Raw genomic sequence first — 144,179 nt, 5'->3', positions numbered from 1 at the left:
GATAAAGGCGAGGTGTTGTAATTTTAGAAATCTTCCCCTCATGAAAGTTTTGATGATTCTGAAAATCCAAAACATCCTAAACAACCCATGAAACATCGGTCAGTGATGTATAATGTTCTACTCAGGGAGACAACCATGAAACATCGGTAAAGGTCCGAGATCCCTGGTCAGTGATGTATGATGTTATACTAAGGGAGACAACCATGAAACATCGGTAATGGCCCAAGATCTCTGGTCAACACACTGGTCACTTACCAGTACCCAGTAGTACTGCCAGAGTGAGACACACTGACCAGTACCCAGTAGTACTACCAAAGTGAGACACACTGGTCACTGACCAGTACCCAGTGGTACTACCAGAGTGAGACACACTGGCCAGTACCCAGTAGTACTACCAGAGTGAGACACATTGACCAGTACCCAGTAGTACTACCAGAGTGAGACACACTATCCAGTACCCAGTAGTACTACCAGAGTGAGACACACTGACCAGTACCCAGTAGTACTACCAGAGTGAGACACACTGACCAGTACCCAGTAGTACTATTAGAGTGAGACACAATGGTCACTGACCACTACCTAGTAGTACTACCAGAGTGAGACACAATGTCCAGTACCCAGTAGTACTACCAGAGTGAGACACATTGACCAGTACCCAGTAGTACTACCAGAGTGACATATATTGACCAGTACCCAGTAGTACTACCAGAGTGAGACACACTGTCCAGTACCCAGTAGTACTACCAGAGTGAGACACACTGACCAGTACCCAGTAGTACTACCAGAGTGAGACACACTGACCAGTACCCAGTAGTACTACCAAAGTGAGACACACTGGTCACTGACCAGTACCCAGTAGTACTACCAGAGTGAGACACACTGGTCACTGACCAGTACCTAGTAGTACTACCAGAGTGAGACACACGGACCAGTACCCATTAGTACTATCAGGTTCAGACACACTGGTCACTGACCAGTACCCAGTAGTACTACCAGAGTGAGACACACTGACCAGTACCCAGTAGTACTATTAGAGTGAGACACACTGGTCACTGACCAGTACCTAGTAGTACTACCAAAGTGAGACACGTTGTCCAGTACCCAGTAGTACTACCAGAGTGAGACACAATGGTCACTGACCAGTACCTAGTAGTACTACCAGAGTGAGACACAATATCCAGTAGCCAGTAGTACTACCAGAGTGAGACACACTGGTCACTGACCAGTACGTAGTAGTACTACCAGAGTGAGACACACTGACCAGTACCTAGTACTGCTACCAGAGTGAGAAACACAGACCAGAACCCAGTAGTACTACCAGAGTGAGACACAGTGGTCACTGACCAGTACCTAGTAGTACTACCAGAGTGAGACACACTGACTAGTACCCATTAGTACTATCAGGTTCAGACACACTGGTCACTGACCAGTACCCAGTAGTACTACCAGAGTGAGACACACTGACCAGTACCCAGTAGTACTACCAGAGTGAGACACATTGACCAGTACCCAGTAGTACTATTAGAGTGAGACACACTGGTCACTGACCAATACCTAGTAGTACTACCAGAGTGAGACACACTGTCCAGTACCCAGTAGTACTACCAGAGTGAGACACATTGACCAGTACCCAGTAGTACTACCAGAGTGAGACACACGGACCAGTACCCATTAGTACTATCAGGTTCAGACACACTGGTCACTGACCAGTACGTAGTAGTACTACCAGTGTGAGACACACTGTCTAGTACCCAGTAGTACTACCAGAGTAAGACACATTGACCAGTACCCAGTAGCACTACCAAAGTGAGACGCACTGGTTACTGACAGGTACCAAGTAGTACTACCAGAGTGAGAAACACAGACCAGAACCCAGTAGTACTACCAGATTGAGACACAGTGGTCACTGACCAGTACCTAGTAGTACTACCAGAGTGAGACACACTGACTAGTACCCATTAGTACTATCAGGTTCAGACACACTGGTCACTGACCAGTACCCAGTAGTACTACCAGAGTGAGACACACTGACCAGTACCCAGTAGTACTACCAAAGTGAGACACACTGGTCACTGACCAGTACCCAGTAGTACTACCAGAGTGAGACACAATGGTCACTGACCAGTACCTAGTAGTACTACCAGAGTGAGACACACGGACCAGTACCCATTAGTACTATCAGGTTCAGACACACTGGTCACTGACCAGTACCCAGTAGTATTACCAGAGTGAGACACACTGACCAGTACCCAGTAGTACTATTAGAGTGAGACACACTGGTCACTGACCAGTACCTAGTAGTACTACCAGAGTGAGACACACTGTCCAGTACCCAGTAGTACTACCAGAGTGAGACACAATGGTCACTGACCAGTACCTAGTAGTACTACCAGAGTGAGACACAATGTCCAGTACCCAGTAGTACTACCAGAGTGAGACACACTGGTCACTGACCAGTAGTACTACCAGAGTAAAACACATTGACCAGTACCCAGTAGCACTACCAGAGTGAGACGCACTGGTTACTGACAGGTACCAAGTAGTACTACCAGAGTGAGACACACTGACCAGTACCTAGTACTGCTACCAGAGTGAGAAACACAGACCAGAACCCAGTAGTACTACCAGATTGAGACACAGTGGTCACTGACCAGTACCTAGTAGTACTACCAGAGTGAGACACACTGACTAGTACCCATTAGTACTATCAGGTTCAGACACACTGGTCACTGACCAGTACCCAGTAGTACTACCAGAGTGAGACACACTGACCAGTACCCAGTAGTACTACCAAAGTGAGACACACTGGTCACTGACCAGTACCCAGTAGTACTACCAGAGTGAGACACAATGGTCACTGACCAGTACCCAGTAGTACTACCAGATTGAGACACAGTGGTCACTGACCAGTACCTAGTAGTACTACCAGAGTGAGACACACTGACTAGTACCCATTAGTACTATCAGGTTCAGACACACTGGTCACTGACCAGTACCCAGTAGTACTACCAGAGTGAGACACACTGACCAGTACCCAGTAGTACTACCAAAGTGAGACACACTGGTCACTGACCAGTACCCAGTAGTACTACCAGAGTGAGACACAATGGTCACTGACCAGTACCCAGTAGTACTACCAGAGTGAGACACACTGACCAGTACCCAGTAGTACTACCAGAGTGAGACACACTGGTCACTGACCAGTACCCAGTAGTACTACCAGAGTGAGACACATTGACCAGTACCCAGTAGTACTACCAGAGTGAGACACAATGGTCACTGACCAGTACCCAGTAGTACTACCAGAGTGAGACACACTGACCAGTACCCAGTAGTACTACCAGAGTGAGACACACTGGTCACTGACCAGTACCCAGTAGTACTACCACCAGAATGACACATTGACCAGTACCCAGTAGTACTACCAGAGTGAGACACACTGACCAGTACCCAGTAGTACCAAGAAATAACATTCATTTTAAAGTTACTGACCAAATTCGAGTCCCACATGTGACCTCTCTGAGCTATTTGATTCAAACGGCGGTTTTCTCAGGAAATGAGATGAGCTCGTGCGAGTACAATTCGATCAGGTTCGTGACAGAAAGAATACAGTCATCAAACTGTTAGTGTTGCCGCCGAAACATTTATCTAGAGACCTGGTATTAGCAGCCATGGATATCGATACTGATTGAAATGGTATTCGGGATTTGGAGAAAAGGGATAATGTTATTGCCTAGCTGAATTGATAAACATTCTATATAAACTACCTAAACACACACCGCGTGGATCTTCTCCAGAACCGCTTGTGCAATTAACAAAAAAATTGATGTATTTTTCAAATAGTAGTTGTAGCACCAACTCTGGTTGTCAGCACTAAAAGAATATTTGCGAATAGTTCACATGTTAAAAGAATCGTTTTAGGAGACGTGAAATGACCCAAAAACGCCATCACTTAAAACGGATTATGCAGGACCTTCATGAATCAATCTCCTGCGTCATAAATACGTCATCACTGATATCAAGGGTAATACCCTCACAACTGAAAACTTTTCACAACAATTTGCGAAACAAATTATTAAAACTTACACATATCACTCTTGTTGGCCCACCTGGACGCGCACGAGGGTCTTTATGCAGCAGGAAACCTGAGTACTTTAGCAAAATCCAAGTGATCAGGCAAATGGTCCATTACCTATTCTCGTCCATTCGGTACCACTGCGCCAACCGACCGCCCTATTATAAACACCTATTGAAGTCAATGTAGTCGTATAGGATTTGTGGTAGCCGGGTGGTGAAGGCGTCAGACCTGATTCTCTACCTCTGGGTCACGGGTTCGAGACCTCCGACGGAAAGTCGTCAGATGCTGGCCGCGCAGGTTGATGGATATACTTCGGGAACTCATATTTTCCGCCCTGATATAACGGTCTATTGAAGTCAGTGTAATACACCGCCCTGATATAACGGTCTATTGAAGTCAGTGTAATACACCGCCCTGATATAACGGTCTATTGAAGTCAGTGTAATACACCGCCCAGATATAACGGTCTATTGGAATGTAATACACCGTCATGATATAACGGTCTATTGAAGTCAGTGTAATACACCGTCGTGATATAACGGTCTATTGAAGTCAGTGTAATACACCGCCCTGATATAACGGTCTATTGAAGTGTAATACACCGTCCTGATATAACAGTCTATTGAAGTCAGTGTAATACACCGTCCTGATATAACAGTCTTTTGAAGTATATTACACCACTCCGATATAACTTTCTATTGAAGTGACTGTAATATACAGCCCTGATATAACGGTCTATTGAAGTCAGTGTAATACACCGCCCTGATATAATGGTCTATTGAAGTCAGTGTAATACATTACCCTAAGTCAGTGTAATACACCGCCCAGATATAACGGTCTATTGAAGTCAGTGTAATACACCGTCTTGATATACCGGTCTATTGAAGTCAGTGTAATACACCGCCCTGATATAACGGACTATTGAAGTCAGTGTAATACACCGCCCTGATATAACGGTCTATTGAAGTGTAATACACTGCACTGATATAACTATTGAAGTCATTGTATTACACCGCCTTGATATAACGTTCTGTTGAAGTCAGTGAAATACACCGCCCAGAAATAATGGTCCTTTAAAGTCAGAGTAATACACCGCCCTGATAAAACGGTGTATTGAAGTAGTTGTAATACATCACCCTGATATAACGCTCTGTTGAAGTCAGTGTCCTGATATATTGGTCTATCTAAGTCAGTGTAATACACCGTCCTGATATATTGGTCTATCTAAGTCAGTGTAATACACCGTCCTGATATAACGGTCTGTTGAAGTCAGTGTAATACACCGTCCTGATATAACAGTCTATTGAAGTCAGTGTAATACACCGTCCTGATATATTGGTCTATCTAAGTCAGTGTAATACACCGCCCAGACATAATGGTTTATAGAAGTTATTGTAATACATCACCCTGATGTAACGGTCTATTGAAGTGTGATACATCGTCCTGATATAACATTCTATTAAAGTGTGATACACTGCCCTGATATAACTGTCTAATGAAATCAGTGTAATACACCGCCCTGATATAACGGTCTAGTGAAGTGTAATACACCACCCTGATATAACGGTCTTTTGAAGTCTGTGTAATACACCGCCCTGATATAACGGTCTATTGAAGTCAGTGTAATACACCGTCCTGATATAACGGTCTTTTGAAGTAAGTGTAATATATCGCCTTGATATAACGGACTATTGAAGTCAGTGTAATACATCACACTAATATAACTGTCTAATGAAATCAGTGTAATACACCGCCCTGATATAACGGTCTATTGAAGTGTGATACATCGCCCTAAGTCAGTGAAATACACTGTCCGGATATAACAGTCTATTGAAGTCAGTGTAATACACCGCCCTGATATAACGGTGTATTGAAGTCAGTGTAATACACCGCCATGATATAACGATCTATTGAAGTGTAATACACCGCCCTGATATAACGGTCTATTGAAGTGTGATACACCGCCCTAAGTCAGTGAAATACACTGTCCGGATATAACAGTCTATTGAAGTCAGTGTAATACATCGCCCTGATATAACAGTCTATTGAAGTCTGATACGCCGCCCTGATATAACGGTCTATTGAAGTCAGTGTAATACACCGCCCAGATATAATGGTCTATTGAAGTGTGATACATCGCCCTAAGTCAGTGAAATACACTGTCCGGATATAACAGTCTATTGAAGTGTGATACACCGCCCTGATGTAACGGTGTATTGAAGTCAGTGTAATACACCGTCCTGATATAACGGACTATTGAAGTCAGTGTAATACATCACACTGATATAACTGTCCAATGAAATCAGTGTAATACACCGACCTGATATAACGGTCTATTGAAGTGTAATACACCACCCTGATATAACGGTCTATTGAAGTCAGTGTAATACACCGCCCTGATATAACAGTCTATTGAAATCAGTGTAATACACCGACCTGATATAACTGTCTATTGAAGTGTAATACACCGCCCAGATATAACGGTCTATTGAAATCAGTGTAATACATCGTCCTGATATAACGGTCTATTGAAGTGTAATACACCGTCCTGATATAACAGTCTATTGAAGTCAGTGTAATACACTGCCCTAAGTCAGTGAAATACACCGTCCGCATATAACAGTCTATTGAAATCAGTGTAATACACCGTCCTGATATAACGGTCTATTGAAATGTAATACACTGCACTGATATAACTATTGAAGTCATTGTATTACACCGCCTTGATATAACGTTCTGTTGAAGTCAGTGTAATACACCGCCCTTATAAAACGGTGTATTGAAGTATTTGTAATACATCACCCTGATATAACGCTCTGTTGAAGTCAGTGTAATACACCGTCCTGATATAACAGTCTATTGAAGTCAGTGTAATACACCGTCCTGATATATTGGTCTATCTAAGTCAGTGTAATACACCGCCCAGACATAATGGTTTATAGAAGTTATTGTAATACATCACCCTGATATAACGGTCTATTGAAGTGTGATACATCGCCCTAAGTCCTGATATATTGGTCTATCTAAGTCAGTGTAATACACCGCCCTGATATAACAGTCTAATCGAGTCAGTGTAATATACCGCCCAGATATAACGGTCTATTGAAGTTAGTGTATACATTGCCCTAAGTCAGTGTAATACACCGCCCTGATATAACAGTCTAATGAACTCAGTGTAATACACCGCCCTGATATAACGGGTTATTGAAGTGAGTGTAATACACCGCCCTGATATAACGGTTTATTGAAGTCAGTGTAATACACCGCCCAGATATAACGGTCTATTGAAGTCAGCGTAATACACCGCCCAAATATAACGGTCTATTGAAGTCAGTGTAATACACCGCCCACGTATAAAGGTCTATTGAAGTTAGTGAAATACATTGCAATAATATAGTGGTCTATTGAAGTCAGTGTTATACACCGCCCTAAAATAACGGTCTATTGAAATCAGTGAAATACACCGCCCAAATATAACGGTCTATTGAAGTCAGTTTATACATTGCTCTAAGTCAGTTTAATACACCGCCCAAATATAACGGTCTATTGGAATGTGATACACCGCCCTGATACAATGGTCTATTGAAGTCAGTTTAATACACCGCCAAAATATAACGCTCTATTGGAATGTAATACACCGCCCTGATACAATGGTCTATTGAAGTCAGTGTAATACACCGCCCTGATATAACGGTTTATTGAAGTCAGTGTAATACACTGCCCTGATATAACAGTCTATTGAAGTCAGTGTAATACACCGCCCTGATATAACGGTTTATTGAAGTCAGTGTAATACACCGCCCTGATGTAACGGTCTATTGGAATGTAATACACCGGCCTGATATAGCGGTCTATTGAAGTCAGTGTAATACATTGCCACAATATAATGGTCTTTTGAAGTCAGTGTAATACACCGCCCTGATATAACGGTCTATTGGAATGTAATACACCGCCCTGATATAACGGTCTATTAAAGTCAGTGTAATAAACAGCCCTGATGTAACGGTCTATTGAAGTCAGTGTAATACACCGCCCAAATATAACGGTCTATTGAAGTCAGTGTAATACACCGCCCTGATATAACGGTCTATTAAAGTCAGTATAATACACCGCCCTGATGTAACGGTCTATTGAAGTCAGTGTAATACACCGCCCTGATATAACGGTCTATTGAAGTCAGTGTAATACACCGCCCAAATATAACGGTCTATTGAACTCAGTGTAATACACCACCCACATATAACTGTCTATTCGAGTCAGTGTAACACACTGTCTTGATTTAACGGTCTATTAAAGTCAGTGTGATACACCGTCCTGATATAATTCTCTATTGAAGTCAGTGTAATACACCGCCCTGATATAACGGTCTATGGAAGTCATTGTAATACATTGCCATAATATAGTGGTCTATTGAAGTCAGTGTTATATACCGACCTAAAATAACGGTCTATTGAAGTCAGTGTAATACACCGCCCAGATATAACGGTCAATTGAAGTCAGTGTAATACATCGCCCTGATATAACGGTCTATTGGAATGTAGTACACCGCCGTGATACAATGGTCTATTAAAGTCAGTGTAATAAACAGCCCTGATGTAACGGTCTCTTGAAGTCAGTGTAATACACCACCCACATATAACTGTCTATTCAAGTCAGTATAATACGCTGTCTTGATGTAACGGTCTATTAAAGTCAGTGTGATACACCGTCTTGATATAATTCTCTATTGAAGTCAGTGTAATACACCGCCCTGCTATAACGGTCTATTGAAGTCATTGTAATACAACGCCCTGATATAATAGTCTAATCAAGGCAGTGTAATACACCGCCCAGATATAACGGTCTATTGAAGTTAGTGTAATACATTGCCATAATATAGTGATCTGTTGAAGTCAGTGTTATATACCGACCTAAAATAACGGTCTATTGAAGTCAGTGTATACATTGCCCGAAGTCAGTGTAATACACCGCATACATTGCCCTAAGTCAGTGTGATACACCGCCCTAATATAACGGTCTATTGAAGTCACTGTAATACACCACCCTGATATAACAGTCTAATCAAGTCAGTGTAATACACCGCCCAGATATAACGGTCTATTGAAATCAGTGTAATACACCGCCCAAATATAACGGTCTATTGAAGTCAGTGTAATACACCGCCCAGATATAACGGTCTATTGGAATGTAATACACTGGCCTGGTACAATGGTTTATTAAAGTCAGTGTAATACACCGCCCAGATATAACGGTCTATTGAAATCAGTGTAATACACCGCCCAAATATAACGGTCTATTGAAGTCAGTGTAATACACCGTCCAGATATAACAGTCTATTGAAGTCAGTGTAATACACCGCCCAGATATAACGGTCTATTGGAATGTAATACACCGCCCTGATATAACGGTCTATTGAAGTCAGTGTAATACACCGCCCAGATATAACAGTCTATTAAAGTCAGTGTAATACACCGCCCAGATATAACGGTCTATTGAAATCGGTGTAATACACCGCCCAAATATAACAGTCTATTGAAGTCAGTGTAATACACCGTCTTGATATAACGGTCTATTGGAATGTAATACACCGGCCTGGTACAATGGTTTATTAAAGTCAGTGTAATACACCGCATACATTGCTCTAAGTCAGTGTGATACACCGCCCTAATATAACGGTCTATTGAAGTCACTGTAATACACCACCCTGATATAACAGTCTAATCAAGTCAGTGTAATACACCGCCCAGATATAACGGTCTATTGAAGTCAGTGTAATACACCGTCCAGATATAACAGTCTATTGAAGTCAGTGTAATACACCGTCCAGATATAACGGTCTATTGGAATGTAATACACCGCCCTGATATAACGGTCTATTAAAGTCAGTGTAATACACCGTCCAGATATAACAGTCTATTGAAGTCAGTGTAATACACCGTCTTGATATAACGGTCTATTGGAATGTAATACACCGGCCTGGTACAATGGTTTATTAAAGTCAGTGTAATACACCGTCCAGATATAACAGTCTATTGAAGTCAGTGTAATACACCGTCTTGATATAACGGTCTATTGGAATGTAATACACCGGCCTGGTACAATGGTTTATTAAAGTCAGTGTAATACACCGTCCAGATATAACAGTCTATTGAAGTCAGTGTAATACACCGGCCTGATATAGCGGTTTATTGAAGTTAGTGTTATACATTGCCATAATATAGTGGTCTATTGAAGTCAGTGTAACACACCGCACAAATATAACGGTCTATTGAAGTCAGTGTAATACACCGCCCAGATATAACGGTCAATTGAAGACAGTGTAATACATAGGCCTGATATAACGGTCTATTGGAATGTAGTACACCGCCCAGATATAACAGTCAATTGAAGTCAGTGTAATTCATCGCCCTGATATAACGGTCTATTGAAGTCAGTGTAACACACCGCACAAATATAACGGTCTATTGAAGTCAGTGTAATACACCGCCCAGATATAACGGTCAATTGAAGACAGTGTAATACATCGGCCTGATATAACGGTCTATTGGAATGTAGTACACCGCCCAGATATAACAGTCAATTGAAGTCAGTGTAATTCATCGCCCTGATATAACGGTCTATTAAAATCAGTGTAATACACTGCCCTGATATAATGGTCTATAGAAGTCAGTGTTATACACCGTCCCGATATAACAGTCTATTAAAGTCAGTGTAATACATTGCCCTAAGTCAGTGTAATACACCGCCCTGATATAACGATCTTTTGAAATCAGTGTAATTCATCGCCCTGATATAATGGTCTATTGAAGTCAGTGTAATACATCGCCCAGATATAACGGTCTATTGAAATGACTGTAATACACCGTCTTGATTTAACGGTCTATCAAAGTCAGTTTAATACATTGCCCTAAGTCAGTGTAATACACCGGCCTGATATAACGATCTACTAAAATCAGTGTAATACACCGCCCTGATATAACGGTTTATTGAAGTCAGTGTAAAACACCGCCCTGATATAACAGTTTATTAAAGTAAGTGTAATACACCATCCTAATATAACGGTCTATTGAAGTCAGTGTAATGAACAACCCTAATGTAACGTTCTATTGAAGGCAGTGTAATAAAGACCCCTGATGTGATGGTCTATTGAATCCAGTGTAATAAACAGCCCTGATGTAACGATCTATTGAAGTCAGTGTAATACACCGCCCTTATATAACTGTCTATCGAAGTCAGTGTAATACATCACCCTGATATAACGGTCTATTGAAGTGTAATACACCGCCGTGATATAATGGTCTATTGCAGTCAGTGTAATATACCGCCCTGATATAACGGTCTATTGAAATCAGTGTAATACACTGCCCTAAGTCAGTGAAATACCTCGTCCTCATATAACAGTCTAATGAAGTTTATTACACCGCTGTGATATCACTTTCTATTGAAGTGACTGTAATACTTCGCCCTGATATAACGGTCTATTGAAGTCTGTGTAATACACCGCCCTGATGTAACGTTCTGTTAAAGTCAGTCTATAACAACGCCGTGATATAATGGTTGATAGAAGTCAATGTAATACATCGCCCAGATATAACGGTCTGTTGAAGTCAGTGTTATACATTGCCATAATATAGTGGTCTATTGAAGTCAGTGTAACACACCGCACAAATATAACGGTCTATTGAAGTCAGTGTAATACACCGCCCAGATATAACGGTCAATTGAAGTCAGTGTAACACACCGCACAAATATAACGGTCTATTGCAGTCAGTGTAATAAACAGCCCTGATGTAACGATCTATTGAAGGCAGTGTAATAAACCGCCCTGATATAACTGTCTATTGAAGTCAGTGTAATACATTGACCTGATATAACGGTCTATTGAAGTCAGAGTAATACATCGCCCTAAAATAACGGTTTATTGAAGTCAGTGTAATACACCGCCCTGATATAACAGTCTAATCGAGTTAGTGTAATATACCGCCCAGATATAACGGTCTATTGAAGGCAGTGTATACATTGCCCGAAGTCAGTGTAATACACCGCATACATTGCCCTAAGTCAGTGTGATACACCGCCCTAATATAACGGTCTATTGAAGTCACTGTAATACACCACCCTGATATAACAGTCTAATCAAGTCAGTGTAATACACCGCCCAGATATAACGGTCTATTGAAATCAGTGTAATACACCGCCAAAATATAACGGTCTATTGAAGTCAGTGTTATACATCACCCTGATATAACGGTCTATTTAAATGTAATACACCGCCCTGGTACAATGGTTTATTAAAGTCAGTGTAATACACCTTCCAGATATAACAGTCTATTGAAGTCAGTGTAATACACCGCCCTGATATAACGGTCTATTAAATTTAGTATAATTCACCGCCCTAAGTCAGATTAATACACCGCCCTGATATAAAGGTCAATTGATCCCAGTTTATTCACCGTCCTGATATAACAGTCTATTGAAGTCAGTGTAATACACCGCCCTGATATAACGGTCTATTGAAGTCAGTGTAATACACCGACCTGATATAACGGTCTATTAAATTTAGTATAATTCACCGCCCTAAGTCAGATTAATACACCGCCCTGATATAACAGTCTATTGAAGTCAGTGTAATACACCGCCCAGATATAACGGTCTATTGAAGTGTAATACACTGCCCAGATATAACGGTCTATTGAAGTGTAATACACTGCCCTGATATAACGGTCTATTGAAATCAGTGTAATACAATGTCGTGTCCTTATTGGGTATACCAACCTACACAAATATATTTTCGGATTTTTGCGACCTTTAGCACATTTATCCCCCATACAGTCATATAATCAACAGATTGATTTCGGTTGATTCCGTAAGAAACATTTTCTGCATCGAAGAAAACTCTGAAAGAGCCCTTACAGACCCAATCCAGATCTGAAACGTTGCCGTCTGGTTTGTGAGCTGTTAGTAACCATGCGCTGGATGAAATCTATTCATTCTAGCTAGATCGATCTGTGTCTCGGCTATACAATCGGATCCGCTCAGAATGGCTCAGTTTTCAGATGATCTTCTTTTTGGTTCTATTGAGAACATATGAGGTGACATTGAATTCCTAATTATTCCGAGGCGTTTACTACGATAGAAAGACATTCGTCAAACCTTCGAAGACGAATTGAGGAATGGAAACGAGATACGATCATGCATTGGGTATACTAAAGGAAAGGGGGTAGGGGGGGAGAGAGGGGACAGCCGTGATGTTGGTATTTGAGAGTCGCTATAGAAAGGCGCGTTATGGCCATATATATAGGATTCCATTGGTCCATTTGATATGTTATGTATGAGCCTAGAAGCTAGTTTTATTTTAGCGTGCCCTTGTCGAGCTAAAGTGAAAAAAAGAAATGAGAGAGTTTCATCAATCACATATAAAATGAAAACAATTTTTTATCATATGGTTGATTATTCAAACAAATAGTGCAGAATATGGATATTTCCACGTGAAATTATAGTCACTATGGATTTAAATATTTTTATCGCCAAGTGCGTGATGTTATTTCATTACCTAAACCTGACGCCAAACAAACTTGTTTTTTTCTATTATCATTACACTTATAAGTTACACATAATTCTTTCATTTGCACCTGTGTAGTACAACCTCGCAAGCTCAGTTATACAAGTAGTCCACTCTAACCATTTACAGAAAAGATAAAAAAAAGAAATGAAAAAATCAAACATTAAAGATTTCTTTCTAAACAAATGATGGTTTAATTTTCAAAAACATCTTGAATTTTTGTGAAATTGAATTTCGGTTGATTCTCGTCATAATAACAACACAGAACTATATTTTTACGCGGATGTTTAGCTGAGTTGACAGCGGACTGAGTGATTCAGCTAGTTTGTTTTGAACGTCGTTTAACACAATATGGTACAAATAATGACTGAAAATTGATGCTTGTTGTTAGCGTTACGTTTTTGTAGACGCGAACTCTTTCCTAAATATGGATATGGCGAATCGAATTTTGGTGTTATTTTGCTGTCAATAAATTCACCAGGGAAAAATTTAAGTCCTGAAAAGATGACGTCCTCTTCAATTCAGTGGAGAGGAAATAGGCCCGTTTATTGTATCACAAAGTTTAAAACAGGAGAGAAATGTTCTTTAATATTTGTGTATGGGTTACAAAAACGTGGATCACTGTTTGTGGAATACATATATCTCTATCCTTAACAGTCGTAAAATACAACATTGGTAAAGTCATCAATTGAATATTATCATAGGTCAGCACAATAAAAGGTTAATCATATAAGACCAGTCTGTAGCAACCACATAACTCATTTTTACTTGTCTAAAGCAACCACCTTTATATTAAATCACTACATGCGTATAACAGCCAACTTTCTATAACAACACAGCTGAATATAGCTTCTATCTGTCTGAGGCAATTCCCTGTCTGTAATCACTACCTGTCTATAACAACAACCTACCTATAATAACCACCTGTATAAAGGTACATATCGCCTATAGCTATTATTTGTCTGTAGCAACTAGCGTCAGTGACAAGCACCTGTCTGTATGTCTGTAGCTACACCTTGTCTATAACAACCACCTGTCTGTAGTTACACTTTGTCTGTAACAACCACCTGTCTGTAGCTACACCTTGTCTGTAACAACCACCTGTCTGTTGCTACACCTTGTCTTTAGCAACCACCTGTTTGTAGCTACACCTTGTCTGTAACAACCAACTGTCTGTAGCTACATCTTGTCTGTAACAACCACCTGTCTGTAGCTACACCTTGTCTGTAACAACAACCTGTCTGTAGCTACTCCTTGTCTGTAACAACCACCTGTCTGTAGCTACACCTTGTCTGTAACAACCATCTGTCTGTAGCTACACTTTGTCTGTAACAACCACCTGTCTGTAGCTACACCTTGTCTGTAACAACCACCTGTCTGTAGCTACACCTTGTCTGTAACAACCACCTGTTTGTAGCTACACCTTGTCTGTAACAACCACCTGTTTGTAGCTACACCTTGTCTGTAACAACCAACTGTCTGTAGCTACATCTTGCCTGTAACAACCACCTGCCTGTAGCTACACTTTGTCTGTAATAACCACCTGTCTGTAGCTACACCTTGCCTGTAACAACCACCTGCCTGTAGCTACACTTTGTCTGTAATAACCACCTGCCTGTAGCTACACCTTGTCTGTAATAACCACCTGTCTGTAGCTACACCTTGTCTGTAACAACCACCTGTCTGTAGCTACACCTTGCCTGTAACAACCACCTGTCTGTAGCTACACTTTGCCTGTAATAACCACCTGTCTGTAGCTACACCTTGTCTGTAACAACCACCTTTCTGTAGCTACACCTTGTCTGTAACAACCACCTGTCTGTAGCTACACCTTGCCTGTAACAACCACCTGCCTGTAGCTACACTTTGCCTGTAATAACCACCTGTCTGTAGCTACATCTTGTCTGTAACAACCACCTTTCTGTAGCTACACCTTGTCTGTAACAACCACCTGTCTGTAGCTACACCTTGCCTGTAACAACCACCTGCCTGTAGCTACACTTTGCCTGTAATAACCACCTGTCTGTAGCTACATCTTGTCTGTAACAACCACCTTTCTGTAGCTACACCTTGTCTGTAACAACCACCTGTCTGTAGCTACACCTTGCCTGTAACAACCACCTGCCTGTAGCTACACTTTGTCTGTAATAACCAACTGTCTATAGCTACATCTTGTCTGTAACAACCACCTGTTTGTAACAACCACCTATCAAGCTACAAATCTACCTATTCAGAGTAACTACTTGTCTGTAGTTACACCTTGTCTGTAACATCCACTTATCTATAACAACCAAGTTTCTATAGCAACAACCTGTCTTTAGTAGCTGTCAGTCTATAACAACAAACTCTCTATAGAAATTGAACAGTTAGTACCGCCTGGTTCTATTTTAACAGTTAGTTCCGCCTGTTCTATTTGAACAGTTAGTACCGCCTGGTTCTATTTGAACAGTTAGTACCGCCTGGTTCTATTTGAACAGTTAGTACCGCCTGGTTCTATTTTAACAGTTAGTACCGCCTGGTTCTATTTTAACAGTTAGTACCGCCTGGTTCTATTTTAACAGTTAGTACCGCCTGGTTCTATTTTAACAGTTAGTACCGCCTGGTTCTATTTGAATAATTAGTACCGCCTGGTTCTATTTTAACAGTTAGTACCGCCTGGTTCTATTTGAACAGTTAGTACCGCCTGGTTCTATTTTAACAGTTAGTACCGCCTGGTTCTATTTTAACAGTTAGTACCGCCTGTTCTATTTTAACAGTTAGTACCGCCTGGTTCTATTTTAACAGTTAGTACCGCCTGGTTCTATTTTAACAGTTAGTACCGCCTGGTTCTATTTTAACAGTTAGTACCGCCTGGTTCTATTTTAACAGTTAGTACCGCCTGTTCTATTTTAACAGTTAGTTCCGCCTGTTCTATATTAACAGTTAGTACCGCCTGGTTCTATTTTAACAGTTAATACCGCCTAGTTTTATTTGAAGAGTTAGTACCGCCTGGTTCTATTTTAACAGTTAGAACCGCCTGTTTCTATTTGAAGAATTAGTACCGCCTGGTTCTATTTTAACAGTTAGTACCGCCTGGTTCTATTTTAACAGTTAGTACCGCCTGGTTCTATTTGAACAGTTAGTACCGCCTGGTTCTATTTTAACAGTTAGTACCGCCTGGTTCTATTTGAACAGTTAGTACCGCCTGGTTCTATTTTAACAGTTAGTACCGCCTGTTTCTATTTTAACAGTTAATACCGCCTGATTCTATTTGCACAGATAGTACCGCCTGGTTCTATTTTAACAGTGAGTACCGCCTGTTTCTTTTTTCAGAATTAGTACCGTCTGGTTCTATTTTAACAGTTAGTACCGCCTGTTCTATTTTAACAGTTAGTTCCGCCTGTTCTATTTTAACAGTTAGTACCGCCTGGTTCTATTTTAACAGTTAGTACCGCCTGGTTCTATTTTAACAGTTAGTACCGCCTGGTTCTATTTGAACAGTTAGTACTGCTTGGTTTCATTTTAACAGTTAGTACCGCCTGGTTCTATTTTAACAGTTAGTACCGCCTGGTTCTATTTTAACAGTTAGTACCGCCTGGTTCTATTTTAACAGTTAGTACCGCCTGGTTCTATTTTAAGAGTTAGTTCCGCCTGGTTCTATTTTAACAGTTAGTACCGCCTGGTTCTATTTGAACAGTTAGTACCGGCTAGTTCTATTTTAACAGTTAGTACCGCGTGGTTCTATTTAAACAGTTAGTACCGCCTGGTTCTATTTTAACAGTTAGTACCGCCTGGTTCTATTTGAACAGTTAGTACCGCCTGGTTCTATTTTAACAGTTAGTACCGCCTGGTTCTATTTTAACAGTTAGTTCCGCCTGGTTCTATTTTAACAGTTAGTACCGCCTGGTTCTATTTTAACAGTTAGTTCCGTCGGTTTTATTTAAACAGTTAGTACCGCCTGGTTCTATTTTAACAGTTAGTACCGCCTGGTTCTATTTTAACAGTTAGTACCGCCTGGTTCTATTTTAACAGTTAGTACCGCCTGGTTCTATTTTAACAGTTAGTACCGCCTGGTTCTATTTTAACAGTTAGTACCGCCTGGTTCTATTTTAACAGTTAGTACCGCCTGGTTCTATTTAAACAGTTAGTTCCGCCTGATTCTATTTTAATAGTTAGTTCCGCCTGATTCTATTTAAACAGTTAGTTCCGCCTGTTCTATTTGAACAGTTAGTACCGGCTGGTTCTATTTTAACAGTTAGTTCCGCCTGTTCTATTTTAACAGGTAGTTCCGCCTGTTCTCTTTGAACAGTTAGTACGGCCTGGTTCTATTTTAACAGTTAGTTCCGCCTGTTTCTATTTTAACAATTAGTACCGCCTGGTTCTATTTGAACAGTTAGTACCGCCTGGTTCTATTTTAACAGTTAGTACCGCCTGGTTCTATTTTAACAGTTAGTACCGCCTGGTTCTATTTTAACAGTTAGTACCGCCTGGTTCTATTTTAACAGTTTGTACCGCCTGGCTCTATTTTAACAGTTAGTACCGGCTGGTTCTATTTTAACAGTTAGTACCGCCTGGTTCTATTTTAACAGTTAGTACCGCCTGGTTCTATTTTAACAGTTAGTACCGCCTGTTCTATTTTAACAGTTAGTACCGCCTGGTTCTATTTTAACAGTTAGTACCGCCTGGTTCTATTTTAACAGTTAGTACCGCCTGTTCTATTTTAACAGTTAGTACCGCCTGGTTCTATTTTAACAGTTAGTTCCGCCTGGTTCTATTTTAACAGTTAATACCGCCTGGTTCTATTTGAACAGTTACTACCGCATGGTTCTATTTTAACAGTTAGTACCGCCTGTTTCCATTTTTTCAGAATTAGTATCGCCTGGTTCTATTTAAACATTTAGTACCGCATGGTTCTATTTGAACAGTTAGTGTCGCCTGGTTCTATTTTAACAGTTAGTACCGCCTGGTTCTATTTTAACAGTTAGTACCGCCTGGTTCTATTTTAACAGTTAGTTCCGCCTGGTTCTATTTTAACAGTTAGTACCGCCTGGTTCTATTTTAACAGTTAGTACCGCCTGGTTCTATTTTAACAGTTAGTACCGCCTGGTTCTATTTTAACAGTTAGTACCGCCTGGTTCTATTTTAACAGTTAGTACCTCTTGGTTCTATTTAAACAGTTAGTACTGCCTGGTTCTATTTTAACAGTTAGTACCGCCTGGTTCTATTTGAACAGTTAGTACTGCCTGGTTCTATTTTAACAGTTCGTACCGCTTGGTTCTATTTCAACAGTTAGTACCGCTTGGTTCTATTTGTAGAGTTAGTGTCGCCTGGTTCTATTTTAACAGTTAGTACCGGCTGGTTCTATTTGAACAGTTAGTACCGCCTGGTTCTATTTTAACAGTTAGTACCGCCTGGTTCTATTTGAACAGTTAGTACCGCCTGGTTCTATTTTAACAGTTAGTACCGCCTGGTTCTATTTTAACAGTTAGTACCGCCTGGTTCTATTTTAACAGTTAGTACCGCCTGGTTCTATTTTAACAGTTAGTACCGCCTGGTTCTATTTTAACAGTTAGTTCCGCCTGTTCTATTTTAACAATTAGTTCCGCCTGGTTCTATTTTAACAGTTAATACGGCCTAGTTCTATTTGAACAGTTAGTACCGCCTGGTTCTATTTTAACAGTTTGTACCGTCTGTTCCATTTTAACAGTTAGTTCCGCCTGGTTCTATTTTAACAGTGAATACCGCTTGTTTCTATCTTAAGAATTAGTACCGCCTGGTTCTATTTTAACAGTTAGTACCGCTTGGTTCTATTTTAACAGTTAGTACCGCCTGTTCTATTTTAACAGTTAGTACCGCCTGGTTCTATTTTAACAGTTAGTACCGCCTGGTTCTATTTTAACAGTTAGTACCGCCTGGTTCTATTTTAACAGTTAGTTCCGCCTGTTCTATTTTAACAGTTAGTACCGCCTGGTTCTATTTTAACAGTTAGTACCGCCTGGTTTTATTTTAACAGTTAGTACCGTTTGTTCTATTTGAACAGTTAGTTCCGCCTGGTTCTATTTTAACAGTTAGTACCGCCTGGTTCTATTTTAACAGTTAGTACCGCTTGGTTCTATTTTAACAGTTAGTACCGCCTGGTTCTATTTTAACAGTTAGTACCGCCTGGTTCTATTTTAACAGTTAGTACCGCCTGGTTCTATTTTAACAGTTAGTACCGCCTGGTTCTATTTTAACAGTTAGTACCGCCTGGTTCTATTTTAACAGTTAGTACCGCCTGGTTCTATTTGAACAGTTAGTACCGCATGGTTCTATTTGTACAGTTAGTGTCGCCTGGTTCTATTTTAACAGTTAGTACCGCCTGGTTCTATTTTAACAGTTAGTACCGCCTGGTTCTATTTTAACAGTTAGTACCGCCTGGTTCTATTTTAACAGTTAGTACCGCCTGTTCTATTTTAACAGTTAGTACCGCCTGGTTCTATTTGAAAAGTTAGTACTGCCTGGTTTTATTTTAACAGTTAGTACCGCCTGGTTCTATTTTAACAGTTAGTACCGCCTGGTTCTATTTTAACAGTTAGTACCGCCTGGTTCTATTTTAACAGTTAGTACCGCCTGGTTCTATTTTAACAGTTAGTACCGCCTGGTTCTATTTGAACAGTTAGTACCGCCTGGTTCTATTTTAACAGTTAGTACCGCCTGGTTCTATTTTAACAGTTAGTACCGCCTGGTTCTATTTTAACAGTTAGTACCGCCTGTTCTATTTTAACAGTTAGTACCGCCTGGTTCTATTTGAACAGTTAGTACTGCTTGGTTCTATTTTAACAGTTAGTACCGCCTGTTCTATTTTAACAGTTAATACCGTTTGTTCTATTTTAACAGTTAGTACCGCCTGGTTCTATTTTAACAGTTAGTACCGCATGGTTCTATTTGAACAGTTAGTACCGCCTGGTTCTATTTTAACAGTTAGTACCGCCAGGTTCTATTTGCACAGATATTACCGCCTGGTTCTATTTTAACACTGAGTACCGCCTGTTTCTATTTGAAGAATTAGTACCGCCTGGTTCTATTTTAACAGTTAGTACCGCCTGGTTCTATTTTAACAGTTAGTACCGCCTGGTTCTATTTTAACAGTTAGTACCGCCTGTTCTATTTTAACAGTTAGTACCGCCTGGTTCTATTTTAACAGTTAGTACCGCCTGGTTCTATTTTAACAGTTAGTACCGCCTGGTTCTATTTTAACAGTTAGTACCGCATGGTTCTATTTGAACAGTTAGTACCGCCTGGTTCTATTTTAACAGTTCATACCGGCTGGTTCTATTTGGACAGTTAGTACCCCATGGTTTTATTTTAATAGTTAGTACCGCCTGGTTCTATTTTAACAGTTAGTACCGCCTGGTTCTATTTTAACAGTTAGTACTGCTTGGTTCTATTTAAACAGTTAGTACCGCCTGGTTCTATTTTAACAGTTAGTACCGCCTGGTTCTATTTTAACAGTTAGTACCGCCTGGTTCTATTTTAACAGTTAGTACCGCCTGGTTCTATTTTAACAGTTAGTACCGCCTGGTTCTATTTTAACAGTTAGTACCGCCTGGTTCTATTTTAACAGTTACTACCGCCTGGTTCTATTTTAACAGTTAGTACCGCCTGGTTCTATTTTAACAGTTAGTACCGCCTGGTTCTATTTTAACAGTTAGTACCGCCTGGTTCTATTTTAACAGTTAGTACCGCCTGGTTCTATTTGAACAGTTAGTACCGCCTGGTTCTATTTTAACAGTTAGTACCGCCTGGTTCTATTTGAACAGTTAGTACCGCCTGGTTCTATTTGAACAGTTAGTACCGCCTGGTTCTATTTTAACAGTTAGTACCGCCTGGTTCTATTTTAACAGTTAGTACCGCCTGGTTCTATTTTAACAGTTAGTACCGCCTGGTTCTATTTGAACAGTTAGTACCGCTTGGTTTCATTTTAACAGTTAGTACCGCCTGGTTCTATTTTAACAGTTAGTACCGCCTGGTTCTATTTGAACAGTTAGTACCGCCTGGTTCTATTTTAACAGTTAGTACCGCCTGGTTCTATTTTAACAGTTAGTACCGCCTGTTTCTATTTTAACAGTTAGTACCGCCTGGTTCTATTTTAACAGTTAGTACCGCCTGTTTCTATTTGAAGAATTAGTACCGCCTGGTTCTATTTTAACAGTTAGTACCGCCTGGTTCTATTTTAACAGTTAGTACCGCCTGGTTCTATTTTAACAGTTAGTACCGCCTGTTCTATTTTAACAGTTAGTACCGCTTGGTTTCTATTTTAACAGTTAGTACCGCCTGGTTCTATTTTAACAGTTAGTACCGCCTGGTTCTATTTTAACAGTTAGTACCGCCTGGTTCTATTTTAACAGTTAGTACCGCCTGGTTCTATTTTAACAGTTAGTACCGCCTGGTTCTATTTTAACAGTTAGTACCGCCTGGTTCTATTTGAACAGTTAGTACCGCCTGGTTCTATTTTAACAGTTAGTACCGCCTGGTTCTATTTTAACAGTTAGTACCGCCTGGTTCTATTTTAACAGTTAGTACCGCCTGGTTCTATTTTAACAGTTAGTACCGCCTGGTTCTATTTGAACAGTTAGTACTAGTACCGCCTGGTTCTATTTTAACAGTTAGTACCGCCTGGTTCTATTTGGTTTTAAACAGTTAGTACCGCCTGGTTCTATTTTAACAGTTAGTACCGCCTGGTTCTATTTTAACAGTTAGTACCGCCTGGTTCTATTTTAACAGTTAGTACCGCCTGGTTCTATTTGAACAGTTAGTACCGCCTGGTTCTATTTTAACAGTTAGTACCGCCTGGTTCTATTTTAACAGTTAGTACCGCCTGGTTCTATTTTAACAGTTAGTACCGCCTGGTTCTATTTGAACAGTTAGTACTGCTTGGTTCTATTTCAACAGTTAGTACCGCCTGATTCTATTTGAACAATTAGTACCGCCTGGTTCTATTTTAATAGTTAGTACCGCCTGGTTCTATTTTAACAGTTAGTACCGCCTGGTTCTATTTTAACAGTTAGTACCGCCTGGTTCTATTTTAACAGTAAGTACCGCCTGGTTCTATTTTAACAGTTAGTACCGCCTGGTTCTATTTTAACAGTTAGTACCGCCTGGTTCTATTTTAACAATTAGTACCGCCTGGTTCTATTTTAACAGTTAGTACCGCCTGGTTCTATTTTAACAGTTAGTACCGCCTGGTTCTATTTGAACAGTTAGTACTGCCTGGTTTTATTTTAACAGTTAGTACCGCCTGGTTCTATTTTAACAGTTCGTACCGCCTGGTTCTATTTTAACAGTTAGTACCGCTTGTTTCTATTTGTACAGATAGTGTCGCCTGGTTCTATTTTAACAGTTAGTACCGGCTGGTTCTATTTGGACAGTTAGTACCGCCTGGTTCTATTTTAACAGTTAGTACCGCCTGGTTCTATTTTAACAGTTAGTACCGCCTGGTTCTATTTTAACAGTTAGTACCGCCTGGTTCTATTTTAACAGTTAGTACCGCCTGGTTCTATTTTAACATTTAGTACCGTCTGGTTCTATTTTAACAGTTAGTACCGCCTGTTCTATTTTAACAGTTAGTACCGCCTGTTCTATTTTAACAGTTAGTACCGCCTGGTTCTATTTTAACAGTTAGTACCGCCTGGTTCTATTTTAACAGTTAGTACCGCCTGGTTCTATTTTAACAGTTAGTACCGCCTGGTTCTATTTTAACAGTTAGTACCGCCTGGTTCTATTTTAACAGTTAGTTCCGCCTGTTCTATTTGAACAGTTAGTACCGCCTGGTTCTATTTTAACAGTTAGTACCGCCTGGTTCTATTTTAACAGTTAGTACCGCCTGGTTCTATTTTAACAGTTAGTACCGCCTGGTTCTATTTTAACAGTTAGTACCGCCTGGTTCTATTTGTAACAGTTAGTACCGCCTGGTTCTATTTTAACAGTTAGTACCGCCTGGTTCTATTTTAACAGTTAGTACCGCCTGGTTCTATTTTAACAGTTAGTACCGCCTGGTTCTATTTTAACAGTTAGTACCGCCTGGTTCTATTTTAACAGTTAGTTCCGCCTGTTCTATTTTAACAATTAGTACGGCGTGGTTCTAATATAACAGTTAGTTCCGCATGTTTTATTTTAACAGTTAGTACCGCCTGGTTCTATTTTAACATTTAGTTCCGCGTGGCTCTATTTTAATAGTTAGTACCGCCTGCTTCTATTTGAATAATTAGAACCGCTTGGTTTCATTTTAACAGTTAGTACCGCCTGTTTCTATTTTCACAGTTAGTACCGCATGGTTCTATTTGAACACTTAGTGTCGCCTGGTTCTATTTTAACAGTTAGTACCGCCTGGTTCTATTTTAACAGTTACTTCCGCCTGATTTTATTTTAACAGTTAGTACCGCCTGGTTCGATTTTAACAGTTAGTTCCGCCTGTTTCTATTTGAAGAATTAGTACCGACTGGTTCTATTTGAACAGTTAGTACCGCCTGCTTCTATTTGAACACTTAGTACTGCCTGGTTTTATTTTAAGAGTTAGTACCGCCTGGTTCTATTTTAACAGTTAGTACCGCCTGGTTCTATTTGAATAGTTAGTTCCGCCTGGTTCTATTTTAACAGTTAGTACCGCCTGGTTCTATTTTAACAGTTAGTACCGCCTGGTTCTATTTTAACAGTTAGTACCGCCTGGTTCTATTTGAACAGTTAGTACCGCCTGGTTCTATTTTAACAGTTAGTACCGCCTGGTTCTATTTTAACAGTTAGTACCGCCTGGTTCTATTTTAACAGTTAGTACCGCTTGGTTCTATTTTAACAGTTAGTACCGCCTGGTTCTATTTTAACAGTTAGTACCGCCTGGTTCTATTTTAACAGTTAGTACCACCTGGTTCTATTTTAACAGTTAGTACCGCCTGGTTCTATTTGAAGAGTTAGTACCGCCTGGTTCTATTTTAACAGTTAGTACCGCCTGGTTCTATTTTAACAGTTAGTACCGCCTGGTTCTATTTTAACAGTTAGTACCGCCTGGTTCTATTTTAACAGTTAGTTCCGCCTGGTTCTATTTTAACAGTTAGTACCGCCTGGTTCTATTTTAACAGTTAGTACCGCCTGGTTCTATTTTAACAGTTAGTACCGCCTGTTCTATTTTAACAGTTAGTACCGCCTGGTTCTATTTTAACAGTTAGTACCGCCTGGTTCTATTTTAACAGTTAGTACCGCCTGGTTCTATTTGAACAGTTAGTACCGCCTGGTTCTATTTTAACAGTTAGTACCGCCTGTTCTATTTTAACAGTTAGTACCGCCTGGTTCTATTTGAACAGTTAGCACCGCTTGGTTTTATTTTAACAGTTAGTTCCGCCTGGTTCTATTTGAACAGTTAGTTCTGCCTGTTTTATTTTAACAGTTAGTACCGCCTGGTTCTATTTTAACAGTTCGTACCGCCTGGTTCTATTTTAACAATTAGTACCGCCTGGTTCTATTTTAACAGTTAGTACCGCTTGGTTCTATTTGTACAGTTAGTGTCGCCTGGTTCTATTTGAACAGTTAGTACCGGCTGGTTCTATTTGGACAGTTAGTACCGCCTGGTTCTATTTTAACAGTTAGTTCCGCCTGGTTCTATTTTAATAGTTAGTACCGCCTGGTTCTATTTGAACAGTTAGTACCGCCTGGTTCTATTTTAACAGTTAGTTCCGCCTGGTTCTATTTTAATAGTTAGTTCCGCCTGTTCTATTTTAACAGTTAGTACCGCGTGGTTCTATTTAAACAGTTAGTTCCGCCTGTTCTATTTGAACAGTTAGTACCGCCTGGTTCTATTTGAACAGTTAGTACCGCCTGGTTCTATTTTAACAGTTAGTACCGCCTGGTTCTATTTTAACAGTTAGTACCGCCTGGTTCTATTTTAACAGTTAGTACCGCCTGGTTCTATTTTAACAGTTAGTACCGCCTGTTCTATTTGAACAGTTAGTACCGCTTGGTTCTATTTTAACAGTTAGTACCGCCTGGTTCTATTTTAACAGTTAGTTCTGCCTGTTCTATTTTAATAGTTAATACTGCCTGGTTCTATTTGAACAGTTAGTACCGCGTGGTTCTATTTTAACAGTTAGTACCGCCTGGTTCTATTTGAACAGTTAGTACTGCCTGGTTTTATTTTAACAGTTAGTACCGCCTGGTTCTATTTTAACAGTTAGTACCGCCTGTTCTATTTTAACAGTTAGTACCGCCTGGTTCTATTGTACAGTGTAATATTAGAAACAGAAATCAGAGGTACAGTGTAATATTAGAAACAGAAATCAGAGGTACAGTGTAATATTAGAAACAGAAATCAGAGGTACAGTGTAATATTAGAAACAGAAATCAGAGGGAATTGTACAGTGTAATATTAGAAACAGAAATCAGAGGGAATTGTACAGTGTAATATTAGAAACAGAAATCAGAGGTACAGTGTAATATTAGAAACAGAAATCAGAGGTACAGTGTAATATTAGAAACAGAAATCAGAGGGAATTGTACAGTGTAATATTAGAAACAGAAATCAGAGGTACAGTGTAATATTAGAAACAGAAATCAGAGGTACAGTGTAATATTAGAAACAGAAATCAGAGGTGTAATATTAGTGTAATATTAGAAACAGAAATCAGAGGGAATTGTACAGTGTAATATTAGAAACAGAAATCAGAGGTACAGTGTAATATTAGAAACAGAAATCAGAGGTACAGTGTAATATTAGAAACAGAAATCAGAGGTACAGTGTAATATTAGAAACAGAAATCAGAGGTACAGTGTAATATTAGAAACAGAAATCAGAGGGAATTGTACAGTGTAATATTAGAAACAGAAATCAGAGGTACAGTGTAATATTAGAAACAGAAATCAGAGGTACAGTGTAATATTAGAAACAGAAATCAGAGGTACAGTGTAATATTAGAAACAGAAATCAGGGGGAATTGTACATTGTAATATTAGAACCAGAAATCAGAGGTACAGTGTAATATTAGAAACAGAAATCAGAGGTACAGTGTAATATTAGAAACAGAAATCAGAGGGACAGTGTAATATTAGAAACAGAAACAGAAATCAGAGGTGTACAGTGTAATATTAGAAACAGAAATCAGAGGTACAGTGTAATATTAGAAACAGAAATCAGAGGTACAGTGTAATATTAGAAACAGAAATCAGAGGTACAGTGTAATATTAGAAACAGAAATCAAAGGGAATTGTACATTGTAATATTAGAAACAGAAATCAGAGGTACAGTGTAATATTAGAAATTAGAGGTACAGTGTAATATTAGAAACAGGCAACAGAGGGAATTGTACAGTGTAATATTAGAAACAGAAATCAGAGGGAATTGTACAGTGTAATATTAGAAACAGAAATCAGAGGTACAGTGTAATATTAGAAACAGAAATCAGAGGTACAGTGTAATATTAGAAACAGAAATCAGAGGTACAGTGTAATATTAGAAACAGAAATCAGAGGTACAGTGTAATATTAGAAACAGAAATCAGAGGTACAGTGTAATATTAGAAACAGAAATCAGAGGTACAGTGTAATATTACAAACAGAAATCAGAGGGAATACAGTGTAATATTAGAAATCAGAAATCAGAGGTACAGTGTAATATTAGAAACAGAAATCAGAGGTACAGTGTAATATTAGAAACAGAAATCAGAGGGAATTGTACAGTGTAATATTAGAAACAGAAATCAGAGGTACAGTGTAATATTAGAAACAGAAATCAGAGGTACAGTAGAAATCAGGTACAGTGTAATATTAGAAACAGAAATCAGAGGTACAGTGTAATATTAGAAACAGAAATCAGAGGTACAGTGTAATATTAGAAACAGAAATCAGAGGTACAGTGTAATATTAGAAACAGAAATCAGAGGTACAGTGTAATATTAGAAACAGAAATCAGAGGTACAGTGTAATATTAGAAACAGAAATCAGAGGTACAGTGTAATATTAGAAACAGAAATCAGAGGTACAGTGTAATATTAGAAACAGAAATCAGAGGTACAGTGTAATATTAGAAACAGAAATCAGAGGTACAGTGTAATATTAGAAACAGAAATCAGAGGTACAGTGTAATATTAGAAACAGAAATCAGAGGGAATTGTACAGTGTAATATTAGAAACAGGCATCAGAGGGAATTATACAGTGTAATATTAGAAACAGAAATCAGAGGTACAGTGTAATATTAGAAACAGAAATCAGAGGTACAGTGTAATATTAGAAACAGAAATCAGAGGTACAGTGTAATATTAGAAACAGAAATCAGAGGTATTAGAAACAGAAATCACAGTGTAATATTAGAAACAGAAATCAGAGGTACAGTGTAATATTAGAAACAGAAATCAGAGGTACAGTGTAATATTAGAAACAGAAATCAGAGGTACAGTGTAATATTAGAAACAGAAATCAGAGGGAATTGTACAGTGTAATATTAGAAACAGAAATCAGAGGTACAGTGTAATATTAGAAACAGAAATCAGAGGTACAGTGTAATATTAGAAACAGAAATCAGAGGGACAGTGTAATATTAGAAACAGAAATCAGAGGGAATTGTACAGTGTAATATTAGAACCAGAAATCAGAGGTACAGTGTAATATTAGAAACAGAAATCAGAGGTACAGTGTAATATTAGAAACAGAAATCAGAGGTACAGTGTAATATTAGAAACAGAAATCAGAGGGAATTGTACAGTGTAATATTAGAAACAGAAATCAGAGGTACAGTGTAATATTAGAAACAGAAATCAGAGGTACAGTGTAATATTAGAAACAGAAATCAGAGGTACAGTGTAATATTAGAAACAGAAATCAGAGGTACAGTGTAATATTAGAAACAGAAATCAGAGGTACAGTGTAATATTAGAAACAGAAATCAGAGGTACAGTGTAATATTAGAAACAGAAATCAGAGGTACAGTGTAATATTAGAAACAGAAATCAGAGGTACAGTGTAATATTAGAAACAGAAATCAGAGGTATTAGAAACAGAAATCACAGTGTAATATTAGAAACAGAAATCAGAGGTACAGTGTAATATTAGAAACAGAAATCAGAGGGAATTGTACAGTGTAATATTAGAAACAGAAATCAGAGGTACAGTGTAATATTAGAAACAGAAATCAGAGGTAATATTAGAAACAGAAATCACAGTGTAATATTAGAAACAGAAATCAGAGGTACAGTGTAATATTAGAAACAGAAATCAGAGGTACAGTGTAATATTAGAAACAGAAATCAGAGGTACAGTGTAATATACAGTGTAATATTAGAAACAGAAATCAGAGGTACAGTGTAATATTAGAAACAGAAATCTAAGGGAATTGTACAGTCTAATATTAGAAACAGAAATCAGAGGTACAGTGTAATATTAGAAACAGAAATCAGAGGGAATTGTACAGTGTAATATTAGAAACAGAAATCAGAGGTACAGTGTAATATTAGAAACAGAAATAAGAGGGAATTGTAAAGTGTAATATTAGAAACAGAAATCAGAGGTACAGTGTAATATTAGAAACAGAAATCAGAGGTACAGTGTAATATTAGAAACAGAAATCAGAGGGAATTGTACAGTGTAATATTAGAAACAGAAATCAGAGGTACAGTGTAATATTAGAAACAGAAATCAGAGGTACAGTGTAATATTAGAAACAGAAATCAGAGGGAATTGTACAGTGTAATATTAGAAACAGAAACCAGAGGGAATGGTACAGTGTAATATTAGAAACAGAAACCAGAGGGAATGGTACAGTGTAATATTAGAAACAGAAATCAGAGGTACAGTGTAATATTAGAAACAGAAATCAGAGGTACAGTGTAATATTAGAAACAGAAATCAGAGGTACAGTGTAATATTAGAAACAGAAATCAGAGGTAAACAGAAATCAGAGGTACAGTGTAATATTAGAAACAGAAATCAGAGGTACAGTGTAATATTAGAAACAGAAATCAGAGGGAATTGTACAGTGTAATATTAGAAACAGAAATCAGAGGTACAGTGTAATATTAGAAACAGAAATCAGAGGTACAGTGTAATATTACAAACAGAAATTAGAGGTACAGTGTAATATTAGAAACAGAAATCAGAGGTACAGTGTAATATTAGAAACAGAAATCAGAGGTACAGTGTAATATTAGAAACAGAAATCAGAGGTACAGTGTAATATTAGAAACAGAAATCAGAGGGAATTGTACAGTGTAATATTAGAAACAGAAATCAGAGGTACAGTGTAATATTAGAAACAGAAATCAGAGGGAATTGTACAGTGTAATATTAGAAACAGAAATCAGAGGTACAGTGTAATATTAGAAACAGAAATCAGAGGGATTTGTAGAGTGTAATATCAGAAACAGATATCAGAGGTACAGTGTAATATTAGAAACAGAAATCAGAGGTACAGTGTAATATTAGAAACAGAAATCAGAGGTACAGTGTGATATTAGAAACAGAAATCAGAGGTACAGTGTAATATTAGAAACAGAAATCAGAGGTACAGTGTAATATTAGAAACAGAAATCAGAGGTACAGTGTAATATTAGAAACAGAAATCAGAGGGAATTGTACAGTGTAATATTAGAAACAGAAATCAGAGGTACAGTGTAATATTAGAAACAGAAATCAGAGGTACAGTGTAATATTAGAAACAGAAATCAGAGGTACAGTGTAATATTAGAAACAGAAATCAGAGGGAATTGTACAGTTTAATATTAGAACCAGAAATCAGAAGGAATTGTACAGTGTAATATTAGAAACAGAAATCAGAGGTACAGTGTAATATTAGAAACAGAAATCAGAGGTACAGTGTAATATTAGAAACAGAAATCAGAGGGAATTGTACAGTGTAATATTAGAAACAGAAATCAGAGGTACAGTGTAATATTAGAAACAGAAATCAGAGGGAATTGTACAGTGTAATATTAGAAACAGAAATCAGAGGGAATTGTACAGTGTAATATTAGAAACAGAAATCAGAAGGGAATAGTTATTTGGAGACTGGTACGTGTTTGTCGATAACACACAAATCTTTAATAAATGTTTATTGATATCATTGGAAATTTACGGTAAACAATTTCTAGAGTAAGGTTCCGGGGGTCCATTTATCGGTTAGTTTAGCCTGATATTCACTGACACCTGCTTCCTGTGTCTTGGCTCGTCTGTGTCGGAGCAGACGTATGAGGTACTAAGTATTTTGTCAATAGGGACAGCTCACATATATAGTAGTGTGGCGAATGACGTGACATTACCTTGGTAACGGAATGGGATTGAATATTGGTGATGACGAAGAACGATTAGATTTTATGGTGTGACGTTGATGGAGGCCAGTTTACTCTGTTGCTTTCGGGGTGCCGGCATCAGTACAATTGTAATACATTACTTCATGGTTTTTAACAACAAAATGTCAAAATGGTTCAATTGGATTTTTTTTCTTTTACTCGTATCACTTATTTCAAGAGAAAATTAAACAAAAAAACTATAGCATCGATGACTTTAACCTAAAACTACGAAAAAGATCTCAGACAGATCCGGACGCCCTGCACCACTGACACTGTACATAAGGTCTTGTCAGAGAGATCCGGACGCCCAGCACCACTGTACATAAGAACTTCCCAGAGAGATCCGGACGCCTAGCACCACTGTACATAAGAACTTCCCAGAGAGATCCGGACGCCCAGCTCCACTGTACATAAGGTCTTCCCAGAGAGATCCGGACGCCCAGCACCACTGTACATAAGATATTTCTAGATCGGTTGCATGACAAAAACCAAATGAAAAGTCTAAGATGGCTACCTCGGTCGTTTTGTTCAAATGAACCACCCACGAAGGGCAACCAACCATGGCATTGAGCTAAATATCTATATGAATATGTTTGAAAAAAGCAAATACTAGATCATTTGATCTGTATCATCATCAGCTGTATCTGTATATTCGGTATCATCATCAGCTGTATCTGTATTTTCTGTTTCATCATCAGCTGTATCTGTATATTCTATATCATCATCGCCTGTATCGGTATATTCTATACCATCATCAGCTGTATCTGTATATTCTGTATCATCATCAGCTGTATCTGTATATTCTGTATCATCATCAGCTGTATCTGCATATTCTGTATCATCATTAGCTGTATCTGTATATTCTGTATCATCATTAGCTGTATCTGTATATTCGGTATCATCATCAGCTGTATCTGTATATACTGTATCATCATCAGCTGTATCTGTATATTCTGTATCATCATCAGCTGTATCTGTATGTTCGGTATCATCATCAGCTGTATCTGTATATACTGTATCATCACCAGCTGTATCTGTATATTCTATATCATCATCGCCTGTATCGGTATATTCTATATCATCATCAGCTGTATCTGTATATTCTGTATCATCATCAGCTCCATCTGTATATTCGGTATCATCATCAGCTGTAATTGTATATTCTGTATCATCATCAGCTGTATCTGTATATTCTGTATCATCATCAGCATCATCAGCTGTATCTGTATATTCTGTATCATCATCAGCTGTATCTGTATGTTCGGTATCATCATCAGTTGTATCTGTATTTTCTGTTTCATCATCAGCTGTATCTGTATATTCTATATCATCATCAGCTCCATCTGTATATTCGGTATCATCATCAGCTGTATTTGTATATTCTGTATCATCATCAGCTGTATCTGTATATTCTGTATCATCATCAGCTGTATCTGTATATTCTGTATCGACACCTGTATCTGTATATTCGGTATCATCATCAGCTGTATCTGTATATTCTGTATCATCATCAGCTGTATCTGTATGTTCGGTATCATCATCAGTTGTATCTGTATTTTCTGTTTCATCATCCGCTGTATCTGTATATTCTATATCATCATCAGCTGTATCTGTATATTCTGTATTATCATCAGCTGTATCTGTATATTCGGTATCATCATCAGCTGTATTTGTATATTCTGTATCATCATCAGCTGTATCTGTATATTCTGTATCATCATCAGCTGTATCTGTATATTCGGTATCATCATCAGCTGTATTTGTATATTCTGTATCATCATCAGCTGTATCTGTATATTCTGTATCATCATCAGCTGTATCTGTATTTTCTATATCATCATCAGCTGTATCTGTATATTCTGTATCGACACCTGTATCTGTATATTCTATATCATCATCAGCTGTATCTGTATATTCTATATCATCATCGCCTGTATCTGTATATTCTGTATCATCATCAGCTGTATCTGTATATTCTGTATCATCATCAGCTGTATCTGTATATTCTGTATCATCATCAGCTGTATCTGTATATTCTGTATCAACATTAGCTGTATCTGTATATTCTATATCATCGGCAGTTGTATCTGTATATTCTGTATCATCATCAGCTGTATCTGTATATTCTGTATCATCATCAGCTGTATCTGTATATTCTATATGATCATCAGCTGTATCTGTATATTCGGTATCATCATCAGCAGTATCTGTATATTCTGTATCATCATCAGCTGTATCTGTTAATTCTGTATCATCATCAGCTGTATCTGTATTTTCTATATCATCATCAGCTGTATCTGTATATTCTATATCATCATCAGCTGTATCTGTATATTCTGTATCGACACCTGTATCTGTATATTCTATATCATCATCAGCTGTATCTGTATATTCTATATCATCATCAGCAGTATCTGTATATTCTGTATCATCATCAGCTGTATCTGTATATTCTGTATCGACAGCTTTATCTGTATATTCTATATCATCATCAGCTGTATCTGTATATTCTATATCATCATCAGCAGTATCTGTATATTCTGTATCATCATCAGCTGCATCTGTATATTCTGTATCATCATCAGCTGTATCTGTATATTCTGTATCATCATCAGCTGTATCTGTATATTCTGTATCATCATCAGCTGTATCTGTATATTCTATATGATCATCAGCTGTATCTGTATATTCGGTATCATCATCAGCAGTATCTGTATATTCTGTATCATCATCAGCTGTATCTGTTAATTCTGTATCATCATCAGCTGTATCTGTATTTTCTATATCATCATCAGCTGTATCTGTATATTCTATATCATCATCAGCTGTATCTGTATATTCTGTATCGACACCTGTATCTGTATATTCTATATCATCATCAGCTGTATCTGTATATTCTATATGATCATCAGCAGTATCTGTATATTCTGTATCATCATCAGCTGTATCTGTATATTCTGTATCGACAGCTGTATCTGTATATTCTATATCATCATCAGCTGTATCTGTATATTCTATATCATCATCAGCAGTATCTGTATATTCTGTATCATCATCAGCTGTATCTGTATATTCTGTATCATCATCAGCTGTATCTGTATATTCTGTATCATCATTAGCTATCTCACTATATACCAGGGGTAGTCTGTATATATAACATACCAGGGGTAATCTGTACATAAAACATACCAGATGTAGTCTGTATATATAACATACCAGATGTAGTCTGTATATAAAACATACCAGATGTAGTCTGTATATCAAACATACCAGGGGTAGTATGTATATATAACATACCAGGGGTAGTCTGTATATATAACATACCAGGGATAGTCTGTATATATAACATACCAGATGTAGTGTGTATATCAATCATACCAGGGGTAATATGTATATATAACATACCAGGGGTAGTCTGTATATATAACATACCAGGGGTAGTCTGTATATATAACATACCGGATGTAGTCTGTATATATAACATACCCGGGGTAGTTTGTATATATAACATACCAGATGTAGTCTGTATATATAACATACCAGATGTAGTCTGTATATATAACATACCAGGGGTAGTCTGTATATATAACATACCAGATGTAGTCTGTATATATAACATACCAGGGGTAGTTTGTATATATAACATACCAGATGTAGTCTGTATATATAACATACCAGATGTAGTCTGTATATATAACATACCAGATGTAGTCTGTATATATAACATACCAGGGGTAGTCTGTATATATAACATACCAGATGTAGTCTGTATATATAACATACCAGATGTAGTTTGTATATATATAACATAGCACATTTAGTTTGTATATATAACATACCAAATGCAGTCTGTATATATACCATATCAGGGGTATTTTGTAGATATAACATACCAGATATAGTCTGTAGATATAGCATACCAGGGGTAGTCTGTATATATAACATACCAGGTGTAATATGTATATATAACATTCCAGGGGTAGTCTGTATATATAACATACCAGGGATAGTATGTATATATAACATACCAGATTTAGTCCCCATATATAACATACAAGATATAGTCTGTATATATAACACAGCAGATGTGGTATGTATATATAACATACCAGGGGTAGTCTATATATATAACATACCAGGGGTAGTCTGTATATATAACATACCAGATGGAGTCTGTATATATAACATAGCAGATATAGTCTGTATATAAACCATACCAGGGGGAGTCTGTATATATAGTATACCAGATGTAGTCTGTATATATAGCATACCAGATTTAGTTTGTATATATAACATACCAAATGTAGTCTGTATATATAACATACCAGATGTAGTCTGTACATATAACATACCAGATGTAGTCTGTATATATAACATACCAGATGTAGTCTGTATATATAACACACCAGATGTAGTCTGTATATATAACATACCAGGGGTAGTCTATATATATAACATACCAGGGGTAGTCTGTATATATAACATACCAGATGGAGTCTGTATATATAACATAGCAGATATAGTCTGTATATAAACCATACCAGGGGGAGTCTGTATATATAGTATACCAGATGTAGTCTGTATATATAGCATACCAGATTTAGTTTGTATATATAACATACCAAATGCAGTCTGTATATATAACATACCAGATGTAGTCTGTACATATAACATACCAGATGTAGTCTGTATATATAACATACCAGATGTAGTCTGTATATATAACATACCAGATGTAGTCTGTATATATAACATACCAGGGGTAGTCTATATATATAACATACCAGGGGTAGTCTGTATATATAACATACCAGATGGAGTCTGTATATATAACATAGCAGATATAGTCTGTATATAAACCATACCAGGGGGAGTCTGTATATATAGTATACCAGATGTAGTCTGTATATATAGCATACCAGATTTAGTTTGTATATATAACATACCAGATGTAGTCTGTATATATAACATACCAGATGTAGTCTGTATATATAACATACCAGATGTAGTCTGTATATATAACATACCAGGGGTAGTCTGTATATATAACATACCAGATGTAGTCTGTATATATAACATAGCAGATGCAGTCTGTATATAAACCATACCAGGGGGAGTCTTTATATATAACATACCAGATCTAGTTTGTATATATAACATAGCACATTTAGTTTGTATATATAACATACCAAATGTAGTCTGTATATATAACATATCAGGGGTAGTTTGTAGATATAACATACCAGATATAGTCTGTAGATATAACATACAAGGAGTAGTCTGTATATATAACATACCAGGTGTAATATGTATATATAACATTCCAGGGGTAGTCTGTATATATAACATACCGGGGATAGTATGTATATATAGCATACCAGAGGTAGTCTGTATATATAACATACCAGATGTAGTCTGTATATATAACATACCGGATGTAGTCTATATATATAACATACCAGGGGTAGTCTGTATATATAACATACCAGGTGTAATATATATATATAACATACCTGGGGTAGTATGTATATACAACATACCAGATGTAGTCTGTATATATAACATACCAGGGGTAGTCTGTATATATATCATACCAGATGTAGTCTGTATATAAAACATACCGGATGTAGTCTGTATATATAACATGCCAGGGGTAGTCTGTATATATAACATACCAGGGGTTATATATATATATAACATACCTGGGGTAGTATGTATATATAACATACCAGATGTAGTCTGTATATATAATATACCAGGGGTAGTCTGTATATATAACATACCAGATGTGGTCTGTATATATAACATACCAGATGTAGTCTGTATATATAACATACCAGATGTAGTCTGTATATATAACATACCAGATATAGTCTGTATATATAACATACCAGATATAGTCTGTATATATAACATACCAGATGTGGTCTGTATATATAACATACCAGGGGTAGTTTGTATATATAACATACCAGATGTAGTCTGTATATATAACATACCAGATGTAGTCTGTATATATAACATACCAGATGAAGTCTATATATATAACATACCAGGGGTAGTCTGTATATATAACATACCAGATGTAGTCTGTATATATAACATAGCAGATATAGTCTGTATATAAACCATACCAGGGGGAGACTGTACATATAGCATACCAGATTTAGTTTGTATATATAACATACCAGATGTAGTCTGTATATATAACATAGCAGATATATATATAAACCATACCAGCAGATGTATATATAGCATACCAGATTTAGTTTGTATATATAACATACCAAATGTAGTCAGTATATATAACATATCAGGGGTAGTTTGTAGATATAACATACCAGATATAGTCTGTATATATAATATACCAGGGGTAATATGTATTTATAACATACCTTGGGTTGTATGTATATATAACATTCCAGGGGTAGTGTGTATATATACCAGATGTAGTCTGTATATATAACATACCAGATGAAGTCTGTATATATAACATACCAGATTTAGTCTGTATATATAACATACCAGATTTAGTCTGTATATATAACATACCAGATTTAAACTGCATATAAAACATACCAGATATATTCTGTATATATAACATACCAAATGTTGTCTCTATATAGAACATACCAGATGTAGTCTGTATATATAATACAGGGGTTATATATATATATAACATACCTGGGGTAGTATGTATATACAACAAACCAGATGTATATATATAACATACCGGATTTAGTCTATATATATAACATACCAGGGGTAGTATGTATATAAAACATACCAGATGTAGTCTGTATATATAACATAGCAGATATAGTCTGTATATAAACCATACCAGGGGGAGTCTGTATATATAATATACCAGATGTAGTCTGTATATATAACATACCAAATGTAGTCTGTATATATAACATATCAGGGGTAGTTTGTATATATAACATACCAGATATAGTCTGTATATATAACATACCAGGTGTAATATGTATTTATAACATTCCAGGGGTATTCTATATATATAACATACCGGGGACAGTATGTATATATAGCATACCAGGGGTAGTCTGTATATATAACATGCCAGGGGTAGTCTGTATATATAACATACCTGGGGTAGTATGTATATATAACATACCAGATGTAGTCTGTATATATAACATACCAGATGTAGTCTGTATATATAACATACCAGATATAGTCTGTATATATAACATACCAGGGGTAGTTTGTATATATAACATACCAGATGTAGTCTGTATATATAACATACCAGATGTAGTCTGTATATATAACATACCAGATGAAGTCTATATATATAACATACCAGGGGTAGTCTGTATATATAACATACCAGATGTAGTCTGTATATATAACATAGCAGATATAGTCTGTATATAAACCATACCAGGGGGAGACTGTACATATAGCATACCAGATTTAGTTTGTATATATAACATACCAGATGTAGTCTGTATATATAACATAGCAGATATAGTCTGTATATAAACCATACCAGGGGGAGACTGTATATATAGCATACCAGATTTAGTTTGTATATATAACATACCAAATGTAGTCAGTATATATAACATATCAGGGGTAGTTTGTAGATATAACATACCAGATATAGTCTGTATATATAATATACCAGGGGTAATATGTATTTATAACATACCTTGGGTTGTATGTATATATAACATTCCAGGGGTAGTGTGTATATACAACATACCAGATGTAGTCTGTATATATAACATACCAGATGAAGTCTGTATATATAACATACCAGATTTAGTCTGTATATATAACATACCAGATTTAGTCTGTATATATAACATACCAGATTTAAACTGCATATAAAACATACCAGATATATTCTGTATATATAACATACCAAATGTTGTCTCTATATAGAACATACCAGATGTAGTCTGTATATATAACATACCAGGGGTTATATATATATATAACATACCTGGGGTAGTATGTATATACAACAAACCAGATGTAGTCTGTATATATAACATACCGGATTTAGTCTATATATATAACATACCAGGGGTAGTATGTATATACAACATACCAGATGTAGTCTGTATATATAACATAGCAGATATAGTCTGTATATAAACCATACAAGGGGGAGTCTGTATATATAATATACCAGATGTAGTCTGTATATATAACATACCAAATGTAGTCTGTATATATAACATATCAGGGGTAGTTTGTAGATATAACATACCAGATATAGTCTGTATATATAACATACCAGGTGTAATATGTATTTATAACATTCCAGGGGTATTCTATATATATAACATACCGGGGACAGTATGTATATATAGCATACCAGGGGTAGTCTGTATATATAACATGCCAGGGGTAGTCTGTATATATAACATACCAGGGGTTATATATATATATAACATACCTGGGGTATATATATATAACATACCAGATGTAGTCTGTATATATAATATACCAGGGGTAGTCTGTATATATAACATACCAGATGTGGTCTGTATATATAACATACCAGATGTAGTCTGTATATATAACATACCAGATGTAGTCTGTATATATAACATACCAGATATAGTCTGTATATATAACATACCAGATATAGTCTGTATATATAACATACCAGATGTGGTCTGTATATATAACATACCAGGGGTAGTTTGTATATATAACATACCAGATGTAGTATATATAACATACCAGATGTAGTCTGTATATATAACATACCAGATGAAGTCTATATATATAACATACCAGGGGTAGTCTGTATATATAACATACCAGATGTAGTCTGTATATATAACATAGCAGATATAGTATATAAACCATACCAGGGGGAGACTGTATATATAGCATACCAGATTTAGTTTGTATATATAACATACCAAATGTAGTCAGTATATATAACATATCAGGGGTAGTTTGTATATATAACATACCAGATATAGTCTGTATATATAATATACCAGGGGTAATATGTATTTATAACATACCTTGGGTTGTATGTATATATAACATTCCAGGGGTATGTGTATATACAACATACCAGATGTAGTCTGTATATATAACATACCAGATGAAGTCTGTATATATAACATACCAGATTTAGTCTGTATATATAACATACCAGATTTAGTCTGTATATATAACATACCAGATTTAAACTGCATATAAAACATACCAGATATATTCTGTATATATAACATACCAAATGTTGTCTCTATATAGAACATACCAGATGTAGTCTGTATATATAACATACCAGGGGTTATATATATATATAACATACCTGGGGTAGTATGTATATACAACAAACCAGATGTAGTCTGTATATATAACATACCGGATTTAGTCTATATATATAACATACCAGGGGTAGTATGTATATACAACATACCAGATGTAGTCTGTATATATAACATAGCAGATATAGTCTGTATATAAACCATACCAGGGGGAGTCTGTATATATAATATACCAGATGTAGTCTGTATATATAACATACCAAATGTAGTCTGTATATATAACATATCAGGGGTAGTTTGTAGATATAACATACCAGATATAGTCTGTATATATAACATACCAGGTGTAATATGTATTTATAACATTCCAGGGGTATTCTATATATATAACATACCGGGGACAGTATGTATATATAGCATACCAGGGGTAGTCTGTATATATAACATACCGGGGATAGTATGTATATATAGGATACCAGATGTAGTCTGTATATATAACATACCAGGGGTAGTCTGTATATATAACATACCAGGGATAGTATGTATATATAGCATACCAGGGGTAGTCTGTATATATAACATTCCAGATGTAGTCTGTATATATAACATACCGGATGTAGTCTATATATATAACATACCAGGGGTAGTCTGTATATATAACATGCCAGGTGTAATATATATATATAACATACCTGGGGTAGTATGTATATACAACATACCAGATGTAGTCTGTATATATAACATACCAGGGGTAGTCTGTATATATATCATACCAGATGTAGTCTGTATATAAAACATACCGGATGTAGTCTGTATATATAACATGCCAGGGGTAGTCTGTATATATAACATACCAGGGGTTATATATATATATATATAACATACCTGGGGTAGTATGTATATATAACATACCAGATGTGGTCTGTATATATAACATACCAGATGTAGTCTGTATATATAACATACCAGGGGTAGTTTGTATATATAACATACCAGATGTAGTCGGTATATATAACATTTCAGGGGTACTTTGTATATATAACATACCAGATGTAGTCTGTATATATAACATACCAGATGTAGTCTGTATATATAACATACCAGGTGTAATATGTATTTATAACATTCCAGGGGTATTCTATATATATAACATACCGGGGACAGTATGTATATATAGCATACCAGGGGTAGTCTGTATATATAACATACCGGGGATAGTATGTATATATAGGATACCAGATGTAGTCTGTATATATAACATACCAGGGGTAGTCTGTATATATAACATACCAGGGATAGTATATATATAGCATACCAGGGGTAGTCTGTATATATAACATTCCAGATGTAGTCTGTATATATAACATACCGGATGTAGTCTATATATATAACATACCAGGGGTAGTCTGTATATATAACATACCAGGTGTAATATATATATATATAACATACCTGGGGTAGTATGTATATACAACATACCAGATGTAGTCTGTATATATAACATACCAGGGGTAGTCTGTATATATATCATACCAGATGTAGTCTGTATATAAAACATACCGGATGTAGTCTGTATATATAACATGCCAGGGGTAGTCTGTATATATAACATACCAGATGTGGTCTGTATATATAACATACCAGATGTAGTCTGTATATATAACATACCAGGGGTAGTTTGTATATATAACATACCAGATGTAGTCTGTATATATAACATTTCAGGGGTACTTTGTATATATAACATACCAGGGGTACTATGTATATATAACATACCAGATGTGGTCTGTATATATCACATGCCAGATATATTCTGTATATATAACATACCAGATGTAGTCTGTATATATAACATACCAGATGTAGTCTGTATATGCAATGAGTGGTGCTAATGAAGACGGATGCACAAATGCTCGCTTGTGCCATACCTTTTCATCAGACAACTTTTTCTGGTTTCAATGGAAAATGAAATAAATAGTTCTTACCGACTAAAAAGCACACTCCTAGAGCAGAAAATCAGTCTACTGTTCCTCGGTCATGTTACAATAATAGCAAGCCTGAATCAGTCACAATGTTTTAACATTGGTTTTAGGTTTTAGAAATAACTTGCTGTTAAAAAGAGAACATTCTTAATCAAAAAAGGCCAAATACAATCGTAATTTTAAAAGGACTAAATATCATACAGAATGGAACCTTAGTAGTAATATGTACACAGAAACAGCTGTCGATTACTCCAGAATAGTGATAACAAACACAAAGAAAAGGTCAGGGGTCACTGACAACAGAAAATGTAAATTTTGTGATAGAAACCTAATTCCTACTGCAAATTAGATGTTGCAGACTAACTTTTGGGTCCATTTGAAGTCACGGAATTGTGATTTGGGGCCTGAATTAAGATAGAATTAGATAGATACATTCACAGCAAGATATTACATTGAAACAGAACATTATTTTAAATTCTCCCTTTGATGGTATTTCATTGTAACTTGTAAACCTTCTAAAATATATCTTATCAATCAACGAAACGATGACGTCAAACTTACAGCAAACTAGGTTCGCAAAACTTCATCAAAATGGGTGATCATCCAACCCGCCAGACATGGCAACATTCCCGCATTGTATTACTACCCCAAGGTCATAGGTATGTGTTGATTAAAAAACTGAACATTTTAGACACGAAAGCAAAGCACTGTATAGAATAGAATTAAAAAAAACTGATTGATCAAATCAAATTACTGTCATTTCCACATGTATCTGGTTTTTAAGATATTTTATTCACAAACGGAGCAACAATTAAGGTTTCTTGTTCAGTCTTGACCGATCGGTCACGCGTGAAATGTCAAACGGCACTAGTATACATCATTATCATTATGTAACGTCAGAATGCTGTCCAAGGTTTCAGGTGAGTAAACAAAGCGATTGTGGAACATGTACAAGAAAGGCTAACCCAGCAGATTTTTATACCCAAAGTCTGTATACTATATATAAGTAAGATAAATTTTTGTTACTTAAAATATCGGTTCAGATGGTTCTGTCAATATGTGATATGTCCCGACTAAGGAGAGCGCTGTCACTATGACCTTTCCATGGTAAGACTTGTAGAGAACTATTTTCTGCTGCCGTTTATCTGCCCTACTGCAGTGTACGTCTTTGAATACTGTCCTGGGAAATCAAACAAAATGTTTTCAAAGACTACAACGATAAGTCTTCCAAAGTCATATGTTCCAAAGATCATAATTAAAAATGTGGGGCGAATCTAACAAGGGTTCTTCTTCAACGTCAATTTTCATTGGCTGCCAGTCAAACCACACCAGGCAAATAATAACTATCATTTTTTAATAGTGCAAGTTTGAAACTTAAATTATTTGATAAGCATTCACGTTACAGTAAAACCCGAACTATGAAACCAACCTCTTCCGTCAATATAGTCTTGATATCGATTTGTTTTTCCCAGACGAAGTGAGAGTAAGCCTTCAGAACGTTATTTCTGCAGTTCAGACTTTGTTGATATAATGATATTTTCATGTCTATTGCAATGTCAATATCGTATCGCAGTGCCGAGAAATCAACATCATTCCAACCGAAACGTGACGTCAGTAATTGGTTTCAATACGCGACAAGATCGCATGTGGTGCTTTAGACACGAAACACGTTTAGAAATCATGATTTACAGAAAGACATAAGTTGGTGTATACTGCAAACCAAATATTCCCAGAAGAATTTATATATGGAAAGCACATGAAAAAGACGATATTTTGATGCCAAAGAACTGATTTCGAAAATATTTTCAATGCCATTCCAATAGGATTATGTTAAAACCAGGGTGCATGAAAAAACATCTACCCCTCCCTCCCATTTCTCAATCTCTAGTCCCCTCGCATTTCGCCTTCTTTCCTTTCCCATCTGCAAGTCAATCCCGGAACCCATCTTCTCTCTCCAACTCCGTCCGGTCCCATAGCACAGTCACGTATCTCGCCAACTTCCATCAGGTCCTATCTCCCAGTCTCTCGCCAACCTCCAACCGGTCCCTTCTCTCAGTCTGTCACCATCCCTGCCGGTCCCATCTCCCAGTCTCTCGTCCCCCACCCGGTCCCATCTCCGAGTCTCTCGTCCCCCACCCGGTCCCATCTCCCAGTCTTTCGTCAACCTCCACCTGTTCCCATCTCCCAATCTCTCACCACTCCACCCGGTCTCATTTAACAGTCTGTCACCACCCCATCAGGTCCCATCTCCCAGTCTCTCACCACCCCTTCTCGGTCACAACTCCCAGTCTCTCACCACCCCACCCAGTCCCATCTCCGAGTCTATCACCATCCCAACCGGTCCAATCTCCCAGTCTCTCACTTCTCCACCCGGTCTCATCTCCTAGTATCTTGCCACCCGTCACCTCCCACACCCAACCGGCCCCACCTCCCAGTCTCTCACCACCCCACCCGGTCCCATCTCCAAGTCTCTCACCATCTCACCCGGTCCCATCTCCCAGTCTATCACCACCACACCCGGTCCCATCTCCAAGTCTCTCACCAATCCACCCTGTCCAATCTCCCAGTATCTCACTACCCTCCACCTGGTCCCTTCTCCAAGTCACTCACCACCCCACCCGTTCTCATCTCCCAATCTCTCGCCAACCTCCACCCGGTCTCATCTAACAGTCTGTCACTACCCTAACCGGTCCCATATCCCAGTCTCTCATCACACCACCCGGTCCCATCTTCCAGACTTTCGCCAACCTCTACCCGGTCCCATCTACCGGTCTCTCACCACTCCACCTGGTCCAATATCCTAGTCTCTCACAAACCAATCCGGTCCCATCTCCCAGTCTCTTGCCACCCTTCACCTCCCACACCCAACCGGTCCCATCTCCCACTCTCCCATCACCCGAACTGGTCCCATCTTCCAGTCTCTCATAACCCCACCCGGTCCCATCTGCCAGACTCTTGCCACCCTTCACCTCCCACAACCAACCGGTCCCATTTCCCAGTCTGTCATAACCCCATCCGGTCCCACCTCCCAATCTTTCACCCATCTCCTAGTCTCTTGCCACCCTTCACCTCCCACCACCCGGTCCCATTTCACAGTCTATCAACACCCCACCCGGTCCCATATCCCAGTCTCTCACCACCACACCCGGTCCCATCTCCAAGTCTTTCACCAATCCACCCTGTCCAATCTCCCAGTCTCATATCACCCCAACCGGTCCCATCACCTAGTCTCTCGCCAACCTCCACCCGGTCCCATCTCCCAGTATCTCACTACTCCCCACCTGGTCCCATCTCCAAGTCTCTCGCCACCCCACCCGTTCTCATCTCCCAATCTCTCGCCAACCTCCACCCGATCCCACCTCCCAGTCTGTCACCACCCCTGCCGGTCCTATATCCCAAGTTCTCATTATTGCACCCGGTCCCATCTCCCAGTCTCTCACCACCCCACCCGGTCCCATCTCTTAGTCTATCACCATCCCACCCGGTCCCATCTCCCAGTCTATCACCACCCCACCCGGTCCCATCTTCAAGTCTCTCACCAATCCACCCTGTCCAATCTTCCAGTCTCATATCACCCCAACCAGTCCCATCGCCTAGTCTCTCGGCAACCTCCACCAGGTCCCATATTCCGGTATCTCACTACCCTCCACCTGGTCCCTTTTCCAAGTCTCACCACCACACTTGTTCTCATCTCCCAATCTCTCACCACTCCACCCGGTCTCATCTAATAGTCTGTCACCACCCCACCCGGTCCAATCTCCCAGTATCTCACCACCCCACCCGGTCTCATCTAACAGTCTGTCACCACCCCACCCGGTCCCATATCCCAATCTCTCACCTTCCAATCCGGTCCCATCTCCAAGTCTCTTGCCACCCTTCACCTCCCACACCCAACCGGTCCCATCTCCCATTCTCTCATCACCCCAACCGGTCCCATCTTCCAGTCTCTCATCACACCACCCGGTCCCATCTTCCAGACTTTCGCCAACCTCTACCCGGTCCCATCTACCGTTCACTCACTACTCCACCCGGTCCCATCTTCTGGTCTATCACCATTGCACCCGGTCCCATCTCCTAATCTCTTGATCTAATTAGATATTACAGGTGCCAGATAAATTGTAAAACAAAACAAACCGAGAATTTAAAATAAAGTCAACAAAACTGTTTGGTATGAACAAGAAAAAGTGATAATAATCAGTGGGTGTAGATAACACACAAGTTTGGCTGGGCAAAGTCTACACAAATAACATCTACAAACACCACTGTGTGTATATAACGAAATCACATTAGTCCAAAAGTAAATAGGTTCCATTTTCATATTGCAGTGGTCCGAGATAGAAACTGATAGTTTTAGGTACTGCCTGGTGAGGTACGCCCGCCATGATAGCGGCATCACAACATACTGATCGAACTCAATGTTCAGAAAAGCGCGTTATTTCTAAATGCATTCTACCCCCAGAAGTATGGTCCTATCTCCAAAAACATTCTGACACAAGAGTTTAAGCAATAAATAAAGACCCTTGGATCCAGTAGTGCATAAAGGTGATGTTTCGTCCAAATGATATTCAGAACAAGTGATCAGCACTCCACACACAGTTTCGTTACTAAACAAATTCCTTACAGAGAAATACTTGCTTGGTGTAAGCCTGTACCTCGAAGTTATTAGTAACGGGGAAAATCTAACGGGAAAAGCTGAAATTTAAACATTTCAGAAGATGAAAGTGTCTTTCCACACTGATAAGTCGCTGCTGGGGCTTAAACAGTCACTAAACGTTACCTATAGGCCAGAGAGTTTTCTTTCAAAAGGCAAGAACAACCTTTAACATCCCGAGTGTCTGTGTAAGAGACCATGCAGGTTTTCGCGTAAAAAATTCTATTTCCATGAACAAAATAAATATTTCTCTTTTTTAGAGGAAATATTTTGGGGCAGATAAATTCAAGAATTGATGATAGGGGTTGATATCGTCCTCCGATAAGTATTGGCCACGGAGACGTTCTTCAAGAGATCAGCTAGTCGGAGCTGTTCGATGAAATGCTGTCGATCTTTGAATATTGGGTTTCAAAGTGTTTTGGTGAGAGTAGATAGACATGGGCTGTCATTAGTGACAAAAGATTTACAAACAAAAGCTGTCCACAGCAGGACTAACTATACCGCCGTAGTCTATCCCCATCTTCTGGATTGTTCTGTCCGGGACAAGGAATCCTGACAAATTAGCTGAAGCTGACTCTGTCAGAGATGTTTTTTAACATTTCAATCAAAATGAGCTTTTCAAACTCCCATACCATATCGGGATCCTGTTTCCTTGAAAGTCTCTCAGCCTCGATAGTGTTTACTCCGTGGATATGTGTTGTGTAGAGACATACATGTACACACCATTTCTACATAGATGTCGTTCAATTGTCAAGTTCCTCACATTTTCCAGCCATTTGTTTGCCTCTATACTGTCTAGGAATAGGCTGACACATCGGTCTAGGATACGGGTTGAGAGACAATGAACAGCTAAAAAGGCAGCGAGTGGTTTAGTCATATTGATATGGCTATTTTGTACATCGGTGTCCGTCGGTCTCAACTTTCTCCTCTGCGCGTTCATTTTCTTGGACTGCGCTCCGGACATAATCGATCTGATGTAATAGTGATAACACAGGGCGCCTGTACACACCTTTTTTGTTATCAATAATTCCAATGATTAGAGATATATAACAATTCTGTAGAGGATCTGTCCTTGTTTGGAGTACTAGTCCTAACTGTCTTTGGGTGGTAGGGTGGCGAAATGGTAACACATTCGCCTTTCACCTAGCCCTTCGGAGTTCTATTCCCCGAACTAACGTGAAAAGGTGTTAAGTCACCTGTCTGACCACGTGGGTTTTACCCGGATGCTCCAGTTTCCTACCACAGTTAGCGTTTCTATTCGGGCCAACAAGAGTGATTAATATAAACTGATAGCTTGCTCCGCAAATGTTGTAAAATGAATAAAGTTTATATTTTTAAACTGTCATTTTAAAGAGCCAGACCCACTCCTCGACCGATATTATTTCATATAAAAAAAAAATCATGATTTTCTATTTTTCTTGGGTAGCAAAAGTTCTGACTAACAATTAATACCACAAGTAAATCGCTACCAATCTAACGTAATCAATAGTTTTCAAAAAGAATTCGAAACGCCTCAGTGCTAATTCATACTTATGCTGGAAGTCCTGCCCTTTGACGCATGCGCAAAGAACTGTAGATAAATCTGCCGTCTTCCAACATGTCAGCGAGCGAGGGAAGCGGGAAAGAAAACTTGTTTTGACGGACTCTGAGGCGAAAAGAAGGAAGATGGCGCGAGACCGTGATATATCAAAGGCAAAGATTTATATTGGTTAGCATACGGAAAGATGGAATGCCCCCATTTGAGGACCTCTTTGCAATTAATCGTAGTTTTTCTCGTAATCTGCACGTTTTTGTGTCATATCTAAGAAATGAAAGATGTGATCAATACATACTTTAGATGATTTCCATACAGGATATATAGAGTATTGATTGCATTTCTCGGTAAAATCTCTTTACAAGCGATGTCACATGGACGCACTACTCACCTCTTCCAGCATTTTTGTTTTGGTTCTGACCGCGTCTGAACATATCACGTGACTTTTCCTCATCAACATTTATATCCTGGTGTTGATTAATGAGACTAATTCCGGCAACGATATCTCCGGTACCCTTTCAATTTCAAGTTAGAAACTTTATACAAGTCTTCATGTATATATTATCTATTAGTATAAAACAACATTTCCAGTCAATAAAATATGAAAAAATATCAATTACGGAGTGGGTCTGACTCCTTAATTACATTCTCGGCTTGCAGGATTTTTGTTTCACTTGTTCCCGACATTATTTTACCTAAATCGCGCTAGCCGAATGTGATTACAAAGCTGACTATTTCACTGGGCTTTGGGGTACTCCATAGCGTAGGGCTTGAGGATGATAGTAATACTATTACGTGGTATTCAGCAGTTGAGATTGAAGGAGGATGCGACGTTTACCGTCTGTTAGTTTGCTTGTGTAATTTATTTTCCTTAAAAGTTTTCACTTGTTGATAGTTGTCAGGGCAAAGACTATCACCAGTCATAATGTTTACCCTACACAAGCTCGGAAAGTTCCGGTTTAAGTGACGTCTGAAGATTGGACGCCGCTTGAAGGAGGCGCTATCAACAGTCATCTGTAAAGCTGTGTAAGAATCCAGTAATAACGTCCGCATCAGATGGTAAGGCGTTGTAATAAGTCTTCCTTAAACAGTCCACCAATCTGATCATGGGATACACAGCCTTGCACATTTTTGGAGAAATTTGCTTATGCCTCGATTGGCGGGAACCACATGTTCCTTAACATTCTCGGGCTTTAAAGTTTTTTGCGTGTAGGGTTTCCTATTGTCTTTTTACACTCGCAGCTGAAATGACGAGATTAACAAGTTTATCAAACACCTTGGCGCCGGTGTAACATTGAAAACTGACTCCCGTTGAAAACGGACCCGGGGTCCATTTTCAACGCGGGTCCATTTTTCAACGTTACACAGGCCGTCTCCGTGGTAATGAAAACCTGAGAAGTACGCTAATAACCCGCTCGGATACTGTTATCAGTGCATGATACGTCATTCGGCTCTAGACTTACGTCAGAGTCATTTAACACAAGTCTATCTGCGCCTACTGTGTCGGCGGTGCTCTTGTTTGATGAAGGACGGGATGGATAGATGTAGAAGGAAGTGTGCTGACGATCTGCGTTGAACTCTTTTGACGCCGAGTGTGCTAAGGCAAGGTCTTTGAAGGTAATTCATTTGCGCCAACCTTTCTCAATACCCTGTACTTGTATGGCGTTCACAGGATGTCGTCCAAGATTGGACGACGGCTTGAAGGAGAGAGGACGGCCGTTAACGAGCAAGGTATGCAAAGTCTACAATGCTATTTTTGTATATGTTTGTGTTGAAATGTCAGAAAGTGTTGTAAGGTCATTCACAGTTTGACATTTGACTTCATGTGTTTACATTAAAATTAAGATTCCCCAAATTATCTTTAGAGATTTTGTTCAAACTTAAATCAAGCTAATTTAACCCTTGACCTTTAAACCAGCTTCTATAACCCTTAGCCTTTACCAGCTGACCTACTGTAACCCTTTCAAAAACGAATGAAGTAAGTTGTTATAGTCAATCGATTGTGACGACAGACAGATACAGAAGTGACGTCAGACGATTTTCGAGCATGCATGTCTAGATGGGTGTCAAATATCGGCAAGGAGTAACTGTAAACCAGTTTTAGATTGCGGGCGATTTGACGTAGAGACAACTCGGCCGCAGTGAGAATAGATTTCATGCTGGCCGATCGATACTAGTCATTCGTCATTGACGACAGCAGCAGTCGCTGTCAAAATACGGCGTTCATATTTACAACAGTTTGTCATACTATAATACCCTTTATCAATATTTACTGCAATATGACCCCCAGCTGACGTCAGATCCCCTTGTTTATTGACAGAGGTTTGAGATATGAGTGATTTCTTATACAGTGGATAGAGACATAAATGACGAAGAAAGACCATTTTTATTTCTGTCCCGTTTCAGGCTTCGATCATGTCACCTACTACAAATTACGTCACCTCGATTGAAAGGAAAGAATTTTGCCTCAGAGTTTTCTAAATCACATTACGAATTGAGACACAAATTGTCTATTTACAATGACTTATCACCAGTATCATTTTGAGGCGACGGTTCCTTGTAGTAGCTGGTGGCTACCTCATTCAAAGATATGCGAGAGACCCACCGCACGCTATATAAAGCCATTGGGGTAATGTGTCTCCTCCAAGGAAATGATCAGAGCACTGGTCAGTCCATGACCCCGAGAAACATAAACCAATCCTGGTTGGGATCAAATCAGGAACCTCGAATCTTCAAGTGAGTTTGAACATACGATAATATACCGATTGAGCTATCAGAAACCCCATGATGAAAGTTACTTCATCGATATATTGTATATATTTCAATCCTTTATGAAACAAGCATTTTTATTCGTCTTTTTTCATGCCATCACCCTATTCTGTTCTATTACGTCATGACATGTAAGCATTTAAAGATGGAGATACAGGGACGTTGCTATCCAGAAATGAAAAAATCACAATAGGAAAATTGAAACATTGGTTTCGTTGTATGAAAAGATCGAATAAGCGCTACAGAAAACAAGAAGTATTTATTATAATGAAAACAATGCCATTGTTCTTTGTATAAATATTTTAATCTATATTTTACAAATTGCAGTCAAGTTTAATGTATCACATAAGGTTTTATAATAAGGAATGATAAATCGTCATTATATAGAGAACTGACGGCACCAACTCTAATATAATTCTCCATATCTTCCTGACAAGACGTCGGTTCGATTTAAATGTTATAGACAATAAAAATAGCAACTCGAAAAAGCGATATATCATATGGTTTTGTGACGTCGAAAGGATTAAAAAATTCGGAAGCATCTACTAAATTCTACATTTTTGCTTTTACTTTCCTATAATCGAACCCATCGACCGTGAGGAAAACAGGAGAAAATGAACACATATTCAGAAAAGAGAAACAACATGTTGTGGTGTAGCTATAACCACTGATTAGAACAAAGTAATATACTTTGACAGGTGAGGAGTTTTATACTCGGGTGGATAACCCGGTGTTTTACTTAATCACCATAGAAAGTCAGACATTTATGTAAGTTAAAGGAAAAGTTAAATTTCTGGAAATATTTAATGCTTTCCTATAGCAATATTAAGTTAAAGAACATCCCTATAGTACCAGAAAACAGGGGCCAGAGTTGTAAAATACAAATGTAAGCATGATTATAATACGTAATTTTTATCAGCAATAAAACAGATAAAAACGTCTTTCTCTTTAGGTATGGCTTCAAAGTTGGCAAACTATAGCACGTATTTGTCACCCGTATCCAAATATGGCTTCAAAAATGAGCAAAGAATCATGCATACCATGTGCGAACTGAAGTACAGCAAACAATAGTACATATCTGTCTTCATGTATGGCTTCCAAATACGCTGCATGTATCTCCCTTAGTAAAACACACTTCGAATTGAGCCCGAACAGCACATATCTCTTGCCCTTAAAACGCACTTCGAATTGATCCCAAACAGTACATATCTCTTGCCCTTAAAACGCATGGCACATATCTTTCTCTCTTTCTCGAGTATAGCAGCGAATTGAACTCACATTGCTTTAAAAACGCATGGCATCAAAATGAGCAAAACCAGCACATACAGTGTTTGTGTTCCTAACATACAGTGTTTGTGTTTCTAACTAGAGTATGGTTTAAACCTCACATAAGCACATATCTGTCTATCTTACTCTTTGAAATGTGCTCCAACTGCTTTTTTTCTATTTATCGCCCTAGAAATGCAGGGCTTGAAAACGAGCAAAAACTGTACGTATTAGTGTCTCTAACGGAAGTATGGTCTCAAAATATCCTTCAGACTTCGTAAAAACACGTGGTGGTTAGAACGACGACATCTGATCTGACATCGTCGAATAAACAGTTTGCTTAAAATACTGTATAAACTTCTAAATATCAATACCAGGACTGCAATTCTGCTGACATAAAAGTCAGGTTTTAGTAATATAGAAAGACATACATACAGAACATCAGTTTTCATGAAATACAGCTTGTATCTGATGACATTCAGACTATCGAAACATTATAGCCGATTTTGTTAAAACTGTTTTATCTTAAGCCTAAGTTAGGATATACCAAACAAAATCCCTCATATTTCATCAGTCTGTCATATCCTAAATGTTATATTCAAGTAATTCTTTAAGTAATTCTGTGACAGATGTCTTCCAGCAGCGCCAGTTGCAGGATCTACAGAGAATATATTGCCAGTATCGTATAACATTAATTGTAGTTTGTCGAAGGCGAAGGACAAACGTGACGAGCAACTTTAGTCTTTCTGTCCGGAGCAAATTGCCGCTTACATCTTCGATACCGACCATGTTTTTTTCATTTATCCTAAACAATGATTGACATTGCAGACTAGTGAAACCCTTAGTTGTTCAATCTGCGTTTACCTGACGTTGGAGTAACTATGAATTGTTCAGCAATGAAGTAGAATTCCAACCAAAGTTGAACGGATATAACGCCAATTTTATGAATTTTCTTAAACTTGAACATCAAAATAGATTAGGAAATAATTCTAGCGAACTAATGCACGTGCTGAAATACAGTTTTTCTCCCTCCCTGTCAAATACAGCGAAATATATGTGGCAGGTGTATTCCGACAATGGTAGCGCCAGTTATAGGATACAGATAATGATGCATTCTGTCAAAAGAAATGACATTCGTATGCGCATGCGTAAGTATTCAGTCGTGTTAGTTATGATTGAAGATTATCATCACATACAGTAGTTTGTTAACATTTCAGATCTCCTTGATGAGAACAGCTTTAAAGTCGCACTTATCATTACAATGGTCAATCAGTGTATTTCTTATGTCTGAGTTTTATGTCATATACACGACCGTACTACTAACAAAGCAGACATATTTATGTCAAATGTTAAACACGTGTTCCAAATTATCTCTTACCTCCTGATAGGGAAAATGAAGGCATTCAAAACAGAATAGAGAGGAAATTAAACGGAATATCATGTGGCATTTGCGATAAATAAGTTTGAAAAGCAAACATTTGTAAGATCAACATAACAACATTTGGCAATGACACATACACATACAGAAACCTTACACAGGCTTAAACATTTCAACATAACATTTGGAATAATTGAATTTCGCATCATATTGCATGAAAAAATGTTAGAGTGCAAACGGTAAAATCTGCCCTTTGCTTTTGTCCACCGATAGAAGAATTTGGGAGCACGGCTGACCTTAGCCCAACCACAGCCTGGTAGCTCAAGAGCTAGGCGACCTGCCTACTTTTCATTGTTCTCCGTCATTGTTACCAGCGGGAACCTTCAGAGTACAGCTATTCACATAGGAAGTATCCATCGATCCACCTGCTACATGTTTTACACAAAATACTTTAGATATCTGTCAGTTGTAATAGATGGCAACGATTCGTGTCAAGTCTTATTAATAAAACTCTGACCACCGCCAGCTTGTCAAACTCTACATGTCGTGACGTAAATTTAACGTTACTCAAATGGTTGGTAGTTATGCAGAATTCACTCTAGATATTTTGGCACTTCTGACCTTTGACATATAATTGAATCGGGGTTAGGACGTAATTACAAACACGGATCAATTGGGGGCTTGCATGACGGACGAACATCATACTATTGAGGCAGAGCAGCACAGCTTACATCAAGATTGTGTCACTGAAGTTATTATCAGCCTTATATAGAGTAAAGAAAAGTAAAAAAAGTTTGATGGCAAAAACTATATACATGATGATGGAAAGCAGCAGATGACTTTACGGGAGTATTATTATCAGCGATATGGCAGTTCTGTCCACAGGATTATGATAACTCTCGTCAACATGGCTTCTATGCGATCCAGCAACCAGTCGTGAATCCAGCGCTGATTGATGACGCGATGCCGTGATGTCATGTCACGTGGGGAGGAAACACTAGGATGGTGAAGTGTCTGGTAGACCCTTCTCGCGCGTCCGTTCAACTATCTACCGGAGCAACATGAAGACAAATGTTGTTTTAAGTAGTGCGTCTCTCCAGGTGTTCTGTGTCATGTGGCTTGGGTGATATTCATTTCCATGGTTACTGTTTCCTTGGTTAGACTGTTCTGTGGACCACTGCCCTGATAGTGCTGGGTAACTTCTGGTGTCTGGACGTGCTGAACCTTACTCAGTCGAACTACCTCCTCGGATAGCATCTCCAGATCCTATAAAGAAAAAGGAAAAAATACGAATTTGATGTCATTAATATTCCACAAGTCACTAAAGAAAAGGAACAATAAATGGATTTAATACAGTTTTTGTCTGAAAGCAACAAGATGAGCGATGGTCACAGCAGGTCGACTCCTCGGACGGGGAAGGTCGTGGTGCGAGGTACTTTATCACTAATATGTCCATCTCTGTAATCAATACTAATACAGTTATCAAGATCAACACGACGTTACTGAAACGGGGCTCAACACTACAAACACAGGGCTCAACACTACAAACACCAGGCTTACTACTGCAAGCACAGGGCTCAACACTACAAACACCAGGCTTACTACTGCAAGCACAGGGCTCAACACTACAAACACCAGGCTTACTACTGCAAGCACAGGGCTCAACACTACAAACACCAGGCTTACTACTGCAAGCACAGGGCTCAACACTACAAACACCAGGCTTACTACTGCAAGCACAGGGCTCAACACTACAAACACCAGGCTTACTACTGCAAGCACAGGGCTCAACACAGGGGCTCAACACTACACTGCAAGCACAGGGCTCAACACTACAAACAAACACCAGGGGCTCAACACTACAAACACCAGGCTACTACTGCAAGCACAGGGCTCAACACTACAAACACCAGGCTTACTACTGCAAACACAGGGCTCAACACTACAAACACAGGGCTCAACACTACAAACACCAGGCTTACTACTGCAAGCACAGGGCTCAACACTACAAGCACAGGGCTCAACACTACAAACACCAGGCTTACTACTGCAAGCACAGGGCTCAACACTACAAACACCAGGCTTACTACTGCAAGCACAGGGCTCAACACTACAAACACAAGGCTTACTACTGCAAGCACGCTCAACACTACAAACACCAGGCTTACTACTGCAAGCACAGGGCTCAACACTACAAACACCAGGCTTACTACTGCAAACACAGGGCTCAACACTACAAACACAGGGCTCAACACTACAAACACCAGGCTTACTACTGCAAGCACAGGGCTCAACACTACAAGCACAGGGCTCAACACTACAAACACCAGGCTTACTACTGCAAGCACAGGGCTCAACACTACAAACACCAGGCTTACTACTGCAAGCACAGGGCTCAACACTACAAACACCAGGCTTACTACTGCAAGCACAGGGCTCAACACTACAAACACCAGGCTTACTACTGCAAGCACAGGGCTCAACACTACAAACACCAGGCTTACTACTGCAAGCACAGGGCTCAACACTACAAACACCAGGCTTACTACTGCAAGCACAGGGCTCAACACTACAAACACCAGGCTTACTACTGCAAGCACAGGGCTCAACACTACAAACACCAGGCTTACTACTGCAAGCACAGGGCTCAACACTACAAACACCAGGCTTACTACTGCAAGCACAGGGCTCAACACTACAAACACCAGGCTTACTACTGCAAACACTGGGCTCAACACTACAAACACAGGGCTCAACACTACAAACACCAGGCTTACTACTGCAAGCACAGGGCTCAACACTACAAACACCAGGCTTACTACTGCAAGCACAGGGCTCAACACTACAAACACCAGGCTTACTACTGCAAGCACAGGGCTCAACACTACAAACACCAGGCTTACTACTGCAAACACAGGGCTCAACACTACAAACACAGGGCTCAACACTACAAACACCAGGCTTACTACTGCAAGCACAGGGCTCAACACTACAAACACCAGGCTTACTACTGCAAGCACAGGGCTCAACACTACAAACACCAGGCTTACTACTGCAAGCACAGGGCTCAACACTACAAACACCAGGCTAACTACTGCAAGCACAGGGCTCAACACTACAAACACCAGGCTTACTACTGCAAACACTGGGCTCAACACTACAAACACAGGGCTCAACACTACAAACACCAGGCTTACTACTGCAAGCACAGGGCTCAACACTACAAACACCAGGCTTACTACTGCAAGCACAGGGCTCAACACTACAAACACCAGGCTTACTACTGCAAACACAGGGCTCAACACTACAAACACCAGGCTTACTACTGCAAGCACAGGGCTCAACACTACAAACACCAGGCTTACTACTGCAAGCACAGGGCTCAACACTACAAACACCAGGCTTACTACTGCAAACACAGGGCTCAACACTACAAACACCAGGCTTACTACTGCAAGCACAGGGCTCAACACTACAAACACCAGGCTTACTACTGCAAGCACAGGGCTCAACACTACAAACACCAGGCTTACTACTGCAAACACAGGGCTCAACACTACAAACACCAGGCTTACTACTGCAAACACTGGGCTCAACACTACAAACACCAGGCTTACTACTGCAAACACTGGGCTCAACACTACAAACACCAGGCTTACTACTGCAAACACAGGGCTCAACACTACAAACACCAGGCTTACTACTGCAAACACAGGGCTCAACACTACAAACACCAGGCTTACTACTGCAAGCACAGGGCTCAACACTACAAACACCAGGCTTACTACTGCAAACACAGGGCTCAACACTACAAACACCAGGCTTACTACTGCAAACACAGGGCTCAGTACTGCAAGCACAGGGCTCAACACTACAAACACCAGGCTTACTACTGCAAGCACAGGGCTCAACACTACAAACACCAGGCTTACTACTGCAAGCACAGGGCTCAACACTACAAACACCAGGCTTACTACTGCAAACACAGGGCTCAACACTACAAACACCAGGCTTACTACTGCAAACACTGGGCTCAACACTACAAACACCAGGCTTACTACTGCAAGCACAGGGCTCAACACTACAAACACCAGGCTTACTACTGCAAGCACAGGGCTCAACACTACAAACACCAGGCTTACTACTGCAAACACAGGGCTCAACACTACAAACACCAGGCTTACTACTGCAAACACTGGGCTCAACACTACAAACACCAGGCTTACTACTGCAAGCACAGGGCTCAACACTACAAACACCAGGCTTACTACTGCAAACACAGGGCTCAACACTACAAACACCAGGCTTACTACTGCAAGCACAGGGCTCAACACTACAAACACCAGGCTTACTACTGCAAACACTGGGCTCAACACTACAAACACCAGGCTTACTACTGCAAACACTGGGCTCAACACTACAAACACCAGGCTTACTACTGCAAGCACAGGGCTCAACACTACAAACACCAGGCTTACTACTGCAAGCACAGGGCTCAACACTACAAACACCAGGCTTACTACTGCAAACACTGGGCTCAACACTACAAACACCAGGCTTACTACTGCAAGCACAGGGCTCAACACTACAAACACCAGGCTTACTACTGCAAACACAGGGCTCAACACTACAAACACCAGGCTTACTACTGCAAGCACAGGGCTCAACACTACAAACACCAGGCTTACTACTGCAAACACTGGGCTCAACACTACAAACACCAGGCTTACTACTGCAAGCACAGGGCTCAACACTACAAACACCAGGCTTACTACTGCAAACACAGGGCTCAACACTACAAACACCAGGCTTACTACTGCAAACACTGGGCTCAACACTACAAACACCAGGCTTACTACTGCAAGCACAGGGCTCAACACTACAAACACCAGGCTTACTACTGCAAGCACAGGGCTCAACACTACAAACACCAGGCTTACTACTGCAAACACAGGGCTCAACACTACAAACACCAGGCTTACTACTGCAAACACTGGGCTCAACACTACAAACACCAGGCTTACTACTGCAAGCACAGGGCTCAACACTACAAACACCAGGCTTACTACTGCAAACACAGGGCTCAACACTACAAACACCAGGCTTACTACTGCAAGCACAGGGCTCAACACTACAAACACCAGGCTTACTACTGCAAACACAGGGCTCAACACTACAAACACCAGGCTTACTACTGCAAACACAGGGCTCAGTACTGCAAACACAGGGCTCAACACTACAAACACCAGGCTTACTACTGCAAGCACAGGGCTCAACACTACAAACAACAGGCTTACTACTGCAAACACAGGGCTCAGTACTGCAAACACAGGTCTCATTACTGCAAACACAGGGTTTAGTACTGCAAACACAGGTCTCATGACTGCAAATATAGGGCTTAGTACTGCAAACACAGGTCTCATGACTGCAAATATAGGGCTTAGTACTGCAAAAACAGGGTGCAGTATTGCAAATATAGGGCTTAGTACTGCAAACAGTGTTCAGTACTGCAAATATAGAGTTCAGTACTGCAATCATATGTCTCAGTCCTGCAAACACAGGATTCAGAAATGCCAGCACAGGGCTCAGTACAGAAACCACTGGGCACAGTACTGCAAACACAGGGCTCAGTACAGCAACCACTGGGCTCAGTACAGCAACCACTGGGTTCAGTACTTCAAACACAGGACAACGGATATAGGGCTCAATACTACAACCATAGGACTCCATATTGCAACCACAGGGCTTAGTACAGCAAACACATGGCTTTATACAGGGTTCGAAGCTAGAGAAATGGGGCTCAACACAGCAAACAAAAGGCTCAGTACTGCAAACACAGGGCTCAGTATTGCAATCATAGGACGTAGTTCTACAAACACAGGACTCAGTTCTGAAAACATAGGTGCATTACTGCGAATACAGGGCTCAGAAATACCAACACAGGGCTCAGTATTGTGAACACAGGGCTTTTATCTGGGTTCGAGGCGACTGAAACAGGGCTCAACACTGCAAACACAGTGATTGATACAGCTTTAACATGGTTCCTGACTGCAAACACAGGGTTCAATACTTTAAACATAGGGCTTGTTTAGGCTTATACAGGGTTCAAGTCTACTGAAACAGGGCTCAGTTCTGCAAATATAGGGCAAAGTATTGTAAATATCAGCCTTTCTACAACTTAAAATGGGTTCACCACTACTGAAGCAGGTTTAATAACACTGATAAATCAGGTTTCAGCACCGCTTACAAATTTATAGACATGGTTAAAACAGGCTTGACGCTACTGAAACAGGACTCAGTACAGATAACCCAGGGCTCTAAAATGCTATTACAGAGCTTGAAATGCAAATACTGGGCTCAATAATGCTGAAACAGGGCTCATTACTGCCACAAAGGGCATCCGTACTGCTAGTCCTGGGCTTACTGCTGAAAAAAGATAATCAACACTGATTTAACCCGTTTGGCTCAATACAGAAAAACTAGCATCAATACTACTAACCACATTGCAATCATCAGTTACAGAGCAACAATATCACTGGCAAGGTCAAGGTTGGACAGTACAAAATGATCACTGGCAAGGCCAAGGTAAGACAGTACAAAAATATCACTGGCAAGGCCAAGGTAAGACAGTACAAAATGATCACTGATAGGGTCAAGGTCAAGGTTGGGCACCACAAAAATATCACTGATAAGGTCAAAGTAAGACAGTACGAAAATATAACTGACAAGGTCAAGATTGGACAGTACAAAAATATCACTGACAAGGTCAATGTTAGACAGTACAAAAATATCACTGGCAAGGTCAAGGTTGGACAGTACAAAATTATCACTGGCAAGGTCAAGGTAAGACAGTACAAAAATATCACTGGCAAGGCTAAGGTAAGACAGTACAAAATGATCACTGGCAAGGCCAAGGTAAGACAGTACAAAAATATCACTGACAAGGTCAAAGTTAGACAGTACAAAAATATCACTGATAGGATCAAGGTTGGACAGTATGACATATCACTGACAAGGTCAAGGTTGGGCACCACAAAAATATCACTGACAATGTCAAGGTTGGACAGTCCAAAGTGTAACTGACAAGGCCAAGGTTGGACAGTGTAAAGTGTACCTGACAGGATAAAAATTAGATAACAATATACAATCATGACATGGTAAAGAAGTAGTGAATGTTGTGAAAGATAAAAATATCTATGTAAATCTGCAAATGGCATTAGAATTCCTCGAGTAATTCTCATCACTTTGTCATTTTTCTTTATCCGAAATTGATACAATTCATTAAAGTTTTGCATGTGTTTGTTCATTCGTATGTTTGATTGCTTTAGTTTTCTACAATTAACTTCTTGATCAAAAGTTTTAGATCATATAAGCATCATCAATGAAAAATCAATTCTAGAGGGACAACACAGTGATCTTCTTTTAATTGATCATTTGACATATGTAGTATCACTTCAATCATTCCTGATTGTGCTTTTCACGTCTTTTTGACAAGGTCAAGAAGTGATTAAGACTAGATAGCATTGCCAAGGCCATCCATGGCTCACGGCATATATAATTGTGATGGAGTATTTTTATAGTCGCGGAGCCTGCTATTCTCAAGGGATCATAGTCTTATCATCAGCCCACAGCTAAATCTTCCAAAATGCTTTACAGAGACCGGGTAGGCCTTACAATGGCTGTTGTATTGATCTGACAGGAGCTCCCTACAGGGACTCTAGCCTCAACACCCAGTGTATATTTACACATGTACTAGCGATATCCTATGGGTTTCAGTCAGGGAAAATCCACTGTATATCAAAAAGCAATGTTTTACAGCCAAGCCATGGGTATTACAATGGTTTGTCAAAAGATGGCTTAAGGTTTATGATCTGATACAACACATTTTAATTAACACGTTACGATGAGTTTAAACTTTTCTATCAATCTTAAAGCAGGATGAAATTTTAACTCTGTATGAGACTACCAGCCAGAGCTGTAACATTGGATTTCCTCGGAATCACATCTTTCTTGTATTCACCAAAGGAAAGCTTAAAGCATTTGGCAGGATCGTCAATTACATGGAATCACCGCAACATCAGCACTAGCCAGAACACAGTGTCAGTCACCAAATGCGCCTTTGCTCTAGATCTCAAGGAGATTACTTAATTTCAATTAAAGCTGAGTAATACAGACTGACAGGACTGTAGATTGAATAGATACATAGAACCATGGAATCGCTTGTCAAAACTCCGTAACCATGGAATCGCTTGTCAAAACTCCGTATGATGTATTGACTCCAAATTCATTTGATTTCTTCATGAATTTTATTCCTATGTGCAATGACACAAAATGATAATATTTCACTTTTTTCTTCTCCACTGCCCCCTTATATTTCCATAGTAAATTAATTGCAACATGTCAATCATGCATACTTCACATAAATCAGAAGAATAAAGACCATCAATCTATCCCATGTTTATGTCCACTCAGTGTCTGATGGACAGAAGAAGCCGGGATTTTATTGTAAGCTAGTGAGCAAATGGCAAAACACCAATGAACTATGGGTTGACCTGTGACCTTTGACCTAAGATTGTAGAGATGGTATTTGGCCTGATAACCTATATGCTAAATTTAAATAAATGTCCTTCTGACCTTTGACCTATAAACTGAATACATATATACAAAATATTTGACATTTGACCTAGGATGAAAGACATAATGTATGAAATTTCATCTATATTCTAAAACGTGATGCATACCACCCTGAGTTTAGAAGTATACCTTTGACATAACACACATACGTGTACATGACTTTTGACCTATACATAATCAATGTATATAGTATATATATTATATAATACACCTTGACAAAATGTGAAAGGTCATATCAAGATAGCTGTACAAACATTATTATCAAAATGTTGAATAAAACATCCCAGTAACATTTATGTGTGTATCACTACGGTAGCAATAACACAGAGAACATAAGGTTGGTGGATCAATTCTATACCTAGATATCAACATACACTCAAACATAGGATCAATTCTATACCTAGATCTCAATCTAAACTCAAACATAGGATCAATTCTATACCTAGATCTCAACCTACACTCAAACATAGGATCAATTCTATACCTAGATCTCAACCTACACTCAAACATAGGAACAATTCTATACCTAGATCTCAACCTACACTCAAACATAGGATCAATTCTATACCTAGATCTCAACCTACACTCAAACATAGGATCAATTCTATACCTAGATCTCAACCTACACTCAAACATAGGATCAATTCTATACCTAGATCTCAACCTACACTCAAACATAGGATCAATTCTATACCTAGATCTCAACCTACACTCAAACATAGGATCAATTCTATACCTAGATCTCAACCTAAACTCAAACACAGGATCAATTCTATACCTAGATCTCAACCTACACTCAAACATAGGATCAATTCTATACCTAGATCTCAACCTACACTCAAACATAGGATCAATTCTATACCTAGATCTCAACCTTAACTCAAACATAGGATCAATTCTATACCTTTATCTCAACCTACACTCAAACATAGGATCAATTCTATACCTAGATCTCAACCTACACTCAAACATAGGATCAATTCTATACCTAGATCTCAACCTACACTCAAACATAGGATCAATTCTATACCTAGATCTCAACCTACACTCAAACATAGGATCAATTCTATACCTAGATCTCAACCTACACTCAAACATAGGATCAATTCTTTACCTAGATCTCAACCTACACTCAAACGTAGGATCAATTCTATACCTAGATCTCAACCTACACTCAAACATAGGATCAATTCTATACCTAGATCTCAACCTACACTCAAACATAGGATCAATTCTATACCTTTATCTCAACCTACACTCAAACATAGGAACAATTCTATACCTTTATCTCAACCTACACTCAAACATAGGATCAATTCTATACCTATATCTCTACTTTCACTCAAATATAGGATCAATTCTATACCTATATATCTACCTTCACTCAAATATAGGATCAATTATATACCTATATCTCTACCTTCACTCAAATATAGGATCAATTCTATACCTTTATCTTAACCTACACTCAAACATAGGATCAATTCTATTCCTAGATCTCAACCTACACTCAAAAATAGGATCAATTCTATACCTAGATCTCAACCTACACTCAAACATAGGATCAATTCTAAACCTATATCTCAACCTACACTCAAACATAGGATCAATTCTAAACCTATATCTCAACCTACACTCAAACATAGGATCAATTCTATACCTAAATCTCAACCTACACTCAAACATAGGATCAATTCTATACCAAGATCTCAACCTACACTCAAACATTGGATCAATTCTATACCTTCATCTCAATCTACACTCTAACATAGGATCTATACTATACACAACCCCAGTGTAATCTTGTACTTACATCATACAACCCCAGTGTAATCTTGTAGTAACATCACATAATTCAAGTGTAATATTGTACTAACATCACACAACCCCAGTGTAATCTTGTACTAACACCACACAACCCCAGTGTAATATTGTACTTACATCACACAACCCCAGTGTAATATTGTACTAACATCACACAACCCCAGTGTAATCTTGTACTAACATCACATAATTCAAGTGTAATCTTGTACTAACATCACACAACACCAGTGTAATCTTGTACTTAGTCACACAACACCAGTGTAATCTTGTACTAACATCACACAACCCCAGTGTAATCTTGTACTAACATCACACAACCCCAGTGTAATATTGTACTAACATCACACAACCCCAGTGTAATCTTGTACTAACATCACACAACCCCAGTGTAATCTTGTACTAACATCACACAACCCCAGTGTAATCTTGTACTAACATCACACAACCCCAGTGTAATATTGTACTAACATCACACAACCTCAGTGTAATCTTGTACTAACATCACACAACCCCAGTGTAATATTGTACACACAACCCCAGTGTAATCTTGTACTAACATCACACAGCCCCAGTGTAATGTTGTACTAACATCACACAACCCCAGTGTAATATTGTACTTACATCACACAACCCCAGTGTAATATTGTACTAACATCACACAACCCCAGTGTAATCTTGTACTAACATCACACAACCCCAGTGTAATATTGTACTAACATCACACAACCCCAGTGTAATATTGTACTAACATCACACAACCCCAGTGTAATCTTGTACTAACATCACACAACCTCAGTGTAATCTTGTACTAACATCACACAACCCCAGTGTAATCTTGTACTAACATCACACAACCCCAGTGTAATCTTGTACTAACATCACACAACCCCAGTGTAATCTTGTACTAACATCACACAACCCCAGTGTAATATTGTACTAACATCACACAACCTCAGTGTAATCTTGTACTTAGTCACACAACCCCAGTGTAATATTGTACTAACATCACACAACCTCAGTGTAATTTTGTACTAACATCACACAACCCCAGTGTAATATTGTACTTACATCACACAACCCCAGTGTAATCTTTTACTAACATCACACAACCCCAGTGTAATCTTGTACTAACATCACACAACCCCAGTGTAATATTGTACTAACATCACACAACCTCAGTGTAATCTTGTACTAACATCACACAGCCCCAGTGTAATATTGTACTTACATCACACAACCCCAGTGTAATCTTGTACTAACATCACACAACCCCAGTGTAATATTGTACTTACATCACACAAACCCAGTGTAATCTTGTACTAACATCACACAACCCCAGTGTAATCTTGTACTTAGTCACACAACCCCAGTGTAATCTTGTACTAACATCACACAAACCCAGTGTAATCTTGTACTAACATCACACAACCCCAGTGTAATCTTGTACTAACATCACACAATTCAAGTGTAATCTTGTACTAACATCACACAATTCAAGTGTTGATGTATTCAAACATCACACGACTTCCACTCTAAAACATTTGCCTACATCATCACACTAAAACTGGTTGGTGTTTGTACAGATAGTTTCACATTTCCTCCAATGTTAGCATTTCCTGACCACATAAAGTTGATTTGCTTGACAAAATCCATTTATAAATGCTGAACTACAGCAATTTGATATACTGCTGAGGAAACCCTATTTGTAATGCATTGTCTTCTGCCTGATGGAGAACCTAAGTACAAACATTCAGGTCACACGGCAGTAAAAGGTTTTGAAATAGTTTCCAGTCAGAGCATTAAACACCTGGACTAGATAAGAAGGACATGGCCTGATAACCATATTGGACAATTAAGGATTCTCTTAACCCTAATACACCAAAACTGCATCTGATCCCATTAAGTGAATTCAATAATAAGGTTGTGTTTGGTCTTGATGTGACCCTCGATTAGCAAGTGTCATCCATCAGCTGTCCCACGGGAGTGATAACTATGGGAGTTTAACTAATAGAAATAAGTCTGACAGTAGCAAATAGTTCAAAATGGCGAGAAGACAACGACAAAATAAAAAAATGTACAATATTCATACATTTGTAATGGAAAAAAATGGATGCACTATTCAGAGATAGAGGATCTTAAAGTGTGTCTCCATTTCAAATGAGATTTATGAAACAAGTATAGGAATTTCTTTTTTGCTGAGCCATTAGTGAGGTAAAATGAAACAAAAATGACAAGTTTTATAAATCTCATATGAAGCATAAACAAATGTTTGATTCTAGATATCACAGAGACTAAAATTTTTTGCAAAGATTTATGAAAATGTTTTAAACTTGTACAAAATATAAACTGTCCATGTTCTTGCTCCAAAGCTCTTTGGTGACGTCATAATGCAAATAGCACTTTGAAGCTATGACATCACAATGGAAACCAGCCAATCACAGATCATCAAGGTCATATTCCATGTGTGATAAAATATTTATAACTAGTGTTTTACTTTATTAATAACAGAGTAAGTGAAAAATGTTTATCAAAAATCAGTTATGATCTTCAGCCACAGATTTGTTGATGAGGGCAAATAAGAATATGACAGTTGTAAAACTTGATGATAGCAATATCTAGATCACAATGAAGAAGATAGTTCTTTCTGTATGCTGAGAAGCTGTCATTTTCACATTGTATGTAATAACAGAATACTTATGTGTTAAAATCATTCATTTGAGATCAGGTTATATATAAACTTGTTATCCCCCCTCCATTGTAGAATTCCTACAGACTTCATACTTCATTGATGTTGCTTCACTTGTAGATTTGATATTGAATCTTACAAGATTCCCTCCTATTTCCTCTCCTGGAACCCAGGTATACAATCTTTATAAATGTTAAACATCCACTTTCTAGCTTTAAATAATCTGAGAGGCAAGAACAGGTTTGAAACTCTTCATTTAGAGGTCTACTACATGTCTCCATTCTAGTCCCTTAGCTGACAAAATCTTTCAGCTTAGTTGATATTCCTCAATCAAAAAACAACAGACAACTGAATTTCTTCTAGAATGACGTAATCTGAGTCCGTTGAAATCTCAACAGAAATGTAATTGGAGTACACTGAAAACTCCATATAGATATTACTGAATAAGAGATCCCAGAGGGATCTTGGTGCCCACCATTGTTTGATCTTTATAAGAGATCCCAGAGGGATGTTGGCACCCACCATTGTTTGATCTATATAAGAGATCCCAGAGGGATCTTGGTGCCCACCATTGTTTGATCTTTATAAGAGATCCCAGAGGGATCTTGGCGCCCACCATTGTTTGATCTATATAGGAGATCCCAAAGGGATCTTGGTGCCCACCATTGTTTGATCTTTATAAGAGATCCCAGAGGGATCTTGGTGCCCACCATTGTGTGGTCTTTATAAGAGATCCCAGAGGGATCTTGGTGCCCACCATTGTTTGATCTTTATAAGAGATCCCAGAGGGATCTTGGTGCCCACCATTGTTTGATCTATATAGGAGATCCCAAAGGGATCTTGGTGCCCACCATTGTTTGATCTATATAAGAGATCCCAGAGCGATCTCAGTGCCCACCATTGTTTGATCTTTATAAGAGATCCCAGAGCGATCTCAGTGCCCTCCATTGTTTGATCTTTATTTTCTCATTGAGAGTTAGATCTTTACCTTCTTTTCTCTTCTCTGTTTTTACTCTTAATGATAAGGCATTTGAACATTCCTTTGCAGAAATAGCCATGATAATTTTTACCCAACAAATCCAAAGTGGCCACCTGGAAGCCATTATGTTTCTTCTGCTCAGTCCTAAAATCAACCGGGTACAAGGAGAGACCAAAGGGACCAAATATTTGACGGTTGCCTGTCAGCCATTTTGTTTTACTGATCGGTTCAAAACTCGAACAGGCACAACTAGGGACTAATAGGAAACTATACATGAAATTTGAGAAAGATCTATACAAGAAATAGTGATAGCAAACTTTTAAAGCCAAAATCAAAGATGGCCGCTTGTGAGCTACTTTGATTTTTCTAATCAGTACCAAAATCAAAGCATACATATAAAATTTGAGAAAGATACATGCTATACTTCTCAAGAAATAGTGATAAGAAACTTTCAAAGTCTAAAACTAAGATGGTCGCCTTTTGGCCATTTTGTTTTTCTGTTCAGACCCAAAAACTAATGTGCACAACTAGGGACCAAAGGGAACCTATATATGAAATCTAATAAAGATCCATTGGGTACTTCTCGAGAAATAGTGATATTAGCCTTGCAAAGTCAAAATCAAAGATTGTTGCCTGATGGCCATTTCATTTTTCTGAGAGAGATCAATCCAGTGCTTTTCTAGAAATATCTTTTAAAATTTTTTTAAAAGCTCTATAAAGATCTTACTGAGCAGTGTGTTCTTGGTCAGTAAAACACACTGTAAAGACCTTACTAGGCAATGTGTTCTTGGTCAGTAAAACACACTGTAAAGACCTTACTAGGCAATGTGTTCTTGGTCAGTAAAACACACTGTAAAGACCTTACTAGGCAATGTGTTCTTGGTCAGTAAAACACACTGTAAAGACCTTACTGAGCAGTGTGTTCTTGGTCAGTAAAACACACTGTAAAGACCTTACTAGGCAATGTGTTCTTGGTCAGTAAAACACACTGTAAAGACCTTACTGAGCAGTGTGTTCTTGGTCAGTGAAAAGCTCTGTAAAGACCTTACTAGGCAATGTGTTCTTGGTCAGTAAAACACAGTGAAAAGCTCTATGGGTAGATAGGTACTGTGATCAGGGTCACTTCAACGCTCTACAGAGATGTGATATGAGTAAGTTGATGCTCGGTGTAGAAAGTGTAGGTAATATATCAAAAGTTCTACTCACACGTAATCTGAGTCAGTTAAAAGCTCTTTAACATCTTACAGGATTATTTTTTCCAATTTATTCAATTCAACAAAACATGAAGAAAAAGGACTTAACAACAGACATAACCTATATAAGTCTCAATGAGTTAAAGTCTGTTAATGGATCCAAACTAAAGTCACAATTTCATTTGTATTGTTTTGTTGGTGTAATTACTGCTTCAGGTATCATGTTGAAGTAAATGATCTTTTGTTCCTCATAATTATTGGGTTTTTTTCTGAAATGATAAAATCTTATAGATATTTCGTACTCAGTGAGATGGTTTCAATGAATAAAGAGTCTGTCTCATAAGGAAAGTGGAAAAAGTTTTACAACAAAATTTTGAGAAAAATCACTCTCCAATTAAATATGTTGTAACAGATACAATTTTCACAATTCCATTTTATTGATGAGGTGCATTTCAAAAAAACAATGACTGGTCTATTGAATAGCTACGCAATCTTCAACTACATTTCCCTGAATTTTTCAATGGATAAGATCCAAGTATTTACATATGTTTATTGATATTACATATACAAAGGGTAATAACTGATGATGATAAAGGTTCATGTACAAAGGGGAATAACTGATGATGATAAAGGTTCATGTACAAAGGGGAATAACTGATAACAATAAAGGTTCATGTACAAAGGGGAATAACTGATGACGATAAAGGTTCATGTACAAAGGGGAATAACTGATGACAATAAAGGTTCATGTACAAACGGGAATAACTGATAACAATAAATGTTCATGTACAAAGGGGAATAACTGATGACAAAGGTTCACGTACAAAGGGGAATAACTGATGACAAAGGTTCACGTACAAAGGGGAATAACTGATGACAAAGGTTCACGTACAAAGGGGAATAACTGATGACAATAAAGGTTCATGTACAAAGGGGAATAACTGATGACAAAGGTTCATGTACAAAGGAGAATAACTGATGACAAAGGTTCACGTACAAAGGGGAATAACTGATGACAAAGGTTCACGTACAAAGGGGAATAACAGATGACAAAGGTTCTCGTACAAAGGGGAATAACTGATGACAAAGGTTCACGTACAAAGGGCAATAACTGATGACAAAGGTTCAAGTACAAAGGAGAATAACTGATGACGATAAAGGTTCATGTACAAAGGGGAATAACTGATGACGATTAAGGTTCATATAAAAAAGGGGAATAACTGATGACGATAAAGATTCATGTACAAAGGGGAATAACTGTTATAGATACAATACACAGATTTACATTTTAAAGAAAAATAACTGGAATCCATGTTAAACATGTACATGATGTGTGTCTCTCTTTCTGTATTGGTAAAAACACATTTGCTAAATCAACAGTGACTCAACAACTCAATTCAGTACACTGCTATTGAAATTAATTACAGTAAAGTGTTATAATTCTGGGCAGCAGAAATCCAGTAATGTTTTTTTTAATGCTCTGAAATTTTGTAATGAGAACAACATCAGTGAACATTACCTTTTGAAGGTGCATGTTTTTGGTAAGTGTTTCTTCTAACATCCGTTGTAACTTTCGGTTCATTTCCTTCAGTCCCTGTTCATCAGATTTATTCACAAGGTCTAGCACCTTCTTCAGTGTAAGTTTATCGTCATGGTTTCCAGTATGTGGTTTGGGGTCTGTAATTTGTTAAGATTTATACTATTATAAAATATCTACACATACCCTAAAACAACGAAAAAATGAACCAAAGGTAGATAGAATGATAAAATTGTGTCTAAAATAATCAAGCCCTGAAAATAAATTGTTGTCAAAAATAAAATCAGTGTCTAAACTAGGTCAGTCCAGAAAATAAGTCAGTAGCTCACCCAAACCATTGTCTCATTACTAAAAAAGAATATCGGCAAAGAGCTTCAAGGTGACAGAGGATTGGTTCAATTAAATGGCATTTGATTCTAATTCTAAAGAACATCAAATTATACAGACAGGTTTACTACCAGGCATGGTCTTGTTGTTGGATATATTCTCTACAATGACTTTTGACTTACATTTCTATTCAGTAGCATTTTCTGATCCAAACTGGACCTAATGGATTGACTTTTGGTAGGATATTACAATAGAACTGTTTTATTAGTTGGCTATTTTTCACCAGAAGATTGATGGACACTGAACAGTAAGATAAATAATCTTGTTATTTGGTTGTCTATGATTTGATGATAAATATATTTGACTACTCACCCGCTCGACTATCCATAACATAATGCTCAATAATTTTTGTTTTGGAGATGAGATCTTCCGCCATAGCTGCTGTGCTCATCTCTAGATGAGACACCTGTAGGAGATAACATCACATACTACTACTAAAAGTCTTCTTGCAATATCTAAAGTTTAAATGAAATTTCCTTATAAAGATCACCTGATCTTGTTTCCCTTTCAAAGAATTTTGGTTAAGAGTGGAAAACCTAGAAATCCCAGACATATCTGTTTTATCACGTATTGTTCTGTAATTATAAATCAGGACTTCTGATGCCATAGAAACCCCTTAAAAATATCTACAGACTGGTCCTTGTTATAAAACATGACTTATCATATCCATAAAAATCACTTACAACTTTGGGACTTGCCCTGTAGGTCAAAGTAAGAAATTTGAAACCCCTCACATATATATGTAGACTGTAGTAATAATACATGACTTTAAATACCTTCTCTTCCATATTCCATTTCTCCTGTTGTAGTTCTGCCAGTCTGGACACCAAATCATTATGCTCTTGTTCCAAATCCCCCAGGGGACTCTGTAGTCTATCTGGGGACTAAAACGAGGTCCAGATCATGTAGGTGAAGACAGAACAGATCATGTAGGTGAAGACAGAACAGATCATGTAGGTGAAGACAGAACAGATCATGTAGGTGACGACAGAACAGTTCATGTAGGTGAAGACAGAACAGTTCATGTATGTGACGACAGAACATATCATGTAGGTGATGACAGAACAGATCATGTAGGTGAAGACAGAGCAGATCATGTAGGTGAAGACAGAACAGATCATGTAGGTGAAGACAGAACAGTTCATGTATGTGAAGACAGAACAGTTCATGTATGTGACGACAGAACAGTTCATGTAGGTGACGACAGAACAGATCATGTAGGTGAAGACAGAACAGTTCATGTATGTGACGACAGAACAGTTCATGTAGGTGACGACAGAACAGATCATGTAGGTGAAGACAGAACAGATCATGTAGGTGACAACAGAACAGATCATGTAGGTGAAGACAGAACAGATCATGTAGGTGACGACAGAACAGATCATGTAGGTGACCACAGAACAGTTCATGTATAGGAAGACAGAACAGTTCATGTAGGTGAAGACAGAACAGATCATGTAGGTGACGACAGAACAGATCATGTAGGTGACGACAGAACAGATCATGTAGGTGAAGACAGAACAGATCATGTAGGTGAAGACAGAACAGATCATGTAGGTGACGACAGAACAGATCATGTAGGTGAAGACAGAACAGATCATGTAGGTGAAGACAGAACAGATCATGTAGGTGAAGACAGAACAGATCATGTAGGTGAAGACAGAACAGTTCATGTAGGTGGCGATAGAACAGATCATGTAAGTGAAGACCATTAATTCTTCTATGTTAAATTATAAACACAGGACAATGGCTGTTATTTCAATTTCTGGGAAAAAAACCACAAGCATCAGGATTAATTTTTCATATTTCTAACTATAATACCTTGTTTTCCCCTATTTTTTAGATGAGGTGGAAAAGGGGGATTGGGAGTTACTGCTAATCATTAACGATTTTTTTGGTGGGGGATTGGGATGTTCTGGTTAATTTCATGGGTGTTCTTAATCCAGGAATTCATATGTCTAAAAAATGTTAGAATCACTTTCAGTGGATGTAGATTGGAGTTACACCTATCCACAAAATCAAGTGTGTAAAAAATGTTTTTGAAAGTCTATGAAAATTGAGCTCCACAAAAGTAAATAATTTTACTGAACACCTTTCAGTAAGAGAGACAATAAACCCATTTCAACAGTTTCTGAGAATTAATTGTAAGTACCTCTATTAACACTATAAAACCTTTTTGTGTTGTAGCTGTGGCTTAATCCAGTATTATCTAAACTATCAACTCAGCCTGTCTGATTGTTACCCTAACAAGAGCCTCAAGGGCATTAACAGTCACATGAGTCACAATGATTCCTGTAACATGTCATAGAAATAATTTTGTTAAAAAAAAAGGAAATGGACGTATGGACACACGAAGGGACAGGTGAAGAATATGACGCCAATATACGACTGCCTCTGGCGGTGTATAAAAATTTTTCTATATAAACTATAGTAAATTTCACCCCCTCCCCAAGGGGAAATGTGAGACCATGGGGTTATGAAAATTACAAGTTTGGTTAAGCACCATAAGAAACTTCCATCCATGAAGAGTATTTGGTTCTTCATTATCTGAGTATTGAGAAGAAGATTTTTGAAATTTCAGTCAACCTGACCCATTTTTGACCCCCCACCCCAGAAACGCCCCTAGGAATCAGTGGAGGTCAATATGTGCATCTTGTCAAACTGTCATCTTCAATCTATAATTCTAACCATGCCTGAACTATTTCCAATTGAAATAAACAAATAATGTTCAAATAAGTTAAATTTACCCCCTCCCCAGGGGAAAATGTGACACCCTGGGGTCATGAAATTTATAATTTAGGTAAAGCATCTGAAGGCCTTCCATCCACAAAGAGTACTTGATTCTACCATTCCTGGGATTTGAGAAGAAGATTTTTGAAATTTCGATCAAGTGACCCTTTTTTCCTTTTTTGCCCTACTCTTCAGGCCCCTGATGGTGAGGGACCACAAAATTTTGTAAAATTTCATTGAAATCATTTCAGGAGATTGTATCATGTGACCTAAAAACTCACCTGAGGTCCACTTGTGTTACTGATGTCTTTGGCTAAACTGGCTCCCACACTCCAGGAGGACACAGAACTGTCAGGGTACATTTACATTATAATTTTACAAATCACTACCACATCATCACAATTTCAAAATAAGATTTAAACTCAATGATTCATACAAGATTTCCATACACATCAACTAGATTATAACTAGACCTGTCAACTTTCTTGCGGTCAGACTGTGTAACTTGTTATCCACTAGGAACTCATTTGACCAGTATGAGTGACAGGACACTAACTTGACAAAGATCCAAACTATAACAGGATTTATTATATGAAGGATGAAGAATCAGGATACCCACCTTCTGTCTTCTCTCAGAGAACTGTCTCCATCAAATGAGCCAAACATATCCTCCATAGCTTTACAAAAGAAAAAAATAATGAAAAAATATGGATATTTAGCAGGACAAAAAGGTTTGACTTTTGTGAAAGTCTATATAAGAAAAGATCCAAAGGTCCTGCATCAGTCACCTTTTCATGGTAATAATAAAAGAAGTTAAATGATTCTGTTGGGACACTATTGGTCATGTCTTAACATAATTATCAATCTATAAACAATACGCTTCATTTATTTCTTTCATTCTGACATTTATTATTGTATCATCTCCACCTCAACAACAGAACTCAAACACCTCATCTCCACCTCAACAACAGAACTCAAACACCTCATCTCCACCTCAACAACAGAACTCAAACACCTCATCTCCACCTCAACAACAGAACTCAAACACCTCATCTCCACCTCAACAACAGAACTCAAACACCTCATCTCCACCTCAACAACAGAACTCAAACACCTCATCTCCACCTCAACAACAGAACTCAAACACCTCATCTCCACCTCAACAACAGAACTCAAACACCTCATCTCCACCTCAACAACAGAACTCAAACACCTCATCTCCACCTCAACAACAGAACTCAAACACCTCATCTCCACCTCAACAACAGAACTCAAACACCTCATCTCCACCTCAACAACAGAACTCAAACACATCATATCCACCTCAACAACACAACTCAAACACATCATCTCCACCTCAACAACACAACTCAAACACATCATCTCAACAACAGAACTCAAACACATCATCTCAACAACAGAACTCAAACACACCATCTCAACAACAGAACTCAAACACATCATCTCCACCTCAACAACAGAACTCAAACACATCATTTCTACCTCAAACAACAGAACTCAAACACATCATTTCTACCTCAACAACAGAAGTCAAACACATCATCTCAACCTAAACAACAGAACTCAAACACATCATCTCCACCTCGACAACAGAACTCAAACACATCATCTCCACCTCAACAACAGAACTCAAACACATCATCTCCACCTCAACAACAGAACTCAAACACATCATCTCCACCTCAACATCAGAACTCAAACACATCATTTCTACCTCAACAACAGAAGTCAAACACATCATCTCAACCTAAACAACAGAACTCAAACACATCATCTCCACCTCAACAACAGAACTCAAACACATCATCTCCACCTCAACAACAGAACTCAAACACCTCATCTCCACCTCAAAAACAGAACTCAAACACATCATCTCAACCTTAACAACAGAACTCAAACACATCATCTCAACCTCAACAACAGAACTCAAACACATCATCTCCACCTCAACAACAGAACTCAAACACCTCATCTCCACCTCAACAACAGAACTCAAACACATCATCTCCACCTCAACAACAGAACTCAAACACATCATCTCAACAACAGAACTCAAACACATCATCTCAACCTCAACAGCAGAACTCAAACACATCATCTCAACAACAGAACTCAAACACATCATCTCAACCTCAACAACAGAACTCAAACACATCATCTCAACCTCAACAACAGAACTCAAACACATCATCTCAACAACAGAACTCAAACACATCATCTCAACCTCAACAGCAGAACTCAAACACATCATCTCAACAACAGAACTCAAACACATCATCTCAACCTCAACAACAGAACTCAAACACATCATCTCAACAACAGAACTCAAACATATCATCTCAACAACAGAACTCAAACACCTCATCTCCACCTCAACAAACTCAAAACATCTCAACAACAGAACTCAAACACCTCATCTCCACCTCAACAACAGAACTCAAACACCTCATCTCAACAACAGAACTCAAACACATCATCTCCACCTCAACAACAGAACTCAAACACATCATCTCAACAACAGAACTCAAACACATCATCTCCACCTCAACAACAGAACTCAAACACATCATCTCCACCTCAACAACAGAACTCAAACACATCATCTCCACCTCAACAACAGAACTCAAACACATCATCTCCACCTCAACAACAGAACTCAAACACATCATCTCAACCTCATCAGAACTCAAACACCTCATCTCAAAAACAGAACTCAAACACATCATCTCCACCTCAACAACAGAGCTCAAACACATCATCTCAACAACAGAACTCAAACACATCATCTCAACAACAGCACTCAAACACCTCATCTCCACCTCAACAACAGAACTCAAACACCTCATCTCAACAACAGAACTCAAACACCTCATCTCCACCTCAACAACAGAACTCAAACACATCATCTCAACAACAGAACTCAAACACATCATCTCAACCTCAACAGCAGAACTCAAACACATCATCTCAACAACAGAACTCAAACACATCATCTCAACCTCAACAACAGAACTCAAACACATCATCTCAACCTCAACAACAGAACTCAAACACATCATCTCAACCTCAACAACAGAACTCAAACACATCATCTCAACAACAGAACTCAAACACATCATCTCAACAACAGAACTCAAACACCTCATCTCCACCTCAACAACAGAACTCAAACACCTCATCTCAACAACAGGACTCAAACACCTCATCTCCACCTCAACAACAGAACTCAAACACATCATCTCAACAACAGAACTCAAACACATCATCTCAACAACAGAACTCAAACACATCATCTCAACAACAGAACTCAAACACATCATCTCCACCTCAACAACAGAACTCAAACACATCATCTCCACCTCAACAACAGAACTCAAACACATCATCTCCACCTCAACAACAGAACTCAAACACATCATCTCAACCTCATCAGAACTCAAACACATCATCTCAAAAACAGAACTCAAACACATCATCTCAACAACAGAACTCAAACACATCATCTCAACAACAGAACTCAACACATCATCTCAACAACAGAACTCAAACACATCATCTCAACCTCAACAACAGAACTCAAAGACATCATCTCAACAACAGAACTCAAACACATCATCTCAACCTCAACAACAGAACTCAAACACATCATCTCAACCTCAACAACACAGTTTTATGATATGAACTGATCAGAAACACTCAAAATTAAAAGAGGTCTGTAAATCCTGACTGTAACGTTTGTCATAGGTAACAAACATAATTAACAAGAAAAAATCTAACAAAAACATGCAGTATAAAGACGGTTAACATTTTAATTCAGTCATTATTTTGTTTTGTCTGCTATTGGTCCTTTCATTATTTATACACACGAGAAACTTGTAAATTTAAAAGTAGTCTTACTTTTCCCTTGTTGATTCTCCGACAGAGTTTCCTGTAGTCTATCTTGTAACTTCTCGGCACGCTTTCTCTCTGCATGTAGCTGGCGTTTCAGATCTTTTAGCTGACGAAAGAGTTAACAGATAAAAAAAAAATTCCATTTGGTAGACAGTACAACTCAATGTCTTAGATTCTTATCCCATAGAGACCTTGGTGCCCACCATTGTTTGCTCTTAATTTGTTTTTTAAAATTTTGTTCTTTTCCTGTTTTTTCTCTTTTTATTTCTCTCGATTTAGCTCTTATTATTTGAAATTTTAAAATTCATCTTTAAGCGTCTAATCAAAGATGGCATTTTCAAAACCCAAGGTGGCTGCCCGTCTGCTATTTTGATTTTCTGATCAGTTCAAAAATCAAAAGACACAACTAGGAACCAAGTGGTGGCTGCATGTCTGCTATTTCTGATCAGTTCCAAAATCAAAAGACACAACTAGGAACCAAGTGGAATCCATCTGACAATGGTGGATTAAAAAACAAACAAAAGCAAAAAAAAAAATGTTTATTATCTAAAATTATAATTAGGGGAAAGTATGCTTGTTTTATACATATAACAAATATTAGATAATGAATTTGGTTATTACATGAGACAAAAGCAATGTTGGTAAACAAACCTATCTCCTTTACAGGGTAGAAGGAAGCAAATTTAATTCACAGCACTTGTACAGCAGAGATGTGGACACAAAACCAAAATCTGATGATGACATGTCTTTACCACAAACAAGAGTGATCTTACTGCAGAAATGTGGACAAAACACTAAATTCTGATGATGACATGTCTTTACCACAAACAAGAGTGATCTTTCTGCAGAAATGTGGACACAAAACCAAAATCTGATGATGACATGTCTTTACCACAAACAAGAGTGATCTTACTGCAGAAATGTGGACACAACACCAAAAACTGAAGATGACATGTCTTTACCACAAACAAGAGTGATCTTACTGCAGAAATGTGGACACAACACCAAAAACTGATGATGACATGTCTTTACCACAAACAAGAGTGATCTTACTGCAGAAATGTGGACAAAACACTAAATTCTGATGATGACATGTCTTTACCACAAACAAGAGTGATCTTACTGCAGAAATGTGGACACAAAACCAAGATCTGATGATGACATGTCTTTACCACAAACAAGAGTGATCTTACTGCAGAAATGTGGACAAAACACTAAATTCTGATGATGACATGTCTTTACCACAAACAAGAGTGATCTTACAGCAGAAATGTGGACACAAAACCAAAATCTGAAGATGACATGTCTTTACCACAAACAAGAGTGATCTTACAGCAGAAATGTGGACACAACACCAAAAACTGAAGATGACATGTCTTTACCACAAACAAGAGTGATCTTACAGCAGAAATGTGGACAAAACACTAAATTCTGATGATGACATGTCTTTACCACAAACAAGAGTGATCTTACTGCAGAAATGTGGACACAAAACCAAAATCTGATGATGACATGTCTTTACCACAAACAAGAGTGATCTTACTGCAGAAATGTGGACACAACACCAAAAACTGAAGATGACATGTCTTTACCACAAACAAGAGTGATCTTACTGCAGAAATGTGGACAAAACACTAAATTCTGATGATGACATGTCTTTACCACAAACAAGAGTGATCTTACTGCAGAAATGTGGACAAAACACTAAATTCTGATGATGACATGTCTTTACCACAAACAAGAGTGATCTTACTGCAGAAATGTGGACAAAACACTAAATTCTGATGATGACATGTCTTTACCACAAACAAGAGTGATCTTACAGCAGAAATGTGGACACAAAACCAAGATCTGATGATGACATGTCTTTACCACAAACAAGAGTGATCTTACAGCAGAAATGTGGACACAACACCAAAAACTGAAGATGACATGTCTTTACCACAAACAAGAGTGATCTTACTGCAGAAATGTGGACACAACACCAAAAACTGAAGATGACATGTCTTTACCACAAACAAGAGTGATCTTACAGCAGAAATGTGGACACAACACCAAAAACTGAAGATGACATGTCTTTACCACAAACAAGAGTGATCTTACAGCAGAAATGTGGACACAACACCAAAAACTGAAGATGACATGTCTTTACCACAAACAAGAGTGATCTTACTGCAGAAATGTGGACAAAACACCAAATTCTGATGATGACATGTCTTTACCACAAACAAGAGTGATCTTACTGCAAAAATGTAGACAGAACACCAAAAACTGAAGATGACATGTCTTTACCACAAACAAGAGTGATCTTACTGCAGAAATGTGGACACAAAACCAAAAACTGAAGATGACATGTCTTTACCACAAACAAGAGTGATCTTATAGCAGAAATGTGGACAAAACACTAAATTCTGATGATGACATGTCTTTACCACAAACAAGAGTGATCTTACTGCAAAAATGTGGACACAACACCAAAAACTGAAGATGACATGTCTTTACCACAAACAAGAGTGATCTTACTGCAGAAATGTGGACAAAACACTAAATTCTGATGATGACATGTCTTTACCACAAACAAGAGTGATCTTACTGCAGAAATGTGGACAAAACACTAAATTCTGATGATGACATGTCTTTACCACAAACAAGAGTGATCTTACTGCAGAAATGTGGACAAAACACTAAATTCTGATGATGACATGTCTTTACCACAAACAAGAGTGATCTTACAGCAGAAATGTGGACAAAACACCAAATTCTGATGATGACATGTCTTTACCACAAACAAGAGTGATCTTACTGCAGAAATGTGGACAAAACACCAAAAACTGATGATGACATGTCTTTACCACAAACAAGAGTGATCTTACTGCAGAAATGTGGACACAACACCAAAAACTGAAGATGACATGTCTTTACCACAAACAAGAGTGATCTTACTGCAGAAATGTGGACACAAAACCAAAATTTGATAACATGTCTTTACCACAAACAAGAGTGATCTTACTACAGAAATGTGGACACAAAACCAAAATTTGATAACATGTCTTTACCACAAACAAGAGTGATCTTACAGCAGAAATGTGGACACAAAACCAAAATCTGATGATGACATGTCTTTACCACAAACAAGAGTGATCTTACAGCAGAAATGTGGACAAAACACTAAATTCTGATGATGACATGTCTTTACCACAAACAAGAGTGATTTTACAGCAGAAATGTGGACACAAAACCAAAAACTGAAGATGACATGTCTTTACCACAAACAAGAGTGATCTTACTGCAGAAATGTGGACACAACACCAAAAACTGAAGATGACATGTCTTTACCACAAACAAGAGTGATCTTACAGCAGAAATGAACACCAAAAACTGAAGATGACATGTCTTTACCACAAACAAGAGTGATCTTACTGCAGAAATGTGGACAAAACACTAAATTCTGATGATGACATGTCTTTACCACAAACAAGAGTGATCTTATAGCAGAAATGTGGACAAAACACTAAATTCTGATGATGACATGTCTTTACCACAAACAAGAGTGATCTTACAGCAGAAATGTGGACACAAAACCAAAAACTGAAGATGACATGTCTTTACCACAAACAAGAGTGATCTTACTGCAGAAATGTGGACACAAAAACAAAATCTGATGATGACATGTCTTTACCACAAACAAGAGTGATCTTATAGCAGAAATGTGGACAAAACACTAAATTCTGATGATGACATGTCTTTACCACAAACAAGAGTGATCTTACAGCAGAAATGTGGACACAAAACCAAAAACTGAAGATGACATGTCTTTACCACAAACAAGAGTGATCTTACTGCAGAAATGTGGACACAAAACCAAGATCTGATGATGACATGTCTTTACCACAAACAAGAGTGATCTTACTGCAGAAATGTGGACACAAAACCAAAATCTGATGATGACATGTCTTTACCACAAACAAGAGTGATCTTACTGTAAACAAATTAAATAATGAGACATAGACACAATTGGCCGGGTTGAGGGATGAGTGCAATGTTATATGGTATTCATAAGACAGTTAAGGGTGTTTCATTTGTTGAGCACATCTTTAACATATATATAAACATCCTACAAAGTTTCAAGCTTCTACATCAAAAACTCTAGGAGGAGTTGATTCTACAAAACTGGTACCCCTTTTCCCTAACAAATTGCGGAAAATAACTAAGTTCCAAAGCCCCGAAAATCCAGAAAAATGTCAGGAATGAACCCATAATAGGAGGTGCACATCTTCAACATATATATAAACATCCTACAAAGTTTCAAGCTTATATGTCAACAAGAGGCCCAAGGGGCCTTAACGGTCACCTGAGGAATATATGTCAATAATCTGGGGATTTTAAAATATTGCAAAAACGTAACAACACTTGTGCAGGACCAAGTATAAAACATCTATACCAAGTTTGAACATGACCCACCCAATGGTTCTTGAGAGGAAGTCCATAATGTCTTAGCCAAACAGAGGCCAGGGTGGCCATCTTGGATTTTGAATTGCCCCAAAAAATTAAAACACTTGCCAGGACCTTGTGTAGAACATTCATATCAAGTTTCCCCTTTTCCCCCCTCCTGGGGCCCCTATTGGGGCCACGCTCTTTTTCTTCGCACACTTGAAGCGGCTTCCCATGGGGATGCTTTGTGCCAAGTTTGGTCAAAATCCATCCATTGGTTCTTGAGAAGTAGTCATTTAATGAAGGTTTTTATATATGGCCATTTTACATCCCTTATGGGCCCCAAAGGGAACATTATCACTTTTTCAACATAATTTCATATGTCCTTCACTAAGGGATGCTGTCTACCAAATTTGGTTGAAATTGGTCAAAGTTGAATTTTCTACCCTTTTGAGCGCCCCCTAGTGGGGCCGTTTTTGACCTGATTTTTTTTTCATTCACAAACTTTGTAGACCTTGCTATCAGTACCCTAAATATCAAATATGAATTTAATTTGACTGTTGGTTCATGAGAAGATGATTTTTAAAGATTTACCTAATTTTACCCCCTTTTTCCCCCTCCTGGGGCCCCTATTGGGGCCATGCCTTTTTTCTTAGTAAACTTGAAGCGCCTTCCCATGGGGATGCTTTGTGCCAAGTTTGGTCAAAATCCATTCAGTGGTTCTTGAGAAGAAGTCGAATATGTGAAAAGTTAACAATGCACGACGACAGACAAATCATGATGACAATAGGCCTTCGGCTCAGGTGACCTAAAAACCCTAGGAGGAGTTGATTCTACAAAACTGGTATCCCTTTTCCCCACCCACCTGCCCAGCTGCCCGCCCAGCTGCCCGCCCGCCTGCCCGACATTCACAATACTTTAACCCGGATTTGCACTATGTGCAACCCGGCCAAAAACTTGGAAAAGACAATTAAGCTATTAGAAATAATGCACGCCCTAAAGACTTCACAACCTGAGAACCAACAGTAGTTTATCAACCTAACTGACCCCAAACTTATGTAAATACTTACCATTGTTAAACCTTTCTTTTCGTGTATTTTCCTCTCGTCAACACTATCTGAAATTTCCTATAAAAACAGCAGTATGTTACTGTTATCAAATCTTCACATTAATATATTTTTCTTTCTTCCTTGTAACCTGGAAAAAAGTTTGGTATAATTTGTGATGTTGATGTCGTAATCATGCCATGTTTTCTGCATGCCACTTACATTCTTTTGAACAATCATGTTTACATTTATTTTTGTATAATTAAATTACCTTTTCTACTTTTTTTATCTTTTTAATTTAATGACATTAAAATCATCAACTCACTTGTTTTAATTTGTTGATTTCCTTCTCGTATGTTTGAAGTTCAGCTTTAAGAGATTCCTCTTTATCACAGCTTAGCTAAAACAAAAACAGATACACTTAAGTACAGGAGAGATGCTCGCCAATAAGCCCATCCATACTTTTTTTTCCACTTGGGAAGGGATTTACTTGTGTTGAAACAGGTACAAACTTCCAATTACTCTTACAAATCACTGGCAACACAAACGAAAGTGTATATTACAAGGGCTATCCAATAAAATGCCTCACAACATTTACAAATCAAGTGCATGGTTTTAATGTATGATAATATTCACTTGTACAGTGGAAACCACTTTATGTCATGTTGGTTAATGTCACTTTCTGGTTAATATCACATTTTCTTGAAAACCCAATTTTTTTCCCTGGTTATTGTGTGTGATGATAAGAAATTAATCAAACATGAACCTTTTACATAACTTATGATGAGTTGTGTGTGTTTTTTATTTGTTTCTTATTTAAATGATTCAAGGAACACCAAACTGTAGCATGCCAATGTCATCGTTACAAATGTCGCCATCCTAGACTTTATGTGGACAGACTTTTGATACAAACCCAAAGATGATAAAATAAAACATTTGAAATTCAAGTGTAATGAAATTGAGCCTCGATTAATTGAATATATAAAACATATGCCCTGCTTTATGGGGCTGCCTACGTGTTTTGCTGATAACATAATCATCTTTCCCAAACAATTAGATTTAGGTACAGAATGTATCATATGGAATGAAGATTTAAAAATATTTGGACAAAATGTGTTTATATAATGCAGAAAAGGCAAACATGACCACAAAGTTTCACACTTATTATACACAATACATCATAACACCTGGTCTGACCTTGTAAGTTTCCTCGTACTTTTCCTTAAAGCTATCCAGTTTTTCTTGGTTCACCTCCTGGAGGCGTGTCAGGGCAGACTCATGTTCCACCTCAACACGACTTAATGTCGCAGCGTTCTCAACCACCTTGTCTTTCAAATTTTGCTGTAAAATCAATTAACAAGTTTTAAATAAAGTGGTGAGGAGGCATCAAATATGTTTTAAAAAAAGTACAGGGCATTGACAGGGACATAGATCTGGCTGTAAAATAAAACACATACAAGGATAAGGACTTGTATGAATTGTATTAACAAATCAAACATTAAAATGTCTGTACGACATGATTACAATCAGTTGCAAAATAGTATCAATGTTTCAAAAGTTTCTATATATAGTAAATGTGACATTGACCTCTGATCCCTAACTTTCTATATATAGTAAATGTGACATTGGTCTCTGATCCCTAACTTTCTATATATAGTAAATGTGACATTGGTCTCTGATCCCTAACTTTCTATATATAGTAAATGTGACATTGACCTCTGATCCTTATAAGTAAAATGGACTTATCTGCAATATTTTGACAGTGATAGAGAACTTAATCAAAATCCCTAAAAAGATGAAAGTGATTCAAGAGGGGACAGGATGTGACAGGATGAGACAGAATGAGACAGGATGGGATAGGATGGAACAGGTGAGACAGGATGGGATAGGATGAGACAGGATGTGACAGGATGGGAAAGGATGGAACAGAATGAGACAGGCTGTGACAGGATGGGATAGGATGGAACAGGATGAGACAGCATAAGACAGGATGAGATAGGATGGGATAGGATAAGACAGGATGTGACAGGATGGGAAAGGATGGAACAGAATGAGACAGGCTGTGACAGGATGGGATAGGATGAGACAGGATGTGACAGGATGGGAAAGGATGGAACAGAATGAGACAGGCTGTGACAGGATGGGATAGGATTGAACAGGATTGAACAGGATGAAACAGGATGTGACAGGATCAGATATGATGAGACAGGATGAGTCAGGATGTGACAGAATGAGACAGGATGTGACAGGATGAGACAGGAAGTAACAGGATGAGACAGGATGTGACAATATGAGACAGGTTACGACAAGATGTGACAGGATATGACAAGATGTAACAGGATGTGACAGGATGAGACAGGATGTGACAGGATGGGATAGGATGGGATAGGATGAGACAGAATGAAACAGGATGGGATAGGATGAGACAGTATGTGACAGGATGTGACAGGCAGATGAGGCAAGATGAGACAGGATATGACAGAATGTGACAGGTAGAAGAGACAGGATGTATCTGGTTTATAATCTGGCTCCACCATAGAAAAACAGTGGCATTATGAAATGGAAATATGAATCTGGTAACACTGAAGTAGTGGTGATTGCATGGTTATCTGGTAGGTACATGTAATATTACTGTCAAGGTAAATACACGTATCTGAACTCTCTCTTCTATAAATCATTTTAATTTCTGTTTCTTTTGAATTTCCTTTTAAGTCTTAAATGAGAAACTTGAATTACCTCAACTTCCTGCAGACGTCTCTCTAACCAACCCTTAGCTTCCTCCACTGACTGACTCTGTGCCTTAAGTTCATCAACTTGCTGACGAAGCTTCATACATTCAGCACTCTGTCCCTGAACAGCAAAAAACAATGAGCAGGGTTATCTTGTTGGACGACATTTACCTGTCCTATGACTATATTTACCTGTCCTATGACTATATTTACCTGTCCTATGACTATATTTACCTGTTGTATAACTATATATACCTGTCCTATGACTATATTTACCTGTCCTATGACTATATATACCTGTCCTATGACTATATTTACCTGTCCTATGACTATATTTACCTGTTCTATGACTATATTTACCTGTCCTATGACTATGTTTACCTGTCCTATGACTATATTTACCTGTCCTATGACTATATATACCTGTCCTATGACTATATTTACCTGTCCTATGACTATATTTACCTGTCCTATGACTATATTTACCTGTCGTATGACTATATTTACCTGTCCTATGACTATATATACCTGTCCTATGACTATATTTACCTGTCCTATGACTATATTTACCTGTTCTATGACTATATTTACCTGTCCTATGACTATGTTTACCTGTCCTATGACTATATTTACCTGTCCTATGACTATATATACCTGTCCTATGACTATATTTACCTGTCCTGTGACTATATATACCTGTCCTATGACTATATTTACCTGTCCTGTGACTATATTTACCTGTCCTGTGACTATATTTACCTGTCCTGTGACTATATTTACCTGTCTGTCCTATGACTATATTTACCTGTCCTATGACTATATATACCTGTCCTATGACTATATTTACCTGTCCTATATATTTACCTGTCCTATGACTATATATACCTGTCCTATGACTATATTTACCTGTCCTGTGACTATATTTACCTGTCCTATGACTATATTTACCTGTCCTGTGACTATATTTACCTGTCCTGTGACTATATATACCTGTCCTGTGACTATATTTACCTGTGACTATATATACCTGTCCTGTGACTATATTTACCTGTCCTATGACTATATTTACCAGTCCTATGACTATATTTACCTGTCCTGTGACTATATTTACCTGTCCTATGACTATGTTTACCTGTCATGTGACTATATTTACCTGTCCTGTGACTATATTTACCTATCCAGTGTGATTATATTTTCCTTCCCTGTGTGACTATATTTACCTGTCCTATAACTATATTTACCTGTCCTATTACTATATTTACCTGTCCTAAGACTATATTTACCTGTCCTAAGACTATATTTACCTGTCGTGTGACTATATTTACATGTCCTATGTCTATATTTACCTGTCGTGTGACTATATTTACCTGTTCTGAGACCAGTTTAGCCTGGAGAACTTTGACCTCTGCCTCGTGGGCTTCCTCCAGTTGTCTCAGCTTGTCTTGGTGACTGGCATTGTCCCTTTGATATGTATTTGCTAGTTCGTCAAGCATGTTCTTCCTTTTCTCTGCAATCTGTCCACATTGAAATCATCAGCTATTTCTTTAATATTCAATATTATATACAGAAATCCTTAGAAATGTTTTCAATAGTCCAGATATAAGACCCTTGCTTCACAGTCCAGATATAGACCCTTGCTTCACAGTCCAGATATATGCCACCCCGCTTCACAGTCCAGATATAAGACCACTGCTTCACAGTCTAGATATAAAACCCCTGCTTCCAGGTCCAGATATATGACCCCACCACCCTCCACTCTCCTGATATAAGCCCTCTCCTCCATTGCCCTGAAACATGCCCCCTCTTCAATTGCCCTGAATTCTGTTTTAGTCAGAATTTATATGTTAATATCTAAGTCTATTTCAGGCAGTACTCAATATGCAGATATCTAGCTTGTAAGTTACTGTCAGATATCCTTTAAATCAATACACAGATATTGTTACTTACTATCCATTGTCAAAACAGATACTTACTGTCAGATATCCATTAAATCAAAACAGATATCTAGCTTGTAACTTACTGTCAGATATCCATTAAATCAATACACAGATATCTAGCTTGTAACTTACTGTCAGATATCCATATTTATCAATACACAGATATCCAGCTTTTAACTTACTGTCAGATATCAATTAAATCAATACACAGATATCTAGCTTGTAAGTTACTGTCAGATATCCATATTTATCAATACACAGATATCCAGCTTTTAACTTACTGTCAGATATCCTTTAAATCAATACACAGATATCTAGCTTGTAAGTTACTGTCAGATATCCTTTAAATCAATACACAGATATCTAGCTTGTTACTTACTGTCAGATATCCATTAAATCAAAACAGATATCTAGCTTGTAACTTACTGTCAGATATCCATTAAATCAATACACAGATATCTAGCTTGTAACTTACTGTCAGATATCCATATTTATCAATACACAGATATCCAGCTTTTAACTTACTGTCAGATATCAATTAAATCAATACACAGATATCCAAGCTTGTGACTAACCTTGTTGGCCTCCTGCCACTCCTGAATACGAGTATCACGGTCCTTCTGAACAGCATACAACTGCTCCAGTGTCTCCTGGCATGCTTGTTTACTGGCCTGTAATACAGATTTACATAACAGTGTCTCGCTCAAAATAGTCCATAGTGTTATATAGTAAGTCTTTACCTGTCCCTTTATTAATTAGTTTTAATTTTTGACTAACTGTTGCTGCTTTTTTTGTTCTTTGTCTATCAGTCTAATATGCAACTATGTCCTGACACTGACCTCTAACTGAACTCTAAGGTCATCTCGCATCTGTTCTAAAGAAGCCACCTGAGCCAGTAGTCCCTCGATCTGTTGTCGGTGCTTAGTGGTCTCCTCATGTAACTGTTGATTACCAACTATACTGGCAGCGTCCACCTAAACAAACACATCAATGTTAACATCCATATAAATACATCAATGTTAACATCCATATAAATACATCAATGTTAACATCCACATAAATACATCAATGTTAACATCCAAATAATTACATTTATGTTAACATCCATATAAATACATCAATGTTAACATCCAAATAATTACATCAATGTTAACATCCATATAAATACATCAATGTTAACATCCAAATAATTACATTTATGTTAACATCCATATAAATACGTCAATGTTAACATCCATATAAATACATCAATGTTAACATCCATATAAATACATCAATGTTAACATCCATATAAATACATCAATGTTAACATCCAAATAGATACATCAATGTCAACATCCATATAAATACATCAATGTTAACATCCATATAGATACATCAATGTTAACATCCATATAAATACATCAATGTTAACATCCATATAAATACATCAATGTTAACATCCATATAAATACATTAATGTTAACATCCATATAAATACATCAATGTTAACATCCATATAAATACATCAATGTTAACATCCAAATTAATACATCAATGTTAACATCCATATAAATACATCAATGTTAACATCCAAATAAATACAGCAATGTTAACATCCATGTAAACTCATTTATGTTAACATCCAAATTAATACATCAATGTTAACATTCATATATATACATCAATGTTAACATCCATGTAAATACATCAATATTAACATCCATATAAACAAATTTATGTTAACATCCATATAAATACATCAATGTTAACATCCATATAAATACATCAATGTTAACATCCAAATAAATACATCAATGTTAACATCCATGTAAACACATTTATGTTAACATCCATATCAATACATCAATGTTAACATCCATGTAAATACATCAATGTTAACATCCATATAAACACATTTATGTTAACATCCATATAGATACATCAATGTTAACATCCAAATTAATACATCAATGTTAACATCCATATAAACACATTGATGTTAACATCCATATAGATACATCAATGTTAACATCCATATAAATACATCAATGTTAACATCCAAATTAATACATCAATGTTCACATCCAAATTAATACATCAATGTTAACATCCATATAAATACATCAATGTTAACATCCAAATAGATACATCAATGTCAACATCCATATAAACACATTTATGTTAACATCCATATAGATACATCAATATTAACATCCATATAAATACATCAATGTTAACATCTGAATAATTACATCAATGTTAACATCCAAATAGATACATCAATGTTAACATCCATATAAATACATCAATGTTAACATCCAAATAGATACATCAATGTTAACATCCATATAAATACATCAATGTTAACATCCATATAGATACATCAATGTTAACATCTGAATAATTACATCAATGTTAACATCCATATAGATACATCAATGTTAACATCCAAATTAACACATTTATGTTAACTTCCATATAAATACATCAATGTTAACATCCATGTAAATACATTAATGTTAACATCCATATAATTACATCAATGTTAACATCCATATAAATACATCAATGTTAACATCCATGTAAACACATTTATGTTAACATCCATATCAATACATCAATGTTAACATCCATGTAAATACATCAATGTTAACATCCATATAAACACATTTATGTTAACATCCATATAAATACATCAATGTTAACATCCAAATTAATACATCAATGTTAACATCCAAATTAATACATCAATGTTAACATCCATATAAATACATCAATGTTAACATCCATATAAACACATTTATGTTAACATCCATATAAATACATCAATGTTAACATCCATATAAATACATCAATGTTAACATCCAAATTAATACATCAATGTTAACATCCAAATAAATACATCAATGTTAACATCCAAATAGATACATCAATGTTAACATCCATATAGATACATCAATGTTAACATCCAAATTAATACATCAATGTTCACATCCAAATTAATACATCAATGTTAACATCCATATAAATACATCAATGTTAACATCCATATAAATACATCAATGTTAACATCCATATAAACACATTTATGTTAACATCCATATAGATACATCAATATTAACATCCATATAAATACATCAATGTTAACATCTGAATAATTACATCAATGTTAACATCCAAATAAATACATCAATGTTAACATCCATATAAATACATCAATGTTAACATCCAAATAGATACATCAATGTTAACATCCATATAAATACATCAATGTTAACATCCATATAGATACATCAATGTTAACATCTGAATAATTACATCAATGTTAACATCCATATAGATACATCAATGTTAACATCCAAATTAACACATCAATGTTAACATCCATATAAATACATCAATGTTAACATCCATATAAATATATCAATGTTAACATCCATATAAATACATCAATGTTAACATCCATATAGATACATCAATGTTAACATCCATATAGATACATCAATGTTAACATCCATATAAATACATCAATGTTAACATCCATATAAATACATCAATGTTAACATCCATATAAATACATCAATGTTAACATCCAAATTAACACATCAATGTTAACATCCATATAGATACATCAATGTTAACATCCATATAGATACATCTATGTTAACATCCATATAAATACATCAATGTTAACATCCAAATTAACACATCAATGTTAACATCCATATAGATACATCAATGTTAACATCCAAATTAACACATCAATGTTAACATCCATATAGATACATCAATGTTAACATCCATATAGATACATCAATGTTAACATCCATATCAATACATCAATGTTAACATCCAAATTAACACATCAATGTTAACATCCATATAGATACATCAATGTTAACATCCATATAGATACATCAATGTTAACATCCATATAAATACATCAATGTTAACATCCATATAAATACATCAATGTTAACATCCATATAGATACATCAATGTTAACATCCATACAGATACATCAATGTTAACATCCATATAAATACATCAATGTTAACATCCAAATTAACACATCAATGTTAACATCCATATAGATACATCAATGTTAACATCCATATAGATACATCAATGTTAACATCCATATAAATACATCAATGTTAACATCCAAATTAACACATCAATGTTAACATCCATATATATACATCAATGTTAACATCCAAATAGATACATCAATGTTAACATCCATGCAAACACATTTATGTTAACATCCATATAAATACATCAATGTTAACATCCAAATTAACACATCAATGTTAACATCCATATAAATACATCAATGTTAACATCCATATAAATACATCAATGTTAACATCCATATAAATACATCATGTTAACATCCAAATTAACACATCAATGTTAACATCCATAGAGATACATCAATGTTAACATCCATATAAATACATCAATGTTAACATCCATATCAATACATCAATGTTAACATCCAAATTAATACATCAATGTTAACATCCAAATTAACACATCTATGTTAACATCCAAATTAACACATCTATGTTAACATCCAAATAGATACATCTATGTTAACATCCATACAGATACATCAATGTTAACATCCATATAGATACATCTATGTTAACATCCATACAGATACATCAATGTTAACATCCATATAAATACATCAATGTTAACATCCAAATTAACACATCTATGTTAACATCCATACAGATACATCTATGTTAACATCCATACAGATACATCAATGTTAACATCCATATAGATACATCTATGTTAACATCCATACAGATACATCAATGTTAACATCCATACAGATACATCAATGTTAACATCCAAATTAACACATCTATGTTAACATCCATACAGATACATCAATGTTAACATCCATATAGATACATCAATGTTAACATCCATACAGATACATCAATGTTAACATCCATACAGATACATCAATGTTAACATCCAAATTAACACATCTATGTTAACATCCATATAAATACATCAATGTTAACATCCATATAGATACATCAATGTTAACATCCATATAAATACATCAATGTTAACATCCAAATAACCACATCGATATTACAAGTTTATACAATAAAACACATTCAAACAGATTCATTTTCTGTAATTTTCCTATAAAGCATGTACACAGGAGATACAATTTTAATTAAAATCTCTGACATTTTTTTTTCTAAAAGAACAAACACAAAAAATAATCTACAATGTAGAAAGCCGACCTGTTGTTGAAGAGAGGCCATTTGCCGCTGCAGACCCACTATTGTGTTATGTGATGTCATTTCCTTTTCATCTAAAGCCTGGAACAGAAAACATAGTTTACAATCTGATTTACAAAGCTTTATCTATAATGCTTCCCTCTCATTAAATCTTTGGTTTAACATTGAAAACAGCACATAACAAACAGTTTTTTTCATACCTGTCTCAGTTTTTCTGTCTCCTGTTGACAACGTGTTACTTGGTCAGTATAATATTTCTGGTCCCGATCTCGAGCACTCTGTAGCTCCTCGGTCTTCTTACTATTAATCAATGGATTTTAAATAGTTATGATTATGCTTACATCCATGATTAAAAATTCAGGGGAAAGCAGACATTATTCAGCATTCTCACTTTGAGAACATGACATCAATTACATATAACCTAGATGGCATGTGCTGATAAGTAAGAAGACACTACTGGCCCAGATTTTTAACAAGCTTCTTTTTCTCCCCTTAAGAGTATATCATGTTTCATTCTTTCTGACGTTCATATTTTGTAATTGCTTCGTTTATTTTGAGTGTCTGTTTTTTTCATCATTTCATATTTCATAGTTTTTAGAGCAGCTTGCTTTAGTGTGAGAGACACAAAGTGATGACTTAATAATCCCTATTATATAGGTACAAGAATTTCAATTAAATTTTGTTATAAAATATGGAATGTTTGTTTTCTCACCTTTGTTCCCTAAACAGTTGTTCCTTTTCTTCCTGAAGCTGTTTGTAGCTGTAAATACAAAGTCAAATGCCAAATAAACTTTTGAAATATAAATCTGTGATTCTGTTTATTAACAAATAATGATACATACAAATATCGGCCTATCTATTTGGTGTTTAGGTAACGTGATTGTCAATATCTCACTTTATATATGTGTTATATATTAGAATCATAAGTCTACAAACTTCTACACAATGAATGGATGATGATTACATTACAAGTGTGCTGCCCTAACTTTCTTGTTCCAATGAAAGGAGTGTCCAATCCTTAACCATCACAGTGAATACTTATCACTGCCATTTCTTTTACTCAACAGTACAGTAAAATTCACAATAAATCTAGCATAATAACATTTTTTAAGTATACATACCTTTCTTGTTTTTTCTTTAATTTTTCAGATAACTGTTGAAATCAAATGTTTAATCAATAAGCAAATTTAAAATTCTTGTGATTTTTTATATTATGTTTTACAATTTCTATAAACTTTTTATACTTTTCCCAAATTCACTGACATCTCTGAACCCAAAACTTTATCAGGTCTCCTTAGTAATATTGATATTTCTATAGTAACAGGGCTGTCCATCATTTAAAATCTGAACATCACCAGAAAAAAAATAAACAGTTGGTGAAAACAAAATACAGAAATATAAAAGAGAAAACAAACTTTGATGAACTAATCAGTTGAATATTCTCACAACAACCATTTAAGACTGTTATCATGAAGTTGAAGTGTAAAAACCCACCTTTTCTAGTTCATCTTGAAGTGCAGATGTTTTTTCTTGAAATTTTTTCTGAAAAATTATACATGCTTCTAATAATCAAAAGACTAACATCATCAAAGTCAATCAATAATTCAGTCATTGACCAATAGTCCTTACTTTTAAGTATTGACCTCTCAATTTGAACTTTCAAATATCACCAGAACTATTTATGAAATGAATGTATTATCTTATATCCTACAAGCTAACAATAGTGTAACGGCTTTTGTAAAACTACCCACAAATACTTGACAGTAAAACATGAAGATTAAGGAAGTACCTCATTATTAATCAGCTGCTCCTTTAAAATTCTTTTTTCTTCCATTTCCGTATCTAAATTCAACATCAAATCTGAAAAATGAACAGGAAATTAAATATCATGAAAATGGCATCTGATAAAAGTTGGTGAAAACAAGTATTCTGATTGGTCCCAAAACCAGACAAGCACATCTAGGGACAAAGAGGAACTTATTTATGAAATCTGAGATAGATTCATCCAGTGCTTCTCAAGAAATAGAAATAACAACAAGTTTACTGATAGTGCTGCACGCAACACTCGTCCCCTGCTGTTAATTAAATTTTCTAAGCAACACAGACCTAGACAGCAATGAACAGATGTCTCATTTTAACAACTGAAAGTTTTCCCACCGAACACCAGTGTCTTGACAAGAAGGACACAAAAACAAGAAAATAATGAGGAAAAAAACTTTATATGCACGCTCTTTACAATACTGTATTAAGTATTAATCAGAAAAAAATTTACGGACAGACAGAGGTATGACAAGTGGTTAGATGGTAGGCTAAAAACCCTAACTGTAATCAAAAGCCCTTTCTAGCTTTTAACTGTTTTACGATGACTTAAAAACTTAACCTTACCATTAATCTCACTTGACAAGCCCTCTGTCACTGGTACATGGTTCACCGAGGGTTTCTTCTCTGCCACTGGATAAAACAATTGGCAGAGAAAGATAAGAAATTAAACACTTCATCTGTCCTTTTTGTTACACATCAGATACTGTTATCATACACATCACACTGAAAGTATTACTCTAAAATATGTTGGTGAAAATGACAGTTTGTGTATGTTGTTTATAAAGCATACATCTTATTTAGAGTCAGCCTCAGGACTTACCTGGTCAGCCTCAGAACTTACCTGGTCAGCCTCAGGACTAACCTGTTCAGCCTCAGAACTTACCTGTTCAACCTCATAACATACCTGGTCAGCCTCAGGACTTACCTGGTCAGCCTCAGGACTAACCTGTTCAGCCTCAGAACTTACCTGTTCAACCTCATAACTTACCTGGTCAGCCTCAGGACTTACCTGTTCAGCCTCAGGACTTACCTGGTCAGCCTCAGAACTTACCTGGTCAGCCTCAGGACTAACCTGTTCAGCCTTAGAACTTACCAGACTTAGGTTGAGGCACAATCTCATCAATATCCTCACTTGGTTCATCTCTGCCAGTGAAAAAGATAATATCATTCAGTAACACCTGTCTTAACTGACTTCAAAGAGACTGACCATTCTTTTACAATAGTAAAACTTGTCTTAACTGACTTCAAAGAGACTGACCATTCTGTTACAACAGTAAAACTTAACTGACCTGACTAGGACTGACCATTCTGTTACAACAGTAAAACTTAACTGAACTGACTAGGACTGACCATTCTGTTACAACAGTAAAACCAGCCTTAACTGACCTGACTAGGACTGACCATTCTGTTACAACAGTAAAACTTGTCTTAACTGACCTGACTAGGACTGACCATTCTGTTACAACAGTAAAACTTGTCTTAACTGACCTGACTAGGACTGACCATTCTTTTACAACAGTAAAACTTGTCTTAACTGACCTGACTAGGACTGACCATTCTGTTACAACAGTAAAACTTAACTGACCTGACTAGGACTGACCATTCTGTTACAACAGTAAAACTTGTCTTAACTGACCTGACTAGGACTGACCATTCTTTTACAATAGTAAAACTTGTCTTAACTGACCTGACTAGGACTGACCATTCTGTTACAACAGTAAAACTTGTCTTAACTGACCTGACTAGGACTGACCATTCTGTTACAACAGTAAGACTTAACTGACCTGACTAGGACTGACCATTCTTTTACAACAGTAAAACTTGTCTTAACTGACCTGACTAGGACTGACCATTCTGTTGCAACAGTAAAACTTAACTAACCTGACTAGGACTGACCATTCTGTTGCAACAGTAAAACTTAACTGACCTGACTAGGACTGACCATTCGGTTACAACAGTAAAACTTGTCTTAACTGACCTGACTAGGACTGACCATTCTGTTGCAACAGTAAAACTTAACTGACCTGACTAGGACTGACCATTCTGTTGCAACAGTAAAACTTAACTGACCTGACTAGGACTGACCATTCTGATGCAATAGTAAAACTTGTTATAATTGACCTGACTAGGACTGACCATTCTGTTACAACAGTAAAACTTGTCTTAACTGACCTGACTAGGACTGACCATTCTGTTACAACAGTAAAACCTGTCTTACCTGACCTGATTAGGACTGACCATCCTGATGCAATAGTAAAACTTGTTATAATTGACCTGACTAGGACTGACCATTCTGTTACAACAGTAAAACTTGTCTTAACTGACCTGACTAGGACTGACCATTCTGTTACAACAGTAAAACCTGTCTTACCTGACCTGATTAGGACTGACCATCCTGATGCAATAGTAAAACTTGTTATAACTGACCTGACTAGGACTGACCATTCTGTTACAACAGTAAAACTTGTCTTAACTGACCTGACTAGGAATGACCATTCTGTTACAACAGTAAAACGTAACTGACCTGAATAGGACTGACCATTCTGTTACAACAGTAAAACTTGTCTTAACTGACCTGACTAGGACTGACCATTCTGTTACAACAGTAAAACTTAACTGACCTGAATAGGACTGACCATTCTGTTACAACAGTAAAACTTGTCTTAACTGACCTGACTAGGACTGACCATTCCGTTACAACAGTAAAACTTGTCTTAACTGACCTGACTAGGACTGACCATTCTGTTACAGTAGTAAAACTTGTCTTAACTGACCTGACTAGGACTGACCATTCTGTTACAACAGTAAAACTTAACTGACCTGACTAGGACTGACCATTCTGTTACAACAGTAAAACTTAACTGACCTGACTAGGACTGACCATTCTGTTACACTGATGGTTAAAATTGTTATTGCATTATCAAAACCCCAAAATATCACAGATAATTGCCTATTGCAATTTTACATGTATGTCCAGTGAGAAGCCAGAGGGCCTACAGTTTGTACATATGGTTTATCACAGGACAATTAAGCAGCACCTTGTAGGAATCTTATTTACCTGGCATGTGACTTATTACTGGATTAACATGTAAAATGTGTGAAATAAGCCTGTATGTTGAAAACTTCTCTGATTCTAAGGGTGTGCTTATTACTGAAAAAGATTCTACGGAACAGAATGTGCTAATTACCTGATGAATATGAATAAGGGTGTGGTTATTACTGGAAAAGATTCTACGGAACAGAATGTGCTAATTACCTGATGAATATGGCACAATATAATCATATCTCATTGATGACTAAGTATTTGTGTACATTACTGGAAACACAGGAATACACTAGATATTTACCCAGTTGTGGGCTGACTATCTACATCGGACAGCTCAGCTGATTTTTCAGGAGAACTTGGAGGAGAAAGTAGGGCTATCTGTTTCTCATACTTCTCTTTATACACTGTTAAAAAATGTAATACAGTATCATCACTGTTCAAGTACCATATAGACATTCAAAAATAGTCAGATATTCTTATCTATTGTTTGAACTTTTCAGAGATTAGGAATTCTACGAAATTTCACAAAATAGGAATGTCTTTCCAAACAATAAAAAAATTACAAAAAAAATTAAAAACACTTTAAATAATGGTGTTATTGTTATTCTAAACTCACAATCTTCCTCTTTATACAACAGTAATATCAAATCAACAAAATCTCAATAAAATCACGCTAACATCAAGGACCTTTCGGGGCTTGACATGTTAATCAAATACAGATAAACAAACTATATATAACATATAAGGCATGGTCATTGATTTTCGACTGAAGATAAGTTCTGTCACCTTGAAATTTTAATTACCCTAAATATTAGCAACTTCTCTCAAAAAAGGACAAATAAATCCCATTGAGATAAGCTCATATAAGTAAGATACATGAAGATCTTGGACAATTTGAATATTATCTTAATTTTAAAACCAAAAGAAAATATCTAATTGAAAGGTTTATCATACCAAGCAAATTTTGTCGTAATGTTTAAAATTCTACATATCTTTATATAGTTTCTTTATAATGATGATAATTACCAGTCAGGTTTTTCTGTAAGGCTGCATTCTGGGCCTTGAGGTGACGAATTTCATCATCAACCTCTGAGGTGGTCGAGGCATTTAAGCTGTCAATGACGTCTTCTCCAACACATGACTTCATCCTCTTCTCCAAGTCTTCGTTGGCTGACACAAGCTGAAATGGAAGATAGCCACTCAGATGTCAATTTCTTTATCAACTCTAAAATCTACTCATAACAAATGTGTTTGCCATAGGAACATTAGTGAAGTTTTTTTTAATTCTTTTTACCATTCCTGTAATCTACCTTTCCTTCATCACATAGCTGTCGCTGAAGCATTGAACCAATACTGAACATTTGACATCATGGACACATTTGACATTGTCGACACATAATCTTTCATGTCAACACCAATAGTAGCATTACATGAAAAACCTGTATGTGTGCATACTTACTGTGGACAGTTCTGTCATGAGCGTCTGATTCTGTAGACGGAAATCTTCCTCTTGACTCTCAAGCTTTCTTTGCAGCGTGTCATTCTCCTGAAGAAGTAACTCAACTTCCTACCAATTAGAAACAATTTCAAAACTCTTCAAACATTTTATACAGGTTGGTAATGTACTCGTGTATTGAACAGAATATTGTGACAAATAAGTTGATATAGAGTGTTTTACAGGTGTTATAATTAACCTTCATTCTAACTGTCAGTCTGAGGTACAGGTGTTATAATTAACCTTCATTCTAACTGTCAGTCTGAGGTACAGGTGTTATAATTAACCTTCATTCTAACCGTCAGTCTGAGGTACAGGTGTTATAATTAACCTTCATTCTAACTGTCAGTCTGAGGTACAGGTGTTATAATTAACCTTCATTCTAACTGTCAGTCTGAGGTACAGGTGTTATAATTAACCTTCATTCTAACTGTCAGTCTGAGGTACAGGTGTTATAATTAACCTTCATTCTAACTGTCAGTCTGAGGTACAGGTGTTATAATTAACCTTCATTCTAACTGTCAGTCTGAGGTACAGGTGTTATAATTAACCTTCATTCTAACTGTCAGTCTGAGGTACAGGTGTTATAATTAACTTTCATTCTAACTGTCAGTCTGAGGTACAGGTGTTATAATTAACCTTCATTCTAACTGTCAGTCTGAGGTACAGGTGTTATAATTAACCTTCATTCTAACTGTCAGTCTGAGGTACAGGTGTTATAATTAACCTTCATTCTAACTGTCAGTCTGAGGTAATTAACCTTCATTCTAACTGTCAGTCTGAGGTACAGGTGTTATAATTAACCTTCATTCTAACTGTCAGTCTGAGGTACAGGTGTTATAATTAACCTTCATTCTAACTGTCAGTCTGAGGTACAGGTGTTATAATTAACCTTCATTCTAACTGTCAGTCTGAGGTACAGGTGTTATAATTAACCTTCATTCTAACTGTCAGTCTGAGGTACAGGTGTTATAATTAACCTTCATTCTAACTGTCAGTCTGAGGTACAGGTGTTATAATTAACCTTCATTCTAACTGTCAGTCTGAGGTACAGGTGTTATAATTAACCTTCATTCTAACTGTCAGTCTGAGGTACAGGTGTTATAATTAACCTTCATTCTAACTGTCAGTCTGAGGTAATTAACCTTCATTCTAACTGTCAGTCTGAGGTACAGGTGTTATAATTAACCTTCATTCTAACTGTCAGTCTGAGGTACAGGTGTTATAATTAACCTTCATTCTAACTGTCAGTCTGAGGTACAGGTGTTATAATTAACCTTCATTCTAACTGTCAGTCTGAGGTACAGGTGTTATAATTAACCTTCATTCTAACTGTCAGTCTGAGGTAATTAACCTTCATTCTAACTGTCAGTCTGAGGTAATTAACCTTCATTCTAACTGTCAGTCTGAGGTACAGGTGTTATAATTAACCTTCATTCTAACTGTCAGTCTGAGGTACAGGTGTTATAATTAACCTTCATTCTAACTGTCAGTCTGAGGTACAGGTGTTATAATTAACCTTCATTCTAACTGTCAGTCTAAGGTAATTAACCTTCATTCTAACTGTCAGTCTGAGGTAATTAACCTTCATTCTAACTGTCAGTCTGAGGTATAGGTGTTATAATTAACCTTCATTCTAACTGTCAGTCTGAGGTATAGGTGTTATAATTAACCTTCATTCTAACTGTCAGTCTGAGGTACAGGTGTTATAATTAACCTTCATTCTAACTGTCAGTCTGAGGTACAGGTGTTATAATTAACCTTCATTCTAACTGTCAGTCTGATGTAATTAACCTTCATTCTAACTGTCAGTCTGAGGTATAGGTGTTATAATTAACCTTCATTCTAACTGTTAGTCTGAGGTACAGGTGTTATAATTAACCTTCATTCTAACTGTCAGTCTGAGGTACAGGTGTTATAATTAACCTTCATTCTAACTGTCAGTCTGAGGTACAGGTGTTATAATTAACCTTCATTCTAACTGTCAGTCTGAGGTACAGGTGTTATAATTAACCTTCATTCTAACTGTCAGTCTGAGGTACAGGTGTTATAATTAACCTTCATTCTAACTGTCAGTCTGAGGTAATTAACCTTCATTCTAACTGTCAGTCTGAGGTAATTAACCTTCATTCTAACTGTCAGTCTGAGGTACAGGTGTTATAATTAACCTTCATTCTAACTGTCAGTCTGAGGTACAGGTGTTATAATTAACCTTCATTCTAACTGTCAGTCTGAGGTACAGGTGTTATAATTAACCTTCATTCTAACTGTCAGTCTGAGGTACAGGTGTTATAATTAACCTTCATTCTAACTGTCAGTCTGAGGTACAGGTGTTATAATTAACCTTCATTCTAACTGTCAGTCTGAGGTACAGGTGTTATAATTAACCTTCATTCTAACTGTCAGTCTGAGGTAATTAACCTTCATTCTAACTGTCAGTCTGAGGTAATTAACCTTCATTCTAACTGTCAGTCTGAGGTACAGGTGTTATAATTAACCTTCATTCTAACTGTCAGTCTGAGGTACAGGTGTTATAATTAACCTTCATTCTAACTGTCAGTCTGAGGTACAGGTGTTATAATTAACCTTCATTCTAACTGTCAGTCTGAGGTAATTAACCTTCATTCGAACTGTCAGTCTGAGGTAATTAACCTTCATTCTAACTGTCAGTCTGAGGTATAGGTGTTATAATTAACCTTCATTCTAACTGTCAGTCTGAGGTATAGGTGTTATAATTAACCTTCATTCTAACTGTCAGTCTGAGGTACAGGTGTTATAATTAACCTTCATTCTAACTGTCAGTCTGAGGTAATTAACCTTCATTCTAACTGTCAGTCTGAGGTAATTAACCTTCATTCTAACTGTCAGTCTGAGGTATAGGTGTTATAATTAACCTTCATTCTAACTGTTAGTCTGAGGTACAGGTGTTATAATTAACCTTCATTCTAACTGTCAGTCTGAGGTACAGGTGTTATAATTAACCTTCATTCTAACTGTCAGTCTGAGGTACAGGTGTTATAATTAACCTTCATTCTAACTGTCAGTCTGAGGTACAGGTGTTATAATTAACCTTCATTCTAACTGTCAGTCTGAGGTAATTAACCTTCATTCTAACTGTCAGTCTGAGGTACAGGTGTTATAATTAACCTTCATTCTAACTGTCAGTCTGAGGTACAGGTGTTATAATTAACCTTCATTCTAACTGTCAGTCTGAGGTAATTAACCTTCATTCTAACTGTCAGTCTGAGGTATAGGTGTTATAATTAACCTTCATTCTAACTGTCAGTCTGAGGTATAGGTGTTATAATTAACCTTCATTCTAACTGTCAGTCTGAGGTACAGGTGTTATAATTAACCTTCATTCTAACTGTCAGTCTGAGGTAATTAACCTTCATTCTAACTGTCAGTCTGAGGTAATTAACCTTCATTCTAACTGTCAGTCTGAGGTATAGGTGTTATAATTAACCTTCATTCTAACTGTTAGTCTGAGGTACAGGTGTTATAATTAACCTTCATTCTAACTGTCAGTCTGAGGTACAGGTGTTATAATTAACCTTCATTCTAACTGTCAGTCTGAGTTAATTAACCTTCATTCTAACTGTCAGTCTGAGGTACAGGTGTTATAATTAACCTTCATTCTAACTGTCAGTCTGAGGTACAGGTGTTATAATTAACCTTCATTCTAACTGTCAGTCTGAGGTACAGGTGTTATAATTAACCTTCATTCTAACTGTCAGTCTGAGGTACAGGTGTTATAATTAACCTTCATTCTAACTGTCAGTCTGAGGTACAGGTGTTATAATTAACCTTCATTCTAACTGTCAGTCTGAGGTACAGGTGTTATAATTAACCTTCATTCTAACTGTCAGTCTGAGGTAATTAACCTTCATTCTAACTGTCAGTCTGAGGTACAGGTGTTATAATTAACCTTCATTCTAACTGTCAGTCTGAGGTACAGGTGTTATAATTAACCTTCATTCTAACTGTCAGTCTGAGGTACAGGTGTTATAATTAACCTTCATTCTAACTGTCAGTCTGAGGTAATTAACCTTCATTCTAACTGTCAGTCTGAGGTAATTAACCTTCATTCTAACTGTCAGTCTGAGGTATAGGTGTTATAATTAACCTTCATTCTAACTGTCAGTCTGAGGTATAGGTGTTATAATTAACCTTCATTCTAACTGTCAGTCTGAGGTACAGGTGTTATAATTAACCTTCATTCTAACTGTCAGTCTGAGGTAATTAACCTTCATTCTAACTGTCAGTCTGAGGTAATTAACCTTCATTCTAACTGTCAGTCTGAGGTATAGGTGTTATAATTAACCTTCATTCTAACTGTTAGTCTGAGGTACAGGTGTTATAATTAACCTTCATTCTAACTGTCAGTCTGAGTTAATTATCCTTCATTCTAACTGTCAGTCTGAGGTACAGGTGTTATAATTAACCTTCATTCTAACTGTCAGTCTGAGGTAATTAACCTTCATTCTAACTGTCAGTCTGAGGTACAGGTGTTATAATTAACCTTCATTCTAACTGTCAGTCTGAGGTAATTAACCTTCATTCTAACTGTCAGTCTGAGGTACAGGTGTTATAATTAACCTTCATTCTAACTGTCAGTCTGAGGTACAGGTGTTATAATTAACCTTCATTCTAACTGTCAGTCTGAGGTACAGGTGTTATAATTAACCTTCATTCTAACTGTCAGTCTGAGGTAATTAACCTTCATTCTAACTGTCAGTCTGAGGTACAGGTGTTATAATTAACCTTCATTCTAACTGTCAGTCTGAGGTACAGGTGTTATAATTAACCTTCATTCTAACTGTCAGTCTGAGGTACAGGTGTTATAATTAACCTTCATTCTAACTGTCAGTCTGAGGTACAGGTGTTATAATTAACCTTCATTCTAACTGTCAGTCTGAGGTACAGGTGTTATAATTAACCTTCATTCTAACTGTCAGTCTGAGGTACAGGTGTTATAATTAACCTTCATTCTAACTGTCAGTCTGAGGTAATTATCCTTCATTCTAACTGTCAGTCTGAGGTACAGGTGTTATAATTAACCTTCATTCTAACTGTCAGTCTGAGGTACAGGTGTTATAATTAACCTTCATTCTAACTGTCAGTCTGAGGTAATTAACCTTCATTCTAACTGTCAGTCTGAGGTACAGGTGTTATAATTAACCTTCATTCTAACTGTCAGTCTGAGGTACAGGTGTTATAATTAACCTTCATTCTAACTGTCAGTCTGAGGTAATTAACCTTCATTCTAACTGTCAGTCTGAGGTACAGGTGTTATAATTAACCTTCATTCTAACTGTCAGTCTGAGGTAATTAACCTTCATTCTAACTGTCAGTCTGAGGTACAGATGTATACAAGTTGATATAGACTGTTTTACAGGTGTTATAACATAGATAAAAGTATTTAATAGTTCAATAGACCTGAAGCCATAAATAGACACGAGTTAGTTATAATGCTTTATGTTTTATCCATAGTTATATACAATAGTTTGGATACCTACCTTTGCCTTCTTGCTTTTGTGTATTGCCTATAAATAAAACATGTTGAATATAAGTACAGAGTGACAATTATGACACAGGTTAGCTTTATCAGTAACCAGTGAGATAGTACAGGAAAATTCAAATCAAAAGGCCCAATGGACCTGAAGCATCCATGATATAATTTCCGTAGTATCGATGTTCTGGGAGGAGACTTTAATACATCTTACCTTATTTGCCTTCAGAAGATCTTTCTCCAGTTGATCTGTCTTCTCAACCCATGTTGTGATTTCTAAAAATTAACAAGAAATACCAACATGTCAACAGAATCTTCATTCAAACTCAGATTTGATCAAACATGATAAAACTGAAACATTATGAAGATGACTGAACTTTGTTCTACTTACATATCATTAATCACGTCTTTCTGTCACTATATTTCTACTTACATATCATTAATTACATCTATCTGTCACTATAATTCTACTTACATATCATTAATTACGTCTTTCTGTAAGTATAATTCTACTTACATATCATTAATTACGTCTTTCTGTAAGTATAATTCTACTTACATATCATTAATTACGTCTTTCTGTAACTATAATTCTACTTACATATAATTAATTGCGTCTATCCGTCACTATAATTCTTTCATGAGAGATGAGAAACAAGACAAGAATTTCTACATTCCACATTATAATGTAAAATTTCGCTGATTTCCACAAATTTGAGTTCTTATCTAGTATTTTAACACAAACACTGACACAGAAACTTATACTCCAAAGTCATTGGATGGCAGAGCAATTGTAATCATGTGTATTTTTCTAAAAAATCGGTGTTATAAATAAACACATAACATCATATACAACTAATTTTGAGTTAGAATATCAATACTTTTGATTATGACTTACAATGAACAAGTGTTGGAGTTTGAACTTTGAACTGTATTCTGGGTCATTAATAAAAGCCAGTAGCATTATAGTCAATAGTATTACCTCTTTCTTGTTTTTTGCATTTTCCTTCTAATTCATAGCTTGCAGTCCTTAAATCTATTAGTTGTAGCTGAAAGTAAACGAGGAGACCTAAAATACCTGGTAAAACATTTACATACAGGTGTATATATGTAAACTGCATGATCATTGAAGTAATAACAGACAAGTAAATTGTCACATAGGTATAAATACTGTATGATCACTGATGTAACATCAGAAAGGTAAATTGTCATATAGGTATATATACTGTATGATCACTGATGTAACAACAGACAGGTAAATTGTCAAATTTTGAGGCAACTTGCTCCTTTATAAAGACACAAATATTACATAAATATTAGTTGAGATATATACACATACTTTCTCTTGTGAATTAAAATTTATCCTTCATGGAAATTAAGGTATAGATGCAGATGATGTATACTGTGATTGAAATATTAAATACATATATTTCTGTGTGTTGAGGGGAAAGACCAGCTGCAATGTTGTATTGCGATAACGTTATGATTTTGCAACATTGAAAAGGAGGCATGGTATCACTACTGATATTAGTACTAGAGAATTGCGTAGTGTTGTCAATTAAAGCTTCAAAAAGATGGATTAGATTGGTCAAAAGCAACTGACCATCTGGTCAATCTGAAATGACAAATAAAAGATCTGTTTTTTTTCAGTGGATGATAGATACAAACACTAAAATCAATAAAACACACTGAGCAACTAATAGTAGATTGAAGATCCATTCCTTGATTTTGTTTGAAAGGAATTAGGATGCATTGAAAGTCCAATGTATCAAAAATCTATTGCATCCTGTAGCTATTGACTTTGATGATAAAGCAACCTCCACTCACATAAAAATACATTCTGTATACATACATAAAGTCAGGATTCTATACCTGTCACCATATTAACTGAAAGTAAGGTATAATTATATGGTATTGATGCCTAAAAGATATCATTTCAAAAATATGTTGTGTATCAATTAAAATTTGTTGTAGTTTCAAAAATCCTTCCTCTTGCCATTGCTTTAAACATCATCTTTCCGGCAAAACATTGTTGTGTATGCCATAATTTACAGCAATTCATATATCTACTTTTGTCATTGCTTTTTGTGGAAAATGTAAAGCATGTATAATGTTGTCTATTATTGTTATCCAAATATTATTATAGATGACGTATGTTGTTAATGCAAGCAGCGTCATCTGTTTCACATGTCTGAGTTTTCACCTGTTTCACATGTCTGAGTTCAAGTTATTTCTCCTCCGAGATATGGGTTGCATTACAGAGTATCCACACCAATTAATATATGGTGCTAGCTGTCAGTCTGGGGTTCGATCATTTGTAACAGGTATGATCAGCGGAGACTGGGTACGATCATTTGTACTATGGATGAACAAGATATGTTGTAACAGGGACGGAGGAGACAGTACTATGATCATGGTTACTTGTTCCAGGGACGATGGAGATGGAGTATGATTACTCGTACCAGGAACGAAAGAGACACAACTTCATTTCCACCAAGGAGACAGTTGTGCTAGGAAGATGGAGATGGGATATTTCACTTTACTTCGACAAAGTGTTTTGTTTATTACAATCCGAACGTTACAAGATGATGTAAGAAGTTAGAACACTCATATGGACAGTTGTGAATAGTTAACAAGGCTACTACTAAAAAGTTGAAATCCTCGTTACTGTCAGTGTCGCCTGTCGTGTATGAGGTCAAGTGCCACGATGTCAGCATACACCTGAAAATATCCAATATAGTTTGATAATTGTGTTTGTATACTTATAGGTGCCATGCATCCCTCAGATTATTACATTGCAGTACCTGCATCCGATGGAACTCCTCCTCCGACAAGGAGGACGCCATCTTGGATTCGTCAATGTTGTCAAACGAAACCGAGGCTACATAAACACAGGTAGGCCAACTCGCCCGCTATGACGCTGACAGCAGCTGTTGCATACTGTTTGCATGTTAACTTAGTCAGAAGAAGTAATTTACAATCGATTGTACAAATGAACAAAAACAAACGGAATATGTGTAAAGTACAAATGAGAAGAAAGTCGATATCTTCTTCTTAATAACTCCACCTTGACTTGATATTAATGTTAGAGGAGGTTTCCTAAAGTGCGTGGAGGACGCTAAAATACAAGCCAAAAAAAATAGAAACAAAACACATTTTTTTTGTTAGAATGAACATCAAACTAAGTTCAATCTAAGATATCACGGAAACTTTATTGCCGTATGATCCGCGAGAAGAAAAGTTTTAGTATCCAAGTATATTTGGAACAGTTTATCTCAGCTTGTTGTTGCTGTTTCTACTCTAGAATAGTTTGAAATCTTGTTAGATGGAAATTGAAAAAAAAATACATTGTTGTACTAACGAACAATCGGTGACTTATATTGAAAATTTTACACATGAAGTAATGTACATTTTAATTCTATTTTTAAATGTTTCTGATATGGACATATAGTACCTATATGTTTGTGTCCATTACCAATCGGTCCCATTTAAAAAAGCGCATCAACGTGCACGCGCTTTAGCTTTTATGTAAATACCTGTATAGAATCAAGTATCTTCTCCGTCGAAATGCTGAAGAGTTTACCACAATTTGAAAATAAGAAATTTACAATAACACTATGATTATTATAAAGAAAAAACTTATTTCCCGAATATATCCGAACGCCCGACTCTTCAGTTATCGCAAACAAGTCTGTATATAAAACGATGGTTGGTTCATGTATTCCATGCAATACTATCTTTACCAGCTTTGCTAACTTTTTCACAAATATTTTCAGATGTTGGTTTAACATCACTGGTGACACTAATAACCTTTTTCGACTCCATAAATATCAATGGCTTAACATCTTCCATCTTGTGCTGCCAACGTACGCCGTTTTACATTTGTCTAGATGAAAAAGTGGTCGTCAGAGATCTAATCATTGGTGAAACGAAAGTGTATATTGTTACAGAGCCTTACAGTCTTTTTCATCAAGCTGTTATGTTAAGTAATAATGAGTGTCGATTCCCATCCTCGATCCTAGACCTATTCTCCCAATAGGTCTTACAATTTGCTACCAGAAAAATTCAGTTGTTCATTGGTTCAAAACATCTAGATTTCGGGTCCTATGTATGTAACTATAATTCAATTATGAATTACAATAGTTGACCACGCATACAAATTGTCAAGGTCAATGCTGAGTCCTTTGAAACCCTGCTGAAGGTCAAGTGCAGTTCCATACCATCACGATCTTATTACAAAAGAAAGCAAGGTATATTTCTGGTATTGAAAACAAATTCAAACCAATTTCGTGTTCCTCTGTTGATGTACGATATAAATAAAGCCACAGTAGTAGTATTTCTTTCAAATTTTCTTTATCTAACATTTTTTACTATTTTTTATGTAGCGGACGGAATGCCACCAACAAATAAGCAATTTTATTCATGTACCAAAGTGATATTAACGTAAAAATCAGAGCTCAAACTATTCCATTGCTTTTGCTAAATATTAATATTTTGATGCATTGTCCAAAATATGTTTTTAAGACAATGCAAGTCCAAGTGTCTCATTCAGCACAATTTTAAGATTTGTATGAAAAATAACAGGAGACAACAAACGTATTTACATTGAATCAATGATAACAAAAAAAATGTTTACTTTCAATGTACGTAAAAACTTTCACGTTGTCAAAAAATCTAAATGTTTACAAATGTTAGTCCAAAGACCAGGATCTGATTGGTCATGACGTTTGGTTACTTGGGTGGGTTCTGGTGTCATTGTAATGACGCTAGAAAACATATACCAAATAACATTATCAATCAACGACCAAAAAACCCTGTTCTTTCCTATGCAGTGCATTGTTTTGACCTCAACAGAATCACGATCTATATCCTGTAAAATGCCTGGATATGGTCTCCCATCATACTCAACAACACACCACTTACCAATTTGATCCGGTTCTTGCAGTAACTGGATGAGCCCAGCTGAAGACATTGAGGCTTCCGCATGACTTGCCTGATTTTCAGCAGACCTGCCTTTGTCACTTCCAAACGCCATCTCTTCTATATTGGTAGGACCTTTACTTACACGCTCTACCTCATTTTCTTCAGTAATGTGAACCTTTTTCGGCTCGAAACATTCGCATTCACGTGGCCTTTTGCAAAAGCATGAAAGACATCTTACCTTAATGGAGGATGTCCCCCGATCGCTTAAAACCTGATGCAGTGACATTGTACCGGGGACTGCTTTAATTGTGCTTGGAATGGTAACATCGATTGCGTGAATAGCATCATCGGGAATCATGTACAGTTTAACTGACAAATCAAGTTCGGATAGCTCATGAAAAAGAACATCTGCATCGGTGATATCTCTGCCATAACCAACTACGTTATCAGCAGAACGTTTAATGGTTGGTCCGATGCCATCAGGAGCGCCTTTTCCATGGCCAGATTCAGAAAAATTCCAACTAGCGTATTTGAAGCCATACGCTGAATGAATGCGAGATTTGAACAAATGGAATTTTTTTCTGGACCGATATTGAGACGTCGGCCCATCACTTACAACATGAATCGTGTCTACTTGGGATTTAGAAGCATTTATGTCTTTAAAGACTGGATCGAAATGTGCCCATGTGGCGGCGGGATCATGCCGGGTATTTTTAGCGATTGAACAGAAAGAGTTGATGCCTGTTTTAGTATAGTGCACACCAGTGTGAAGTGCAACTTGGCGTCGGGATGCGCCAAAATGCATTGACTGAACCTCATCAGCCATCTTGCAAGCGTAATTCTCAGAGAAGTCAATATGAATTATGGCCTCGTTTTCACATAAGCCATCCTTCAGATTTTTCAGTATGTTGTATTGATGGAATACGTTGTACACATGTCTACAAAACTTACCCTTCAAACTTTGAGATGTTTCATCCAGTAACTGGTGCAGAAGCATGTGTTCTTTTCCTTTAACAGTGACATGGACATTGATTTTCTGTACCTCACCATTAGGCTTTTCTATAGTTCTCTCTTCTGTTTTGTTGACCCATTTGTGCACCAATACTTGCATGTTCTTATTAAAATCTTAGTTATGTGGGAATGATAACACTTTGCCAACACTCTCCATACATACACTCTTTCTTATTTGCATCACTACACACTTCGTTCAGATTTTTTGTATCAAGGACTTTGCAATCAACTAATCTCTCAACTAGAAATTTCATATTTTCATGAATTTTGCATGAACACGTGTCTCGGCCTGAACAATTTGGCTCAACAATCCAAAACGGTCTTAGCCTGCAGACTGTTTGGTAGGAAGTAACCATTAGTTGACTTTCAGCAAGAAATTGTTTGTGTAAGGTAATCAGATTGTCACACAGAAGGCGTTCTTGTTTTTTCATTTTGTTCCGAGTGATAGTATCTCTCTTTCCAGGCATCATTTTGTTCCGAGTGATAGTATCTCTCTTTCCAGGCATCATTTTGTTCCGAGTGATAGTATCTCTCTTTCCAGGCATCATTTTGTTGTTACAATCCTTTTCAAGTTCAAGACTGACGCTATTTTTTTTTCTGCAACGTTCGTATACAATTTGTTTTCTTCTACATTTGTTTGACGTAAGACGTGATCTTGAAATCCCTAGATCAGATGGAGAATATTTCAACAGCCTGTATTTTTTTCAGTATGGAACCGGAAATAACTTTCGATACAACTTGTTTTCCCTTTTCTGTCTTCTGCTGCTGTAACTACTGCACTGTTGAATAACAGCTTCTTCTTAACATCACTGGGAATACTGACACCCTGGAGTTGTTGCTTTAATGCTCAGCGAGGACTTTTTGTCTCGGTTGTGCTCTCCATATCGGTATCTTCGTAGTCGTTTCTGTTTTCTTTTCTCATGTCTGGATCCATTTTCTTTTTCAATCTCTGTCATCTCTTCTTGAATTTTAATTTGTCTCTTTGTGCTTTTAAAATGTCGGCCTCCAGCTGCTTATTTCGTCTTTATACTTTTTATCTGTCTCTTTTCACTTTCTTCCGTCCACGACTCTTTCTGTCGCTCTCATTACCTTGTGACGGTCCCGGAGACGATGGTGGAGTAAACATCACTGCTGATAATTCCTTTTTCTTTTCCGATTCATTTCTCGTTTCTCTGTTCACCATTTTCGGGGTAGCTTCCTTTACTCACGTTCTGGTAGTGATTTTATACTAGGTCTTTCGCTTTGACTTTTTCTTTTTTTGTGTCTTCCTTTTTTTTTTACGAGACACTCGGCGTAACTGAATCATTCTTTATATTCTGTCTGTATTTCCGCGCCCTTTCTGCTGCGTTCATTCCCATTTTTATATAGCTGGTACTCCTTATTAAACAGAATTCGTTTATCGAGTTTTGCAGAAAAATCATTATATTTCCACCAACGTTCTGTAATGATGGGTTCACAAAAATCAACAAGATGGTACGCGACTGTAAACTTTTGTCTGTCTAAATCCTTTTCTGCTTCTATAACATCTTTCTCAGTTTGAAGCAATTTGTTTTTCAGTACCTTGTTTTCCATTTGGTCAATGTCTGAAAATATTGAATGCTGCTGTTAAGCTTTTACATCTTTTTTTTTCAATATTTTTTAATTTTCAACGTACAAAATTCCGTACCGTCACGTCGTGGTCTGTACCGTCACGGCAAATTATACAAGAACGTGACTGTACGGAATTATTTAAAGTTAACAAGCAATAATGTTTTAATCCGTGACGTGTGGGACAATCGAAAATACTTATAATTATCTCATCAAAATAATTAAAATTTTGCAATTTTCTGACTGAAAGATTCTCACTGTACTATAAGTAGGAATGTGAACGGTACGGAGAGCTATTAAAGGTACAATCGAGCAAACTATTACTTACTTTGAGGTAGTCTATTTCTCAGCGGCCATGGCATGTAGAAAATGGAACGGGGGACATTTACGTCATCAATAGATTGTGTGGCGCCAGAACTTAAATGACCTTTAATCACGCTTTGATCACCAGTGACGAAATTCAGGCTGTGACGGTATAAAACGGATAATCGCGAGACCGAAGTTTGTTGTTGAATTAAATGGAGATGTGAAACCACAAACGAAAATACCTGTTTGTAGATAGAAAACTAGTGTTAGACAACCAGTGTTATTTTTTGTTGCATGGTTGCACAGTAGTTATACTCTGATGCAGTTAGATCGGTGTATTGTATGTTGTCGGAGCCTCAACTTTTGTTATTCGAGTTTTCCCCCTTTATATGGATGGTATGTGAGTTGGAGATTAGTAGGCCAATATATATGAATATTGTTACCATATCAAGTTATGTGTAATTTTACCAACGTTTTTAGAACTTTTATTGAAATGATGTGTATTGATTGATTGAATTGATTGTCAGAGTAAGATTGATCTGTATGATAAGAAATAACACTCAGAGAATACAATTCATCATCAATCCAATAACACATTTCTTGGTAATTACATTGATGTTATTCTAGTTCATATTTCTGTTCATGCTATGAATTAATGTTGAGGCATTTTATCTGATCTAATGCGTAGGATCATTATCAGTAATGAGTTAATATCGTAATGTTATTTAGTATGAAATATTACTGTGACGGTATCGGTCGAAACTGGTGTGTAGTGCCATGTATTGCTCTAGTCATCAAGTCACTTAGTCACATATTTGTTTCGAAGTCAGAATCTATTGAAGTGCGTATTAATTGTTGGTACTTGACTTGTCAAAATGGATAAAAGCAATATATAGAAGAGAATGAGTTGTCACTTTATTTACTAGGTTGGTGATTGGTCACAATCTATAAACTTTATTTATTTTACAACAATTGCGAAACAAGTTATGTCAGCTTATACTAATCACTCGGCTTGTTGGCCTGGATGTAAGCGCGCGAGGGGTCTTATTGTGGGAGGAAACCGGAGTACCCGGGGAAAACCCACGTGGTGGGGCAGGTGACCCCTTACCTTTTCACGTCCGTTCCGGGAATCGAACCCCGGCCGGCTAGGTGAAAGGCGAGTGAGTTAACACTGCGCCACCTGAATTGGTCACAATCAGTCACACAGTTATGTTCATTCATTATAACAGGTGGATTGAGTCACATCTAATTTGTCTGTTTAATTAATGAGCAACAAGCCATGAGATGGTGTTACATGAGGTCACAGGGTACAATGTCACTTATAGTCACATTGTCACCTCTGTCACACATGGTCACACTTTGTCATGTCTTGTCACAATTTAGTCACAGTTGCTTATTAAGATTATTTGGTGGGTGGAATCAAGTCATGTTGTAAGATGTGATAAAGTATGTACTTTTGTACTATGAAATAATGTTCTGCTGCGTTGCCATTAAAATGACAGTCAAGTAAAACCTGACTCTCCTTGTTTTGTAGATACTGTACCTGTTAGCCCACACCTACATCTTGTCAGTACAAACTTTTAATGGGTATGCATTTGAGAACTCTTGCAAATTTTTACAAGAATTTACATCTTATGTCATTCTACAAGGCTTAGAGATAAGAGATGCCCAAGTTATTTAATAGCATTTAATAGCATAAATAATGGACGCAGGCTTCACAGCCTCTATGTCCATATCATGTACATTGTAAAGTGCAATAAAAACAAATTTCACTTTCAGTTTAACGGCTACTAAGTACAAACATGTTAATGATCGAATGTGAAACAGTTATTTTTCCAATGTTCATCTAACATAATTTCAAATTTAATTACAGATTTAGCACTGACAAGAGTTTGTGGTAAACTATTCCATAAGTCAATTACTCGCTGACTGAAAAAATGCTTCCCGCCGTCAAGACGACATCGTTTTTTTAAAAGATTTTCTTATTATGACCCCTGGTTATATTATTTTTGTCCACTTGGAAGAAGCTTTTCATCTTCATCTATCGAGGTCTGTACTCACGTTGTTTAACCAGTTATCGGCCAGGACATTGCTGACATGGCCAAGGGTAAAGCAGGCTTTTGAGCAAAAGTATTTATCGACTGACCTCAGTCTGAATCCACAGTTAATAGCAGACAGTGAATTTTTCATCACGATTGTGTTGAAGACTGGTCAACCCATTGAGGACTTTCACTCAGTCTTAGTGCAAAAAGGGCAATATTTGAGGAAGCCAGATATTTACGTTATTAATAGATTTATAGGTGGGTTCCCTGATCAGCTGAAATTGTATGTGCGCTCCGGCAGACCTTCATCTTCCGCAGAGGCCCTGTCTCAAGCCAGAATGGGTGAGGCTTACAAGCTACGTTATACAGCATCTCACTTTTCTGCATCACAGCCCCAGGTTCAGCTAGTACCAGTTCCTGTAGCTACACCTACCGTTCAGTTGGTATCAGCACCGACCCAGCATGTCACTGGCACCACCCATGGTGCAGGCAGCTATGCTTCAACAGGAGAACAGCAGTGCTACGGTCAGTGCAGGTAAATCTCTGGAACATAGAATGGAGACTATCGAGTCATAGTTATCCACTCTCTTGAACTCTCAGTCGCGCCAGCAGACTTTCCAAGGTCAAGGACCGACATTTGGTGGTTCTGGCGCACATGTTTTAAGTGTAAAGGACAGGGCCACACTAAAACTAAGTGTAAATGGAATGGCCAAAGGTTGTGTACCCCAGAAACTCAGTGCCAATTATGTGACCAATATGGACATACCACAGCTTTGTGTGTGAGAAACTGACATCTCCCAGGCGAATACAGGCGCCATAGTCTGGGGAAAGACTAGAATGTAATAACTTTCAACGCCAAGTATATAGTGACCAGGAAAATGATGTATGTGACAATTACAATTTTTCACATTTTTTTTCATGCCTCTTACTATTGGTGACATAAAAATGTCAGCATTGTTAGATTCAGGAAGTTCAATTAATTTCATCTCTAGATATTTGTAAGGGTATAGTTCATCACACCCGCTTATTTTGGGTACAAATTATTTGAAATCATGCAACATTGTCTTAGATTTTTCCGAAAACTGTGTGAAATTGACATTTGATGTGAAATGTAAACAAACCACTGAAATATTGCCCAATACTGAGATGATTGTTTGGGGCAAAGTGTCTGAGGTATAAGGTTATGGTACACAAGATATATTTACTATAGGTTCTCACATGTCAAAAGCTGGCTTGTTAGTAGCCAAGGCTGTAGTTACTGTTACTATGAATCATATGGTTCCAGTGAAAATTCTTAACCCTACAAGTTCTACTTTTATTATACTCAGGGGTAAAAATTTATCAAAGTTAACATTACTTGATAGTACACATGGTGTGTTAGTATGTAGTGATTCACAAAACACAGTACAAAATGATAAAGTGTGTGCTAATGTACAAGTACTTGTGGCCACCCAGTTGAAGATCTTACTGACTTCTTTTTCCATTGTCCCTTCTTTACTATCCAAAGACAACTCCTCCTTAATTCTCTTTCTACTCTTAGTGATTCTATACCTCTTACCACTGACACATTTCTTAAAGGATCTCATACACTTGATGCAAATATAAATAAATCTATTCTTCATTTGATTCAGAGATTCATAACTGATACCGGTCGCCTGTTTTAGCCTTAGTTTACTTATACATACATTTTTTTTCTATTTCTAATTTGAGTTTGTTATCTTAAGTTTGGTCCGCCTGTCCCTTTTTACGGACTCGGCTCAGGATTGTGGGTATATGGACTGTTTGAACATGCAGCCTGTGCCGTGATCAATTGACAAACTTTGGCTCCATCTTGTTATATATAATTATATTACCTATCTAATCTTACTCTCTCTAACCCTATAATATAAATGATGGTAATGCTAGCCTTTCATTTCTGTTAGATAATTATTCATCTGAATCTATATTCTAAATTTTTATTCTTTTAATGCTATCATTATTATTTAATATCTTTAATTTTGATTGATGTGTCCGTGAACTTGTTTAGGTTGTATGGAGAGGGCTTTCATAGGCTCTGCCTGTTGCTCAATTCCATGTGTCATCAACATCAAGACAATAAAGTATTCTGAAATGAAATGTATATGTTAAAATGTGAAAAAAAATAACCAAAAACCTATTTTGGAAAGATGTATTTAATGCATGGAACAAATTAGTCAAAGTAAGTGAAAATCAATATAAGGGAGATAACTTCATTGCAAAAATGCCAATATGGTACAACAAATCTTTCAAAATAGATAGTAACAGTGTTTTCTATGGAAACTGGTTCAGGAAAGGAACAGTCATAGTGGATTATCTTATGAGTGGAAATAATACCAACTTTTTTGATACTTTTCTAGAATTCAGTCAAATTTTGACATTGAAATAAACTCTCTTTTTTAATTTTTAACTACAATGGCAGTCAAATGTGTGCAGTGTATAAATGTCTAACTATAAATCCACAGGGATTTATATACAGTGAAACCTCACCTAACAACCACCTCAAAATTACAACCACCCCGCTATTACAAGTACTTTTTTCAGTCCGGATTTTTCCCACAATATATCTTTGTATTGGTCGCTTCAGTATTACGACCACCCCGATATTGCGTATTACGACCACTTCTTACAGTCCCAACGACCACTAATTAACGATAATTGACCTCACAATTACGACCAAGTTCTGACCAGTGATTACCTGGTGGGCAGTGTACCACGAACATGTATGTCCTTCTCGACCATTGTTTTACGTACCAATAGATATGTACTAAAGTATGCTTTAAAACATACAGCATATTTTACTAAAATTCTGCAGATTCCTGAATTCTGTATACCGATCCAGCAGTTCATGGGAGATGCACCTAACAAGGACCACATATCGGACTTCGAGCTCGCAAATGACTGCATTCTCGAACCTTCTATGAGAAGTGTATGTGTTACAGATAAACAATACAACACTGATGTTATTGACGATGAGCACGATTTTTTGTCTGTGTGTTGTTTTCAAGTTTGAAGTTTCGGATGACATTTGTATGTATCATGTCTTGTTCTCTCTATAGAATATAACTATAATTACACGTTCTGGCATCATTTTGCAAATATTTTGGTTTGATTTGAGAGGCACATTAGGGAAGAGGCCTACTGCCAACTTATGAAACAACTCACACATAATCCCGATACGTATGTATAAACTGTAAATGTGCTGATGTCTAATTGTTGCCTTCCAACATACATGATGAGTCTTTTGTTCAACTTGATCGCGTATCTATTCTCCATTCTACTGAAATTAGTAGATACAAAATGTATAATTGCAAAGCAATGCATATTTGTCTTATTTCTTATCTCTCTCTCTCTCTCTCTCTCTCTCTCTCTCTCTCTCTCTCTCTCTCTCTCTCTCTCTCTACGACGAACAGAAGTTGTATTTGTAGGACACATATGTTACGTCAGAGGAGTAAAACGCCCAAAATTGTATTTAGACTTAAGAGTGGAAAATATGTACCAACTGTTTTGAATGCAGGTCTAGTGAAGAAAGAGGATGGCAGTTGCTCAATCAAATGTCTTCCATCGTGATCCCGGGGAGTGATCTGGTTGAGGAATGTGAGCTCTTCATGAAAGGAAGTTCTCATAGACTGGCCGCACCATGCCTTGATCGGATTCTGACAACGACACGGTAAAAACCTATAGATATTGTGAAACTTTGAAGATATTACGTATTTCTTAAGTAAAGGTGAAAATCTCTTTAAAAGTATCCATAGTGAGAATTGATATCTTGGTAGTGAAGAGCACAGACATAATACCTACTCAAACAGTATTTGTCATTATGGAGTCTTCTAAATTAGTCAATATTTCTGTTTCAGTGACGGATACCCATCTCACCAAAAAGAGTATGAACTACTCCGGTCACAAGAGAGAACAATCAAATTTGATGTCGTCTTGCCATTTGACGAACGACAGGTTTGTAACCAATATGATGTACTACTGACTAATATTGAATTTTCACGGGGCCGCGGTAACCCAGTCGGCAGAGATTCGGGGTGTATGGTGCAATGCTAGACATTTTTTAGGAGCATATGGGCGTGTTGACGTGTTGACGTACTTTACGCAAGACACTTTACCCCAAGTATTCTCGATGGCATGCAAATGGCTTCCCGTATGGCGTTCAATGAGATAACAGCCAGCTACTACAAGTGGATCTCGTCTGAAAATTACATTAGCTGTTTACAGGGCGATATACCCATCAAACCAACAATGCATTTTTACGATATTTTTTTATCTGCATACGTCTCACATGTTTATTTGTTTCTATTGTTCCTTGCAATTCTTGCAAGAAATATCAGGGTGAGAACCCCAGATACTTTTGATGGGTAACTCAGGAAAATCAGTATTGAATTGCTGTTTTGTGAACAATGAATCGTTTGTTCCCGACTAAATCGGCAACCTTTTATCGTTATTATTTCGGTTTGTTTAGAACTAAAGCTCGAATCATTGAAGACATTTTAAAAAAGTGGAACCTAATTAAATAAAGACGCCTATTTTCTTTTTCTGTTCTCAGACAGTAGAAGTGGAGAGCACCAGTTGAGTATTTAACATCAAACAACGGCTCCTGACGAAATTCGACCTACTCGAGTCGGCGTTGGAATACGGCTTATTCTTCGCACTTCGAGATAGAGGTCCACAATATTCATCTACCACTACCAGAACGAGTGCATGTCCTTTCATTTGCCATGTCGCTAAGATTAGTGGATTTCCTTATCGTTCGGAATAAGTGGGATGGGAAATCCTGGTATACAATACCTTGGGTTACAAAACCCTGGGTTAGATATCAGCCGGCGATGATGCTAGAGATCGGTGCATGTATTGTAGAAGTTCATTTAGTAGATGCTATTTAATATTTTTATCTGAAAATATGTAATGTGAATGATTAATGTAAAGGCAGTGTTCTATATATATTATCTAGACGAAATTTACAAGTAATATCAGAAGACTTTTAGTGCAACCTTAGAATATTGAACAAGGAAATACTTGATGTTTATTAGATGCTCTAATTATATGCTTACCTGTTATAAGTTCAGATCTATTTTCAGCCTAGGATCCCAAACATGGGTCAGAATTCAATATAACAGGCAGGTCGTCAGAACGCCTGTAGTTGCAAAGAATGCATTCATTCCTTTCTCTTTCATGGAATCCACTGATCATAGTTGATGCTACTATGTTCAATATATATTCACTGAAATCAAGGTGTTCCAAGTGGCGTCGAATAAGGTCATAATAATTCAGAAATATAATTTACTTAAAATGCATTGGGAATGGGGTCAAATATCGGCCAAAAATCTGGCAGACCAAGAGCCCTGGCGACAAAAACGAAAATTAATAGTTACAAGCTTATTGTATGGCGTAACATGGAGTATCTTGCTTGTTGCCAGTTTCATCCATGCCTTATGAAACTTAAGATAATTCAGACGAATGAAAAAGTGTATAGGTAAATGATTAATTTCTAGGTGAATGTTTACTGGTGCAATTGTTTTTATCTAAAGAAAATAAAAGTTGCCTTACTGTCACGAATAAATATATGAAGTAGTATATCACTGGGTTTGTCAATTTAATTCATAATATCTTATGTAAGTAGGCAGGGTTGAAACTGGTTAACTTGGCAAAGTGTGGTATCATGGTTAATCTGTTATAAGGATGCGTCGTTGATCACATAAACTTCAACTGTAAAATAGTTTAGCTGAATGTTTTGCATATACTCGCACTTTTCAGCTTTAATTAATATCTATTAACATGTCTCTCTGATAACATTCCTCTCCATCACTGACTAAAGAAGAAGTACCTTTCACTCTGATGTATTCTGCTCAGCTGTATAAATGGTATACTCGCATTATGTGATACTGTCATACTTGTTCAACAAACTGCACAATGGTGCACCAACGTTTTGAGAGCAATGCTTCTCCATTATAATATACTCTTCTTGGAACCATAGTATATAATGTTATTGTTATATTTTATTGATTTGCATAAAGTATATTTTAAAGGCGATTAATGGAATACATGAACTGGGCTAATATTTATCATACAGTGGGAAATGGGTACTAATGATAGAGAAAAAGTGTTGCACACTCTATGGATTTACGCATATATACTTTTATATATTCCTAACATATTGTGAGGTTAAAATATTCAGAAAAAAATTAAGCGAGTTTTCGCTGCATAAGGAAACAACATAGTGTTTCATTTTTATACGCCGCCGGAGGTAGTCGTATATTGGCGTCATCTTCTCCGTCTAAGCATACGTCCGTCCGTACGTCCATTTCTTGTGAACGCATCTCCTCCTAAACTAATCATCAGATTTTCACGAAACTTGCTCTATGTCACTACTACAATGTATAGATGTGCATGAAGGGGCAATTTTTTGGTTCGTTGATTTTTGTAAAATTTATGCCAATTTCAACTTTGTATCTGTAGCTTGCTCTTAGTGGAGCCTTGTGAACGCAACTCCTAAAATAATCACCAGATTTTACAGAGGTATATGATAATTATACAGCAGCATATGATAATTATACAGCAGCATATGATAATTATACAGCAGCATATGATAATTATACAGCAGCATATGATAATTATACAGCACCATATGATAATTATACAGCACCATATGATAATTATACAGCAGCATATGATAATTATACAGCACCATATGATGACTATACAGCAGCATATGATAATTATACAGCAGTATATGATGACTATACAGCAGCATATGATGAATATACAGCAGTATATGATGACTATACTGAAGCATAAGAAGACTATACAGTAGTATACGATCACTATACAGCAGTATATGATGACCATACTGTTGCATATGATGACTTTAGAGCAGTATATGATGACTATACAGCAGTATATGATAATTATACAGCAGCATACGATAATTATACAGCACCATATGATAATTATACAGCAGCATATGATCATTATACAGCAGCATATGATAATTATACAGCAGCATACGATAATTATACAGCAACATACGATAATTATACAGCAGCATATGATAATTATACAGCACCATATGATAATTATACAGCACCATAAGATAATTATACAGCACCATATGATAATTATACAGCACCATATGATAATTATACAGCAGCATACGATAATTATACAGCACCATACGATAATTATACAGCACCATACGATAATTATACAGCAGCATATGATAATTATACAGCACCATACGATAATTATACAGCACCATATGATAATTATACAGCACCATATGATAATTATTCAGCACCATATGATAATCATAGAGCTCCTAAACCCCTAAAGTTGAATGAATAACTTTATTAAAAACCGAAATGCTCTTATAATCGTTAACATTACAAGCTAGAAAAATCTTGCTTGCCACAGACGAAGTTTAATGCGCAAATATCCATCGGGGTGATTCAAATATAATTGTCAAAACAACAACAATCCAAGGTGTTGGAGTAGCATCCCGATTCTGGTCCCTTCAATTTCGCATTGGTTGATAAAACTAAGGGAAAGCGTTCGTTCGCAAAATCTTTTAAACACCTCCTCCTTACAGAAGTACATATTCCCACCTTGTAGGAGTTGCATCCGAATATACATATATATATATATATATATATATATATATATATATATAAACAAGAGGCCTAGTGGCCTTGAAGGTCACCTTAGATAAGCGATATTGAATATAAAGGTTAAAGGATAGTGATCACATGTCATGAAACAGAAATTGTGACACTGAATATAGACAGTGTCAATACATGTATTCCATAAAAACTGACATCCTATATTGATAATTCTTATCAAGTTATTTATATGCTAAAAAAACCTTTCTTTTCTATGAAAATTACAGTAAAGTCTAAAAAAATATTCACCCCAGGAAGAAATGTGAGACTCATTTTGGTAATTAAAACACTTTAAGATGCTTCCATTTATGATGAGCATTTGATTACACCATGTCTGGATTTTGAAATATAAGTCAATTTGAGCCCTTCTGGCCCTACCCCTCAGCCCCACTGGGGTGGGGACTTTATAATTCACAATATTGGTTCACTTTTAGCCGGGGCAGATTTCTTTAAAATTTCATTGAAATTGCATCAGGGATTTTTGAGAAGAAACCGAAAGTGTTAAATTATTTACGGACGCACGACGCCGCCGGATGAAGGGTATTAAGATTAGGTCACCATGACACAGGTAACCTAAAAACAATAAAAAAAATTACAAAAAAACAACAACAAGAAATACAAGGTATTTTCAATTATTTTTAACAATATTTTCTCTGATAGAATTTGTTAAATACTATACATAATAAATTAGTGATTTTAATTGAGTCAGGCAGAAATGTAACAGAACTTCTATTATAGCACACTGGCAATACAAGATAAAACTAATTGGCAATGACTTCAAACTTCTCATTTGGAAAAAAAATTAATGGGTGTCATTGAAGACACAATTTGCCGGGAAGTTTCCAAATTGTCCAAATGTTTGCACGTGTGTACATGTATGTGTGCACGTGTGCACATACATATATATATACATGTATGTGTACGAGTTTACATGTGCACAAGTGTGCATGTGTGGACGTGCATGTAGGTTCCTGTGTACATGTATGTGTATGAGTCTATATATGTACATGTGTGCACGTGTGACCATGCATGTACTTATGTGTGTACAGGTTCATGTATTGGTCAGTAAAACGATTGTTTGATCCATTAACACGGCAGTAAAAGAACATCTCACTTCGTTTAAGAAATTATGATTTCAAAAAATCTTTTTGAGTTGAATTTTTCAACACAGCATTGCCTAATCACTTGGTTAGTAACAAGTAAAACCTTTCTCAGTATAAACAAATTAATACATAGTTGATGGTTTATGGTTTTCTCATTCTCACGAACTGATACACCATCTTTTTTACAACTAGGTGGACTAAAACGATCAATTCATGTTTGACGTAAAGCTCAAACACACACATATGTATACTAATACAGAGAGTTAAAAAGATAAACCAAATCCACTCTGTTGCTTATGACTAGTAGCGATTTGTAGAAAAAGTTGACAGACGAACGAACAGATGACGGACGCCACGACATGCTAACAGCCTTGGGCCAGGTAAGCTAAAAAGATATGACCAGCAACTCCTCAACTCCAGTTTCTAAACGGTATAATCAGCTTTCTTCTACAGCTAGTTGGTAATATGGCTTAACTCAGTCGCAGCTTTCATAGTGTGCATGTAGTTAGGAGTTTCAAGAGAGGTCATGTGATGATAGCAATAGATTATGACGTCATCTTAAAATGACAAGGAATTACTTCAGCAAGACAGGCATAGTGTATTTATAATTGGTCTATAATCTGAGATAAAGATGGAGCTTATGGGGATTAAGATGTGTCCTTGATAATAGTGTAAAATTTGCACAGGTATGATTTGTATGGACTATGTGGATAATAGTGGAGATTTTGGTGATCTGGTTTAATATACACAAAGTAATATCATTTTTTTGTTTCTTGGAATACAGTAATGTTAGACAATTATATGTATACTACCTTCGAAAATACATAAAAACATAATTTACTGTTTATGCATTAGTAAGATACACAAATCTGAAAGCAAATTTAGAAAACATTTTCCCAAATTATGTATTAAAACTTTACAATGCCATTTGGAACACCTTGGGAATTTATTTCTGAAGAAAATCCTCTGAAATGATAATATCAGATAATAATGAATTATCACATGAAATGAAGGTTGTGTGATAGTTCATGCGTTGTGAGCCAATGTACATCACTGGTTATAATAAGAGATGAAAATCCTTTCTTCTAAAGAATTTTACAGTTCATTAATCAACACATATAAATACTAGAAAGGGAATTCTTGTAAAATCTAATTTAGTTATCATTAAAGACTTGAGAGATCTTTCAGCACCTGAAGAAGTCCTTCCCTAGCTGATCCTAAACCATCTTTTAGAGAAGGCTGTATACTTTGTCCATGATAAACAGATGCTGCCCCCAGCAGGGCCCCCATTGCTGCCCCTCGGTGACAATTTTCACCTGAAACAGAACACATGTATTACACACAAACAAAAAAGAAAAAAAAACACACAAAAAGAAGGAAACCTTCCATGTGTTAAATAGTTATCAAATATCACCTGAATCAGCGTAATTTAATCTGTTATTTGAAACGGCTGTAAATTAACCGAAACAAACAGATTTCTACTTTCTCATTTTATTGTTTATTAATTCAAACAGGGGATTCAAGTAACAAAACATGTAATTTTGTACTCACTTCCTTCCACACAGGCGATAGAGATCATATATTTTACAGAATGTCAATAAAAGACATTAAAATTTGCTTTTAATACGCTTCTAGAAAAGGTGTATAAAGCTACAGATCATACTAACATAAAACTATGAGTTAATTAACACATGATCAAAGTGGCACTAGAAAGCTTTCTCCTGTTATAGAAAACATTGTTACTAGACTTAACGTGTCAAGCACAGATATAGACTCTAACAATGAAAAATACAGCACTGCAATGTCCATACACTCTAGTGAAGTACCTGGTCACAGTCCTTCAGTAAAACAGGCAAACAAATCAGTTTCTCTCAGAATTCTTACATTTTATCATTCCCAACTGCATGCAAGCAGGCTAACTGTCTTCATATATTGTGTAAACGTGCTAATTGTTAACGTACAGGTAAATCTACAGAATGGTGACACAAATTAAGAAGCCAACATTTAATTGGAAAAATAAACTGGTAATTAACCGAAAGAGATCAAGTGCTGTGAGTACACGTAGTAACTAAAATACACAGGTGACTTTCGACTCTATGTATGTATCTACTGATATCGTACCAATGTTTTGACAAAAATGATTTTGATACAACGTATGACTTCTAATGCTTTAGAATTGAAGGGGTTGAAAATCACTTCAACTCAAACAATATTTTGACTAAACGAAATTCTGGTTATCCGAAATACAATCACAAAGATAAGAAGGAAAAAAATCAGGACTTATTTCAACTCAAACGAAATTTTGACACAAGCATTTTTGAGACAAGTTCCAACTGTATTTAAGAAATATATCACAATCAATTTTTTAAGTTGAAAAATCAAACACATTTTGCAATTTTTTAAAAAAATATTTTCACATTTGCGAACTTTTATTTTGTAACTTTCAATTAAGTGTCTGAAAATGGTAGAAAAGAGTACAATAAGTTGAACATTTGAAAATTAAAAAACATACCAAACATTTCCAAATTCTTAAAAATCTTAATGATTTTGAAAATTCAAACCAATACTTGAAGACCTTCAACATTGAATAACAATTACAAACCTCCACAGTTTGCATTCATTAGAACACCCATGTTGAAGTTGTCCTTGAATTGTGTTGTAAGGAAGAGGAGACTACTCATGGCGCCCTCTATATAACAAGCAGAGCCCAGACGACCAACAGCTGACTGACACGTTACTAACTGGCCCTCTGATCCCTGGGGATACCTTACAAAAGATACAATGGACAAGATAAGTATAAACTGCAAATTCCATTCTCAAAGTAAACCTTGTTTTAATTGCAAATTTCACTTTCAAATTATGCCTAAACTAAATTGTGTCTTAGATAATACTTTGTTTCTTGGATGTTGCATACAATGATTAACAAAGGCATTGGGAAAAATCAGCATTTTAAACTACCTTGAGTTGTATCTCCTTCATCGTCTTTTCCATCTTGTTTAAATAAATCCATGTGAATAAATGTCTAATTTAATTTGAATGGTTAATTAAACCTGTTAAATCTTTTTAGTAGCATCTGCAATTTTACCAAATGCAAATTACAATATCACTTCATTTCACAATAAATGTCTGCATTCATTAATTTGTGGATTTTAACTTATGCCACTTACACAACCATGGATATATATACACCATCTTACTTGTTAGCATTCTCCAGAAATCCCTGCATCATCTTTTTTTTCTGCCTTGACCCTCCAAGTTCTGACAGCTCAATGTACTTGTTGACCTCTTGATCAAGGTCATTGCCGTTGATGACACTATGAAGTAATCTTGCATACATGTCTACATATGGCACAAGTCCCGGCTCGGGATGGGAAAGTTTGATGAATTCCACAGCGGACACTGCACACTCTGACTCGGTCTTGTGAGCATTTCGTATCACCCATGGGATAGCAGGCACTAAGGCTCCGATGACTACAAGCTGATGATCAGAAGAGCTCTTGGACTTCCTTATGTATCTATGTTGTAATAAGCAATATGGCTAGAAATTTTACACTAAATGTCTGTCTTCTGTGTAATATGTATAAAGCCTTTTGACGATTTGGGAAAATAACACAGCATCGCGAAATGGTACAAATTCCTTTGCAGTTTATAGACATGGAATAAAAAAGAATGTGAGGTGAAAAGTTTGATAAAACATCTTCAGGGAATGACACCACTAGAGTACAAATCAAGATTTTCTCAAAATAATAATGATAACCTTGACCTTTACAACTGATCTTATTATGGTTCTTAATATGAATGTGAACACTGATCTAAATCCTTCCAAGAGTGAAACCACTTCAAAACTGACAAAGAATAACTACAAAAAAAGCAGCAACCTTCACCTTGACACATTGTAATAGGTATAAACATTACTTGAAATCTAATGGAGATATGTTCCAAAATGAAATTGCATGAGGGATGACAAAAAGTTTAAATGTACAAATGTATATATATAAGTATAAATAAGTACATTTGGGATTGCCACAAGTTTGCTAACTTCTATCGAGCCCTTACCCAAAAAAATAAAACAATACACATATTTTCAAGATGGCATGTTACATACATATATATCTATATATACAGGAGAGAGAGAGAGGGTGGGAGAGAGAGAGAGAGAAAGGGGGGAAGACGGGGACAGACAGAAGGGGGTTGTTGTTATCAAATACATACATAACTACTTTTTAACATATACAAAGATACATAATTATACTTAGAATAAGGACAGTCCCCCTCCGACACCGACGGTAGGACTACACACTTTTCTATTGTTCCTTTTCACTCCGTTCGTCCTTGGAAATATGTTTCTCTTGTGCCGTCGGCATCGCAAGGATCATTACTTCATGCAAAATTTAGACTTTTATACTTAATTAAAACAGTTTTCAACTTAACTTGAGAGAGAGAGTGTGGCAATATAGATATAGAAGTAGGGGATTAGTTAGGACAGAAAGGGAGTGCACGTTATACAATGTTCAGAATCTCTTAGTTTCTACAATAAATTGTTGTTTTTGTTGCTGAACGGATAATTCAGTATTACCATGTAGTAAAAGCTGCAGGTCAAGTGGAATAAAATATTTTAGTTTGTGGTAGAGAGTAATTCTCTGACCCGCATAATTATTGCAGACAAAGAAGAAGTGAAATGTATCTTCAATCAGATGTCCACATTGACAGTGACGAAAATCTATTAAATTGGTATGGAATAAGTGCTCGTGTAGTGTACTTGAGTTATTTCTCAGTCTGGTATGTAAGATATTACTTTTTCGGTCACCAATTAGATAATACATGGGAACTTCTACTGCATTTTGCCGACGAAGATTATTTTTAAAAACTGTATATGACAAACTGTCTAATAACGAGATCTAAATGATTCCAGAGTCGTACTGTAGAATGAAAAAAAGACAATGCTGTTGACTGAAGTCGATGATTGGGCAAAGAATATTTTTAGGAAAATCGGAGATTATATCGGGAAGTGTCTGTTACAGGCGGGGGTAGTAGAGAAGGAAGATAATTAGATGTAAGCTTATTATGAATTTTATAGAATAATTGTAATTTCCGTCCAGTTCTTCGTTTGAATAGAGATTCAAAGCCAGATTCAAGATACAAAGAATTTCTACTAGAGTACGAAGACAAACCAGCCTCTAGCTGGAGTTTTTCTAATTTGTATATTTATATAATTATCAATTGAATATGCTGTATTGTCGCAAAGGAATAATTGTTTATGTCAAAGGTATACAGAACAATTCATAATCTACATTGTTCTTCAAAAATTAAACACAATCATGGTTTCAGCTCATTTCAGTCAAATTAAAATAATCTTAAAGTCACTTTCTTTATCATTTTCCTTTTCAGAATTTTTCAAGATGGAACAGTACATTAGGAGCTTAAATTAGGTTTTACACATATATTTAAATACTGATTTCAAAATATGTATCATTTAGCACAGACCCTTGGGTTGGATAGAGTGTATTTTGATGCTACAAACTTTCATGAAAATGTTAAATTATGTGACTTCTAAAATTAGTTAGAAGTCTGAGTCAAATGGAAACCAGCTTGGCGCTCATTGCTTGGCCCTAAAAACTAACAAATTTTCTTAGAAAACGTACCTTGCTTCAGTCCATGTTAACAATTCTGAGGAAGACCTTGGAGGATTTTTCTCTGCTGACCAATCTTTGAAGAAGGCACGATGGAAGGATTCGGCATAGGTATCGTTGTGTGAAGAAGGTGTTGTCATAAACTGAACATAACCTTCTAGAACATGGCCTCTCATTTCACGGTCGTCCATGACATTGGTCGGGTCAAGTGTTGTCATTGTTTTTAGCATCTGTATCGCCATCAAGGAGTTTAGAGTACTGTCCCCTGCCTTCATTCCTATGAATCCAACATACATACAACATACTGGGCCTTAACAAATGAAGTCTGTTGTTTTAGTTTGTCCTTGACAGGTCAGACAGGTTAATCTTGTTTGTCCGTAACAGGCTGGTCGTGTGTTTCTTTGTTGTGCTTAAGAATTACATTACTAACAAATCCAAAGGAAAGGTGTACAAGATAATAATGAGAATTTTTGGCAGCAATTGTCATTTGGTTTTAGAATGTTTGGAATGGTTATCTCTAAACAAATGATTGTATATTGATTCATAACGATACTTTTACATCTGATTGTACTGTAGCATTGACAAAATGTTCACATGGAATTTTTAGATTTGTAATCTGTAAGATATTTTTAAATGATAACAATAGCTACATGTTTATTAAACATACCCTGGTGGTAGTGTATCGATTTATCTCGACTTGTCCAGTACTTAAGTTTGTCATGGAGGATCACACCGCCAATCACTGGTTTAGATTTCTCAGCCCAGCCGGTCCTTCCACTGTTGTCTGTAACAGGTCATACGGACGTGGTGGCATCAGAAAGTGTGCCACGATAACATTATACAGAGGTGGTGATGTCAGACATTACGTGTGCCAAAATATCATTATACAGAGGTGGTGATGTCAGACATAAGGTGTGCCACAATATCATTATACACAGGTGGTGATGTCAGATATAAAGTGTGCCACAATATCATTATACGGAGGTGGTGGCATCCACAATAACATTATACAGAGGTGGTGATGTCAGACATAAAGTGTGCCACAATAACATTATACAGAGATTGTGATGTCAGACATAAAGTGTGCCACAATATCATTATACACAGGTGGTGATGTCAGATATAAAGTGTGCCACAATATCATTATACAGAGGTGGTGGCATCCGAAAGTGTTCCACAATAACATTATACAGAGGTGGTGATGTCAGACATAAAGTGTGCCACAATAACATTATACAGAGGTGGTGATGTCAGACATTACGTGTGCCACAATATCATTATACAGAGGTGGTGATGTCAGACATAAAGTGTGCCACAATCTCATTATACAGATGTGGTGATGTCAGACATAAGGTGTGCCACAATATCATTATACAGAGGTGGTGATGTCAGACATAAGGTGTGCCACAATATCATTATACACAGGTGGTGATGTCAGATATAAAGTGTGCCACAATATCATGGTGATGTCAGACATAAAGTGTGCCACAATATCATTATACAGAGATTGTGATGTCAGACATAAAGTGTGCCACAATATCATTATAGAGAGGTGATGATGTCAGACATAAAGTGTGCCACAATAACATTATACAGAGGTGGTGATGTCAGACATAAGGTGTGCCACAATATCATTATACACAGGTGGTGATGTCAGATATAAAGTGTGCCACAATATCATTATACAGAGGTGGTGATGTCAGACATAAAGTGTGCCACAATATCATTATACAGAGATTGTGATGTCAGACATAAAGTGTGCCACAATATCATTATACAGAGGTGATGATGTCAGACATAAAGTGTGCCACAATAACATTATACAGAGGTGGTGATGTCAGACATAAAGTGTGCCACAATAACATTATACAGAGGTGGTGATGTCAGACATAGAGTGTGCCACAATATCATTATACAGAGGTTGTGATGTCAGACATAAGGTGTGCCACAATATCATTATAGAGAGGTGGTGATGTCAGACATAAGGTGTGCCACAATATCATTATACAGAGGTGGTGATGTCAGACATAAAGTGTGCCACAACATCATTATACAGAGGTGGTGATGTCAGACATAAAGTGTGCCACAATATCATTATACAGAGGTGGTGATGTCAGACATAAAGTGTGCCACAATATCATTATAGAGAGGTGGTAATGTCAGACATAAGGTGTGCCACAATATCATTATACAGAGGTGTGATATCCAAGTGTCAATAACAAAATCAAAATAGTTTTCAACAACATGCAGAAAAGTTCTAAAAACCAATATATTTTTATAATAAAAATAGTATGAACGAGATATAGATAATTATAAATGTTTCTTTATTTCATGTTAATAATAGTATACACAATGTATAGAAGATGTAGACTTACCAGTTGCTGATATTGTGAGTATACTTGATGGATGATGTTTCTCGGGTGCTCTGTAACCTGTCAGCCACCCTCCGTAACCTTTTTTTATGTCATCGGGGTTATAATACCAGTGGACAGGCATGGCCAGGGCATCAGCGATCAACATTCCCCATAGAGTTGCCTCCCTTGCCTTTTGTACTTTATCAGACATGCTTTAAGTGGAAATTCTGACATGTTTAACGGACTACGAGATGTGTTTCCTGCATCCTAAAAGTATGGTATAACTTATTTTCCCTTTGCTTTGTTTAATATGGAGACAGTGTCTTCTCTTTTTTCAGATAATGTTGCTTTACATTTAGAAAGTCAGTTTCAGAAGGAGAAAGTAGACTTTTTATTTAAATACAATACAATGTAAAGTTAGTATTTTATATCTATATAAATAACATTGACCTAAGTGTAACAAAATGCATGAACAATTTTCTCTGAGAGAACATTTTTGTACTAATATCTGACTTTGCCAATTTTCAGTGTGCTTCTTTCATACATTTGTTTTGGTCAGCCATCCTATTTTTGAGAAGAATATTGTAATGATAGTCTTATTATAGGATAGATATGATACATACATTGAATATGGCGATTCTGAGGACTGCTGTGACACGTTGTGAAAGGTCTGGCCAAGTTGATGTGTTGAATGGGTAGATGTGTTGCAGACAGGGACTTTACCCAACACAAGTAGTTTGTTAAGGGAGAATGTTGTCACTACAGACGCTTTGGTAAGGTGTTGGATAATCTTCAGAAATGGTGACATCAACTGTTACAAAAATAAGACAAGATTTAAAATTTGCAATGTAAGCACCTATGACAACAAATCTGAACAACAGATTTTTGAAAAATACTTCACGATGCACTAGGGGACCAAGTCTATTACCACTATCTGTTAACATCCCTATCAACTGCTAATCTGTGTATCATTTGTGGCTTAGGGTTGCACCTGGGGATGCAGATATTAACCTATCATCCATCTTAAAATTTGCCCTGTATCAGTCCATCTTCACCAATCTTTTCATCAGTCCATCTTCACCAGTCACTCCACTGGTCAATCTTCACCAGTTACTCCACTGGTCAATCACAACAGTCTCGCCACTAGTCAATCACAACAGTCTCGCCACTAGTCAATCTTCACCAGTCTTGCCACTAGTCAATCACAACAGTCTCACCACTGGTCAAACTTCACCAGTCTCGCCACTGGTCAATCTTCACCAGTCTTGCCACTAGTCAATCACAACAGTCTCGCCACTAGTCAATCTTCACCAGTCTTGCCACTAGTCAATCACAACAGTCTCGCCACTGGTCAACCTTCACCAGTCTTGCCACTAGTCAATCACAACAGTCTCGCCACTGGTCAACCTTCACCAGTCTCGCCACTGGTCAATCTTCACCAGTCTTGCCACTAGTCAATCACAACAGTCTCGCCACTAGTCAATCTTCACCAGTCTTGCCACTAGTCAATCACAGCAGTCTCTCCACTGGTCAATCTTCACCAGTCTTGCCACTAGTCAATCACAACAGTCTCTCCACTGGTCAATCTTCACCAGTCTTGCCACTAGTCAATCACAACAGTCTCGCCACTGGTCAATCTTCACCAGTCTTGCCACTAGTCAATCACAACAGTCTCGCTACTAGTCAATCTTCACCAGTCTTGCCACTAGTCAATCACAACTGTCTTGCTACCAATCACCATACAATAGAAGGACCACATTTCTTTCCACTCAGTATGTCAGTGTTTGGCCTATAAGTATCCATGTTTAGTTTTCTTGTGATGATAGATGGTCTACAAAATTCCATTCCATCATTGTAATCTTTCTGAGTAATGTACTATTGATATACCCATTATATATCTCTCTGATAGTATCACAACCATCTCAAACCAGTGTCAGAGTAACACTAGTTGGTATCAACTGTCAGATATGACCCTCCTATAGTGAATTACCATTTGGCACCAATCAGCATGCTCATTTGAATTTACTTTATAGAAAACCTGATTATGTGATCACAAAATCAAAAACAAGCAGAGCTCTGACCTTTTTTAATTATACTGCTGTTGATTAAATTCTAATGGCATTGAATTTTATCCAGGACCCAATAATGATAGCACTGAGTTTAGTTGTGACATCACTGTCACATGGTGATGAGTGCATGTGGTAATTCCATATTCCTATTGATTGTAAAATGTAAACATACAGTCATTTGAAGGTCTAAAAGACAGCATTGTAAGTTGGTACTGTATACCTAACACTAGCACTATCACATGTGATCATTACCTCCAATAGCGATGAGACCATGATCCCCCTCCCACCCCAACACCCTGATCTATCCACACATCCTAATACATTATGATCAGTTTGAGAATGAGACCATGATCCTCCACCCACCCCAACACCCTGATCTATCGACGCTTCATAATATATTATATGTTTGAGTCTCACTGGCTTGTTGATTTAAACATATTTTTATTGTCATCAAACAACCGGGATTAGGCACAAGTTATAACAACTTAGTGATGCCTTCTCCCGAAAACAGTACATTAATCAACATATTTACAATATAATAGACTTAAAGTTTGGTAATCAAAATAAATATATATCAAAACAGAGGAGAGATGAAAAATGGAAAAGAATAGAACAGAGAAAGATTAACAGGGCCTGGGAAGGAGCAAAGATGAGAATGTGATTATGGACAACCTATAGGCATATATTTTTATCTGCCATTGACCTTAAAACAGATTAGTGCTTTTAATAAAAGTTTGAACTGACCAAAAGATGTTTCTGTTTTGTTCATCAGACAGGTTTGGAGAACCGTTAAGAAGAATATGAATTGTGACATTACAATAATGAGATATATCATTGAATAAGACTTCATGTTGTCTTAAGTACAACATACATTCAAAAAAATAATGCATTACATTTTCACAGACATTGCAACATGCACAAGCTGGATAATTCATTATATTAACTCTAAACAAATCATATTTTAAACTACTGCACGTGTTACGCAACCTTGTGTGTAAAACATTCAGTTTTCTATTTCCAACATTATAATAAATGGTAAAGTTGTTAGGATTTTGGTGGCTTTTTTATTTGAAGCAGTTGATGGATGGCTGATCTCTGGTACTTATTGGTATATTGTTCCATAGTCTAATTCTAGATGGAAAGAAAGATTCATAAGAAGTGGATAAGCGAAAGTTAGGAAGAGTATAGTTTTCATTATTTCTCACATTATATACATTACGTTCGCCTACCCTAGGAGGAAGGAGGTTACTTAAAAAGGAATGAGTTTGATTATTATGGACTTTATACTGAACACTGGCTTGTTCACCATACATGCTATGAACATTGTACAATTACATCCTGTCACATTAATATAAAGAAACAAAAGACCAAGAAATATGCTATGACCATTACAAAAAAAAAGAAAATTAAAGCACAATCTTTACTTAATATATCATAACTTGGGAAAAAACCTGGGGCAGAGAGAAAGGGCCAATGTTCAGTCCCCTCAAAAACTATCCCTTTTTATACACAAACCTACTTACTAAACTCCAAACTGCTCTCCTGGATCTTAAATGTTTGTTGTTGTAGCTGGGCGATTACATGAATAGCATCTCTACAAATTGAATGAAATTTAAATATGTTAACAAAAACATCATTTGAAATTCTTCAATTACTGAGAGAGAAAACACACACACAAACACCATTTTTTGTAACTCACTCGACGGGGTACTTGCATTTAAAGATAACAAACAACATATTAGCTTTTATTTAGGATGGACGTAGGCTAACTAGCCTCTACATCGATATGAAAATTTAACATAATTTTTAATTTTAAATGCTATTTAAATTGAGTCCACATGTACCTGTGACTTGGACCGGTTAATTTGTTATTATCTCGTATTATTTTTGCAGTTCTTTAAAATGTAACTCACCCTCTGCTACTCTTGTTCTTCAAAACTGTGTTACGAAAGATACACATCAGCACCCTATATATTTACCTTCGTTCCATCGACCGGGGATGAACAGTCATACTTATGTAAGCTTTGTTTTCTAGGCCAGCTGAAAGCGCGTACCTGGTGATGTTGTGAAACTCTTCTGGGCTGGAGGTATAATATATATAGGTATAAGGCTGTACCAATCATTCGGTAGGAAGCGGGACCAATTATCCGGAAAGTGGTATTTCAGAAACCCCCAAATATCTACTTCATATCTAATTCTAATAGATTACGTCAGTTAGGTATGTGCCGTTTGGCATACTGGTATTCTTTACCGTTGAGCCAGATTCCTGCGGAGAAAATGTTTTCGGAACAAAAGAGATATTCCTAATGATAGATGAAAAATAGTAGCGCTGCGCTCTTTTAAAGACTGCCTTTCGTTAAACTGAGAAAGTTATACGCAAACAAAATCAAAATCGTTTCTTTAATGATAAGTTTGATAGTCTTGAATTTATTGTTAAATACTGTTATATCTAATGTACCATGTAAAATAAATTTGTTTTGATACGAATTGAACTCCCTTACATGAATGCGTACCAAAAACCGTTGTTGTGATGCGACCGGCTTCCCACTTGTATATAATCACATCGAAATACGACTTCGTTCAGATATAGTATACATGTACTTTGCATGATGTGTGCTTGTATGGATTAGAATGTTTTAATTTTGCAAGTCTGGGTACCGGAGGAACAACTTACACTGTACAGTACTCACTCACACGAGAAAAGGACAAAATATACAGTTCTTCATGTGATTGAGAACTTAAACTTTAATTTCAGATGATCAAGTTATATTTATATAAACCAGACTAAATTTCACCGCTTTTTTTCACTGACTTCGAGATTATTTTTCAATAGATTATTGCTTCTGGTTTCGGAATATTGATGAAATAAAAGCAAACATATGTGTCTTCCGGTCAACCGGTAAAGTTGATTTTTTTTACGCTGCGCTAGCTTGCTATCGAAAATCGATGATTTTTATCATTCAAGTGAATGACAGGTGGAACTGTGGTTGCAAGATATATCTGTTACTTAGTTTTGTATAAAGCCGGAATATTATTTTCTAATTATTTTGCAAGAAATACGTTAAGCTACCGTAGCTATGGCAAGTAGAAGAAAACAAGATGGAGACCCGCCCCCATCGGCGACCAGTCAAAGAAAAAAGGAAAGTCAGCTGGAAAAACTTCAAGAGGAGCCTCGAAGTCCAATTCAAGAACACAATCTCCAGCTGAATCGCCCTTCAAAACGCCACGGGGAGGCGACAATGAGGAAGATGGGGAGGAGGCATGGAAATGCCAGAAGTGTGATAAATCATTCACAGACCCATTGGCGAAAATGTTAGAATGCTTAAGGTGCAAGCATCACTACTGTAGCAAGTGCTTAAATAAAACGGAGGATGTGTATAAATTCTTACAGTCATCTGATTCTAGGGGGTTTTGTGGATACTGCCGTGAGATGACAGGAAAGAACATTAAACTGACCGCAAGATTAAAGAGAGGTGTTAGATTATTATGCAGGCTTACAAGAGTAAAAAAGCGGCGATTGAATTGGAATTGGAGAGCAAATGTGATCAGGCAAAAGTCCAGGAAATTGTTAAAAAGGAAATTGGAGCTAAAAAGAATGTTGGATTAGCTGTAGGGAAAGGAGTTCAGAGAAAAGAGATCATTGGCCACGATGAAGATGTGGAGGGTACCACCATGGAGACAGTAATAACAGAGATGAATGAGAGGAAATCAAGAGAAAACAACATTGTAATCCACGGGATAGAAGAAGCCAATATAGATGCCAAAAGTCAGTGAAAACAAGAAGATACTGAAACAATTAAAAGAATTCTTAGATCATGCAAGGTTACAGAGGAGGTGAACAACATCTCAAAGGTTATCAGACTGGGAAAATTCAAGGATACATAGAGAGAAACAAGTGAAAATACTGCTAGGGAGAGAAGTGGTGGGAGGCCCATATTGGTAACCTTCACCAAAAATGAAACAAAAGCAGAGCTGTTCAGAAACATCAGGCATTTACACACAGCAGATGAATTAAAAAAATATACAAAATTTCAAACGGCCTGACTAAAACTGAGAGAGACCAAGAGGGACATCTGAGAGAAGAGCTAGGTTGGAGTCACAGTCGTCGGGGGAAGCAAGGTTCAGGGTACGGGGTCCACCATGGTCAAGAAGAGTGGTGAAAGTACTTCCTTCAAAAGGAAGTTCAAAGTAGATATGGATGGAAACAAAACAAATGTATATAGTGTAAATATGTTAGAAAATAATGTTTTAAGTCCAAGTAATGTTGCAGATGATGTTAACAATTCATCCCGGAGGTTTCGAGGGACCAGCAAAGATAAGAAACACAGTCTACTCTGTATCAGTACAAATCAGACAGTTTTTAAAAATAAGATTGATGAATTCAAAAACAGATTTTCAGCAGAAAGTGAACCAGATATAATTGCAATTACAGAAGTATTACCAAAGAATATGCGCTACACTATAAATAAATCTGAATTGGAGCTGCATAACTACGAGTTATTTCCTTGTGACCTCCCGGGATGTTACAAAAAGATTGAGTGCAGTAGAAATGCAATTTGAAACAGATTTCGAGGAGAGTGTGTGGTTAAAAATGTTATTCAACAAGGAAGGTACAATGTTATTTGGATGTGTTTACAAAAGCCCTTCATCCAGCGAGGATAATCTAGAGGCACTGAATATGTTGTTTGTGACTGCAACTTTACACATACGGTTTAAATTTTAAACTTCCCAGATATTGATTGGAGTGCATAGAGTACAAATGAAGCGAATAGTGCAAACTTTCTGGAATGTATCAGGGATAACTTTTTTATGCCAAGCTGTGAATAAAACACCAGACATAGGCATGGGCAAGAATCTTCATTGTTAGACCTGCTGTTGGTGAATGACATTGACAATATTGGTACAATTGAATATTTGGACCCTGTAGGATCCAGTGATCACTGTGTCATTGGGTTTGAATACAACTGCTTTTTCAATCAAGATCAAACCACTCAGGGGAGACTATGACACCATGCTGGACTATGACACCATCGACTGGGATCAAGAATTTAATGGATGTGATACTTTGCAAATGTGGGACAAAGACTTCGACAAAGTGCCACACCAAAGACTTACCGAGAAGCTCAAAATGTATGGAATAAATAAGAATCTGTGTGCCTGGATTGGAAATTTTCTTAAAAATAGGAAACAGTGTGTACAAGTCAATGGAGCACATTCTAAGTGGCATGAAGTAACCAGTGGAATACCCCAAGGATCAGTTCTTGGGCCTGTTTTATTTGTGATGTTTATAAACGACTTACCTGAATGTTTACATCAGATGTGTTTTTATATGCGGATGACACAAAAGTATACAGGGCGATTAAGGACATTGACGACACTTCGATACTTCAGTATGATATAGACCAGCTGTACCAATGGAGTGAAAGGTGGTTGTTAAAGTTTCATCCAGATAAGTGTAAGGTCCATCCACAACAAAGGTAAGACTATTGAGGAAACTAAGTATAGCACGAATATATACGACGGTGGTAGAGAAGTCCTGGAAAATGTTGAAAGCGAGAGGGATATTGGGGTAACCATAGACAGGCATCTTACATTTGAGAAGCATATACAAACTCAAGTAAATAAGGCAAACCAGATTGTTGGGCTTATGAGACGTAGCTTTATATATTTAGACAACAGAACATTCTGCTTATTATTCAAATCTCTGGTTATGCTTTATATGGAATATGCGAGCTCTGTCTGGTCACCGTATAAGAAAAAGGATATGGGGGCAGTAGAAAATGTCCAAAGGCGAGCTACAAGGATGCTACCAAATATGAAATACATGAGCTATGAACAATGTCTAAAACGGCTGAAGTTTCCAACCCTCAGATTCAGACGAAAGCGTGGAGATATGATCGAAGTCTTTAAAATTTTGAAAGGAATTTATGATCAGAAAGTTACTTCTGATTTGTTGAAATTAAACATGTCCAGCAGCACAAGAGGAAACTCGTTAAAAATAGTGCAACAACATTGTACAAGATACATTAGGAAATATAACTTTGCACACAGAATAGTAGATAGATGGAACAGTCCTCCTGAACAAGTAATCTCAGCCAGGACAACAAACCTTTTCAAGAACAGAATTGACAAGCTCTAGGAAAACCACCCTCTACGGTTTAACTTCATAGTAAGCTATCAACCAGATACCGGAAGGACAGCAATTCATTACGTGGTGTTTACAAACAATTCTGAGCTGCCTATAGAGGACCAGTAGGTCCTGCAGGCGGAAACATCTTAAGGTAACATAAGGTATATGGGAAGAGAGATAATTAAGTTTCAGATAAGCTGAAACAGATCGCTAATTATCTGCTCCCGAACGAGATCTGTGTATTGATTTCGCGTAATACATAAACATATCCATATATACTTACAGTTGTGGCATGCATCAGTTTAAATATTCGAAAAATGTGACGAATGAAGGGCAATAACTCTGGTCTGGAACAACGGTTGTGCTATGCGACTGCCAGGCGAGCGCAGTAGAAACTTGTATAACGTCCCCTCCGGCAAGGGACCATAATTTTTGCGTTGTGTCCGTCCTTTTTTCGTCCGTCATCCGCTATCATGTCTGTCCTCCTACAATACTTGTTACTGGCACTTCATACATGGGACATGGGTTCACCATGGTGAGGCGGTATGTGGTGTAGTAAAAGTAGTCACTATGACCTACATTTTGACCTTCGACATAAAACAGAAACTGGTTTGTCCGGGCCCTGTTTCCTACATATCAAATCCATATCATTACCTTGAATCCTGAGGCAGCGCCATTTGTACCCAACGTGTGGTATTGGACAGCTCTGACGAGAACTTTGTGCTTACGGATAAACCAGAAGAACAGCTGGAGCTTGGATACCAGTCCAGGGTTAATGGAAGTTCTACCGCCAGCTCGCCTTCTGAAGGTGAGATTCCCAAGCCAGGTCTGTCAGGTGAACAAGTCCATGAAAGTCCTGAACTTAGTCTGTCTGACGAAGACAATAGTGGTGGATCTGTGAGTGAAGGGTCCGGTGTTGAAGGTAATCGTTGGGTCAGACCACAAAGAATCAGGAGACTAGCGACCCAGCTGACCTATGACTCGCTTGGGAAACCTTCAGTCAAAACTCGGATTGGACAATTGAGAACTGCAGAAAGGATTTTTCCAGTCTACTGGTTTGATTACTAAAGCAATTGATTTTCACTAGCATATGTGTACTACCCATGAATACTGTATTGATGATGGGACAAGAGTCAGGAGGAATATATACAAGGTAGTGCCTGATATATGGCCAGATAGGGAGATATTAACAGTGGCAATTGCCAGAATACTGAAGTGTGTACAGCTATATTTATTCTACTGTAGGTTCATTTGATAGTACAAGAAATCAAGCGAATAGAGTGGTAAACTCCGATCCACTATAGTTGTCTTGTTCGCCTTGTTGTCCTCAATGGCATCTGCATGCAATGTTTTGACTTTAATTATGGGACTAGACTGTATATCTTAATCACAATGTCGAGGACGACATTTCTCTAGTGGGGGGAATGTGTTATAGGCAAAATTTTGACTGTAAATTACTGGAGTACCTATTTTTTCATTTGATAGTTATTTACAATAATTGTAGAAAGAGGTGCCCGTGCACCGCAGGTAACAAGGTCAAGTGTGCAGTAATACCCGTATCCAAATTCGAATCCATTATAATATACCGTTATGCAACCTCGAGATTCGTTTGATGTACATCAACGGATCGATTAAACTAGATTTTTCGGCTAGTTCACAACGTATCGTACATGGAACCCTTAATTTTGCCATGACATCATCCAGGTGTGCAGGGAGCGAACGTGATCGTATTCCCTGGGATATCGAGGATGGTCCCAGGGGTACAGGGAGCGAACGTGATCGCAACCCCTGGATTATTGAGGATGGTTCCAGGTGTGCAGGGAGCGAACGTGATCGTAACCCCTGGATTATCGAGGATGGTTCCAGGTGTACAGGGAGCGAACGTGATCGTAACCCCGGGATTATCAAGGATGGTTCCAGGTGTGCAGGGAGCGACCGTGATCGTAGCCCCTGGGATATCGAGGATGGGCCCAGGTGTGCACGGAGCGAACGTGATCGCAACTCCTGGATTATTGAGGATGGTTCCAGGTGTGCAGGGAGCGAACGTGATCGTAACCCCTGGATTATCGAGGATGGTTCCAGGTGTGCAGGGAGCGAACGTGATCGTAACCCCTGGATTATCGAGGATGGTTCCAGGTGTGCAGGGAGCGAACGTGATCGTAACCCCTGGGATATCGAGGATGGTTCCAGGAGTGCAGGGAGCGAACGTGATCGTAACCCCTGGATTATCGAGGATGGTTCCAGGTGTGCAGGGAGCGAACGTGATCGTAACCCCTGGGATATCGAGGATGGTTCCAGGTGTGCAGGGAGCGAACGTGATCGTAACCCCTGGATTATCGAGGATGGTTCCAGGTGTGCAGGGAGCGAACGTGATCGTAACCCCTGGATTATCGAGGATGGTTCCAGGTGTGCAGGGAGCGAACGTGATCGTAACCCCTGGATTATCGAGGATGGTTCCAGGTGTGCAGGGAGCGAACGTGATCGTAATCCCTGGATTATCGAGGATGGTTCCAGGTGTGCAGGGAGCGACCGTGATCGTAGCCCCTGGGATATCGAGGATGGTTCCAGGGGTACAGGGAGCGAACGTAATCGTAACCCCCTGATATCGAGGTTGTCTGTTTTTTTCCTGTTCTTTATTATTAATATAGCATACATCTCTTTTTATTTCTTGCCAACTTACTAAATATACACTAGACACTTGGAGAGATTAGACAGGGATAATGTTATGTTAGAGTTATTTTGTCTATATGTATTAACACTCGTTTAGGAAAATAACGAGTCGGAAATATTTAGATGTATTTTGTAATAAGTATATTGCTTTGTGTTTGGCTGTGTACATGTTGAATGACATTCTCGACCCACACTAGCAGTAACTCTGGGTAATCAGAATGTTTGATTGGGTCTGGATGCGGGAAGGAGACAACCAGTATGTACGATCTATACCCTACCTCAAACATCACTGACAATATATTATGGCCAAATGTTGTTATATTTAATTTGCACTTATATGGGCTCCTGCACGGCGTTAAGTGCTTGCTCTTATTATCGATAAACACAGAAGAAGGATGTTTTTCGTGCAAGGTTGGACAATCCTTACACAGGCCACCGTTTAAACTCCTGTCCGCCGGACAATGGTTAGTTGTTAGTTTTGGTGCTGGTGTGAAAACTACGATGATGTGTCCCATCTGGTTAACCTTCCGTGGGTAGGTGGGGTTATGTTATGTTATCTATTTAGCAGGTGTATGATGTTAATACTTAACTTGACATTTTTTTGGAAGATAGAGGGGAAAAACTGAGAAATCAATGTATAGTCATTTCTGGTTATGGAGAGGGTTTATCTAATTGTTTTCATACAGCTATTGTAGGCAATAACAGCTTGTTCACCTGTAGGTAAGTACTTACCAGTACAAGAATCAGTATCATTTTAAAAGTTAAAGGTTACAATAATATATACTTAATAGATATGCTTGCTGGGACAGGGGATGGGAGTTGGGAATGTTAGACGACAGCTCTAGGACATCAATGAATCTTACTGTTTGGCGGCTCTTCAAGGGATTGATCAATAGAACAACCAGGAAAATATCATCCTTTGATTCTACCAGAAAATTAATGGCATATATATATTACTTAATCGCAATGATGAAAGGATGTATTAAGTATAGTATATATAGTATCTAGGGGACAATTATCTGATATATTAGGGGGATGGGGGTACATTTATAGTGGTCATCAGAACGGTATCTAGGGGACAATTATCTGATATATTAGGGAGATGGGGGATAATTTATAGCGGTCATCAGAACGGTATCTAGGGGACAATTATCTGATATATTAGGGAGATGGGGTACATTTATAGCGGTCATCAGAACGGTATCTAGGGGACAATTATCTGATATATTAGGGGGATGGGGGATAATTTATGACGGCCATCAGAACGGTATCTAGGGGACAATTATCTGATATATTAGGGGGTGGGTATATATTAGGGGACAATTATCTGATATATTAGGGGGTGGGGGTACATTTATAGTGGTCATCAGAACGGTATCTAGGGGACAATTATCTGATATATTAGGGAGATGGGGGATAATTTATAGGGTCATCAGAACGGTATCTATTATCTGATATATTAGGGGGATGGGGGATACATTTATAGCGGTCATCATCATATATTAGATATATTATCTGATATATTAGGGGATGGGGGATACATTTATAGCGGTCATCAGAACGGTATCTAGGGGACAATTATCTGATATATTAGGGGGTGGGGGATAATTTATATCGGTCATCAGAACGGTATCTAGGGGACAATTATCTGATATATTAGGGGGTGGGGGATACATTTATAGTGGTCATCAGAACGGTATCTAGGGGACAATTATCTGATATATTAGGGGGTGGGGGATAATTTATGACGGCCATCAG

At 37.2% G+C, this 144,179-nt stretch overlaps 2 protein-coding genes across 2 annotated transcripts; both read right to left on the bottom strand.

The window, feature by feature from the left end:
* Positions 1–51,436: 51,436 nt before the first annotated feature.
* Positions 51,437–107,767, bottom strand: LOC132562368 (GRIP1-associated protein 1-like). The gene is made up of 29 exons (XM_060227110.1): positions 107,725–107,767; positions 105,903–105,969; positions 105,135–105,196; positions 104,928–104,954; positions 99,373–99,480; positions 98,940–99,093; positions 98,215–98,317; positions 95,961–96,010; positions 95,432–95,497; positions 94,836–94,906; positions 94,541–94,588; positions 94,168–94,199; positions 93,759–93,806; positions 93,247–93,346; positions 93,050–93,127; positions 88,631–88,765; positions 88,367–88,462; positions 87,222–87,368; positions 85,862–85,975; positions 84,323–84,466; positions 83,451–83,525; positions 83,150–83,206; positions 77,655–77,754; positions 74,356–74,413; positions 74,018–74,084; positions 71,783–71,890; positions 71,319–71,412; positions 70,602–70,759; positions 51,437–55,032 (listed from the first exon to the last, which is right to left on the bottom strand). The coding sequence occupies exons 1-29, from the start codon at positions 107,764–107,766 to the stop codon at positions 54,877–54,879; spliced, it is 2,565 nt and encodes an 854-aa protein (XP_060083093.1). The 5' UTR covers position 107,767; the 3' UTR covers positions 51,437–54,876.
* Positions 107,768–124,500: 16,733 nt separating this feature from the next.
* On the bottom strand, positions 124,501–135,182 carry LOC132562369 (uncharacterized). Its single transcript, XM_060227111.1, has 8 exons — positions 135,145–135,182; positions 132,176–132,363; positions 131,574–131,764; positions 129,866–129,982; positions 129,211–129,475; positions 126,766–127,083; positions 126,171–126,334; positions 124,501–124,884 (listed from the first exon to the last, which is right to left on the bottom strand). The coding sequence occupies exons 2-8, from the start codon at positions 132,358–132,360 to the stop codon at positions 124,733–124,735; spliced, it is 1,392 nt and encodes a 463-aa protein (XP_060083094.1). The 5' UTR covers positions 132,361–132,363; positions 135,145–135,182; the 3' UTR covers positions 124,501–124,732.
* Positions 135,183–144,179: the final 8,997 nt, after the last annotated feature.

The sequence above is a fragment of the Ylistrum balloti genome, unplaced genomic scaffold (assembly GCF_031769215.1).
Source record: "Ylistrum balloti isolate Yb309-2 unplaced genomic scaffold, AGI_CSIRO_Ybal_v1 Utg371400, whole genome shotgun sequence".
NCBI classification, from domain to species: Eukaryota; Metazoa; Mollusca; class Bivalvia; order Pectinida; family Pectinidae; genus Ylistrum; species Ylistrum balloti.
This window is presented reverse-complemented; position numbering and strand designations above follow the sequence as displayed.

What these genes read in the sequence shown, in the direction of transcription:
- LOC132562369 (XM_060227111.1), bottom strand. Translation starts at nt 132,360, where the DNA reads ATGTCACCATTTCTGAAGATTATCCAACACCTTACCAAAGCGTCTGTA. An exon ending in TCAGAATCGCCATATTCAAT is followed by an intron (nt 131,765 to 132,175) that starts GTATGTATCATA and finishes TTCCACTTAAAG; the next exon opens with CATGTCTGATAAAGTACAAA. An exon ending in TTTCTGGAGAATGCTAACAA is followed by an intron (nt 126,335 to 126,765) that starts GTAAGATGGTGT and finishes ATCTTTTGTAAG; the next exon opens with GTATCCCCAGGGATCAGAGG.
- LOC132562368 (XM_060227110.1), bottom strand. Translation starts at nt 107,766, where the DNA reads ATGGCGTCCTCCTTGTCGGAGGAGGAGTTCCATCGGATGCAG. An exon ending in ATGCAAAAAACAAGAAAGAG is followed by an intron (nt 105,197 to 105,902) that starts GTAATACTATTG and finishes GTTAATTTTTAG; the next exon opens with AAATCACAACATGGGTTGAG. An exon ending in CTAAACTGGTCTCAGAACAG is followed by an intron (nt 85,976 to 87,221) that starts GTAAATATAGTC and finishes TTTGCTGTTCAG; the next exon opens with GGACAGAGTGCTGAATGTAT.